Source organism: Struthio camelus, chromosome 23 (genome assembly GCF_040807025.1).
Source record: "Struthio camelus isolate bStrCam1 chromosome 23, bStrCam1.hap1, whole genome shotgun sequence".
In the NCBI taxonomy this organism is placed as follows: Eukaryota; Metazoa; Chordata; class Aves; order Struthioniformes; family Struthionidae; genus Struthio; species Struthio camelus.
This window is the reverse complement of record NC_090964.1, coordinates 3441905-3584408: the sequence shown is the minus strand read 5'-3', so window position 1 is coordinate 3584408 and position 142504 is coordinate 3441905. Positions and strand designations below refer to the sequence as shown.

The 142504-nt window shown below is 54.1% G+C and overlaps 1 protein-coding gene across 1 annotated transcript; it reads right to left on the bottom strand.

Annotated features, from left to right (window-relative positions):
• Window positions 1–88635: 88635 nt before the first annotated feature.
• Window positions 88636–142262, bottom strand: FOXO6 (forkhead box O6). Its single transcript, XM_068917562.1, has 2 exons — window positions 141826–142262; window positions 88636–94176 (listed from the first exon to the last, which is right to left on the bottom strand). Exons 1-2 carry the CDS (start codon window positions 142255–142257, stop codon window positions 92764–92766), a joined length of 1845 nt encoding a protein of 614 aa, XP_068773663.1. The 5' UTR covers window positions 142258–142262; the 3' UTR covers window positions 88636–92763.
• Window positions 142263–142504: the final 242 nt, after the last annotated feature.

Here is a 142504-nt window from a genome sequence, read left to right as displayed (position 1 = left end):
GGCACAGTTCCCACATCACTTGAATGTGGGAGAGGCTGAGGGAGGACAGGGCTCAAGGCGTAACCCACCAAGTCCCTGCTCAGCTTAGGAGCCTTGTGGGGCTAGCCATATGCTGCAAAAGGGAGTGCAATCATTCACTTGGGAGCAGGGGGTCCACCCCTGGCTTTGAAGCAGGGCTGTGCAGTCACAGAGCCTGTGGAGATCAGTAGGGGCCCAGAACCTTCATCTCAGGCCAGGGGCCCAGCACGTCAATATGTCCAATTTCCCAAATGATCACATCTGACTCTCTCAGGCTGGCACATTTCCCGGCACCCCAGGAGAAAGGTGTTAAAAATGGGACCTGTGAACCTTGCCAGCCTTGGTGCTAACAGCGCTTAGTGAAGGGGCTGCAGAAGCAGATGCACATTCTGGAAATGCTGGCATTTTCTGTTGCTCTTGACTCCAGGGAAATGATTGCTCTGCTCTGGGGGATCTATAAATAGACGTTGCCCACTAACCTCCGCTCCCAGGAGGCCAACAATGTGGCAGGCACACAGTGATTGCTGCCAGATCTGTGACACCCCAGCCTCCGTCTGGATCAGTACCAGCTGCCAGGCTCCCCCAAACCTGGCTAGCCTGCCTGTGCCTTGGAGGAGTGAAGGAAACCAAGAAAACTATTTTCTCTGAGGTAGGCATTGTCTGGGTGGTTTGGGGGAAAGGAGGATGAGAGCTAACATCTCTCTGTGCTGCACAGACACTGTGGAGTAGCGCTACCCTTGCTGTCACATCATCTCTTGCAGGAGTCTCACAGAAGTGCTTTGCCCTGCCTGGGTTAGGGGCTGGCTGTGCATCCCTGTGCCAACAAGGATGCACAGCCAGTGCCTCCACTAAAGACCTGCCACCTTTGTCCTCATCAGGGCTTGGCAGAGTCGTCACCACTGTGCTGAGTGCTCTTTAAGCAGCTCCTCACTGTGGAGCTGCTTCCTCAAGAGCAGAGCCCTCAGCAGGGTGACCCGCTGCCAGGTGCAGGGCATGGATATCTGACTGCTTTGTGGCTTCCTACTTGGGGGACAAGCAAACTAGGGCTGGCAAAAGCAGAGGGACCAACCGTTTTGTTCTTTATTCTCTGACAGCCCTGGCATCTCACTTATACTGTAGGACGGGGGCCATCCTTCTCTGGCTAGGGGACGTCCTCTTCTTGAGGCTGTCGCGTCTCTTGCCTATTAGAGAGGATGTGGGAAGCGGGTGGGTGAGTGCATGCAGTCCTCTTCATGCAGGGAGCCTGAGCATTCCCACCCCACAGAGACACGTTGCAGTGCAGCCATCTGCCAGAAATGGTGGCAGGCTCTCTGCACGCTCAGGTAGTCATAGGTTTAGGCTCAGCTCTGCAGCGCACCCAAGCAGGGGTTCCCCGGCTCCATTCATTGCCCTCTTATGCCACCACCTCCCTGCTGTTGTCCTGTGTCTCAAGGGCTGCAGAAGCCATATTCAGTATGGGGAACATTTCCTACGTGTTTCTGCACCTCTGAGGCTGGGCGGTTACACGTCCTGATTTCTCTAACCTCTAAAGGGCCTTGTCCCCCCACGGTGACCCTCCACGCTTGAACCACCCCCTACCTAGATTGCATGGGTGCAGGTTCTCCCGTGCCAGAGGCCTCCACTTGTGTCTTTCCTATTCTGCTTCCCACTATATTCACTGAAAGAGGCACCATGCCAGAGCCAGGCAGAAGGCCAAGTACCACCTGGAGGGGCCTTTAGTGGGGCAAACACACCTTATGGGCTGGGACTAATGAAACAGAGCTTTCCTCCTGGAGTTACTGACAAAGCCCAAGTCCTCAGCCTGATACACTGGGGCTGGTATCCTCAGGCCAAAGCCAGGACCACAAATGGCCAGTCCAGGAGCTTTCCACAGCTTTAGCGTCCCACCTCCCTTAAAAATTATGGACCAGGGTAACTGGAAAGGAGTCACAGGGAATGACAGTTAGATCTGAGCTTCTAAATCACTTGGGCCCAGACTTTGAAAGGATTTAAGCCCCCTACCTCCTAGTGAAACTAAACACAATGATTAGGCAGTAACCAGACTCCCCAGAGCTGTATCTGAAGGGCTCCCCAAGCTTTCTGAGGGTGTCTCCTCACTGACCATGCTCCCTACAGCCCTGAATCGTTTCATATCTGTCTGCTGCAGTGCCTCCTGCTGCTCTGAGGTCCTGGAGAGCCGCTACTGCCCCAAAACATTTGGTACCCTACAGAGTTCAAATAGGCTTCCCTGTGTCTTACAGGAGACCTTGGAAGGTGATTCCTTCACTATACCTTAACCTATCTGGATAAATATCTGAGAGGAGAAGATGGCCTTCCCTTGCCATGAAGTCGTCTTAGATTTCAAAATCTCTCTCAAGCAGCACTGGGATGAAAGCTAAGCCCTTTTCTATGGAAAATGACAGCACTAAGGTGGAACCCATAATTAGCTAGTGTCTGAGGATTCCCTGCCACGTAAGAGGTAGGTTCAGGTCTTGGTGAATGGCGGTCTTTCCAGTCCCACCAGCCCCAAGGTTTGGGGTCACCTGGGGACACATTTGCAAGAAGATGCTCTTCCACAGCAGTAGTTCAGCTGTTTGTTCTTGGGGCCCATTTTGTGCAATTTCTCAGAGATTCACCTGGATTTTCTTCAGATATGACAGGACAAACATTTCCTGAGCACAAGCCGAGTAAATGCTATCCGCAGGGCCAAACTGTGGTGGAAGGGGAGGGAACCTCAGCTGAATACAGCAGGGCTACCGAGGACAGATATGCTGTCGGTGAGAGCAGGATGCAGCTGATGGGGTAAGTCCTTGGCGAAGCAGACGATTCCAGGAGGGTGAGGGAGGCGGATGTCAGCAACGGGAGGCTTTCATTAATGCATCTCCCACTGCGTCCCTGCCCAGATGACGAGTTTCCTCGCAAATGAGGGGAGAGGATGACCTCCCCACCCTGCCAGCTTGGAAAACCTCACCCAAGCGATGCCAGGATGTGTTGTATCGTGTTGCCACAGCAACTGTCATCTCACGATGCTGAAACAGGCGTATGCGGAGTCATGCCACATGAATCACGCGAATCATCTGACCTCAGTGTGATGGGGACAGACAAAGAGCAGAGATGCGCTCGCCGGGCCTGACCTCCTGGGATTGGGCACAGTTGTCTCTGCAGAGATGGGTGCAAGGGGAGGAGGGGTGGCACCGACTCAGTCAGTAATACCAAATCTACTTTCTGCATGAATCCAGAGCCCAGTGCAATCTGTCTTGAGGGAGGTTGCAACTGTGAAGGCAGAAACCTGCAGGAATGCTGGGTCCAGAGCACCCTCACTCTAGGGTTGAGACAGGGCAAAGAGTCTGGCATGACTGTTCTGCACATTCAAGCCCCAGGTACCGGCCTGGGGAGCAGAAGCTAGCAGCTGCCACCTTTCGCAGTGTGAGGACAACTCTCACCGGTGCTCGGCATCTCTCCTTCACTACACCTGTCTATGATTGCAGTCTCACTCATACTTCCTTCACCTCAGTAAACCAGACTGGAGGATTCTTCCCAGAATCTCCCATATAAGTCTGGATATATCTGTTTCTGCCACATGGCTGGGAAACGACTATGCACACCTATTGCAATAGACGTGTTGCTGTATGGGGTTGTTAGCTTGGGGCATGTGGGCAAGGGTCCGCATTCAAAATCCTGGATGCCTGCATGTTCTCAATGACAGGCCCAGGGCTGTGCTGCCCGAGTGCAATTCATTTCTCCTGATACGCTTGGCGAAGGGGTAGCTCCTCGTGGGTGGGTTTGAGGGAGGAGGAGTCCATTTCCGTCTGTCATGTTATTTAAGTGACATCTACTAGGCATCAAAGTAAAGGAGATCAAATTTTTTCCATTTCAACTTGTTAGAGAACTGAAATGTTTCTTCAATCCAGCAGTGGAATATTACCCTCTCTCCTCCTCCCAGATGGACAGTTTTCAGTTTTTCTCCAAAAAATGAGGACAAAAATTAGCCTGTGAGTTTATTATCATTTCTTCCTACTTCCTCTTTTCCCAATGTGGAAAACAAGCTGAAAAGGGAGAAGGCTTGAGGTGAAAAACCAAAAACACCTGAACTCCAAAAGCTGTGTTTAATTTCATGACAATTTTTGACAAAAAAATGTGCATCTGTATTTTTTTTTTTTATTTCAAAAAGAATTATTTCTTATCATCTAGCCTTGTACAAGAGAAAAGAAACATAGACATCCTCCAGCTGACCTCTCTGAGACCATTGATTCTTGTTGTCACCAGTATATCTCAACAGAAATTCATTTTCTAGCAAAATGTAGTTATGGCGGAATCCTTCCCGTGTCACAGAGAAGCATTTTGCAATCTCTGAAGCCTCTGAAGACCTGGTTTACAAACAGATTTGTTTCTCCAGTCAGGACCAGACATGGGATGACCGTGACCCACTGTACATCAAGCGGAAAGGACAGTCAAAAGTGCCGTTGCAATACACAGTTTTGTATAGTAGAAATCTTGTCTGTGGATACTTTGCCTGGGAAAAAAAAAAAAGAAGGATTAATTTCTCTTCTAGCCAATTTTTCCTGCTATATCCACCCAATTCTAGTGAGATCTCACTGGAGGCATCAGGGTGGGGATGCAGAAACAGAAGTGGGAGTGAAATCTTCTGGAAGCAATAAATGCCTTTTGCCATTTATAAGCAGTTCTCGACCTTACTGCAGCTGATGGGCAAGTTTGTGAACTTGCATTTTAGCTAAATGGAAGAGGCAATTATTATTTCTTTTGGATTAAAATGACTTCAGCAATAGATGTGCTAAGCAAGGGAAGAGCCTAGCAAAAGCTCGCCCAGGAGGAGAACTGGGGTCTCCTAGGGGAAGACTTGAACATGGAAGAGCTGGCAGAAGGCAACTATAAAGCAAAGAGCAAGCAGAGACATAGGGGTGATGTTGGCTTTAGCAGGAGGAGAGAGGCAGAGGGACTTGGTGGAACAGCAGGCTTGTGAGTTTCAAGCAGGCAAGATGTCTGCTGCTGTTTATGCCACTTTCATTCAAAGGAGCAGCCCCGCATGTCCACTATGCACCAGTAAAGAGTTCTAACATAGAAATTCCTCTTCCATTATTACCTAATAGCCTATTATGGCCTAGGGATGGGTGCAGCACTCAGACCAGAGAGATAACTTCTGGAAAACCCAATGCATTTCAGCTTTTTCACCCTGGTGAGCTGGAGCACTCTGCTTTCCTCTGCTTGTAGTGTCCTGGCTGCCAGCTGATCTCTAGCTTTCACCCCAGAGGTCGCCAAATTCACCACAGAAATTACCTGGGAAGGGGAAAAGGGGGCTCTGATCTCACCTGCACAGGATATGGACACAGCCCAGGGGTCAGTGGCCCTGTAAGCCCTGAGACCTGGAGCAGATTTATTCATACAGACATGAGCACTCACATCCACTCCACACAGATTACCGCTCATCTGCAGAGACAGAGAAACAGACTGGGGGGTATCAGCCCTGTGCTTTGACAGCAGTGCCAACTCTAGTAGCTTTTCCCAGTCTCCAGCACCCCCTCATTGTTGTTTCCTTGCTATGCCCTCTGCTATCTGACTGCTATGATCTAGGAGGCCATAGAGGGTACTGGCTTGGAGAGTTACTCCCTTTCTTCTGTTCCAGGTGCCAGGCTGATACCCCCATGTAGCATGGTACCATGATTCCCTGAGAGACAAACTTGCATGGAGCCAGCATCGGTGTTTCTGTGCCCCTTACCACCGTGACATAGACCTATCTTCAGGCCTGGAGCCATTAGCAGCAAGAGCTTGACCAACACAATGAAAATGTGCCTGGTTCTAGCTAAAGTGGTGTAGAATTATTGCAATCCAAAATTAAAAGGATTAACTGCTCCATGGACTAGATGGGAACATAACATTTGGAGTTAAAAGCTGCTCAGACCAAAGAGACTGGCCAAGTGTGAGTGCAAGGCAGGCAAAAGAGGATCTGATACCAGCATAGAGAGACACTCAAGGTTCATAAAGGGTTAAGCAGGATAGATTTAACAAAGGACTTACACTCCAAACTGCACTGGGAGCCTCCAGAACTGCACAGAGGGGCTGCTGGTGGGAGGCTGCTGGACATATGGGTCAGACGCCCAGGTGGGACTCAACTCGTTGTTTTCTAAAGGCGCCTTAAATCCACTAGAACTATTTCCTTATCTCAGCTGTGTTAACCTTGAGACTACTGTCCGGGAAGCGGCTAGACATTACTGAGAAAACAGAATGTGCATGCCTGGTCCTGATGGGAATTCGGTCAGTTTGTAATTTTACATGCTGGGCTTGCTATCATGTACTCTGTCAGTCACTGACTCCTCACCAGATCTTCCACAGGTGCTCTCACTACACCAAATCTGTGGGACAGGCTGGCTTCAGATGCGCAGAAGTTTGAAAGGAATTCCAGTAGGTTCAGTCTTGCTGTGGGGTGATGCTAACAGTCAGCCTGCAGTCTCTAGGCTGCCCTGCACAAAGTGTGGGCATCTGCAGAGCAGGAGCTCTTGTCCCAGGCCTACGAGTGGGGAGCACTGGGCCAGATGTACAGACAGAACACTCTCATGGCAGACTACAGGAAATTCTGCTTTGGCGTGCAGCGAGCTGTGGAAAGTAGCTAACTGAGAATAGGCAGCCTGTGAGCCTCAGTCAGGGCCGGGCTAGGTTCTTACTGGTCAAAGAATAAGTGAAATCTAGGCATCTTTGGTGGCTGGGTCCCTTGGGAGCCAGCTGAGATTCAGTAGCCTGAAATCCTGCAAGCTCTTCTGATCTTTTTTCCTTCTCACACCTGCAAAAAGTGCTGGGGGCCTGGGACACTGGAAATCTCGTATTCTCACTGCTTAGGGCAACTTTCCGCCTCTTTGGTCCAAGATGAAGCAAATATGAGTTATTGTGGATTTCCATGTGAACCAGTTCCGACCTGGGGCCTAAATGTGGCATTTAAAATGTGCTAATGCCCTGCTGTCCTTCCCTGGAGCAATGCTGCAGCATGGTTTCTCTTTCTGCTTTGCCCTTTCCTCCCTCAGGACCGACTCAACCCAAAGCATCTTTATCTCTGTTTTTCTTTGCATTGGCTTCCTTTGTTCCCAAGACATCATTTCTGCAACGCTGATACCATTTATAGCCAGCTTCCTGGAAGACAGATGTGGCCACAGGGTGAAGGTGCTGGAGCACTACATACTCAAGGATGCACCTTATTAACATCTTATGAAATACATACATGAAACCTTGTGAGGCATTTGCTTGCTGGAGCCTGTCCAAATGACCGTGACCAAGGTCTCCCCAGCAGGGTGAGATCATCTTCCTTTATACAGCCCCAACATATGGGCATACTTACATTCACATGCACACATACTGGCCACATGAGACACACACTGATGTGTACATGCCTACTCACACAAATATAATCATGCATAAACTGTTGTACACATACACACTCCCCCCGGCACACACGTTTTCCCATGAAGACACTTCCACATGAGGACAAGAGTAGAAAAGCAGAATAAAGATGATGGGTTTGTGAAATGAAGTGTTTCAAGGCTGTGAGCCCAGAGTCAGTCTCTTGCCATTTATCCCCCTTCCCTAGCCAGCGGAAACTGCGCTGGCCCCGTAGCAGTGCTACGTGGGGCTGCCCTATGCACTCACTGGGTGAATGGATCAGGATGTGAGAGTCGTGAAAATGGCTAAGTTCCGTCTTCTTTTGGACACTAAGAGCTCTACAAGTGCAGCACACCATGGGCAGAGACAGGAATGACCTGCAGCAGCTGACAACCTTCAGCAAAAGGATATCACTATCTGAGGGGTCACTGGCCTTTCTCCCGCAGGCACAGACAGCCCAGCATCCTGCAGTCTTCTCTCTTGCTTACTCTGCCACCTGCAGCAACAGCTGACGCCTTTCTGGTCAGGGCTGGGCAAAGACCTGCCCCTTCTGAGACTGCCTTGAATAGGTGTTTCTTGCACAGAAAAGTTCAAACAAATAATGACATTTTGACTGAGATATTTTTTTCTAGGCAGAGGAAAGGTTCAGAGTAAATGTTTTTAATAAGTGTTTCTACTGAAATTGAGCTGTTCCTCTGAAGCAACTTGATTTTTGTCATAATTGCACTTTTCAACAAGAAAAGTAAGTGTTTAGTCAAGTGTCTTAGTCCCATTGTATCACTGGGCACCACATACTGGTAGCCAGGCCCTGCAGGTGTGAGCAGTGGTTCTGGCCATGACACTGCTGCCTGTATAGCAAGGTCCAGCAAGAGGGAGTGCAGAGCGTGGGTCTGCTGCCAACCGGAGCCTGGTTTCCAGTGCTGAAGGGAAGAACAAGAGTGGGTTGTGACCTCTGGCACTCCTCCAGGTGCTGTTGATGCTTGTGTCCCTACTTGCAAGGCCCTGATGCACTCGATGGCTGGAGGCTGCGGGAGCTGTATGTAGGGCTGTGTCCCTTGCAGAAAGTGATCTATATCAAGCACCAGAACACCTGGGTCCTGGCTGAGTATAACCTCTGGCAAATTGCACATCTGCCTGTGCCTGGCTTCCTCCGTCTCACCGCTAGCACTGATAATACCTATCCTATAGTCAGTGAAACATGCTCAGCTGGAGCAGCAAATGGTGCACAGGGCTGGGACATCTGGCCTGGCCATAAACTGGACCTGCAGTTGCTCTACATCAGAAGCTGCTGGCATAGAAATGACTGCTGTTTCTCCAAGGCTATACCAACTGAAGGCAGCCCAGCTTTTCCCTGGGCCTGTTGATTTCCAGACAGGCTGCTGTCCTTTCATTTTACCTCCTCTCTCCTCCCAAATTCAGCAGTTTCTTCTGCTTCCCCAGCAAAGCTCAATCTGTGCAGCATGTCCAGCACCCTGAGACAGGGCACATGGCCTTAAAGGCCCAGGAAGGGATGTTTGGGGTCTGTTGCTTTGCTCTTCCGCAGGCCTGGAGAAAGCAGCCTCATGCAACGCTCCAGCTTGTCAGTAGCCTGGAGGCCTGATGGTAATAAATGAGTCAGGAGCACATCTGCACGCAGCGGAGACGCTCCCTGCCAAGTTGCTGCACTGCAGGACCACTCTCATCTGTCTCTCTTTAACAGGAACAAATGGAAATGAGCGAATCAATTAACACAGCACATTAGCAAAATGTCAGAGCCTCCCAATTGCACTTAACCCTTCCCTCTGCTCGTCCGTGCCAGCAGCCTGGTGCAGGCTGAGTCAGCAGCATGGGGCCTCCCTGGCTGCTTCCAGCCACGGTGGCTCCAGCCAGAGGATCCTCTCTCCTGACCTGCCCCGGGAGCTGAGAGCAGAGCTGAGATCACAGCAGGGACACCCCCATCTGGGTTGACATGGAGGTGGAAGAGCTACTGATACCAGCATCTGGGGATAGTGGCTCAGTGCCAGACAGACCACAGTGCAGCGCAGCTGGCTCACAGCTCCCACGGACCCCTTCGTGGCTTTGGAGAGGCAGCTGGGAGCAGCTTTCCTTCCCGGATTCCTGGTGTCTCCAAAGAGCTCTTGGCCCTCCTGCCTCTGAATCAAGGAAAGGAGAAAGGAATGTCTGGGGGCCAGGTTCTTTATTTCCCCTTAGCACCATCCTTTCAGAACAACCTAGTGAAATCCCTGTAAGGGTATGATATGGCTGGGGCACCCTGGCATAGGGCAGGTCCCATGTGCGCTGAAGCCAGTCCTGGCTGAGAACACCACTGAGCAAGGCTGAGCCAGGCCAGATATCCCAGCACAGGGTTAGGTTTTCCTGCCATGGGGTTGTGTTACAGCTCTGACAGTTTGTACCAGAGCAGGGCAAGGGCTTGCTTGAGTTGATGACAGTTGCTCTAGCAGAGCAACATATGCACATATGCGGGCAAGAGGAGTGTCGAGCCTTCGCTCCTATTTACCAATATCATAAGCAACAAGAGGGCTATACTGAGACATAATAAACCCTCATCAGCTGATTAACAGTTAGACACACTTTTACCTGAAAGTTTGGCTCTATCCATGGGATCCTGCACCCCAGCTCTCCCATTAGGAACAAGCATCAGGATGCTCCCAGCATGCTGGACCAGAGCTCATGTAGGCCCAGGGGTATTGGGGGTCTTGGCCTGCAGGGACGCCAAGGACACCTGGCTCTTAGACTTGGCCACTATAGGTAAGACATATTCTTAGAATCCACTTGTTTCTCCTAGCATTTGTTTAGGTGTAAACCCTGTGTGCCAGGGCCTGGGCATCCATGGTCAGGATCAGGGCAGAGGCTGTGGATTGCAGCCATAGCCTAGTTTCTAGTAGCTAGTCTCATTTAACCCAGGGGAAGCAGGGCATGGTCACGCAGCTTGTTGAAGACCACACACCAGGTAGGAAGAAAAGCCACAAGTTCAAGCTATTTCCTCCCTCCTACAGGAGTGAAACAAGGTTCCTAAATCCCAAATGGGATTGAAATGGAGATTTTCCACATGATGGACCTGCAGAGCTCTGGCCTACAAACAGGTGGCCTGAGCCGAGCCTGATGTGAGCAGTTACACATGGCATCTGCGTTCCCTGTCTGGGTTTGTGAGTCTGAAATTTTCTTATTAAGAGTCTGAGGGGGAGAAAATAAAACAAAACTTGCAGTGTCAGTAAGTGAAAACTGCAGATGTTGTCAGCAACTGTTTTTTCTTCAGTGGGTATCTCTGAGCACAGCCTCTTTCTCACCCCCACCTCCCTGCAGAGGCACACACAAACTCACACACACCAGCATATGTGTACACAAACCCTGTGCTGCCAAGCGACGTGTCACCCCACCTCTGCACACACACACGAGCATGCACACTCTCGAACAGCCCTGCCAAATGCTTCGTCTTCCATCTGAAATGGAGATGGAAACTTTCCGAGAGCCACTCAGAAACACTGGAAAAAAATGCTGTAAATAGCCTGGGGTTTGAGATACTAGAAGAAGGAGAGAGCAGAGCTGTCTTTGGATAAAAGAGCTGTCATCTCACACACCCATGAATGCTGGAGATGGCAGGCTGCTCCAGGCGGGAGGCAGAAATCTGGGGAAATAACCTCTGCATCATGGGGTCTGCTTGCCTGGATCTAATCACAGGGCTGGGTCTGTCCACCCTTTCACGCTTTACAACCTGGGAAATCAAAGCAAACCCATGATAAGCTCCAAGAGGCCAGCATAATGGTGCTGAATGATTAGACGATCTTTCTCAGTTCTGCTCCACCCCACTAGCCATCACGGCCTGTGGATACGAATAAAGCCTTCCCTCTTGCTGTGGACATACGGCTTCTCCCTTTCTCTCATGGACACAGGCGTGGAGCTATTTGCAGCCAAGGCCAGATCAGGCCAGTTTCCTCTGGGCATTATATTGCCTGCTTTTGTTCTTTCTCTGGGAATAGCCAAAAGACAGTGCAGGACATCTCCCATAGCTCACAGGGACCCTTTGAAATTCTCCAAAAGAAAAAGCCAGGGAGGACCCCTTCTGAACAGACAGTGCAAAGCAATTCTGTGAGCTAAATTCCTGTATTGTGGTGCACAGTGATTACCTTCCATCAATGGCCTCTAATCCACTGCCACTGATTCCCACAGGAGTGGCTGGGCTCCACTCTCCCTGCTGCATACAAATCCTGCATGCAAAATAGGGACGGATTGTCAAGGCATCACCTCGATTATGCGACATGGCCCTGATAGCTCAGGGGACTTTGTATCCAAAGCTCCACAGGCCCTGGAGAGCATGGGGTGTGAGAACTGCGATGCGAAGCCAAGGGCACCAAAACAATCATTACCATGAATTAATAATGTTCTGCATGTCTATAGGCTCTTCCAGCTGGAGATTTCAAAGCACTTTACAAACATTAATGAGGAGGAGCTGAGTGGACACAGCTTGGAAGGAGGTATCCAAGCTCAGAGTGCTTGAAGGCAGCGATGCTCTGGGACATCATGGCAGTGCTGGGCTGCTCTGGTGCCTGGAGAGACAGTGTGACTCACACAGCTGTGGGGAAATCTGTAATTTGCAGCTGTGCTCCCCACTTCAGCCTTACCACACCCCTCTGCAGGGGCTGTCAGGGCACTGGGCCGATACGCATCAGCGCTGTGGTTAATGGGCATGGCGGGGGCCTGGCTCTGCTGACTGACGCGCCAGACATCAGAGCTGCGTGAAACCTGGCAGCTTTGTCACGGAGCTCTGTGCCAGCCTTCCCTGGAGTCCCGTTGTGAGCGAAAGTTGCCTCCTCCTCCTGTATTTCCTGGGCAAGTGAGGCCAGTATCCATGATGAGAACTGGGCCAGACTGGCTGAATACTGAGTGGTCCCTTGCAACTCGCTGTAAGTAATCCTGCCAGCTACCTGCAATACTCGTGTATGATGTTGTGGCCTCAGGAGAACCCAAGGGGCATCTGTCTGTACCTCAGACCTGGGGGCAAAGCAATGGCCTCCATGCATTGTTGCCTTTGGCACCAGCCCAGCCAGGATTTTTGCCTAAGTCTGACTTTCAAACACCCAGGCCATGCAAGCAGTGGGAGCTTTGACTGTAGGACAGCCTACTATAAAAGGCAGAACCCCCACTGGAATTTGGGCCCTGGCCCTCCTCTCCCAGGAAGCCTTAACTGTGTTCCAAGACACCCACAATCTTCTGATGTCTTTGGGTAAGGAGCCAATACTCACCCACCCTGTGGATCCTTGTTCGTTCATGGAGGGCCACAGCTGCAAATCTGCAGGGTCCTCCCTTCCCACTGTGTGAGGTGCAAGCCCACTCTCCCTGCCCGTTCCTTGTAGCCCCCATGGCAGAAAACATGCTGACAAGAGCAAGAGGGGGGATGAATAAAAGCAGGAGGGGAGGGAGGTCACGAGTATGGGCTTCCAGGTACCCATGACAAGCTGGCTATGATGCTTCAGCGTGCTAGCATGTGGCGGCTGACCTGTAGCTGTGCCAAAGCCAGAGCTGCTGGGTAAAGTGACTCCTTGGCCGAGGGAGCCAGCACTGACTTCTTGGGCAAATATCACAGAATCACAGAATGGTTGAGGTTGGAAGGGACTTCTGGAGATCATCTAGTCCAACCTCCCTGCTCAAGCAGCCTCATCTAGAGCACATTGCACAGGATGACGTCCAGGCAGGTTTTGAATATCTCCAGCGAAGGAGACTCCACAACTTCTCGGAGCAACCTGTTCCAGTGCTCTGTCACCCTCACAGCGAAGAAGTTTTTCCTCAGGTTTAGGTGGAACTTCCTGTGCTTCAGTTTCTGCCCATTGCCTCTTGTCCTGTTGCTGGGCACCACAGAGAAGAGGCTGGCCTCATCCTCTTGACACTCCCCCTTCAGATACTTGTACACATTGATGAGATCCCCTCTCAGTCTTCTCTTCTCCAGGCTGAACAGTGGCAGCTCCCTCAGTCTTTCCTTATAGGAGAGATGCTCCAGTCCCCTAATGCTCTTTGTAGGCCTCCGCTGGACTCTCTCCAGTAGCACCATGTCTCTCTTGGACTGGGGAGCCCAGAACTGGACACAGGACTCCAGGTGAGGCCTCACCAGGGCTGAGGAGAGGGGCAGGATCACCTCCCTCCACCTGCTGGCAGCACTCTGCCTAATGCACCCCAGCATCCCATTGGCCTTCTTGGCCACAAGGGCACACTGCTGGCTCATGCTGAACTTGTTGCCTCCCAGGACTCCCAGGTCCTTCTCTGCAGAGCTGCTTCCCAGCAGGTCAACCCCCAGCCTGTACTGCTGCATGGGGTTATTCCTCCCTAGACGCAGGACCCTGCACTTGCCTTTGTTGAACTTCAGGAGGTTGCTCTCCGCCCAGCTCCCCAGCCTCTCCAGGTCCCTCTGAATGGCAGCACAGTCTTCTGGTGTGTCAGCCACTCCCCCCAGTTTAGTATCATCAGCAAACTTGCTAGGGGTGCACTCTGTCCCTTCCTCCAGGTCATCGATGAATACATTGAACAGACTGGACCCAAGCCTGACCCCTGGGGGACTCCGCTAACTACAGGCCTCCCACTAGACCCTGCGCCGCTGACCACAACCCTCTGAGCTCTGCCATCCAGCCAGTTCTCAATCCACCTCACTGTCCACTCATCTAGCCCACACTTCCTGAGCTTACTTATGAGGATGTGATGGGAGCTGGTGTCAAAAGCCTTGCTGAAGTGAAGGTGGACAACATCCACTGCTTTCCCCTCTTCTACCCAGCCAGTCACTCCACCATAGAAGGCTATCAGATTGGTTAAGCATGTCACCTGTTTTCATGGTGTCCCAGCCCAGCCCTAGCCCCCCCAAGAGGTGGGGTCCATGGGGGAGCCATTGTGATCTCTTGCCATGCTCAACCCCCCTCCACTTTCCTAACTGGGGAGCAGTGTTGGTGGCTCTGGCCCCCATGGAGGTGTAGGATGCAAGACGTCACAGCTTGGCCACCAGTGCTCAGACTAGTGGTCATGGCTTTTCACCCTGGCTCCTGACCATCTGACAGAAGCAGGTTCCAGGTTAGTAGAGCCCTTAACCTTGGAAGGACCAGGGCTACCACATTCACCTGTTGCTGTTCATGGCTGTCATGTGACTCCATTCACTCTCACTAGAAATCTTAAAAAGATACCATCTTTTGGCCATAAACTTGCTTGCAACCTTTTCAGTCCCTCAGGGCAGGATTAAGGAGTGCAGTGTCTGGACACCTTTTGCACCCTGAGCAGGCTCCTTCCATAGTCTGGGCAGGGCATTTACCTACTCAGCAACCAGCCCCTGTGTCAATTTTTTGGCCTGCCATCCCATCTCTGTCAGCATACCCATCCTCTGCAGCACCACAAGGCAGCATCAGCCAATACAGAAATGTAAATACAACCCCACTGGGATCTGTGCTTTGCAAGTGATTATGCACAAGGTTTGGGGTTCTTTTATTTGTTTGGTTTGGTTTTTGATTTTTTTTTTTAGCATGGAAAGACTCTTATTTGCAAGCATGTGCACATTCCTTGACTAATCTGTCTCTCCACTTGTATTTTTTATTTATCTTTCTATCTATCTGTTGTCTATTCTTCTCCTTCTCTCCAGCCATTCATCCTACCTCTGCAGAAAGATTTCTCCCCACATTCAGTAGGTCTCTATATAACCATCTGTTTGTCTGTCTCTCTAGCCGTCTGGGTATCTGCCTACAGTTTTTACTGTGTCTCTAAAGCATATACAGGCTGCATGTATAGATCTATCAATTGGAGGTCTACTTGCCAGTCTCTCTAAGCTGTGTTCTGTGGGCTTCATTAGCATGCAAATTAGCAAGATCTGACTGGCTCACTTAGCTGCTACTTCTCTTAGACAGCCATGCAATAATGCAAATACTAATGAGGCTCTGGAAATGGCATTTTTCTATTGCTAAGCAAGCATGCACACAGAACAGGCTTTAGCAATTTCAGGCATGCCATCCATCCTCACCCCTTCCGGAGGACTCAGGACAGAAGGGATGGGTGATGGACGAATGATTAGGAGCACTGATGCAGAAAAACAGGCAAGGCTTCCTGCTCTGATCTGGCTGCCAGCATTCTCAGCCCTGGGAACCTTGGCTCCAAGATCCCTTTGTCCTTGTTGCTACAGGCCACTGCTCCGGACCTTAGCCTCTGCTGGGAACCATCTTCACTTAGGGGCAGGTTGGGCCCTGCCAACCTGACCCAGATGGATGCACATATTGCTGTACTGGGTACACACCATGTCAGCATGCTGGGTTTTACTTGAGGCTTCTCTTGGGTTGAAGGCTCTGCTATACCTGGGAAATGCTCTCTTCGCCACACTGTGCTCCATTTTCCCACATAGGAGAGGGGAGCTGGAAAGCTGTGGCACAGCTGCTATTGTAAACTCCCAGACCCAATTCCCAGCATGGAGAATACAAAAAAGCCTTCAGACAGCTGGATGCAGCCAGACTCTGCTGGCAGGCTCGCGAGCTGCCCCTGCCTTCTGGTACCCTATGCAAGAGCAGTGCTGGCACCTGTGCTTTACTGTTGTTCTCCTTTCAAACATGGAACGTGAGTCCAGGTCACTATGGGAGAAGTTTTCTGTTTCTCTTCAGCTCCATCACCTCCTTTAATGATAATTCAACCATGCACTTCCTTGTAAAACATCTAAAATGATCAAATGTTATGCAGCGAGATGAAGGCATCTCATCTTATGAACCTGGTTTCCGTATTCCTTTTTATCCTGGAGATAAAATAAAGAACCATTTGCTCTGGCTGCTGCTGCAGTCTCATGTCTCTTCTCACCCACGCTGTTACCCACGACCTTGGGAAGGAATACTGCCACAAATCTAGGCTGTTTCACCCCTTAATCCTTTTCATTTCCACCCTGACTCCCAGTGCAGGAGAAGCACCGAATGGCTCTTGCTAGTGCTCACGAGAGCCCAGAGGGATCTCCTCGTGTCTCCATCTCACAAGGTGATGGTGTTTTTGCACAGATTCCTACGGCTGTTTCCCAGTGGCGAAGCCAAAGCAACCATTACCCACACCTTGCTCCTCCTAGGGACTGCAGTTTCCTCCCACACCACTGTACTGAGTGCTGAGAGGAGGGAGGAAATGTAGTCTGGGATGAGAGAGCTGGGGGATTTCAGGGAGGCAGAGCTTAAGTCAGGGCAGATGCTCTGAGGCTTGGAGATAAAGGTTTAGCAGATGGCTAAATGAGGAGGATGAAAATTGTAACCAGGAAGGGTGGCTTCCTCTGTCCAGAGAGCACCATGCCCCATGGGAAGAGTCAAGTTTCACTGAAGGAAGGAGTGAGATTCACTAAGGCTGCAGTTGGCCCAGCTCCTCACGGACTCACCAGCAGCCAAAGGTGTTCTGGTGACTCCACGCGGTAGTTTCTGGGGCTCCTTCTCCCCCCAAAAGTAGTCTTACAAGAATCTTTGGCATGGAGATCTTCTCTGCCTAGCAGCCAGAATTTGTAAGGTGAAATTTAAAATATAGTCTCAAAGGCAGAATTTCTCCCAGCTTACGGACAAGTACCTGAGTTTGAGCAGTGCATTTATGGTATGGTCTAGCTCAAGAGAAAGGGCAGGAGATGTTCCCCCTTTCCTCATGTGAATTGCAGCCCTGCAAATATTTCTGCTTCCACTTTTAGAGCATGCAGCTAGGCATAGCCAGGGCACTAAAGTCCAGTAGGTAACAGGGCCAGGTTCTGCTGCGTGCCAGGTAGGTCCCGCCAATCTGCATGGTCCATGGGTCTCTGGCAGTCTGACTCTTTCATGACTTGGCATGATGAACTCATTGCAAAAGTTTTGTGACTAGGATCCATTTTCCCTACTCAGGGAATTCCCTGGGAGATTGGTCACATGCATTGTGTATTTGCAAAGAAAACAGCCCACCTGACTGTGTGGAGAGGCTCATGGATTGAGCACAGGCAGACTTTCAGGTTCACCTGCTGCGCCTGTGTTCGAGGAAATGTCTTGGATTGCTTCTCCTGGCAGGAATGTCCCACTGCAATGTAGTGCAACGAGGATGAGCTTTTCCCCTCCATCACTCTTCTCTGCTAGATCCTCGGCTTGGCAGTGACCAGGGGTTCTACTAATGCATCTGGTGAAGGAAGGGCTCCATTTTCCAGTCTTGGACTCTCTAAACTTGGCATTTCTGCCCTCAGAAATGGCATTACTCTATTAAGAACATGTGGCAACCTGCTGGGCAGGGGGGAATCTGTGGCAGGATAAATCTGTCTGATGAAATTGCTCTGCTCCAGGGATCCAAGCCTAATAGCAACCTGTGCTTGGCCGCACTCTGTTTTTGCACATCACTAGCCTCAGTAGCTCTCCAGGTATCTCCTCACCTGATCATGGGCTCCAGCACAGGGCTGGTCTCCTAGGCACAATAGGCTGATTCTCATGGAAGAAGCTTTCAGTGAAATGTGCCCCCATGGGAGAGAGTGTAATGAATATTCCCCAAGCCTGCTCATTTTGGAGTCATCAGAAAATGTCACATGGGTTTAAAAGTGCAGGATTGGACCAGACTGGGCCATTTCAGTTGTTTATAGTGAGTTATCAGGGTTCTCCCAGCCTGTACATCCCTCCAGATGTCCATGACAGGGAACAGAGCTGCTGTCCCATGGGGACACAGCCCAGTAGAGCTTACTGAGGGGATTCGAAGAGCTCCCAGGATGTTACTTGGGAATTAGGGACAGGACGAAGAGATCTGTAGGGGATGTCTGCAAAGAAGTGGCTGATAAACTGTCAGAAGGAAACAATCATTGCAATCCTGAAGAAACAGGCAGGAAGGAAACAATCACTGCGATCCTGCAGAAACAGGCAGGTGAGAGAGAGAGTCCCAGGGGCACATGCTCCTCTCTGTTCTAAGCTTTGCACTCCTGGTCCAGGTCCTGTGACCTTTGGCTATCCCTCAGCTCAGTCTTAGTGCCACAGCCATGTCTCTGCTTTGGCCTGAGGCTGTTCAGCTGAAGAGCTGTGTCCTGAGGCCTTGTGGACATTTTCTACATTCTTGTGATTCCGGAGCAGCTTGTGGCCTGTTTTTAAGCTCGCTCAATGCCTAAATGTCCCCATGTTGTCACTGCAGACCTTGGCTTTCAATTAGCACTTAGCTGGAGACACAGAGCTCACTGTCTCTCCTGCCAGTCACAAGCTCAGACCAGGAGCCTCTCCAGCTAGATTTGTGCAAAAGCCCATTGTAAGCCATGCTCATTGTAGGAGGCAGAAAACTGTCCTAGAAACTTCCTTTTGTGTGGCCAAAAATTACCCTTGTTTGTCCTGCCTTACTTTGATCTCTCGTTATCTTTGCTTTGCCCTAGACCAGTGTCTAGGATCTGCCAGGGATAAGATCCCAGCGTGCCCAGTGGACTCCCCACTGCTTCCCATAGAATTCCCTTTATCACTGCTTGGCATCACTACCACTTCTCTTCCCTTCCTGAGGAGTGCAATCATCCCATTCGATGGCAGAGTGAATGTCCTATGAAGGGCCATCACATTTGGTGTGTTTGGCAAAGGTCACTGAAGGTTGTGTTAGCGAGGAAGAGTTAGTGCAGCCCTATTGGGTTTGGAAGAGCCAACACAGAGCGAGCCTTTTGAGTAAGGAAGGGCCAGGACAGTCTCTGCTGAATCAGTCTCCTCCTTTCACCTAGTACCAGCTCACCACTGATGCCACATGCCCATCATCTAGCACATTTGTCAGAGGAAGCTCCTCTGCAGGGCCTCTGAGATATCTACTGTCCCCAAGCATCTCACAAGAGGATGAGGCTGAGACAAGCTGGCCAGTGCTGACAGCAGAATAATTTCAGAGTAGAGTAGAGTAGAGGAGTCTGGGGCCAGAAGGGTCTGCTCTTGGCCTAACCATGTATAGGGCAGTCCCTAGCACATTTTGCAGAGTGATGAAGTCTTCACCAGCTGTGGCAGTGATTTAGTGATCAATACATTCACTTGCGCTGGGAGCCTGGGGAGGAAGCAGGGAACACTGTTATGGCCTTTTGTATAGGTCATCCTAACTTCAACACTCACACACACATATGCGCAGACAGGTAAACAGACACACATACGTACTAGGCACCCCTGGGCTTGAGCTGATTGGACTCTGCCCTAAAATGAAACATCTAAGAAGCTTGCCAGTCATTTACAGGCTGCAAAATAATTAGGAAAGGAAGAAGGAAGGGAGAGAGGAGGGGAAGGAAAGAAGGAAAGAAAGCAGGAGGCAACATCTTCATTTCAGCTTCCGTCCGTCTTGCGCTTAGATCTCAGACAGCCAGAGACGGAGCAGAATAAAACATCTGCTTAATTTGACCTGTCGACTCTTCAGGGAGAACTGCACGCATCCACTGATGCTAAGGTCACCTCATTAAGAGGAGCAAGAGCCAAATCTCCCACCTGGGGGAGGCTGGGTGACTCCAGTCTGCTGAAGGGTGACCTTTTCTCCAGGCACACACCGTGTGAGAGGAGATGGGTCCTGGCACACATGCTCTGACCCAAATGGCAGTTAGTTTCACAGACACTTACATGTCCCAAGCAGTGGTTTTGAACTTTTCATTCTCACAAGCTTGTCAGCTCTCGAAAGCTGTAAGCGCCTGCGGTGTCTCTTGCTCACTGATGGAGAGAGCCTGATGCGAGTGCAAAACCTTCCCTCCCTCACCAGCAGGGCTTCAGGAGAGCAGGATTAAGGAGGCGAAGGCTCATCTTGGGCCCACAACGGGTGAGCTTTTCCCTGTGCAGTGTTTCTGAGCAGAGCTGTGCCTCAGCTCTCCAGAAAAAAGGCTGGTTGTGACCCAGACACAGCCAACACATGGCCCGTGGGGAGGCAGTGTGTTTGCATGACTCCCTGAAGTAGCTGAGCTTGAGGCACCAGAAAGAAGAAGGGAGCATGAGCCTCATGAGCTGCCTGCTCAGACCAGGTGCAAACACTCAGCTGTACATCCTTCCTCCTACACCAACACTGTTCCTCACCCCATTCAGGTTCCCCGGTGGCGGCTGCAAAGCCCCAGCCACTCTGAGGCCCCAGTGGGCAGCAGGACACTGCAAAGCCAGCAGCAGCATCTGCTCCATGGGAAAAGGGAAGAGATGCCCAATTTGCCTCATCACTTCAAAGAGGTTTTTCTGCCTTTCGTATTGTCACCAAGCAGGGGAAGGAGAACATCGACTTTCCTCCCAGCAAGCACAGCATTTGGACTGCTGCACTCCTCCAGGAGCTTGCGAGAGCAGGCTGGACTGCACATGTCCCCAGAGAGCTGCCCTTCCACCCCTTCCCAGAGCAGGAAAGGAGAGACGCGGCTGCCTCCTCCCTTCTGCTGCCCTCCACAGACCTTTAATTCTTCCTCCTCTGATGTTAATCTTGGAGGTGGTGCACAGGTCAAGTTTAATATGCTATCCTGGGGGAGTTTCATTTAGAGCCAGTGAAAGGGAGGCAGGGGATGCAGTTAGGATTTCCCATGTAGTCCAAGAACATCATCAGATTCAAAAGGCAGCAGCATGCACTGGGCAAATGCCAACAGGGGCATCTTCCTCCAGGCCTAGCTTTTACCCATGGGTCTTGTGAGTACCTGCTGCCTCCCTGCTGCCCACCAGCACACATCTCACACACAGCCACTATGCCACTGCCCAGGGCCACTCTCAAAAGCCATCACCACCTTACACACCCACCCCCCGCTGCACTGATGTGCTCACACATGCCATATGCGCACAGACGCTAACGCATCCCACCATGAGCTGCCCATTCCTGTCAGGCATTGAAACACACACACAGATGTCTGGATGCAGCCGTACATGTGTGGACACTCAAACGCGTGGACACTCAAACGCATGCCCACCTTTCCCACGCATGCCTCCTAGCATGTGTGCACATGTGTTTGCCAGGCAGATATGTGTGTATTGGCAGTAAAAGTGCCCACTCCTGCCTGCAGGTGAAGAGCTGATTGCAATAGCAATGGCATGTCCACTGCTCACTCCAGCTACCTGGGAAGGAGCTACCATGTTGTACTAGCCCAGATCCCTTCTCCTCCCTTTGCCTCAGTTTCCCAATCCATTGAGTAGGTTTCAAAAGGCATTAGGGGCACTTACAGCACTGAGGGGCACCTCTCGTATGAGGTGAATGGGGTGGATGCCCAGAGACCCCAACTGCATAGCAGGTACCTGCAGAAGCATGTGCTGGGGGTCTCAGGGGGATACAGGAAGCCTGGTCCCCCCACGAAGCCTGAGGGACTAGGCATAAATCCTTCATCCCCATCCACCACGTGGGCACATGGAGGCAGCACCACACATAATGCAAAAGGACAGGCAGTAAAAGAATGTGATGAGGATCATAAATATCCATTAAACCAGCTTTTAATCTATTCTGCTAACAACGGTGGTGCTGGTGAGCAAGGGACAGGAGCCTGGCAGGCTGAATGCTGGGGAGCAGGTGGCACACAGACAGCAAGACACCCTGGCCCAGACACACTGTCCTGCCTGCAGGCTCTGCCACTGCCCAGGGAGTAGATGAACCACCTCTGCAGAGCATGGAGCCAAGGGGACAGTGCCCAGGGACAAGAGGGCATGATCCCATGCTGCCAAGTCATTCTGAGGAAAGGAGCTCTGCACACAGCACAGAGCCCTGGGCATCAGCCACACAAGACCTGATGTGGGACCGAGTCATCAAAGTGCCCCAAGGGCCTGGGAGAAATAGTGTCTGTGCCCAGACAAGAAGACCAAGCCACAGCCCCTCTGCCAACAGCATCGGGCCAGCAGAAGAGAAAGCAGCTTTCTCCCAGCTGGGAAGCAGAGCAAGGTCCTTCCAAAAGCTGGAGGTCCCCAAAGTGAAAAAAATGGCTCCTCAGTCCCAAACTCAAACTCCTTTGTAGAGTGCCTCAAAGAAACCCAGCTGTGTGCTGTCTGCCATTGCGTTGAGCATGGTCCTGTTCCTTGCATCCAGGCTGTCCTGTTCTCTGACCCTCCTCATCACTAAGGGCAAAAGCCTCTCCTCCTCTGGCTCCTCTAGGTACCTAGAGCAATGTCTTTCCCTACTCCTGCTAACGAGTGTCTTTTCCCTTTGAGTATAACATCTTCAGCTTACTCCCTGCCAGCACTCAACACTCCCTATTTATGGCTGTACAGTGTGGAGCAGGTCACATCTGGTGTCCTTCCTCTGGTTTCAGGGTAGGACAAAGTGCCCCAGGACTGCTGCCTCTGTGCTCTTTTCTGCAGCCAGAGCCAGCTGCAAGATGGCAGCTTGCTCCCCCTGGGATCTTGGGGCCTTTCCAGTTCCAATTTTTCTACAAAATACAAATTTGGGGGGAAAAAATTCTTCCTAGAAATATCAAAATGTTTACTTGGATTCTGGTGCTGCCCAATCATTAAGCAGTAAAATGTAAGATAGAGTGGAAATGTAGATTTGAAGTAATATGATAATATGAAAGCCCAAATGGAATGAAACCAAATGATAATGTCAAATTGAAATGTTCGCCCCTTATTGGAACGAATCCTTTTGACGTTATTGAAACAAAATGTGGAAGTTGAAATCATTTGATTTGACACTTTTCCATAGAAAAATTCATCAGAATCGACATGTTCCCAGGAGATGTTCAGATTTTAAAAGCTGCTCTGCTGGAAAGATGTTACCATCTAGAAATAAGATAGAGCAAAGGAGCCAGGTCCTCCCTCTGCCTCCTTTCTGAGCCAGCAGTTTGACACTGAAGGAAAATTAATGCAAAGGATGCTCAAAAGGGACAGAGAAGGTTCTGCCCTTGGCTCCACTCCTGTAATAAAGTGTGCCCATGTTCAGTGTCCAGGCAGAGTGGATGCCTGAAAGCCTGACCTTGCACCTATGCCTAGTAGGACCCCACCAGGCAGGGCCCTATATTTTAATGTATCCTTCCTGCATGCCTTTTGCTATTTCTTATCACCGGCAGCAAGCAACGCTGGCATCGATACCGTGGCTCACTCATGAGGTTGTTCTGTAGCAGGAAACTGATGCTCTGGGAATTCAGGCAGTCCATCTGTTTGCTCAGTCCTGTCTCTCAGGATTTTATTTTTCGTGACCCGTCTTGAATCTGGCTCATTTGGTCAGGGCAAGATTTGTGCTGAGATGCTGCTGCGCACCCCTCTGGTACCTGCTGGCTTCCCTAGTGTGAAGGGGACTGTGGGGGGGGTCCACAAAGGCAGCGATGCCCCAGCCAGCATGAGGACACAGCAATAAGCAAGGTCCACCCCTGACTGCACACGCCTTCGTAGCTTGGCGTTTGCCTCCGGGAAATGCTCCCTTTGGGGCGTGCGGAGCCCTCAGCCATGATCTCTGCCCCAAACTCACCTTTCTTGACGTTGCCTCTAGCCAGGGCTGAAGGAACGGGTATCGCTATCTGAGTGAGCCACTCTCCAAGAGCCCTCAGCTCCTCCTGCCGTGTTACTGGTACTCGAGGGCTTTTCCCAGGTTGGCACGGAGAGCCAGCAGTCCCAGTACAGCAGAGATCACAGCTCTACAAATCTGGATCTCTGCAGAGCAGCAAAGCAGTCTTTGCACCACACTCTCTTCCAAAGAGGTGGATGCCTGGAAAACCCAGTAGCAGCCAGGCTTGCTGATCCTGCCTGGGTGAGACCAGGATGCAGCGGGGCAAAGCTCACTCATCGCTCCCTCCTCTTAGAGTTGCTGAATTCACCATGGCCGGGCCCAGTGCTAATGAAGATTTCCTGGAGCGCTTGCTTAGCAGAAAATGATTGGTTACACCCGAGCTTGTAATTAAAAAAAGAGAGCGAGTGCACTAATGGGTATTTATTTGACTGTTACCTTGTCATGTATTTATCGATGCAGATAAATTCAAAATCATTACATGCTTTACAGGGCCTGACAATTTACAGCCCCTGTCAGTGTTCTGTGTCCTGCGTCTGCAGTGGAGGAGCAACGCAGTATGGCCATGCTGTCACAGGGCAGGGGCCAGCCCCTGGCGCTCTCCTGCCCTCACCGCATTGGCACAGGGTCAGGAATCAGCTGCAGCGTGGCAGAGGCAGGGAGACTGGCAGCCTTCTCCCTTCACATGCAGAGTGGCTGCGTGGTGGCAAGGAGCTTGCAGAGATTAATGGAGAGATTAAAGAAACAGCCGTCATCAGCCTGATTAGCCATTTACCACCCAACAGGCCTTCACAGGCCTCCAGTGCCAGTGAGACACTGCAGTCAGTTCTGGCACTGCTTTCTGCAGCTTTACGGAGAGGCAGGGAGAGGCTGCCAGCTTCTCCACTCAGGCCAGGTTAGAGGGGTGTGGAGATGGATGTACTCTGCTAGCACAGCAAGCAGCCTGCCCCTCTCAAGGGTGCAGGAGAGCCCATAGTCACCCTAATTTGGACACCAGGAATAAATCTGGCATGTAGCAAAGGCACTGTGTGTCCCTGTACGTGTACGCAGAGCCCCTCACAGCTGTACGTGTAGCAAAGGCAGTGTGTAGCGACACTGGGTGTTCTCAGCTCTGAGAAGGTGAGGGGTGGTGTGCAGCAACAGCAACTGTTCTCTGCTCTGGGATCAGAAGGACAGCATGGCTGTGATGAGCATATTCAGCACCACGTTGAAGGTACCTTGTGATTTGGACTGCTGGAGTGATCCACTCTATCCCCAGCTCCCCAGAGATCCTGTGCGTGACTTGGAGACCCCTATGGGGATGATAGCCCCAGGCACATGGGGGTCAAGGCTCCTTGGGAGTAAGATCAGACTAAAATAATTTGTTATCTCGACGCGCAAGTGGAAACCTCCAGCCAAGCACGCAGGCGCTGTCAGGGGTTGCTGAGAGCCCAAATTTGAGCCAACCCAATGGCAGCATGGAGGAACTCTGCTTTCTTCCTCAGGGCGCAAAACCCTTTAAATCCCTGCCTGTCACAGAGCTGATGAAGACAATGGCGGAAGAAGGAAGGAGGGACGTTGTCCTTGGCTCTGTAAGAAGCAGCAGGGGTGGCCCAGACAGTGCCTACAAATCTTGGGAGAGCATCTCTCTAGTGACTTACTGGGTGTGCAGCGGGGATATGGGGGGATGTCTGCTGACTCAGCGCTTGCATAATAGCAAGACCCTGCCTTCATGCTGATTACACCCCTAATTACCTTATTATTCCCATTAGCGGAGGCAGAGAGCCCCCTCCTCCCGATGCTCCCACAGGAAGCCTGGACCCAGGGCTGAGCACAGGTTTCTCGCGTGGGCATATCGCAGCAGCTGACCTTGCCTCCGGTCCTCCGGCCATGCTGTAGTGTGGGTATCACTCCAGAGGCTGCTGTGGGAGCTGAGGGGGCACAGGGCAGTGGGAACACAAAACCTGAGTGACAGCCTCCTCTCCCGCTGCATAGCAACGCCTGGATGCTGCGGCCGGCTGCTTCCCCAAGCAGGGCTGGATTGAGCAAAGCAGGGAGGTATGGAGCAGAGCAACCTCAGGCCATTAAAGTCAGACAGCTCTACGCTGCAGTTGGGCTGAGGAGCTCCAGCCACCTGTCACCATCCGTTTGTATATACCCGTAGCAGTGCTCGTGTGTGGTGGCACTGGCCCCACTGCTTCTCTTAGCCAACTGCTGGTCGCTAAGCTGGCACAGCCTCCTGCCCCACAGCACCAGCGCTGTCCTCAGCAGCCAGTGTGTGCATGCGGCCATGGGTGAACGTCTGCAGTGTTTGCAAACATAGGTGTTCATGTGCGATACACAGGTGTGCACACATCTGCATGGTTTGTCTGTATGCACGCCTGTGCATGTGTTGCCCTTCTGTAAACCTGTGCACATGCTCCCAGTGTGCCCATGTGCATGGTGCAGCAACTATCTCTGAATTTTCCCTTGGGAATTTAAGGGAGCTGGTTTTCCCCAGAGAAGAGATGCTTGGTCTGCAAAGTGGCTGCTCCCCACAGGATCCCTAGAGCAGAATAAGCAGCAGCAACATTGATCCTAGGCAGAGATAAAGCCAGCACAGCACCCATCCTGCCTACTGCCCAAGTAGCATGCCCCCATCAGACTGAATCTGTTCCTGGGCCTGGATCTGACCCACACTACTGTAAACCCAGATGTGGCATCCTGACTCTCCCCTAGCACTGTCCCAAACCCAAACTAGCTCTGATAGGAAGACCGTAAAATCTGAATCCCTTCTCCCCATGCTCAGGCCTGCTTCTCATTGTGGTAAGGTTCTCCAAGGAGGGGTCCTCATCATCTTGCCCTCCACAAGTTCTGACCAGGGGGAGCAGCCATGCTGGCATTGGTGTGCTGGTGAACACAGCTGGTGGTGCTGCAAGCTGGCCCCAGGCTCGGCCAGGAGAAATCCGTCTCTCTCTTCCAGCACCCCGCATCTGAGTATACTTGAATAGGCTGCCTTGCTGCCCATCTGGCCCAGATATGTCATCTGTGGGCAGCCTAGGAGGCAGGCATGTGGGCCACAGCCCACCCTCCTCACAGCTGCTCTCCCCTGCCTGTCAGCTGCATTGGAGGCACCTTTCTAGGCATTTCTTCCTGCTCGGCAGCCCGTCATGAGAGCCCTGGGCAGCACCCAGACCAGGGCCTCCTCCAAGCAGCTCAGCACCCAACAGCGCCAGCAGACACTGCACCAGTGGGTGCCACGCAGGCTCGGCAAATGGCTCCGCAAGAGCTGCTCTCTTTGTGCTCAGAACATGTGGCACAGCAGATCCTACGGCATTATTGTTCAGGAGAAAAAAGGCAAGAATTGGGGCTGTGCACGTAAGTAGGTCACACGCGCAAGACTGGAGACCGGGCCACAGGCACAGACTCTAAATGCAAGAGGTAAGACAGAAGAAAGAGGGAGGGAGGAACATCTGGGGCCAGACAGAGGGAGAGCACAGTGTGGGGACACAGACAGACAGACACACAGGACCATTTCTCCCCAGCAGTGCAGAGTCACAGAGGTCTCTGCTGTATTTCTTCCCCTCAGAAACTGCCTAACTTTCTGCTCTATTGCTGTCCTTGCAGGGTGAGAGAAGTCCTGTTCTGACCCCAGCCTGGCCCAGCACAGCCCCATGTCTGAGCTCTTTTCCACTGCAATGTATGTGGGGAAGAGGTTCACAGCTATACAGCCTACAGCTGTTCTCACTGGCTGGTGCATAACAGCCTTTATCCTCATTACAGCTTCGAATCATAAAATTTTACTGCTACATGGAGTTGCATGGAGGGCTGAGGGTGGAGGAGCTGCTCAGCCACCAAGATTATAGGGAGATGTGTTCCTCTGCCTCACAGCGATGCTAGGCAGCCCTCACACCCTTGTGTCAGGCTGGAGATGGCAGGGTGACCCCCAAGACACCCCATCATGCTGGGGAGTGCATGAAGAGGCTTTCCTCCATCCTACCCTCCAGGGGGTGGTGTGGCAAAGCATTGGTAGTGCACACATTACTGTGCAGGAGCAGTGCTGGAGCAAATGCCTCATACAACAGCAGGGTCAGACCAATGGTCCCCTGCTGTCTCCCAAAGCAGCATCTGATGCTTCAGCACATGGTTAAACTCTGCATCATGCAACCTAAAGGGCTGTGAAATACCGAGTACAGGCAGAAAATGCCTTCCTGGCCCCTGTAGTGATCAGCTGGTGCCCCCAGGCAGGAGATGCAATTAACCTTCTCTTGATAAAAATAACTACCAATGTTAATATTGATCATAAAATTATTCAGCCTTTTTCAAGCCCCAGCCACAGGATTTGACTGGAGGTGGTATGGCGCAGGAACAGAGCATACAGAAATACAGACGCAGCATTCACAGCCATCCCAGTACTCTCCTGAGAGTGCAGCTGGAGGAGAGATGGGAGACATCTCCAAAACCTCCCTCGTTCATACCCAAGACCTGTCCCGCCTGCCTTGGCAACAGGGCTGGTTTCAAAGTGCAAGCAGGCGCAGGGCTCAGTCACTGCCGCTCCCCAGGCCTTGCAATGGCCTTGCTCATGAATATGTGTGAGCCAAGAAACACAAGAGAAAGTAGGTATTAGGAATTGGCCAAAGGGACCCTTGAAGCTTAAAACTGAATTTGAAACAAAGTAATGCCACCAAACCAACCAGCGGCAGAGGCAGGAAAAAAAAAAGTGCTAGCACCATAATCCACTGCTCTAACTACCTGGCAATACAGTACAAAGCAAATGTGAGGCTTTACGTTTTAGCTGTGTTTGATTATACGTTGTACATCATACTACATATTGAATAGAAGATAAATCGGAATTTTCTCTCAAAATAGCCTCATCTCAGACCTATTACCTCATAAACAGATCATCCCAGGCACTCATGTGAACCAGGGGCAGTTCACATCTGGATTTTGGTGCAGGGTGCAATCAGGCTGGCAGGTCCGATTCATACACAGCCCCTGTATGAAGGGTGAAAGCAACAGTGTGCCTGCAGCCACGTGTGGTCTGGCTGCAGGCTGGGTCATCCCAGATGCCAGGGTCCGGCCCCTGCTGAAGGGCAGGACATGTGAACGGGGACTGGGGATTGTACTGAAGGTGAGATGTTGTCCTCTGGCGCCAGGATTGAAACCACCGTGAACAGTGTAATCACTGTGTAATTATGAGAAAACATCCATTACTCATTGTGTGACTTTTGCAGAATGCCAATTTGGGGGAAAATTTTCCCTTTTTTTTTTTTGATGAAAAACAAGAAACTGGAATTCTCAAGGTTAAAATCGTTTCTGGTCTTGGTTAGGGGAAATAGGTTTCAGCTACTGGAAAACCAGGCATTTTCACCAGCGTGCACTGCACTGACAGCTTTTGTTTGAGGTTTTTGATGTACAAAAGGAAAGTATTTGGCGGGGAGGTGGAAATTTGATGGAAATTCAGGAAAAAGGGAGACAAAAGGGTTTCTTAACAAAATTCGCAATAGAAAATAACTAGAGGATTTTTTTTTTTTTTTAGCCTCCTCTGAACTGCTGAGGGGGCTCTCTCTTCCCCCACAACTTAAATTCGACTTGGTGAGGTGCTTGGCCACAGGATGCGCAGCATGGCCACAGGGCAGTGCATCAGAGGGGAAGCCGTGAACTCCCATCTCCTTCCTCCCCAGCGCCTGTGGAGCTGGGGCTGTCGGCAGCTGCGGCTGTGAGGCAGCAAGCGCTAACCTAGATTCCAGGGGCGTCATGCTGCCACAGCTGCTAAATTGGCGACATGTAAGAGGCATGTCACCTGGGTGACAGGGTGTCTCTGACTGTGGGAGTGTTTGAATACAGTGCGCTGTGTGCTAAATACTCCCATCATTATAACTGAGCCAGAGAGATTGAGGGGGAAAGTTCCCTGCAATATTCAGAGCAAGGTTGGAGACTGGATTTGCAGAGTATGTTACGGCTTCTGGGCATGGAGCCCAGCATCCTATCCCCGTCCCCAAGCCCTCCTGGTCTTTGGAAGTGCTGAGTGGGGAGCTGGCAGCATCCTTGGATGGATGCAGGTTGAGCAGCTCTCCAGGATCGTGTCCCCACTCTCCAGACTGTCACTGAACTCCCAGAGGCTGGTGGAAGAGATAGTTATCTTCTGCTGAGGGTAATTGAGGGAGCAATTAATCACCCATTTTGTTTAGAAACAGCTGAGAAACCACAGACCAAGGCTGGAGTCAGAGCTAGGCCATGTGGTCGGAGGGGTTTCCCTGTGGGAATACAGATGGGGGGCAGTAGGAGCCGTGTGTCTCTGAGAGCCAGACACAGACAGAGAAGGTAGCAGGGAAGCCAAGGAGACAGCCACAAGAGCACTGGTAACCTGACCCTGGGGGACGGTGCTTTAGGCAGAACGCTGGCTAGACGGAGGCTTGGGTTTATTATGGAGAAGCCGTTTCCCGCGGTCTGAGTCCCTTGCAGACATGCTATGTGAAAAAAGAAGTGTTGCAACAAAGAACTGTCTGTTGTGTTTGAGTCCTTCCCCTCCACCAAGTAACAGGCCTGCAAGGATTCATCTTGGCTGATTCTGGGGCTCAGGAAAGATGGCATTATAAGGGCTTCACAATCAGTGGCTGCTGGTAGGCATCACGTGTACAGTGCCATGCGTAGCATGGGTAGGCTCTGTGCAAACCTATAGTGGGGAGGATGGGGCCTTGGAGACTTTGCAGTGTGTATCAGAGTTGGCTGAACCAGCCCTGCCCTGCCTCTTCTTGTGAGGAGTGCCTACTGCTCCCATTCTCGCTCGCACTGAGACTCTTTTAAGACTTGTGCCAGCTGCTTGCAGGGTCCCTTCCCCACTCTCCCTGCCAGAGGATGGTCATTCTTGATACTTGTGAAGCCCCTCCCTAGTGGATCTATCACAGCTCTCTCTGATCTCTCTCCTCTAGCAGGCAGATGTGGACTTGTGCTGGCACATGAATCCAGTCCCTCAGCAAGCCAGAGCCCAGTCCTGCGCCCTGGACCCTTGATCCCCTGCCCCAGTGCGCGTAGGTCAGGCCCTCGGCACATCGTAGAGTAGTCTGCTTCAAACAAGTGATCCATGTCACAGGACAGCATTTCTGCTGCAAAGCACACCTGCATCTGCTGCTGCTGGCCAGACCCAGCAGGAGAGAGGCCAGGGAACAAGCAGTGCTCACCGTGAGTGGATCTGTATGCAGCAGTGTTTTCAAAGGAGATTCCTAGCCTGGGCACAGAAATCAACATGTATCTAAAATAATCAGGTTGGAAGTGCTGCCCAGATCTTACAGGTACTGCAATAAGTCTGTTCCAGGGGGCAGGCTGAGTGGGAGACAGACCTTGCCGTGAACCGCTCCTTTTGGGGCATCATACCTCTTTGGGCGGAAAGGCTGTGGGCACTCTGGGGTGACACTGCCAGGGAACCTGGTCCATGGTGATCAGCCAGAGGCCTTGCATTGAAGCATCATTGTCAAAACAAGTTGCATCTGCTCTGAGCAGCCACGTTTACAGCCCCAAATAGGTGCTGCTGCAGAACAGCAGGCCGTTCCTCTGTGTGTACAGGAAACCTACTCTGCTTTTCTGGGTCTGACAAATGTCAGCCAAGTTCTGCATCCCATAGTGTGAGGATGTGTTCTAGGTCTGTTTTCTCTGCAGCCAAACTCCAGCCCATCTCCCAGCCTAGCTTAAGGCTGCAACTATGGGAGAGAGAGAAAGTGAGCGAGAGGCTCATGGATGTGTACTCTGCTCATTGCTCACAAATACTAATGGCCCAGAGTTATTAATATTGCCACTGTAGTCATATCTGGGTAATTACTGCCATTAACCACCAGCAGAACTATTGAGTTCCCCTAATCAGTGCATTATAATAATTGGGACCAAGTGTTTTATAGATCCGGACACTAATTCCTTCCTAGCACCTCTCTATTCGTGGGAGCTGCTCCTCGCTGCTCTGCTCTCAACCATCTCCCAGCCCGAGGCAGCTGCTCCCTGGGGTTGGCTGCCGGGGCACTCACTCTTTCACCCACGTGCCATGGGGCAGATGAGAGCAACTCCATACAAGGATTACCTGCTCTTCTCCTGGCTGGCTGAACTCTTCACTGTAGGAGATTCGAGCATCTACATGCTCCCTGCTCAGGGCAGGCATCTGTGCTTGCACTGTTGCTGCCAAACCTGGCAGGCCATAACACAATGGGAGGTTATCTGCAAGCAGGGCTTGCATGAGGACAGAGGGGTCTGGGACCCACATGTGAGGGTCCAGCACTACCTTAGCTCCCCAGTACTTAAAGGAAGCAGGACTGGAGGGAGCGCTCTGGCTGTTCCCTTTCCGCAGGGACAGAAATCTGGTGTGGGTGAAATTAATTGCACAGTCTGCTATTTACACCGACTTCCTCTTGCTCTGGAAAGCTCTTCGCTACTGCAGCCATCTGGACCTTGGAGCCCAAACCTCCTTTCGACCCGAACTGGTAGCAGTTCAGGTAGTGATTCAACAGATTGCATAAGATGAGTGTCTTCTCCTCCACACTCTTGGGTACAGAGCAGAGCGGGAAGCTTCCTTTGCATTGCCACTGCCCATCACCAGAACGGGGAGGAGGGCTCCTTCCTTGCCCAGAGTTTCGGGCTGGAGGTCACCCAGGGCCAGCTCCTTTCCCAGCACGATTACTCTAAGCACCAGCAAGCCCTTGTTCTCTCCTAGTAGTGCCTGTGGCAGGCAGAGCCAGGCTGACTCCAGAATCAGCAGATAGGCATCTCCCACAGACTTTTGGGCCAGATTCGGGGGACAAAGTGAGGCCCAGACTGAACCTAGGGTAATAGGAGTGAGAGATGGAGTCTGTGGGAAAACTGGATCTGCTGGCCCGAAGACACCTTTGTCCGTGTCTAGAGCAGGGCAAGGACAGATCCATGACTCATTCATGACAGGGAAAGCACAACATGCAGTTTAGAGTTAGATTAAAAATGAAAATCCCTGGAAATGCTAATAAAACAAAAACTGGGGAAAAAATTGGGGGGAGGGTGGTTTAAACAAAGAGTTTTGTTTTGACCAAGCCAATGCATTCTCTTCTAACCACAGCCACTTCACAGAATTTTTTTGATGTTTAGAAAAGTAAAATTAAGGGAAACTTCGAAACAAAGTAATTTGGAAGAGAAAAAAATCAAAACATTTCACTCTGAAAATGCTGAAATGAAATGTTTTGATCTTTTTTTTTTTCCTCTAAACAAACCATTCAGTAGAATTGACATACTCTTCCAGAACCTTTTGGCGTTGTCAAATCTGATCTTTTTTTTTTTTGACCAAAAAAAACCCTTTCGGTTCTAGCCATCCAGAAAGGCGAGTTCCCAACAGGCACAGAGCTGTTCTCTACCTTCCCCAGGAGCTCCCCGGCATTTTGTGGGACACCATCCCGTGTGTCCTCAGTGTGTGACCACAGGTCCTGGGGAGAGAGATTCATCCTTGTGGAGCAGAAAGCAGCATAGAAGCAGCTCTGGAGAAGAGCGTTCATCCTCCTGCACTCTCACTCCCTGACAGGACATGACAGGCCAAGAGGCAGTGCTGCAAAAGGGAGTGCATGCCCTCATTACTGTGCGACAAGGTGAGCCAGGTGAGAGCTTCTCCTTTGATCCCCTGAGATCCGGCAGGTGAGAGAACAGAGAGATGCAATCAATAGTGCTAATTGCAAAGGCAATGTCTAGCAGAAATAAGATGGTTATTCTGCATCACTGGACACTCTTACAATCAAATCGTCCACAGACAATTAGCTGAGCAGGAGAAATAGGAATTAGATTTTTAATTCTACTGGTGAAAGGCATTTCTGAGCACTTGGAGGACTGGAGGAGGGAGAGGTTTGTATCTCTGCTGGGTTGCGGGAGATGCAGTCCCTGCTGTCAGTCCGAGAGGGTTAGCAGAGCCAAGAAGCTGGGATTGCAGCTGGGAAGTACAGACGGCTTCTCGGGAGTCTTTGGCCAGTGCTTATTTTTCATGGATGGATTATTTATTTCTTGTATTCAGTCACCTGCACGACTGAGCAAGCAGCACTCTGCGTTTCACTCCAGGCACTTGCACGCTCCCACAGACCATCACGCATCCCACAGACCCATCATGGGCCTAAGGACAGCACACTGCTCCCAAGAGATGCCTCCTGCCCATCACACTGAGGGAACAGTGTGAGGCTTGAACTCCACTCATCCTCCAGAGCACTGCCCAAAGCACTGTTCCCATATGATAGGGCAATGCAGCATGGAGGCCAAGGGGTAGGTGAACGGGAACTGAGCTCCCAGCCCCATGTTCCCTACTCATGAGACTTCTGGGTGAGCCTACGCAGCCCGCTAGACGGCATATTGAGAAAGGCGGAGGAGGAAGTGACTAGGATTTTTCTGTTTGTTATTAATGTTCGTGTTGACTCACTCTGGTGGGTGCTGTAAAACTCAAGGGAGTCTCCTGGTGGCACAGCTCCTGGGGCTGCATCGTGAGGAGAACAGGAAGTTCTCCCACCTCCACACTCAGGGACAGGGCTGCCAGTGGCATACAAGGGAGCAGCCTCAGCCTCCCTGGTGCCTATGGGCTTTGGCTGAGTTTTGAAGGGTGTCCTTGGACTGTGGAGGCCCTTACGCTTGCTCCAACATAGTAGTTGTGCTTCAGAAGGTAGCAGGGCTGGGAAGCATCCTTGTTCAGTAGGTAGGGATGACATATCTGCAGTGTCCCAGAGAGCTATAACACTGCTGAGGTGTATCACCTGCATCAGTGCTGATAGCAAGTACAGCACCTTTATGCAGTGGAGGCCTAGGGCTGGGGGAAAAGGCTCTTCTGGTTTTTGGTACCTACCAGTGCAGACATCAAGGAGACCTGAGAGTACTCTCCCTCCTTTCATATCTCTGCATAAGTCCCTCAGCCCAGCAGCTGGTCACCCCAGAGAGGAGGGTCCTAAGTGGCACCAAGGCCTATGAAGGGCTTTCCCTGTCTGCCTTTCCATGTCCCTAAGGCCAGTATGAGAGGCACTGGATTCAGAGCACTCCAGTGCTGCTGGAAGGAAGCAGGCCTGGTTGTGAACACGGCACATTCACTATTCTGAACTCAGCTGGATGTCCCACAAGGACCATTCTCTCCTGAACCCACTGGTTCTCTTAAACCCACTCTCCTCATGGGTACATATACACCTTCAGACATTCTGCCTCATGATACCTAAGTACCCGGAACTGCAGGGCCACCAGCACCCCTTTCCTTTCCACCGGTAAAAGCAGGAATAGTACAGGAGCGTACACTATTACCTCAGACCTCTGAACAAGACTTGCTGTCAGAGCTAGAGCCTCAACTGTCTGCATGTAGAAGCTGTCCCAGCCCACCTGGCTCTCATCTGAACCGTTACTGTCCCAGCAGGCAGAAGAAGTGGAACAGTCTGCAGCAGAACACTGGGATCCAGATTTTGAAGTCAGAGGATCTCCTGCCACTATCGCCCCTCTAAGCACAGATGCTTGCTGGTCCCTGCTGCAACCTGGAGCTGAAGATTTGTATGTGAGCAGCCTAACCAAAAAAAAAAAAAGTCAAACAAACTTTGGTAAGTGTGTGGCTGCCAGCTGGGACCATGTATCATACTTTCCTTCTGGTTCGTTTCATCTGAGAGCGTCATGGATTTCTCATAGTGAAAGCTGGATGTCCGTTTTCCTGACTGGGAATCACCCAGGCTCTGTGTTGGGGCCCAGTATTGCAGGCTGCCACAGCTGGGGCTCTTTGCTCTGGGATGGGTGCAGGCACCAGAGGGGCTGAGCATGTGCATGCAGGCAGTAGAGGAAAGGGTCCTTGAAGCAGGAAGCATGCCACACCAAACGGATGAGTGCAGCTGCCTGTAGCACTTTCAGAAGGATTGTCCCCATGTGCTGAGACTACCACTGGACTAGAGCCAAATATATTCAACATATGTATATTCAAACACACACATACACACACACACACACACACACAGGTATGATTCCCCTTTGCCTTTTAGTCACCAGTGTTAGAAATCTTTTCTGCCAAGAGTCCTCTGAGAACTATTCCCTCCCTCTCACTCTGTTTCTCTGTCTCTCTCTCTTGCATACGGGCTAATTTTATCTTGCCTTTCATCTGCCTGCGTATCTACTACTCCTGACAAAAAGGAGATTTTCACAGATTTTGCTAGTGCTCGCCAGCTCTAAAAGCTTTCATCTCCCTCTGACGATGAGTGCATGTCATCTGCTCGCTCCAAGTTACAGCGGAGGCCTTCACACTCAATCGGAGCATTTTCTGCCTGATTTCCCAAGCAGCAAGATTAAGTGTGAGCTTGAGGCTTTCCTGGAGAGATCCAGAGAGCAAGCTGCCTCCTTGCCCCCAGGACCAGAGGCTGGCCCTGGAGAAGTGAAAAGCACACCTTGTCCTGCCTTCTTCCATATGCATTGTTGAAAGAAGGCATATAAAAGCAGCATCTCCAGAAGATAGCTCCTGATCCCACACACCGGGATGGCTATCTGAGCATGGGGTCTGACTATATCCGGGACTGTAAGGAACTGTCTGTCCAAATGAGGTGCCCAGGCATGAGAGCAACTCTGATGCAGGCTCAGAAAGCCTCTCTGCACCAAAACTCCTCTTGCTCAGGCTAGTCTGAGCCTAGGAGGCAATGATAGCTTCTCCACATGATGCTCAAGGTGTTTGCAGAAGCAGCAGAGAGAGGGGACCTCATGTGGAGCAGCCAATGGAGGATTTCCTCCTGGCTATCACTGTAGGGTTTTCACAGGGAACAGCTGGTACAGCAGGTCCTGGGTGGAAGTTAAGTGCCACTCTGTCCTCACTGAAGAATCCTCTCCCTGCATCTCCTCTCCACAGGCTTTATCAGGAGAGACACAGACTGGAGGCAGGACAGGCTGGGTGAGCAGAACCCCAGGCAGGGAGCAGCCAGTATTCTGGTCATCGTTCTGGGTCCCCAGTTCCTTCCAGCTCTATCCCACTCCTGGCAGGCATTCCACACTCTCATCAGCTTTGAGGGAGCTGAGGCCAGGCAGCTGCCATGATGCCAGACCAGCCACTGCCTTCTCTGTCTCCAGCTCTCCCTCCTGCTCAAGCAGTGCCTGTCCCCCGGTTTGGGCACACTGCAGAATAGGCAGTGGAGCAGAGCTTGGCCAGTGCCTGGGTCACCAGCACCAAGTGGGAAGGATGCTGTGGTCGGCATGCCTGGTCTTTTGGCCGGCCAAGGGGCTGGTGTCCTGGTGCTGGCTTGGGACAAAGAAGGTGTACGGGGGCATCCATCAGTGTTTACAGCACAGGAAGATGTGCCAAGATCTTATCATGGCAAAATAGCACTGGGTCATGGGCTGCAAGGGTGGCTGAAGCCAGAAGAATTAAAGCCTTTCCCCTCTTTCTACAGTGATGTGCACATGGCCATGGTCTGACACTTCATCCCAGCCTCCCCATGGGCAGGTGGACAAATTGGGGCATGCCATTGCAGTGCCACAGCATGCCAGCCTGCTGCCTTCCTGCCCAGTCAGACCTGCCAGACCACCCACATGAGGCTGGCACCATTTACCTCAATTGCTAAGAAGTGGTCAAAATAGTAAGATGAAAGCACTGTGGCCAGTTATATCACCTTGCGCAGGGACCATCTGGGGTGACCAGAGTGATCTGCTGCTGAGGCAGATCTCTTTGTGAAGAGAGCTGGGAAAGAGGCAACAAATTCATCAGGGAGCCTCCCTTCTCCGCTTACATACTGGCAGCTGAAGGGGTCTGAATGCAGGCTCCAAATGTAGCTCGTGGAGTTAGTAGCTCCAAGGGAGAGCTGGTGAGTGAGGGGAGGAGCTACCTGTGACTACCAAAAACTCCAGCCAAGGCCCAGCCCTGACCCCAGACTATACCTGCAGGTGCAGAGATCAGCATCAGCCGTGCTCTGATCTGTGTGTCCATGAACGAGGGGTACCTCACTTGCACGCAGCTGCCGTGGACTCACTGCTGTGGCAGGGTCAGCACTAAGGATGTCAGGTACATGTTCAGTAACTCCAGGCCAGCAACAACTGAGCCTCCTTGACAAAACTAACCACTTTTCCACTTACCCATTCAGCAGCCTTCATCCTACATTGCACATGTATGCCCCATGGATGAAGAGATCTGGTCTCGTGCTTTAGGACTTCAAATAGCATCTGCTCCCGAAGCACAAAAACGGGGCTGAAAGTCAAATGTCATATGCTTCCAGGGTGAGGGAACACACCTACGGCAGATCTGGGATTGCTAGGCCTGCAGAGAGCCCCCAGCAAGGCCCCCCCTCTCCCACTGTGATCTGGGTTGCATGGGGAGCCAGCAGCTCCTCCCTCAGCTCCCCGACAGGCAGAGTTTGAGCTGAGGTGGAGTGAGAAGCAGAAGGCACGATTAGCTCTGCTCAAAAAGGTCAAAACACTTATCAGACATGAACAGCAAAGCTAAAAATACACTCAGCACCTCTCTGGCAATCCTCTTTTGGGAAAGTGACAGCCATGGCTGGTGGTGAACGTGGCATGGGATGTGAGTAGGACTGCTTTATTCCTGGGTGGGTGCCTGGATCAGTAAAGGGGGAGTCTTCCTCCCTCTCCTGCCCCTCCACGTCACTAGGGAAGGCCACGACAACACCACTGCCAGAGGAGTTAGAAGTGCTCTGAGGGTGAACCAGCTGTGTGGGATTTGGGAGGAGAGGCTGACTCTTTACAGCCCAGAGACCTGCTCTCCCAAAAGCTGGGCTCTAGAAGTGCGTGTGTGGGGACAGAACCTGTACAAGACTTCAGGGACCTACAGATCGAGGAGAGAACAAGGAGCTAAAAAGATGCCAGAGATGATATAGCGGGGAGAGCTGGAGACATTAGATATGCTCCCTTAGCAAAAAGCAGGTGGAATTGCCCCACATCTGTGCCCACCGTGATGCCTTGCTGCTTTTGTTCTCAGGGACCCCTCACAGGCAGCCAGGCTGCAGGATGTCTGGGCAGAGGCAATTTCCTCCTGATGCTCCTGGTAGTGCTCAGCCAGAAAAGAGATATGCGACATGTCCTGTGGTTTGGGGTGGAACAGCACATGGGCACTTCTACCAATGGGGAGGAAATGCAGAGTATTCCACCACGTCCTAGAGACAAAGCTCATGAAGAAAAGGTGACATTCTCCGTTAGGACCTACTCACCTGCCCTGATAGAGGGACCATGTGCCCTAAGCCCCACGGTTGTGTGATTTGATGTTCTCCATCATGGTGCAGCAATGCCTGTACCCGCTAACATCTCTGCCAGCTGCCCTGTCTCTGCAGTGCTTTAAGCTATGATGGAAGGGAAATTCAAATAATGTTGCAATTCTAGGTCCTATTTTTTTTGCCTGAGGAGGGAACGTTCTTGTTCACCTTTCTCTGTGCTCCTGTTGAGCATCTTTGAGCACAGATCTTTCCACTTCAGCTCCTCCCTCAGCCCAGCACTATGGCGTGGGAAGTACCTGGAAAACAAATAGCCAGTCTGGAGTCCTTGAGTAGTTTGGGACCCCAGTCCTAACAAGGAGAGACGCCAGCCCTGAACAGTGCGTGCAGTCTTATGAACTCAGGGGCAAGGTTCAATTGTGGTTCTTGATCTTCAGCTTTAAAATTTTGTCGCTTGCAGAGGCTGAGAAAAGGCAGTGCAGGCTGTGCTCAAAGGGCTCTGGGGGTGTTTTGGGATAACTCACTACTCCCCGGCTTCCTGTGGTTACAGGGAGCCCAGCGCAAGACTGGAGGCCATTGATTCCCATGGCAGTAAGTCAGGAGATGCCTCTCGTGGGACTGAGGTCTGAGAAAGTGGTACTTCCCAGCTGAACATGTTCCAGCCTGGTGAATCTGGCCAGGCTGCATGGGAACATGCAGCATGGGAAAGCTGTGGGGCACTAGTGTGACCGCAGAGACAGAGGACAAGACCAGGATGTGAGCAACTTCCCCATGTGACTTGGGGCTGCACCAGCACAGACTCCCAGTGACAATGAGGAGAGATGACAGTGCCAATTTACAGCAGGGCTTGTGAATGCTGTCACCACCAATCACTGTCACCATGTCACCTCGGAGACCTCACCTGGGCGATGGTTGTGCTCCTGATCTCCCCTGTCTCATTAGGAATGGTTATCATTATCATTGCATTTACTCACCCTTGCGCTGTGCAGGCAAACATTGGCCCCGAAGCAACCAGTGCTGCCTTTGCGGAAATGAGATACTGGAGGAGACAGGCTATGTGCCTCAGGGGGTTAAGCCATCTCAGGATTTCCTGCCAATGCCTGTGGTGTCTATGTGGCAGGGACCAGCCTGAGCAGCTCTGTGCTGTCCTGGGATCTGACACAGGAGTAAAATGCAGCTGCCTGCCCCAGCAGTGCCAAAACTCGCTTTCTTCCACTCTTGCACTCTGGGGCATAGCCTGGATTACAGCTGTGGGGTACATGTCTGTCATGGAGAACAGTGCAGCCTACCCCTGTGTCCCCTGGAGCCTGGTCCATCCCATGTCCCACGGAGTATAGCCTGGGTTATTCCATGGAGTATATCCTTGGCTACCTTCTGTGCTTGCCCACTCAGCAGCAGTGTCCTGCTGGGTGCTGCTCTCTTGTAGATCTGCACTGGGGAGGTGGGCATTACTTCTTCCTGCCCCATCAAGTGTTTGCATTTTCTGGGAACTATGGAGCTTATCTGGGGCCTGCTTGTGCCTAGGACAGGAGAGGCTGGGAAAGGTGCTCTCCAAGGACCAGAAGCTAGCTCCCAAACTCCCTCCTGTCCCCGTGCCCTCGGATAAATCCCTTCTCCTCTTACACCCACCACCTTCCTTGTGCCCTGATTGTACAGGCTGATAGTGTCCCCTGCGCATTATCCCTCTGCTCTGGTGAGAAAAGCAAGATGGAAGAGATACTTATTCCTTCACCTTTGCTTCGCCCTTCCATTAGGCCAGGGCTTTTAATTTCCTTGTAGGGCCAGAGCAGTAAACACTAAATGATGTCAGATCCCTCAGTGCACATGCAGGGGATCCCCCAACCTGTAGCTAAGCCCTGCGTGAGTAACAGCCCAGTACCTGCAGGTCAGAGACCTCCCTGGTGCTGCTGACAGCTCGGCTAAAAGCTCTTTATTCCTCAACCCTAAGTCCCTGATAAAAGTGATGAACAGTACAGACAGCATCTGCAGAACCCAAGAGGAACATATCCTGGTGGGGACATGCTCTCCGGGCCTGTCATCTGGGCAGTGACGGTCCGCAGGCAGCATCACAGGTCACCCTGCCCACCTGGCTCAGCAGAGGAAAGGGATGTCTCCATGATCAGGCCAAGCCCTCAGAGCAGGATAGTCGGCTCTTCTCCCGTGGGCAAGCTACCTATCCCCACGGTGCATGCAGAGGACAGAATTATAATTGCTAGCAGTCCCTGCCAGAGGATGATGTTAATCTTCCTTTCTAACCCATCCTTGGCTTCTCTACCCGCCCCCTCCTGCCCCCGCAACTCTCTCTCATTAGCTCTATGCCATACCGAGTACACAGACCAAACCTGTTGGCTGTGGATGTAGGCACCAGCAGCTTGCTCTCCGTAATCACCTGCTTCATGCTACATGAGAGCCAGCCTCTCACAGAAGAGTCACTGGAGAGCAGATGTGATAAGCCACTGAGTCGGGGCTGCTATGGTGGACGCCTGCACCTTTAAATCAGGGAGAAAAAAAAAAAAATAAATCCTTCGCCTAGAGGGCAGTGGAACAATTTTGACTTTAAAAAGAGAGCGAGACAGAGAGAGCGAAGTGAGCGTTAACAACTCCTGATCCAGTCCCTGGGCATTCATTAATGTTTCATGGCGCTTTCAATTATTGCCTCCTCTGCCACTGCCGTCATCTGTCTCTTCAAATAGACGGTATAATAACCACTCAAGCAGAAATCCACTCTGCCGTCTGCCCGCCGCTCCCCTCCCAGCCTCCAGAACTCACTCTCTCCAAGCTTTTCATCTGCGTCTCACACAGCTCGCCCTGGAAATGCCTTTGCCCCTTCTTTACATGTTGCAGGTGGCCCCAGCTGGGGACAGTGCTATCGGGGACTGTGGGAGGCCAGGAGACGTGTCAGACACTCCCATTCTGGAGTCAGGCTTTTATCAAGCAGATCCCACCCCACACTGGGGGTTTTATGCAGCTGCTTTTGGCAGCTTGGTCCAAGCACTGTGGGCAGGCTGGCAGGTGAGCGACACAGCGCAGATCTGACATCCAGGCCTGGATGATCGAGCTCTCCCAGCCTGCACACAGGCATGCAGTGCACCCTGCGGCATGCACCCAGCACGTGGTGCAGAGCCCTCCCACAAGCGCGCAGGCCCCATATTCCTGGGCAGGAGAAACACAAGGGTGTGCAGGCACTGTGCGCGCGCTCCCACCCATGCACAAGTTCAGCCCTCCGCACCCACATGCATGTGAACAAATCACCCCAAAGCAAGCCAGCTCGGCTTGCACAGTGACAGACAGGTTGACTCCCTGAAACTTGTACAGCCCAGGATTCAAACCCCAGCACACACTTACACACCAACAGATGCATCCCTATCCCCCTCTTTTCCTGCAAACTGTCCCCTCACATTGCTACCTGAGCCCTTCTCAAACATGGGAGAGCCCCAAGCTGAGTATGGGCTCCATGGGTGCATGATAGAGATGGCCTGGGGATCCTCTGGCTGCCTAGGGCAAAGGAGAAGCAGGAGGTGTCTTTTGCCAACACCACCAGCAGGAGAGGAGCTTGGCAGATTGTGAACCCAGATCTTTCCATGCATTTAACTCTAAAGTGTCCTAGCACAGCAAGAGGAGGTGTGCAAGCAAGGAGGAGATGGGTTAGCAGCACTGTGACCTCCACCCAACCTGTGCCCAGCCCATCCTCTCCCACCAGGTGCCATCAGCAGCCAGGTCTGAGCAGTCCATCTGTGAACCCAAATGTGCACACCTCGCAGCAGGGGGCCCCCACCCCTCCACCAGCATTAACCAGCCTTGCAAAGTGTGCGATGTGGATGCTGAGTGCCAGGACACACAAGCTGAAAGTACAGCCAGAGTCCCAAAGACCCCTGATATCCCTCTTCCACCCTCAGCACCCAGCTGGTCACAGCAGGTTGTATCTGAGTCTCGCCAAGCAATAAAATGCCATAGCTCAACTCAACTTCTCAGTGCCTGGATAGTCTCAAGACCTGCCAGCATCAAGGCCGTAAACTTTTCACAAGCCCTCATAAATTTTAAATTTGCCTTACCCAGAAATAACACCTAGAGCTGCCTGCAGTGCTTCAAATGCAGTGTGCCTGGAACTCAGCACCTTTGGGTGAAGGAGATGAAGCCGTCAACTCTTGACAAGGGTCTGGGGAGAACTGAAGAGTGGATTTCTGGGTTTCCAACTGCTCTGCTCAGCTTCCCCTAGCCTGTCTAAGCACATCGTCCAAGGGGTTGGAAGAAGAGCTATTTCCTCCACACATTCCAATGAAATCAAGACACCCCACTTTGATGTCAAAGTGTTTCTGCTCAGGAAGACAAAAGCATTTGTCCAGACAATCTCATGTCCTTCAAACCCACCCCTGCATTCACACCTGGCAGAGGAATTGGGACTCCGCACTTTTTATTATTTTCTCAGAATGGAAATAGTGTTGAAATGTCACATTTTCCAGGGGGAAGTTCCCTATTTAATTGTCCTCTCTGAGCTAGGATTTATTACTGACAAATGAATCACCCACATCTTGTTATTACCATAAAGCCCTTCTCATTCCTAGGGTCCTCCCCAGCTCTGGCATCCAACAGGAAGACGATGCTCAGAGATGTACCAAGGCCACCTTGGTATATCTTCGTGGAAGATTTGGTGGCAGAAGGGAATCTGGAGACTGGCCAGTGTCTGCTGTAAGGCGAGATGGATGCAAGCCTGAAACCAGCCAGGATTTTAGATGCACCTAATGTGAAACTCCCATTTTCCCACTCAAGGACAGGGACTGGCTGCACATTTCCTTTCCTTCACTGAGGGAGCTAGGTGTACTGCCTGGCACCTGGGAGGGGAAGGTACTGCTGGGGCACAGTGGGTGAATGCCACAGCAGACCGCTCCCAGGTCTGGTTCCCAACCACTGGGCAGCTAACAGCCATGGCCCAACTCTGCTGCCTGGCAGAGATGGCTTGTGCTGCTATTCCTCCCAGGACAGTTTGGCAAAGCAGGCTCCCAGCCCCCTCACTGATCTCCTGCTCCCAGCACTGCCAGCAGCTCCAGCTCTGCCTTCGCAGAAAGGCTGGAAGCAGCGAACACCATGCAAATCCTCATCACTCCTCCCTTCCTCCTCCTTATCCCAACATATTGTTTTTCCTTTTGAATCTCTCTTCTCCCTTTCCTGGAACTCTTCTGGCTGGAGGACGGCTGGATGGAGGCAAGCTGGGGACTTGGCTCTGGATAGTAACTGGACTCAGCGCGGGGTGCTGGGATGCACAGGAATGCCCAGCAGCAGTTTTACACTCACTTTTCTTTCTCTCACTCATATAAAGATATTTCGGAGACCCTCTGATGAGAGCCAGATGTGCCCCAGATGTTTCTGCTTAGCAGAACACTGGCCTGCCTTCTGCATGTTCCTGAAGGATGTGCTTGTGTTTTGGTGATGTCACCGCAGGCCCACTTGCTGCAGTGCTCCCACACACGCACCGCAAACCTCGAGTGTGCACAGAGCTGCTGGAGGGTATTGCACACACTCATACACACAAACACACAGTGGCACAGGGGCATGCACACCTCTCCTTGGCTTTGCTGATAGAGGCTTTGCACATTCTCTCACGCACACAGACTGGGAAGCACTGAAGGTCCACACATATGTGTGCAGGTACACACAGCTTCCCTGGGTTTGCTCCTCCAGAGCCCCAGTCGGGGCTGCTGCGGGCCACACCAGCCGTGGCCAGATGCTGTATGTACTACTGAACAGCTGCCACTTCATGCAGATGTTTTTGAGCACAGGATGGCTCTGCTGAAGCCTTGCCCTTCTCTGACCCATCACACTGCACCACTGTGGTGTGGCACGAGCAGGTGGGCAGGGGGCTGGCCATGACCTCTTTTTGGCACGGCACTTAGCCTGACGAGTGCCGGCAAGCACTGTCACTCAAGAGCCATGCTGGAGAGCTGTGTTCTCGCTCTCCCCTGCAGGGCCCGGCAGGAGCCAAGCTCACATGTCTTTCTCCACATGCTTCCAACGCCAGTGCAATCCCTCAGAATCAGAGCTGGCCAAAATCCCCTGCCAGTGATACTCTGCAAAGTCTGGCATCTTCTACTGAGTAATTAGCTGCAAACGTGTTTGTCCATCATTCACCTGCCTCTGTGCTGCATCGCCCCTTACCTCACTCTCCAGACGCACACACATGCAGTCAAGATGTATATCATTGAAATATTTCCCCCAAATGCTTTCAGAGACAGCTTCTTACATACTTTGGGAAGGAGGTCCTGAGGGGATGCAGCCTGCATGAGATCAAGCCTCTCACAGCCTGGTTCCAGCCCCGCTATGCACTAACTGGGAAAGGCTGTCTGGCCCTTGGCTTCCCCCAACAGCAATGGGGAGTCAGGCTGGTTTCAGAGGGGTAATGATGTGTTTTCATCAGCCCAGCACTTTGAGATCCTTGATTGACAGGTGCTGTAGGCTGTTTCCTGGCTGCACACGTGGTGTTACAGGAAGTAGTGTACAGTGCCAAGGAACCACGCTTGTTATGGTCAGCATCCGGACCCAGGCCCAGTCTCTCTGTCCAGGCTCTAGTTTTCTTTCCCATTTATGGACTTGTGTTGCCGTTCACAGTTCATTGTACAGCATAAATCTAAGTGATGCTGGGTGACATTTAAGAGCAGGCGGGTGGAGATGGGAGGGGACAGCGGTGCAGCAGGAGGTTGGAGGAGCAAACCCATAACACGCAGCAACACTAAACCTCAGATGAACCTAGAGCAACATGCCTGATCCAGGAACTCAGAAGCGGCCCTTGATGTGCCAAGCCAGAGAGCTGTGGCCAATATCCATGGACAGTCAGGAAGACTGGGCTGGGCACCCACGTACAGACCTGTGCCATGTCAGAAGTTGGCACTGTCTTTCCCCCTGCATCCCCTCCTCCATTTCCCCCCCTGCTTGTTCTCCCCCTCTCTCCTAATCCCCACAAATGCTAAGATATTTAAATGTGGTATTTTCAAATCTAATCAGCGTTCCAAAGCTGTGCTGCCGCCACTCAAATTTAATTTGATCCATTTACCAGCTTTGTGGTGCATCTAATCAAAGAGAGGGAACAATTAGGTTAATGTCAGGGGTCACCTCACAGCCTCCCATGCCATTCAGCAACAGGAGGCATCCATGGTGAAGCTGGATCTGAGGAACAAAGGCAGGAGCCAAGGGTCGTTGCGGCCTGGGCTGGAAATGGCCGCAGAGGAGGAGGGCATCCCGGGTCATGCACGTCTCAGGGACATCTCAGAGGGAGGGAGCTTGGAAAGAATACGGGAGGGCAGGATGTTGTGTCCTGTTTGGCTTCAGTGCAAGCAGAGAGCTGGGCTATCCAAGCCAGCCTGGCAAGATGTTATGCATCCTGCTCTATCCCATCTCTTGACTCATTCCTCCTCTTGAACAGGCACCAGAGTCTCATAATCCTTATTCTGGGGAAGGAACTCACATAGATTAGGAAAAAGCTTCTGAGAGTGTTTTCTATTGCAGGAAACTGATAATACCTCTTTCTGGCTGGAGGAGGCAGGGGGAAGAATTTGGGCTTTAGCTAAGTTGGGAGAGCTGTGGCTGACAGACCTGCTATGAGTTGCCTGGAAACTTAACTAGGGACCTGTTAACTCTGGTGGCTACTGGAAGTTGGGGCTATGACATGGCCAATGGAGCCCTGACTTTTTGCCACTAAAATTTGAGGCTTTGTCAAAAGGAGAATCCCACCCGGCCTGAAGTGTAGCTAGGTTTTCCATTCACCATTGCAGTTTGGTGCCTCTTTGCACAATAACCTACATAAGATAAGCCTCAGGCATCTCCCAGCACCCACATCCAAGCCTTGACCAGGGCTGGGAGAGGTTCATGTAGCAAAAACTCAGCAAAACTATCTCTTAGTTTAACCAAAGCTGACTATCAAGTCGAACATTAGGTGAGACCTCATTGGGTCAGGCTGGCCATCAGATTTGTCAGCTGCTGATGGGCAAGCCAGACTGAACAAGAAGGACTAGACAAGACCTCTGTGCAAATAAATCACAAAAGCTTCTGGTGGGAGAGCAAGTCAGTACAGTCTAAGAAGCCCCACGGGGAGGATACACTGGGGGCATCCCATGAACAGGGACCAGCATCCACAAGGACACTGGGTTATCAGGCCATTAAGCAAGGTGAACAACCCCCAGCATGGGTGCAGAGTAGAGTCTGCGCTGCTCGGTCATCCGGAGGGCTGGACTGAGCAGCCTGAAAACCCTCCAGCGAGGCAGCAAGGGCCAGGCATATTTTTTCACCTGCCCTGCCCTGCTGGGAGACATAGGTCTAAAACTGAAACCCCTCCATGCTGATGTGGTTCATCTCACAGGCTGCCTGGGCTACTCATCCATGCTAGGATAGGGATCAGCCCATTAGGAAGGGTTACAAGAAGGAACATGGGACATAGCAATTGCCCTCCAGGGGAACAGATTCCAGTCTGATGCGAGGCAGCTTTGAAGTGCTGTACATTCCTGGGCCCAGACACAGTCAGGAGGAGGTGAATATGAAGGATAAGAGTCCCTGGAACCCCATTTTATAACCCCGGTACAGGCAGAGCAAGGAATCCCATTCTCCTCCTGTCCTCCTCCTCTCTGCCATTAAGCATCAAGCATTGTCTTGCTCCTGAAGCCTCAGTCCATCCCTTCATCCATTGAGATGACCTGCTGGGCACATATTTGATTTAGTTTCAGTCCCCACCTCACTTTCCAAACCCTAAACTTGCTGCTGCTCCTCTGCAGAGTGGAAGTAAGGGGCTGGAGTGGGGAGCAGGATTGCTGGCAATGGTGAAGGAAGCCATCACTTTCTGACAGAGTCAGGCCAGCAGGACCACCGGTTGTGTCACTTAGGGAAGAATGGAAAGATACCAAAAAGAACTGGAATAAAGTTTGGGGTTGATTTTTTGTTTTTTATTTCTTTTTTAATACATTTTTTAAAACACGGCAAAGAGAAAGTAAAGGTGAAGAAGAGGCAGGTGTGGGGAGAGATGGCATGTATGATGGGGCATTCATTGTGCCTCTGAGGGGACCCAGGAGGGTCAGACCCCCGACATCCCCTTCTCTCTTTCCACAGACCTTTGCCCCAGAGGGACCCACGCCAGGGTTGCAGCAGCTCAGGGGACATCCAGCCAAACTGGAGGCACACTCAGGGTGCAATGATGCCAGAAAAACAAGGTCCCTGCACTAATAGCTCTCACCAACACCAGCACAAGCAGTCTGGAAACTTCTTATCACCCAAAAGATGTTCATCCTGCTGCACCTTTAGTAAAGTCCCTGCTCCAAGCCAGGGTGAAGACCTTGGAAGCTTTGCTCCAGCATGTGCAGGTGGCACCACAATGTTACGTGCTGGCAATGTTCACAGCACTGGTATTTAACTGGAAATGGGCTGAATTGAAAAACCAACTTTTTTTCCCCCAGCTCATGAATTACCTACCTCAGAAAAAAACAATTTATTCAAAACCAGAACAAAAAGAAAAAGAAGCAAATGTTGGGGGCTTTCCAAAGATAGGGGAGAAAATAGAACACCTATACAAAAAATTGGAGAAAAAATACCCAACTTTGATGGTAAATTGCTATGAAATGCTTTTTTCTTTTCCCCCTAGAATTTTCATGTTGGAAAGTCCATTTGCCCTAGCAGGAATCCTCTGCCACACCATGAGCACACCTCTGCCACACCATGAGCAGCCGAGATTCCCCTGACACTTTCCCCGTGCTTTTCCTTGTTTCTTGGCACCCCCTTGCCCGAGTCACAGCCAGAGAGTTGCCGCTCAACTGATCCCTGCCAAAGGAAGCACCAATCTGGGAAGTGGGTTCACCCCAGCTGGCCTGGCATTGCACCTCAGTCTTATCACTGGAACGATGCTGAGAAGGAAGGTTAAATTTTTTGTTGGTATGGTAGAGGGAGTCAGTCCTGTGGTGCTAATCCCAGACAGATACATTGTCCTAGGTGGGGGAAAGGCAATGCAAGCAATGCACTTCATGCTGAGCTCAAAGTTTTTCATTGAGAGCACGGCAGAGAAACCAAAATGTGGTAGATTCTGCATTGCCTGTGCTGGATGGGTGTTAAGAGTGCAGGCATGCATATATGTGTGTAAGTATGTGCGTGTGCGTGGTGCATAAGCCCCCACATGGATGTGCTTATGCACATATACATAGACATATGGCTGCATGCATGTGCGTGTGTTTTGGGGGCTTCCAGTGCCCACTGCGGGTGTAACACACCCATATCAGTGCCTGTTGTCCCTTTGGAACCAGACCTAAGGGGATGAAGAGTGGAAGAGGAAACAAAGTGGAGATTAAGCTTTAGCACTGTTCTCCATGACTTTCCCCTCATGCCCCAAGGTCACAGACAGATACCTCCAAGCCTGAAGCATCCTCACATCCCCTCCCTACTCCATCACGTGTGGTCCCCTCCCCATTGCCCTAAAACACCTTTTATCGTGGGTTGTTACAGCCTTTCCTGCCAATTCCCCTGCGTGCCTCTTGCTGGCAGCAGGATCTTCATCTGCAGGACGGGGGCATGCATGCCACCAGCCACAGCCCAGGCCCCATGCCACCGCTGAGTGCTCTGTGGCCCTGTTTCCTAGGGCAATAGTGTGATGCTTTGTTGAGCCATGTGCCAGCCTGTGATAACTTTTCATTCCCCAACCTGGTTGTAAGGATGTTTCTGCACTGTGTGAATTAAATACACATGCTTTGCAATCTGTTGCAGAGTAGGGGTACTTGGCAAGGCTCCCTTGCCCAGGCTGTGCAGGGACTCTTGGGCTGAGACACAGCTGAGGTTTCTTGGTATAGACCAGACTTAACAAAGCAGGGCCAAGCCAGAAGCATTTGTCTCCTGCCCGCACGTGCCTAGCAGGGTGATGTCCTTCCTAGGACCTCCTCCACAAACCCTCTGTCTCTTCCTAGCTTTGCAGGTGCCAAGCATGGTTTGATGCCCAGAGAGTTGTCCTCTGGTTGGATGGGGAAGGTAGAGGAGGGGTGCCTTGGTAAAAGGGGGAACGGAGGCAATACCCTGGCAGAAGGAGGTTTCAGACACACATTTATTCCTATCTCGTGCAGGAGGATGGGAAGCAAGTGCAGCAGGCAGGTGTCCTGCTCAGAGGCTCTGCCAGGATCTCAGTGTTCCACATGCTCATACTGGGGCTGGACCCCATGATAGAGTAGGGAAATGCTGCCCTGTGCCCTCCACAGTGCCTTCCTTGGGCTCTCTGTGATAAAGTCAAGTGGCATTTACAAATGCCAACCCAGTCCACAGGCCTCCTCAAAACATCTCCATCCCCAGAGAGCAGTGGCAGGGATTTGGGATATTGCACATATCAGCTCACCTGCTCTAGTGAGTGTTTCCCTCCTGCCTCTGTGGGTCCACACAGACCCTTGTGCAGCAGGCACGGACTAATAACGAGAGTTGGATCCTCAACTCATTTTCCTGCATATTAGTATTTGACCACGTCCTGGGCTTGGAACCACTGAGTTACCCATCTCCATACGGACAACAATGGAGTTAGTGTCTCTTCATCGCAGGGGAAGGGAGAAATATGAAGCTTAAAAGCCTGCTGGCCCTGCTGGGACCCACTTGTAGATTGTGGAAGGCATATTTATCTTTTCTTTACCATCTTTAGCATCCACACCACTGCCCAGCAGTTCCTTCTATTCCACCATTCATTCTCACTGTATGTCCAACCTGAGGCTGCAGTCTATGTCCCCTTCCCCCTTCCCCACCTCAGTGGTGTCTCTTCCACAGCACATTTAGTATTCCTGAAGCAAGTGGGGGCTCTGTAGCTTCATCCAGCTCCAACCATCCCGGCAGCAGGGTGGGAAAGGAAACACACAAGAGAGTCAACCTATGGGAGGGCTGGAGAGACCTTCCAGGGCAGGAAATCTCCAGGGTGACTCCTCTGCCAGGATCTGTGGGGAGCTGTAGGAAGGTGCCACATACTGATGACACTAGGGCCCCATTCTCTCGCGTCTCAATCCTCTTGCCATCATATTCCGTGCTTTCTCCCACCTGCTCCTCCCGCATGCAGCCCTCTCCATCAGCTCTTTCCTCTTCCTCTCCTCCACCCACCTGCCTCCCTCTTCTCTGCTCACGTTTGCAGCCTGCTTCCACCTCCTGTGCCTCCCTAGCCCAACTCCAGCAAGGAGGAAGGTGGCGGGAGGCCAGGCTGGGCTGCAGTGCACTGAAGAGCATGAGCAGAAACACCTGGGTGTTAAGGACGACATTGGAACAGCATCAGAGAGATGATACTCCAGAAGCGAGGAACACAGAAAGAGTTTAAAAAGCCTGCCCCCCTGTTTGGTTGCAAGGAGTTAATACTGTGATCTGTTGCGTGAGTTCTGATGAGAAGCTAGTTGACATGCAGTGCTGGAATAATGAAACGTAATACACATTAATAGGACCTCCCTCTGTGTGATTGCTTCTGCTCCACTAGCCCCATTGAAGATTTCACTTTTCTTTTAACAGTCAGAATAACAGAATGTGACATTAAGTCTTTTACATGCAGCAATTTATTTTAAAATATTGGGGCACTCAAAACAGTATCCAGAATGTTAAATAAGATATGCATGAGATGGAAATCAGAGTAGCACTGCAGTAAAGAGACAGGAGTCAGACAGAGCCTTTTTCAGGCAAAGGCAGTTCCACTTTTATTCTTAGTTGCCGTTTAAAGCACAGAGAAATAACCAAGTCAGAGAGAGCTCTGAGATACAGAAGATCTGATCCTCTTAGCTCATAGGTCCAGGTGGGAAATCAATGGCCAGTAAAGATTCCACCTTCCCACCCGTCTCCAAAGCCAGACAGATGACACAAGCGAGTAGGTAAGCTCCTTTGCTAGACCACAGGTTCTGCAGGCACACAGCCTGGTCCGGTGCTCAGCAAGTCCAGGGAGGGACCTGTGCTGCTGGTGATCTGCATTTTGGTTGTGCTTTTCATTACAAAGTAATTCTCAGTGCTTTGCAAGGCGTAGGCGTTTTGCTTCATCCTGGAATTGCATCCACTTCTGGGGTGGAATGGAGTCAGCCATCAGCTGCATGCCCAAGGTTTACTGATGTTTATTGCCACACTGATTCCACTGGCATTGCTGAGCCCACCCTCTAAGGACAAAGCTTGCTCAGCAATACCACTGGATTAATGCAATGTGTCCAGGACATGGATGCTTTAAACAGAAACCTTGGGGATCCCCTGGGGTTTACATTACACCTCTTCCTGTACTCCTAGAGCCTGTCCTCATACAATTTGGGTCCCATCACACATGTATTAGCAGGACTATCATACACACCATTGTTTTCACCCTTTCCAAGGAATTGCGTTTCTCCTGCATCTCCATGCAAGCACCTCTGCCTTGCAGAGCCTTTGCCTATCTGTACAGGTACCATGCTTGGCTAAGCCCCTCTCTAATTCGCCACACATACCAATTTGGTAAATGTATTAAATCTACCTGACAGGTGGCAACAGTTCACGGGGGCAGTGACTCTTGTCAGCCACAGCTCAGCCTCTCTCTCAGACAAACCTTCAGAACAGGGGCCTGGTGCAGTACGCATCCCCTCGCACAATCCCTGACAGACAGGGGCCGGGTTTGGCTGAGCTCCCCAGATAGCCTGGCTTTGCATGGCCTTGGTAGCAGAGCCCTGAGATCTCTCACTGGCTGAGGCACTGCCCTCCAACCTTGATGGTAGATTTTCCAGCCCTCCTGAGCATAGCTCCAAGGTGGTAGCAGTGTGCATGGCTGTGTTGCTTGTGTCTGTTTCTTTCCTAGCTTTTTCCTATCCTTATTGGCTGTCATCCCAAACCCAACCCAACCCAAGCTGGCGTAGACGGTAGGAAGTCTGTGATCCTGGGATGGGGACCAAAGGCTCGCTCTGCTTTGACAGTAGTGTTCGACCCCAGCCCTGCCACATGGCCGATGGCTGGCTGGACCCCCGACCGAGCTGGCAAACCCTGCCGACCTGGTAGAAGGTGTCTTGCTGCCAGCTCAGGTCTGCATGGGCAGAGTGCCATTGGTGCCATTCCTCTCTCAAACAGGAGATGCTGAGACAAGGCACAGCTCAGGTAGTGTGGGCTAGTGGCCACAGCCCCTGTGAACTGTTGCACACTTGCCCAGCTAGCTCATTAGGGATGCAATTGCTGCATTGGCCTGGCCGCTGTCGTAGCCCATTTCAGTGTTCCCTCGACAGCAGCTGGAGCAGCTCCTGATCACACAGACAGGAGGGCAGGAGCAAGTCGCTACCAGCATCTCTCCCAGCATCACTGATTCCAGGTGCAGGCACTGAGACTGCCGGAAAGCATGGCTCACAGGGCCTGGTACATCTTTTAAGTGACATGTCCTTCAAAAGCCTCATTGACTTCTGACCTTCCTGTCACATTTTCAGGTTTCTCTCTGTGGCTAGAAGGTTTGAGCATCACATAAAATACTCACCCTGATTCCAGTTGCTGAGGCCTGGGAGAGTCCAGACCCTGGTGAGACTGCAGGACTCTCTGCGCCCCTTCCCTTCCAGGAGGACTCTGGTGGGTCCTCCTTGCCCCTGGCTCAGGGACATGCAACACAGGGCAGAGAAACCACCTAGGTCTGATCCACTGTTTGCCCTCCTCTAGGCAGGACAGAGTCACCCAGAGGGGCCAAACATCGAGATATCAGCTGAGCCAGGATCCTGATGAGAGATTGCATTATTGAGTTGGCTCAGAGTGCTCCAACAGGTGGGACAGAAATCCCAACAAACATGACAGGGGCAACTGCATCCATCAAAGCCGTCAGTGCAAAGGGAGAGGGAGTGCGAGACCTGGGAGCTGTCAGCCTTGGCAAGAGGGGTCAACATGTCAGAATGCTTGTCAGAGTTTCTGATCTATCGTGCTTTGAGAGTCCACAGTCAATCTTTCTCCACAAGCTGCCCGGGGCACTCACAGGATCTGGCTGCTCATCCTCCCTTTGATATTCTGGGCCATGGTCATCCTCCACCACTTATATTGTGCTATTAGGGAGGGGTGGGCCATGCTGCGCATTGCTAATGCAGTACAGCTGGACGTGCCTGAAAGTGGGGTGTCTCCATCTCTTTCTTAGGTAGGGCCAGGACTATTTTGGGACCCTCAAGGCTGGAGGGAAACCGAGGCTGCTGTTCCAGATGGGGTGATGGGTGATAGATGCGCCTGTGGAGGAAGAGCTGGGTTCCTGCAGGTGGCTGAGGCTCTGGACAGCTTCTCCAAATCACAGCACAGCACTGAGTGACTTCATATGGCACAGAAGTAGGGGAAAAACTGGGACTCCAGGGTTTTCTTTGTCTTCTTAAAGCTGCCTCTTACACGGTAAAATCATTTTAAATAACAGCAGCTTTCAAGGACCCAAGAACTGGACAAAAGTTTTGCACAGCCTCCACAGCCCCTATAGGATGCCCACTTCATCCACTGAAGCTCCCTTTTTCTGCGTGGATCGCAGGGGAAATCTTGTGCCCTGTTATGCCAGGCATCAGATTTGTTTAATGTGATTCCAGAAAAACTACTACATCCCTAAAAAAAACATAAATTTTCCTGTCATCACGTGGCACTGCCCAACTGACAGGAGTTCATGTCCTGGTCTCTGAGTGGCGGGTTCCCCACAAGCTGCTCCATCTGTCCTGTACACAGCATCCAGGATGGCAGCGCCTGCTGCAGTGGGTGATGATTGCTCATTAGCTTCTCTTCCAATACCAAAGCATGTCCATGGGGAAAACTGACCACTGACTTTTTTTCTCGGGGGGGAATCAAACTGATGGTCCTTGGGCCCAGTCTCCAGAAACCCGGCTCCCCCTTCTTGTGCATGCAAAGGTCTCAGTCCTGCTACAGTGGAAATTCCTCAGAAATCTTTTCCTGCCAAAACCCTCACGTTTTGTATTCATCCTTGCTTGGACTGAACAGTGCTTCAAAGCCAGGGCAGTTTTCCTGGGAGGGGATTTGCATTCTGCAGCCAGCTCTCATCAGCTGGGGTGGTGGTGGGGGCCTGCAGAACTGTTCCCGGGGTGACATGACCCCACGATAAGCCAGCTACAGAGCCTTTGCTGTTCCTGGTGCCCAAATCCAGCACTCATTTGCTTGTGACCTTTGCGGTCCCTCGGCCACTGTCCAGATACAGCCTTTCAAGATGTATTATCCTGCTGTGCTCAGTGGCGTCACACAGAGCCGGTATGACATTCTCCAGGGCAATTAGTGGCATCCCAAGGGAAACCATGGGCAACCCTGGCCCTACAGTTATGGCCCAGCTCCACCCTGCTTCCATCCTGGGCTGCTGAGTGGTATTCACCAGACTGACCATAGAAGGGATTTAGCCCTACACTTCTTTGCCTGTTCCTGCCTCCAGCCACCTCCTGCCATTTGTTGCTTCCCCTCTTCTAGCCCTGGCAACAAAGCAGAATGATGGCTCTACCTGTGGCAGATCCTTTCTAAGTATTCTTCGTTTGTGTTACCACAAGTCCCCACTGCAACACTGTGCCCAAGGCCCTGCTTCGAGGGCATAGGGGCCAATGGGCACAGCTCACCTTGCTGTGGTGCATGCAAGGGGTGCGGGAGCAGTGCATTCAGAAGTGCAGCAGTGGAGGAGCAGTGACAGAGCATGTCAGCCACCACCTAGCTTTTCTTGGGACTACAGTGTGGCTCCAGACAGGATCTGTGGCATTTGGAAGAGAAGAGGTGGCAACAGAGATCCCTTTGGACACAAAGACTCCCTGATACACTCATCTTCTTCTCCTGCTCTGTCCTCACACTGGCAGAAGACACCACAGGGACAGCAAGGCAGGGCGTTCATCACTCAGAGCTCTAAAAAAACATGGGCCTAACTGCAATTCCCCCAAACTTCCTTTGCCAAGACCTGAGGCTGCAGTTCAGCCAAATGCATCAAAGGCCGGGAACAGAGCTGAGCAGCTCCGGATGGAGCGGGTGCTCCTTACACCCAGCACTCCCAATACAGACATGGTGGTGAGCTTTGCCCATCTGACCTGGGGAGAGAGCCATGCTTTGCTCCAAATCCTGCAAATCCCAAAGCCAGGCAGCATCTCCCCACTCCCATAAACTGTACAGAGTTGTGTGTCCAAACCACGTCCTCAGCCTCTTTGAAAGAGAGAGTATTGCTTAAAGCACAGTTTGGGACTTAGGTTGTCCCCTGGCCAAATCCTCCCCATGGGTGTCACTCAGGGCAATGCTGAGAACAGGCCCTTGGCCCTAGCCACTCACAAGTGCTGTGCCCAGGCAGCCCGCCCTGGAGGACCGTCCCCTCTCTGCAGCACTCTCATACTGGGGAGGGGACACCTTTGGATAAGGGTCTCTTCCCCAGTCACACAGTCATAGTGCAGTCCTACCCCATGCACACCACAGGCTTCAGCACTCAGTGCTCCACTTTGCTGCTTGCAGTGGAAAAGAGCTGACATCCTATGGGAGAGCCATTACAGAGCTCCCGACTAAGAGCCACTTCTGCCCGTACTCACTTCCTCTCTGCCTGAGAGCGGGCAGCCCGTGCTGCTGCACTCCAGAGCAGACACCTGGCCTCTGGGTGTGTGCACCTGGGCAGGCATTCACAGCACACATGCAGCAGGATATATTGGAGAGGAGCTCGAGGATGCTGAGCCAGGCTGCAGAGCAGTGTTGCCTTTGGGCACATCACAGCTCCCGACCTCTGTTCCCTCTAAAGCTCTGAAGACCTGGAGCCTTTTCATAGAGGAGTCCTGAAGAAATCCTGACCCACTGCTGTGAAAGGGGCTTGGGAATTTGTTAGCGTCCTTCCTGCCTCCCGCTCAGCGCCAGGCCTGTCTGCATGCCAGCTTCACTTCAGTACTATTCTAATTTAGGGAACTGATGCAAAAGGCTGTCCTGGCAGTTCTACTTGGCTTAGGCTGAGGTTATTTTGGTTTAGCTTCAGTCATCTGAGGACAGGTCACGCTCAATTCAAGCCTGTCTCTGCAGAGTGAGGGCTTGCAGGGGGTCATAGCCGTAAACTGAGTGGGTTTAACGAAACCTCACTGCCTGCGCCTGACAATGCTGAGGTGGGGTGGTGCACAAGGCCTATGAGTTACAACCCAGCAAAATTGCACAGCACTTCAACTGTGTTTTCAAGATGGCCTCTCAGTCCTGCACGGGCACCCACATTCCCCAGGGGATGCTCTAGAGTATATTCCTAGTCTGGGAACAGGCTGACACAAGGAGAGTGCCATCTTAAGCTGGGGGTCATGGTCAGCTGCCCGCCTGTAACACTAGGCTATTGCAACCCTTCTGCTAGTGCTGATTTTATTCCTCGTGACCTTGGCAGGCATCTGGCACATTGATGGGGGAGACTCACTTTCCAGATCAGCTGGACAGACTTTACCCTCTCCCATCCCTGCCCTGTCATGGCAGCGGCACCAGGGTGTGTGCTCTTTGCTGCTGGCACCCACTCATCTCCAGTGTTAAACAGGGTGAGCGCTGGGGTGGGATAAAGTCTATGATATCTGGGAGCTGAGCAGCAGAAAGACACTAGTAGTCGACCCATCACTGAGATCCCCTAAAGTGAGACAGTAGGACACAGGCGAGGATGGTGGCACACACTCTGGGCTATATGTATGGCACAGCGCGGTGTGCAGGAATGCCATGAGCTCTCAGTGCTCATCTGCAACATGACCTGGCACAACCCCAGTTTGACAAGCCCAGTCTCCCTGGGTAGACCAGTCACACAGCTTTGGGGTGGGACAACAGTAGGGATCACTGCCTCAGCTTGTATCTACATGGATAAATTTAATGTGCCCAGGAGTGTTCCTATGCATTGAAGCCGGGGGATGTGCAACAGCCTGCATTATCCCAGGAATTCCCTTAGGCTCCAAAGCAGGATGCTGAGTCCTACCTGTTACCTGGGAATGGTGCCTAGCATGCACTATCTCCTGGCCATGCCCAGCCATGCCCAAGCTGTTTCAAAACAAAGCTGTGCTCTAGCTGTATGGATGACTGAGCTCCTGCATCCAGGAATACTTGCCAGTACTGTCTGCTTTCCTAATAGAAACACAATTTCTTCTGTAGAGCTGGGACCATAGCACAGGATGGAAATGTCAATCCTGCACTGAGCAAGCGCCTGAACCAGGCACAGGGTGGGGATGTGTCAGCATCCATCACCTCCCTCCCTCCCAAAGCAGTCACGCTGTGCTGACCACTACCTGAATCCACAGCACAGTGGCTGAAAGGCCTGTCAAGACAGGCTGCTCTGCTTGCTGCCTTCCTTCACCACTTAGGAGATCCCAAGTGTGATGTGCCACTCCTGGGAAACTGGGTGGATGCAAGGGAATCAGTGCTCAGGTCCCCAAATACTTGTTTTTCCCTTGGATTTGAGCATGAAGAGTCTTTCTTTACACACTGCCATGCTGTCCCATTGGAGTAGGTAGCCTTGCTGAGTCCTGGCTTTTATTTAGCTAAAGTCACAGTTTCATGCTGACCCTGGGACCTCAGGCACATGCATACTGCAGAAAGGGAAAGGAACCATCAGGGCTTGGCACCAGCACCCTCCCTTCTGGTCCAGGGACACCCTTGAAGAGTAACGGCAGGAAAAGTTTCATGGAGGAAGGAAGGAGCAATAGCAGTGCCATCATGCACTGAGTCTTGAATGAAACTGCAAAGCCTTCAGGAGCTGTATATGCTACAGTCTCCTGCAGAGCAAAAGTGCATCCACACGGATACTTTTCCAGCCAGGAGCTGATGTTGAATGGGGTCAGCCCATAGGTAGTAAAAGCTGCAGTTGCCCAGGGCGACAGAGTTATCCTTGAACAACTCCCTTGGGGCCCAGGACTAGCCAAGGAAGACACTGAACAACTGTCTAAAGATGGATCTGTTTTAATAAGGTAACTCCCAGGGCAATTCAGTTTCACAGCACCACATCCCTCCCACCTTAAAGACTCGGGGTCAGCTGCAGAGCCCAGGACTGCTGCCAGGGTTAAGAGTGCCCATGTGCAGCCTGTAGTGTCTTTTGCAAAACTCTCCTCTAAAACCCTGGGAAACTAGTGACTAAAGGTAAGCAAGTCCCTTAGCACCCCCCTGGGGAAGAGGGACCCATGCTTGCTTGGGAGCAGGAGCAGTTGGCACATGGGAGCCATGAGGGTGCTACATGTTACAGAGATCTCAGGGAGACAGCGGGCCCCATTCTCACACGGATGTCAAGCATGTGGCATCATCACCCAGCTGCAGGCCAGACACACAGCCCAGCTGATGGAGCTCATTGACATGGGCCAGGTGGTTGTACTCCCCGTCCACCACACCAAAGCAGAGCTGAAGCCCAGCTTGGCATCCCAGCAGATGCTGATGATGCACAGGCAGCAGCCTGAAAAAGAACCTCAGCCTAGTTCAGCTTGTTTCACTGGGGATGGGTAACGGCACGCTCCGTCACTCTGTGCCTGTGCAGGGTATTCCTGGATAGCCTTGCTCAGTTCTGCCCCATAAAGTGCAATTTTGACCCCAAGTAACTGTTGTGCAGTTATTGCGGCTCTGCGTGGATTACTGATAAAATGAACAAAGAGGTGCTAATCCTTATCTACCTGCCCATCTGGCACAGGGAACTGCTAGCCTGCCTACAATCATTAGCCTGGGCTGGGAAATGCTTTCTCCTGCTCTCTGTGCAGGAACACGTTACCCCCAGGGCTAAGGTGACTGGTGGGGAGCATCATGTCATGTGTGTGAGTCCTAACTTCTTTAGATGCTTGCTCTTTTCAATCATTAGATAATATTTATGGTCCTTATTAAAGAGAAAACAAAAAAAAAATCTGATATGTTCAGTGAGAACTTAAATTCACTTGGATATGCAGATGGCAGGTGTCATCCGAAAGTGGAGTCTGGATGCCTAAGGCAGCCACGCAAGGAAGGAGCTCTGTGTCTTTAACGGCCAAGCAGGAAGGCAGGCAGGAGCAGGCTGGGAATGTTCCTGGCAGGGCTGTACAGCCCAGCAGCGCACGATGGAGCAGTGGTAGGGATAAAGCATGGTCTTGTTCAGCTAACAGAGAAAATGCCTCTTTCTGTGCCTCTTTACTGTGTCTGGTGTCAAGGTCCACAGCAGGGGAAGAGCACATGTTCCCTTCTCAAAGGGCCCTCCTTGATTCAGTGCCACACAGCGCCTGAGCTGCTGGAGGGGCTGGTTCACGCTGCCAGCCCTGCAGAGCCCTGTGTGCAATGATGTTGCATGTTCGGACATTGCCTGCTCCAAACAGTAAAAGGGCCAGGACACTGAGTCCCAAAGGTGCTGTGACTCCCCCACGGTCATGGGGAGGACAGAGGCAGAGCCAGGAGCAATGCACAGTCCCATGGCTCCTAGAAAAATCCCTCTCAGCTCTCTCGTGTGTCCACTAGCCACAACTGTCTAACAAATCAGTGTCGTGCCTTGGCTCCGGGCAATAGCAAAAGCACTGAGATGGCATTGTCCACCTCCCTCCAGGAGCTCTTGTAGCAGAGACATTCTTAGCCTTGCCCCCAGGTCCTGGTGCTGAGGCCCTCGGCACTGAATTGCAGCCCCCTTTGCTTTCAGTCCTCCATTCCCCAAAGTCACGGTGGTACTGGGGAGCAGAGATGCCAGTGTGTGCGGGAGACCTCCCTGTGTGACTGTGACTTTGTAGCTGTGGATTTGTAGCCTCACTGTTTCCTAGCTCAGCATGGAATACACTCTACAATTTTTAATTTGCCAAAAAAGCCCTCTTTTTAGTTTACAGGGACAGAAGGGGGACTTTTATGTGCAATCTGTACAGCTCTCCAGAAAGCACTTACATTTATGATGTTCATGAAATTTATAGCCAGTTGGCAGTGCTGCTCTCTCCTCTCCTCTCCACCAGCCACCCTGGCATGATGGCAGACTATAATAAGCAAGCCACACATTCAAGTGGCATAAAAGGCATTTCTACAAGTTAGCCTCCTGCCCAGTCTTATAAACTCTAACAAGTGTCTAACAAGTAGGCAGGATCTCTTTATACCCAGGGAGAAAAAAACCCTTTCAGAAATGGCCTTTTCACAAAGCCCACACCTTTCTTCTAATTAAGGTTAAATAGCTCCATGTTTTCTGGCCAATTTCATTCTTTCCCCTTATTCCCCTCTTAACAAGGCAGCCTTTAAAAAGACATCACTAATTGGTGTCTGCTTCTCACATACCATGCGTGCTTTGATAGTCAGTTAGAAAGACTTCCCCATCGATCAAACTTCCACTGAAAGGCTGCTAATGTGCTCCATGTGTCTGCCATAGGACAAAGCCAAGTGGAGGGTCCCCAGCTCCCTTCTTGTCCTGTTCCCATACTCCCTCCCAGGACCGGGGGTCTATGGCCAGGTCTGCCCCGCAGCACCCCCAGCCCTGGCCTCTCTGGGAATAACCAGTGAGCACAGCCCCAGCATTGAGAGCGGTGCAGGCAAGAAATGACTCTGCGATGTGTGTGGCAATTTGGAAATTAATGGGGAGTGATTAAATGTTAAGGGTAGGATCTAAAACCTAGAGCAATTGTCATGCTGATGAGATTGGACAAGGCCAACGAGCATTCCTGTGAATCCCAGTCTCACCAGCACTTTCTGGGTTATTAAATAAAATTTTTCTGGAGAGAGGGCTGGGGAGGGGTGTGCTGCCATTGCAAGGGGCAGTGCTCCCCTTCAGCCCTGCCAAGGATGGGTATGGGTGGGAGGGAGTAGGGCTCCTCAATGTGCTGTTACCCCTTCCCCACATGTTGGCGTTTTCATGACCCAGGCTGCAGCTTAAACTGGTGATATCTGCAGCTAATCAGCTCTTCTGCAGCCAGCAGGTCAGACTCGTCACAGTACCCTTGGGGAAAGGCTGCAGTATCTCACAGGAGGTGGCTGTCCTTACGAGTGTGCTGCAAGCCAGACTCTCCAGTGCCCTGCTTCCTCCAACCCAGACTCCTCCTTCACAGCCACCCTGCTCTGACCCTGATCTTGCAACCCTGCTCCTCAGTGCCACCCACCTTCCCAAGAAAAATGCTCTACCATGTGCCTGTCCACTGTGGCTGTCAACATGCTAGCTGCACACCAGCCTCTTGAGCATGGCATTTGAGGCTACAGTGGTTATTACCCACATCGGCACAAGCACGTGCCAGGCTATTCATAAGGCTGTGATTTGTCAGACCCCCAGGGCACTGGGCCCCATTGCATCTCTGAGCAAGGGACCTAGCTTGGGGCAGGACTAGGCTCCCATCCTGCCCTGTCCTGTGGGAGCTCAAGGCACTGATGGCTTAACTCTGGGTGGCTGTAGGCGATACCATCAAGCCAGCCGGTTTCCTGAGCTCGGGGCCATATCCAAGAGAGGTGCATGGGATAGAGTAATGGCCTTGAGTGGAGTGGGAGAGACCTAGAGTCTTTCAAGGGGGGGATAGCAGCACTGCTCACTAGTCAGGAGCTGTTAGAAATGACCCAGGCACCTGTCCCTAAGGAAAGGATCAAAGCAACTGCCTGAAAGAGGAAAGCGCAGGGGTCGACTCATGCCTGAAAGGAGCTGGATATGCTGGATTATGCCGGGGCTTTGATACTCTGGTGTTCTGACTGCTAACTTCTCTCTGTTCCCCAGTGCCTAATAAATGTCAGGTTGTTTTAGAAAAGTTACCTTTCCCAACTGTAACTCACTGCTGGTTGCCAGACCTTCCCCTAGGGTGAAGTCTTCACTCAGTAGATTTAGAGGTCTCTAGTGGGGCTGTTAAATTAAGGCTGGAAGCCTTGTCTTCCAGGCTGGTCACAGGCTTTTTCCTGGGGTGGGAGCCAAGGATTCCCAGAGGAGGCTTCTGAAGGTAGCAGCCAAAACCAGGCATCTCTTTGGTCTCACTGTGTGACAGGCACATGCTTGGCAGCAGAAGCTCTACAGAGATGCTGAAGGCAGCCACCCATGACCATACTCCAGTGATGAGGTGACTGGGTGTTCCCAGAGGACACACACACACACACACACACGTACCCACCAGATATTTCTGAGGTGGCCGTTTGCAGCCTTTTGTGCTACTAGCACCAAGGAGGGGAGAGACAGCTACAGGCCAGACAGGCTTGTTCCCATTGTTCAGTGACTTGTCAGTACCATAGGGTTGTCCTTGGACAGGTGGAGACCCACCAGGAAAAGGCATCCCAAAGCTTCCAAGGCAGACTGGCAGGTCTCTTCCCACCTCTGTGGCCAGCGATTTAGCTGGTGAGACAGATAGAGCCCTAACAGCATTTTGGAAAGCCTCTTCCAGGCTTGTGGTCCTGCTGTTCCTCCCTGGCCCCCTGCAATTTGGGGAACTGAGGGATTACTTCAGTCTTTACTGCTCCACCTCGAGCTTTCTGCTGCAAGGCAGCACAGAAGAAGGATCGCCTTTCTTCACCTGACTTTCTAGCAGCTGTGCCATGGAGCTTGCTCCCCCAGCAGCCCAGCAGGCATGGGAGGTCATCCAGCAGCTCCTGATACTCAGTAGGGCAGCCTTCCGCCAGGCTGGCTTGCCAGCACCAAGGGCATCTCCTAATGCCCCTCTAGAGCTGGCTGATACCTGACACAGCCACTTCCTTGGGAAGGCTGCCCGGGAAGAGTTTCAGTGAGTGCATTTCGGTGACTCCAGACAATGCATAAATGGCACACCTGCTTGTGCAAAGTTCATTTAAATTGCACTCCTGGTGCTGCCGGCAGCCTCTTGCAGTAGTTAACAGGTGTGAATTGGTATCTACAAGCATACATTTTCCATTGTTCAGATCCTGCTGCTTCCCTGACTCAGTTCTGGCTGCTAAGCACATAAATATTTCCTTAGTTGGGAAAGTTAAAATCTTTACAGTGCTCAGCTTCCCACAACAGCCCTATCTCTAGACAGCGCAGGCCCAGGACTCAGATGCCCAGGAGCCCAGACGAGTATCTGCTGGGATTTCCAGTGGTGTGGCTGAATTGGGACTGGCACGTTGCACTGTTCCCTAAAGTTTGCTGTTGAAGCAGAGCCTTAAAGCATAACCTGCTTGGCTCACTTCCCTCATGCCCTCTGCAGAGGCCAGCACCTTAGTTTGCATGTATCAGGCTGCAGCATGCTACCCTCGGAGGAAATGGAGCCAAGGCTGGGCCAAAAGTTTTGGCTTTTGAGTGCAGGCAGTGCACGTGGCTTCTGCCAGCCTATTGCCCAGTCCTTCACTTTCCTCCACTGTTTCTTCAGGCAGAAGGCAAGAGGTGGAGGACTGTGCTGCATCTTGTGTGATTTCCTCCTGGATCAGAGTCAGGACAAGGCAGAGCACCACTTCAGGCCAAAGAAGCCTCAGAGGAAAGGGAGAGCCATGCCAAAGCCTCCTGCCCAGAGTCATGAGCCTCAGCCAGACCTAAATCGCTCTTTGTGGCACCGTCACTACCTGTGCTGCTCTGTGTGGTTACACTGCAAAAAGATCCAGGGCTAGAAGGCATCACAGGGGTGAGCAGAGTCCATGGATCAGGAAGGCCTTGGGTCTGGGGTCCCCTTGTTGCGGGGCAGTAAAGTTGCACTGTGCAGGGTGACTGTGCACGGGAACAGTGATGGGGTACTGCTCCAAGCAGGTGTGAGTTGTCTGTCAGCCGTCCTGGACACCTGCCAGCCCGGCCTGCCAGACATTTTGGACGTGGCCCAGCATTGTAGAAGAGAGGAGCAGCCAGGTCCTATAGTCCTTATGGGACCTGGGGCTTGGCTGAGCAATACAAGGGGCTGTTCGAGGGTGCCTGGCACCCTCACACAGACACACGACTCTTGGAGCCCTTTCAAAGCCTGGTCCTGCTAATCAGGAAACCTGATCCCAGCTTCCTGTTCAGCTGCCTGGGATGCTGGCAGGGAGTCTGATGTCAGGACTAGGGAGGCCTTTTCCCTTTAATCTCCACTGGTGCAAAGGGCTTTATGTGCTTCAGTCATTAATAGATCTAGGCCTTTAACCCACCGTCCATATTTTCACAGCAGTGCCTGGCCCACAGAGACATCTGAGTAACTCTCTGAGAACAGGGCTACTTGAGTACTTATACATCTCACAACATGGCTGAACTAGTCTTTTGTTATCCTTTAGTGTCAGATGTACTACTACCTGCACATCTGCGCTTAAATATGGAGTAACCGCACTTAACGATACACGCACCGTGTCCCACCAGCTCTCTGGAGACAAGAAGGAACCTGCCAGGGGGCTTCAGATCAGAGTAATCCTCATGTCAGGCTGTTATAATGAAGTGCCTAGGGAAAGGTATGTGAACCATGGTGTAGCTCATCTGGGCAGTGCTGGGAGCATCTATGCAGAGTAATTACTTTGCCAATAGCTGGGTTCTCAGATGAGGGGTGCAATTCAGCCTCTCAGCAGAGATGCCTGGTGCAATTCAAGAAGCCCTGGCGTAACTGAGACATCTCCATGGGGCTGGCAGATATGACACAGGATCTACAGGAAACCTGTGCCCTTCTGGCATGGCAGATGGTGGCCAGGTGGGCTACCCTAGAGTATCTCAAATGGCACTAGCTATCATCAGCATGATGCTAGGGGACACACCTAAATACATAGATACTTGATATATCTGTGCATGCATCCAGCTCTCCCAAACCTACATGCATACACACATACCCAGAGACATCTGCTCCACTGCAGGCGACAGAGTACCTAAGTCACAAAAGCAAACTGGACATGCGTGGGGATGGCATTCAGGACTGCTGGGTACTTTTCTTTGCTTCCTGTCTAATAAGTGGTTTTAGAATACCCGTTCTCCTTCTCCGTGCTTCGGTTTCATTACCTCTGATATGGGGCCACACTGTTTTACCGTCACTCGTCTGAACTTCCCCATATGGAGAGCCAGTCCTCACCCTCCTTCCCCTCTGCACTGCCCTCCAAACCATGCTCAGTTAAGCATGTTGGCCAGAAAGGTGTCCAGTCTTGCCCTGCCTCACCCCTGGTGCTAGTTCCTCTCTCGCTGCCTCCATTAACAATGTGCCTTCTTTCTAAATATAACTCCTGTGGCTTCTGCTTCCAGCTGCTGGTTCTTAGTCTGCCTTTCACAGCTAGATTAAAGGGCCCTTTAGTACCTGGGATTTTATCCCCGTGAAGGCACTTACACACTGCAATCAAAACACTTCTCAATCTCTTCTCTGATAAACTGAACAGACTGGGCTCTGCATTTCTCAATGCAAGGTTTTCTTCTGCCCTCCAACCACTCGTGAGGCTCATCTCTGGGCTTCATTCAGTCCAGTATGTCTCAGGCCAAGTGTTGGGTTTGCCTGGGCTCTGGGATGATGACTCCTCTGCTGTGTATATCTCTGTATCAGCTAACAGACCTCTCTGTCTGGCCTGCACCTCTTCAGCATCTATTTCTTTGGTCAAATAAACACGTATATTGCAGCTGTGCCTGATGCAAAGACGTTACAGAAAAAGGTGTCACAAGCTTTCAAAATGCGATCCCACCCACCTTCCCCATTTCCTCAAGAAGGTTCATTGTCTGCACTATACAGATGAGGAACAAGAAAACCAACGCAGTCACCAACAGCTAGCCAGTAAGTTGATTGTAAAGCTGGGAAGAGTCCCTGGTGCTCCAGCTCCTACAGTGCTCTGCAGAGACAGGACTAGCTCCTTCCACCACATTTTCACTCAATGTCTGCTGAGGGGGAAGGGAGAGTTTGCCCCACTCAAGCCCTGCATCAGAGCCCACAGGTTCAGGATACAGCTTTGCTGGGGAACAGGTAATGGGTTGGTCCTCATCTCTCCTGCCCAGGTTTCATGTGCATTCCGGAGAAGTCTCCAGCCGCTCCTAGAGATGCTCTGTGCCACACTGCAGGGCTTGAGCAAGGGCCTTTGGACTTTCAGAGGGGAGTGTGGGGGCTTCTCTCCAAGGTGGCAAAGCAGAAGCCTGCTCTTCCCCTCTCCAGGATCTCCAGGATGTGCTAAGATCCTGTGAGATGGGCAGCAGGTGCAGTGGGACAGGAGCTTTTCATCTCCCCTCCAAAACACCCTGCAGCTTTGAATGGATGCCTCGGGGTGCCAGAGGGTGCCCAGGTATATCGGCACCAAGAAGTGTGGGGGGGGTCCCTCTGCAAGGCAGTGCATAGGGCAGCCTGGAGAATGACGAAGAGGCAGATGATGTTTTGAATAACTTTCTCACTGGTTATTCAAATAGGAGGGATGGCAATGAGGAAAGCTCTCAGTCTAACACAGGGGAAAGCAGCTAACCCAGCTGCTGTCGAATTGGCTAGGACCAGGGCACTCGGAGCCTGGCTGGAGTCACCTTGGGGCTGCCAGCACCCATGACAATAAACTTTTGGGGCCAGGGGAGCCTGAGAATGGGCAAACTCTGGGAAGGAGAGCTGGGACTTCCCTACCAGTCAGCTTCACTCCAATTCCCTGAAAAGCACTGGAACAATTAATCAAACAAGCTATTGCAAGCATGTAGAAGATAATAAGGAAATGAGTAACAACCAGCCTGGATTTGTCAGGAACAAAGTGTGTCGCACAATCTAATTTCCTTCTACAACAAAGTAGCAGGCCTGGTAGATCAGGGAAGCAGCAGGTATCATGTATCTAGATATACATGAGTCTTTTGACAGTGTCTCTCAAGATATTCCCACAAGCAAGTTACAGAAATGTGGACAAGAGAGAAAGCAAGCATCAGATGGGTACAAAGTACTTGGGAGGCTCTGCCTGGAGACGCGTTAACTCTCTGCCTAGCAGGAGAGCTGTGCTGCTGCCTGAGGGGCTGAGAGGCCTCGCTAGCTCTGATGCTATTTTCTTTTCATTAGCAACCTAGGATTGGGGCAGGGAGAATCTGCAAATGGCCCCAGTCAGGAACAGGCCAGATGAAAGCAAACCCAGCAGTGGGCTGAGGTAGTCTTGCAGGACACAGTGTGCCACACAGGTCTAAAAGAACTGCATTTCCTGGGATGTGCATGGAAGAGTCTAGCCTTGGAGACACATCCTCAGGCTTTGCCAGTGGGGCCTCAGCTGGACAATCAATATGTTTTGGATGCCAGATGTCAAAAAAATAGTGGCCTAAATGGGGTGAGCCCAAAGAATGGAAGAAAAATCATGTTAGCATGGGCCATGCTAGAAAGCATGGCCCGTGAGGAAAGGGATTGTTCAGGCTGAAGACAGGTGAGGAGAGCCGACTGACAGCCTTCAGACTTACAGAAGTAGCTACAGAGAAGAATATTGCAGCAAGAGTGAGTCACTTGAGACTCTGGGAGAAGTTTCTTCATCATCAGGATGGCAGAGCCCAGGAAGAGGCAGCCTGGGTCAGTTATGGAGGCTTCAGCACTGATGGATGTAAAGAGCAACATGTGAGGGAGGATTAAGGGGGAGATGATGGAGTTGTGGGCAGTGATAGGCCAGGGGACCTCAGCCCATCCTTGTTTTCCCTCATGAGCTGTTCCTTGAACTCTTTGCTGAGACAGCACACTCGAATAGCACTTTAGGTACACATGTGGGTCCCTCCAAGAGCTCTGCCTCCAGGAACACCCCCCACATCTGCTTCCAGGTCTGCTGCGCTCCTCAGCGTGGACACTGGGAGCTATTTCTTCTTAGACTGGGGAGAGGCTAGAATTTCACTTCTGCATGTCACCAAGAGAGAGTGCATGGACCCAAGGGCTGCTGAGTTAAAGCATGGCTCCTGTAAAGAACTCCAGACTCTCCTGAAATGGCACATTTTTCTGCCAGAACACCTTTGTTTTTAACTTGTGGGTGCATGAGGTAGAAAGCACCACATCTCTACCCCATGGTAGTGCTATGGGCATTGGGATTTCAGGTTGTTCCACAAACAAAATAGGAGATTTTTAGAGAGTTAAATTCGTGTTCTTATTTTGTCATTGCACTAATGAGTGAAATGTTTGAATACTATTTTCATGAAGGCGGTAGAGACTCACCACTTCTTTGTCAGGCAGAAGTCCAAGAAAAGGGACAGTTGACAATAGAGGGGTTTTTTTTCTTCTGGCTGAGAGGTGTGACTGGGTGGACCTGGGAGGAGAGCAATGGTTACTGGACAGTTGTTCTTCCTCCCACCATGGTGGCCTGCCTGTGCTGTCTTTTACCATTGATGTGGCCGTATACAGAGGCTGATGCTTTGTCGTTAGGGATGGGATAACTGTTCAGGTCAGGTCCTGCCAGACATCTCCACTCTGATGCCCCAGAAAGGGGCTATCGCTCGTGAGGAAGAGGCTGGGACAGGGCCTCGGGAGGTTTTGTGGGTGCCCTGATTTGCTGAGGCACGGCATCTCCCAGTGCTCCAGCTGGGACGAGGTAGCCAAGTAGAGCACCGCAGCGGGTCTAAGTGGGCCGACATCATCTGTAGCTCCTGCCTTCACGGCCCTCCCCTCCCCCCCCCACCCTCCTGTCTGAGACCATTGTAACTCCGCAGGAAAGCAGCCATCACCCACCTTGTCAGATACATTTCAGTGCCTCTCTTCCTCCCCACTCCTGTGAAGGGCGCCTTGCGCACAGCCACATGATTGACTTTAAATGTAAGGAGGCAAAACAACCAAAGGCCACCCACAGAAAGTCATATGCCAGCTCCTGACAGCATGCACATCCCCCTCCCAGCTCATCAGTACTGCATGACTCCCTGTGACATGACACTTCTCTTTTTCTGTCAGCTGGTGGAAGCTGCCCCATCGAGCTCCCTGATGGGCGGACGGGGATGCAAATTCCTTTGTGCAGCCCCAGGTTGCTGTTTCACAGATGAGCATCCCACTGCACCAGGCTGGCTGCTCTTGGCACTCAGACTGCTTCCAAACAGCAGCAAGGGGGAGCATGCCCCTGAGGAATATGCGCACCAGCGTCTCAGCACTTGATAGGTAGCTGGGGATGTGCAACTTCTGATGGAGACATGGGAGTGTGTGCTGCTGTCACACAGGGGAGTGAGGGAAGCATGTGAGATGAAAGAGTATGGTTATCTTCCGTATGAGTATTCCAGGTGCTGCAGCCTGTCAGGAAGGAATGCAGTGAAGGCAACATGCTGGGAAGGTAGCTTGTGGGGATCTTCAGAGAGGGAGCCAGGTTTGTTGATGATGGAGGTTGAAGGCATCAACATAGGGACAGGAAAGCACTGGGAGGTCACGATGTATCAACCAGGTTAAATCCTCTGCTCTTGGAAAGAAGGCTTGTCTCCTTCAAATCCGGGGCGTGAGTAACTTTAACTCTCTCTCTGGACCATGGCAGCACAGCTGTGGTTATGAGGTCAGTTGCCCACCTGGGTCACACTCACAGCAACAAGAGAGTGTCACATGAAAGCCGCAGGGACCAGATGGTCATTACAAGAGCGTGTCTGTGTGGTGTTGTACTATCTGTGTGCAACTGTCCTCATGAGGAATGGAGGGATGGATGTGATGATTTTCAAAGAGAAGAGAGCAAATAAGCTAATGGGCATCTTTAATACCCATATAAACATCTGCTGATACCAACGGACAACAGAGTGCCTCTGCCTGGCCGGTCCCCTCAGCTAGTGGACCTGGAGGACTCAGGCAGGTATGCTGGCAACCCAGAAGCTGGCCTTTTGCCCCAGGGATGCCTCTGACTTCCCCAAACAGCCCTTCCCCTTGGAGTTTGCTGGAGCAACTGGAGGATGTGGAGAAATTTTGGAGCAGTCAAGTTCCTGGTGTCCCACTCAGGTAAGGATGAGACTTGGACAACATTACTGGATAAGAAGAAGCTGCTGCAGGAACAGGGAGGACTTGTACCTGCTGTTTGCTGAGAGGAGACCTTGCCTTGGCTATAGTGTCTTCTGGTTGGTCACTGCTGGCCACACAGTTGGTCTGGTCAGCAAAGGCCCCAAGGGATCTTTACTGCCATGGACAGACCTATATTCATGACACAAGAACTTGCAGATTAGACCGTAGAAATAATGACAGAGCAGATACTGTGAGGAGACACCTACCACCTAGGCAGGGATCTCTGTGCTCTGTCTGTGGCCCCAAAGAAACTAGGACAAGTGAAGGAGCAGCTCTTCGCGGTAGGTTTTAAAGAAGAGTTTACATAACTTGGCCTGGAGTCAGCAGCTTCCACATGAACTGAGGAGAGAGGCACAACAGAAACGCAGGCCCTAGATCAACTGTGGTAGAGGGGTCTCAGGCAGGGGGTGGCTGTCCCGAAGGATTCCCATGGTGCAGCAATCACCCTCTTAAGGCACAGAGACAACAGCCGGCACTTTCAGAGAGCTGCCAGAGTGAGAAGCACTCACCTCAAATAGCATAGTACTGAAGGCAAAGAGCTTTCACAGCCTTTAGTGGAGAGTCATAGCCTGGAAAGTATTTTGGACTCACTATCCTCACCCCAACTTGGCCAAATAGCATAAAAAGAACAGGTCCATGGAGAATCAATCCCTAACAGCAAAGAAAGGAGACCTTGCTGAGGATAGCATTCAACAGTCACCTGCCCTGTGACATCCACAAGACTTCTCTCTGTGAAACTCTTGACAGAGCAGCTTAAGCCTCAAGCAGATTGGAGGTGTCACAGGCTTTGGTGATGGGAAACGCAGCAATACAAACAAATGCCAAGCAACATTGGACCTATGTGGATACACTGCCAGCCTTTGCATGGCCAGTGAATAAAAGCCAGAGAGAGAGCCCCAGTCTCCTGGATCCCAGCTTGCCACTCCACATACCTTGTCCTGGGCCAGCTTCTCCTCTTTCTGCTAACACCCAAGCACTGAGTAGGGGTCAAGGCTGACCCAGATGATCAATCAGTGGAGGAGGAAATGGTTAGTACTGTTAAAGGAGGCAATTCTGAGCTACCTCAAACATGGGTGATCAAGTGAACACCCTGAAAAGGCTCATTGGCTTCCGCTAGCTGGGGTTTATTATTTCATATGTGTATGCATGTAAAGCAAATGTCAACGCAAGCAAGCGTCTAAAGATAAAAGTGTAGTTAATAATAATGGTTATGATAATGCTGCCACCAAGAATAACCATGCAAACACTGATGGAGTGAGGGCAGAGAGATCCCAGTTTGTAACACAGATATATACTCAGAGAACTGCAGCAGGTTTAGACTTGGACTGTCTAGCTGAATAACTGGATTGCTGCTGTCCAGCAGTTAAAGACCTAGGGATTCGTGCATGTACATCCCGGCAATCCAATTTTCAGGACACTTAAGCAATGCTTGCAACAGGCAAAAATTGTGCCAGTGTCTCTGGAAATCCCTAGAACTGATTTCAGCATCTTCATACAGTCCCCAAACTGATGCCTTGGAGAACACTTCAAATACAAGAGCAACGTTAGGTCACTTGGGGTTGTAAGGGGTTTATTTCATGGTTGGATTTTTTGGTGTGAAGGATGAATGAGTAAGTGTGTGTGTGTTCACGTGCATGTGTAGGTGTGTGTGCGTGTGTGCATGTGTCCAGGTGGGAGCCATGGCAGTCCTTGGCCTGTTTTTTTTCCTGCAACCAAACCTGCTCTGTTCCTCCTCACATGGGTGATCACTCTGCAATTGTTTTTCTGCTATCCCTGTCTTGTTGTTACCCAGCACAGGAGACAGAAGATTCTTGCCATTGCCTCAGAGCAACTGTGCTCTTAAGTTTGTTCCAAGACTCACACCAGGGCCGCTTCTCTGCATGTGTGGTCTCTTGGACAGCATAGCGCTCATAAATAAATAAGGGGAAAAGTTCTTAATCTTCATTCGAAAGCTCCTGGTATCACAATGCTGCTGCACAAAAGCCATCTTATTAGCCCCAAGTGCAAAATGCTGCCTTTTCTTGCAGAAGCTCATTAATTGCAGGTCACCATTCAACAAGAAAGATGAGGCACTTGAGTTCTTCAGGCTCTCATTAGCCACAGAGCTGAACAGTATGTGTGAAATTAACAGTCACCTGAGCACCTCTATAATTTCATAATTATTAGGCCTAATGGGTTAGTCTCTGCCAAATGGTTTTAACTCCTTCTTAGCCAAACCAGGGAATTGCGCAAGATGCCAAGGCTGGCTTATTTCACGAGTTTTATAACCATTTAACAGCTTTCTTGTGGAAATAATAATAAGTAGGGGAAGTTTCCAGGATCATGTACTGTTTGTATTTTTTAACATATGTTCAGCTTTTAATTATTCATATACAGCGCGCCAAAGAAGCGGATAGCCTGTATCCTGGAGAGTGGGTGAAAGAGCTTTCTCTGCAAAGGGATTTTAATTGGTTTTAAAATGTGTTCTGTATGTGTGTTTATATTTGCATGTGTGTGTGAGAGTTGAGCCTCTGGTTTCTCTTCTCCTTGACGATTACGTTACATTATTTCCCAGTCTCTTGCATTTTTATTTATCTTGGGCTTAAAAAGTAAAATCAGAGCTGAGATTCTGCCTCTGCTTTTGAACTCAAGGATCTTGGAAATGGCAGTACCTTTTAATGGGGATTTTCTCCTACTTGAAACCAGCTTAGAAGAGAAGCCAGAGGGGAAGACTGCCTCTCACCTCCAAGTAGCTAATTGTTTTTCCAGCATTTGGTCTCACAGTCTGGAGTGTAGGCACCTCATGTCAGGTGGGAATGCGCCCAGCACAGCACAGCCTCCCTGCTTTGGGATGACCTGGTATGGAGGTGAGCTCTGTCCCCTCCGTGCCTCACATTGCACCCCCACGGGGAATGCATCAGGAAGTCCTTCCTGCCTCCACAACCCAAGAAAATGATCCTTTCTCTCCCCCACATTCCCCATATTGCTGGGAAAACCGTCTTGCCTCCTTTTGTCCTTGCGAAGATTGGATCCAGATTAAGAAACAGAGCAGTTACTAAGGTGAGCCTTTCCTCCAATACTGCTTTTTCCAATGTCCCAAACACACAGTGAATTTAGTTCCTGAGAATCAAGTAGCTTCTAGCAGATGTTTCCGCACCCCTCCCAGGATGGGTGACACGGTGGATGTCACAGTTTCTTCTAAAATTCAGTATTCAATTCCCTTTCCCACTCTTTTCAGCCTTGATGGGACCCTTGGTAGTGATGTGGGGCACGAGCTACATGAGAACTAGAAGACCTAGGAAACAGGAAGATATTTAAAATCTTCTTCGGTCCCTCTTTTGCATGAGACAAGTCAGCTGTGAAGATGGAGGATTGTTCTGATGCTTAGCCCATTAACTGGACAGGCACTTCTCTCTGTGTCACCAGGGCTACAAGCAGAAAAATAGTGATGAAGGAGCCTTTTGATCAGAAGGGTCCTGTCTTCAAGAGCTCAGGTAACTGGGTCAAAAGTGTTCTCAGCTGCACAAATAAAACCTTGTCCTCAGAGCCTCCATTTTGTGAGAAACTGTGGCCCAAATGGCTTTTAATGTGCTAGCAGAAAATGGCTGAGATGTGTGAGGAGTGATGGTCGAATGGGCTGGCCCTGCATACATACCTCTCCCCATGCTTCTCTCCAAGGGTTTCCCAGTTTCTCTCTGAGGCAATATCGGACTGCACTGACTACTGAAGCAGACAAGAGCCTCTCCACTGACTACATCCTGCCTGGCCCAGTGGTCCTTGGCCCACAGCCCCCTCCACTCTTCAGTGCTGCCACATTTTGGAGGCTTTGAAAGTTTTTTGACTGATACTGCCCAGACATTTGTTTTCCTTGTGTGAGAGCTAGCAGAAGAGCTGAGGAAGGTAGGTTTGGGGCCTGAGGCCACCCTGAGACTGCAGTGAGGGTCAGCTTTTGGTAGGACCCCACAACATCTGTGGCAGAACAGGTTCCTGGAGTGTCATAGGGTTGGGCCGACCTCTGCCAGGAGCCGCAGTGCCTGGGATGCTTGTGGCAGCAAAGGGGAGCTGGAGTACCAGAGCCTGCTGGCTCATAGCAACAACAGGGAAGGGTTTTTCAGGTCTCTCTTCAAGATGGGAAGGAGCTGGGAGACCTGCAGGCCATCAGAGAAGACAGAGGAAAGGCTGAGTATGAAGCTGGGCTGATTTTTTGGAAGGTTACTGGTGTCAGGCCCTGTGAACTAATGCCTCCATCGTGGCATTCAATTCCCTGCACTGCTTGTGCTGGGAGATCAAGGCTGGGAGGAGGGAGGATCTTTCTTCGCTTAGGTGCTGGAGAAATGTCTCCTTCGATGATATTTCACCTTACCTCTCCTTGCCATATCTGTCAACTTCTGCTAATTACTGAGTTTGCTATCACCCTCTGCACTGATGTGAAGGGTAGGAAAAAGAGAAAAAGGAGGTTAAGGGATTCTACAATTATAAATGATGTCTGGCAGGCTAAGGTACCATATAATGCATTATAAGCACTTAAAAAGCTAACCCATTCTGTCTTCTTTCTTTGGCATAAATAATGGCTTTTTTATGAATAAATCATGCAGCCAAGGTCTCTGAAAATAGCAGGAACCTGGAGTAGAATGTCTCCATCCTCATATTTGCTAGGACAGCAGAGAAGTCAGCACTCCACTCCATCACCACTGATAAACCAGGGTGAGTGCAACTCCCAGTAATGAAATAGGGAGATAAAGTTTTGGGAGGGTGAGCGGGGCAGGGGGATATTTCTGCCAAAGCACCAATTGCACTAGGGCTCCAAACGCAACATAATGGACTCTTAGGAGATAAGCATTTTTTCTGCCCCATAAATAAAGCAAGACCTCATAACTCATAGACAGGCAAAGCTGCCAGCAACTTAAAAGTGCTTCCTTCTGCTTCTGGTTTGTGTTTCCTTTTAATGAAGCTCCTCCAAGCCGGGGGGTGGGGTGGGGGGAGGCTTAGAGCTAGGGCTGGAAATAAGCCCTGCCTTTGCATGTGTGGAGTCCGACTCACAGTGGGAGGTGGAAAGGGTTGGCTGGCTCAGCCCAGGCAGCAGTAGCCACCCAGACCCTAGCACAAAGGGCTCACAGCTGTGCTGCACACTGGGGAGAGGCTGTCCTGGCAGAGAGGGAGGTCTTGGTGGCCTTCAGGACAAGCATAAGCACAGAGGGGAGGTCTGTTTCAGACCAAGGGGAGCCTGCACTCAGTCCAAACTGGAGGCTGAGGAGAGCTTCATGGTGGCAGAGGGTCTCTGCTTGACCAGGGCTCCTTATAGACCCTGCTTCCTCCCACCTCCAGCTCTCTCCACTCTGGGGTGATGGACACCCAGCCAGCCCCCTTGTCAAGCCCCTGTAGTCCTTCCTGGCTACTTGACCTGGCTGGAGATATCCCGCTGTGGCCATGCAGACCTGAGAACAATCATGCTGTGGCACAGCTGCTGATTTGGATGCTGACTTCCACGGACCACATGATCTGAACAGCCTGGGGTCAGACTCCCCACTGTGCAGCGCCTGAGTGCTGCGACCTGCCAGCTGCAGGAACCCCTCCTCTGGGTGCAGCCCACCCTCATGCATGCGAGAAGCCAGTGAGAAAGAGCCTGTCCCCCTGAAAGTGCTATTTCTTCGCATACTTGCACTGCCTCATGGCACTTCATGCCACTCCCGGAAGCCAAATGGTGACTGCGGGAGCTCTCCTCTCCACTGTGGACATTTCCATTTTCAGGCCAATGGTCGCAGAGGAGGTCAAGGATCTTGGCCAGCAGCCTAGACCACTTCCCTGGATAAGCCAAGCTTGTTATAACCATGAAGCACTGTCTCCCCAGCACTCCTGGAGAGACAGCATCCAGGCCTCCCTCATCCTTCTGTTGTCTCCTGAGACCAGATAACTGAGACCATACAGCTCATGACACACTCCTGGACAGAGGAACTTTCCTGCACAGGTCCTTCTCCATTCCTGGAGGAAGGCATCACAGTGGGGAGTAGGTACAGTCTCCATAGTGCTGAATGGGATGAGGGCACGGGATGTCACTTCCTCAGCTCACACTGGGACAGGGGTAGCCCACACAGCCTGACTGCAGTCTTCACTTTCCCAGAGCCAAGGTACATACTTGCAATTGAATCCTTTCTGTGGAGAGGGCAGGGCAGCCATCCAAGAAGAGCTAAGCAATCTCTGGCAAGAGGAAGGCAGATGCTGGACATGGAGAGGAGGTCTGCTTTGAAAGCAAGTGTTTAGCAGCTGCCAGGTATATCTGTAGCAGAGGACTGAGTCATGGGAAGGGGGAGTTGTGTACTGGAGTTGCATGTGATTGAACATCCAGTCACAAAAGGAGAAAAGGTGTCTGCTAGCAGGAGAGACCTTCACCTTGCTCAGCTGCCTGTGGATCCATGGTCCCCCGCAGCCACTGTCAGTGAAGGACCACCCTAGAGCGGCAGGGTGCTGTCAGGTTTAGGAACGGTGATGCATTATTGCCACCGCTCAGAGAGCATTGCCAGCAGCACACTCCATCAGCACACTGCAGCCCCAGAGAAGCAGTGCTCTCAGTAACTCTGCGTTAAAATCTCTGCAGCTGCAGCAACACGGGGGAGTCAGGAAGGCCACAAGCCCGCAGACTCACTGCCTATTAATCAGTCGGCCACAAGCCCTGAAACCCTGCTCTCAGGTCTGTGGATTAAATTACAGCTTTGCAAGGAACTGTAGGGCACAGGCTCTCTAAAGCCAGCTGGGTGCTGCTGGAGCATAGGGGGTTGTGCTCAGCAGCCTGGAGGTTAACTCTGTGCAGCGCTGTCTGCAGCATCCTGCAAAGGCAAAATTCAAGCCTGTCCTCTGAGAGGGATTAAAGGTAGCTGGAGGAAAAAAAGGAGCAGAAAAATAGTCAATAAAGGGGTTAGGGATGTACTGAACAGGGCCAAATCTTGGAGTCCCTTCACATAGCAAACCTCTGTGTTGTCACTCTGCCCACAGGTTTACAGATAATCTTTCTCCCTGGAGGAACATTGAGGAACTGGCACTGCCTTCCTCACACTCCCAGGAGGGACACCCAAGCTACTGCAGCTGAGGGCCACTGTGGGGTCTGAGCTGGGCTCCAGGGACAGTGCATGCACAGAGCAGCACGGCCAGCGGGTCTCCACAGAATGCCCGGTAGGAATAGCAAATGGGTACCAAATGGCTGGATGCGATCCGAGTGACGCTAACCTCCCCACATGGGTGGCCAGCAGAGTCTGCAGGGTCCATGCGACACCACTACTGCTCTTGGCAGTCTCTGTCTGTCACTATGGGATGCTGATGTACTTGTACAAGCCCTCTGGAAAGGCCCCAGGACATGATCAGCCCCTGGTCTTCAACTCTCTAGCTTGAGCTATGCAAGCAGGAGCTGGTCTCTGCGAACTTCGTGCCATAACATTGACTCTCCCCCACTGCAACCACTACCTCACTGTGTAAATGACACTTCCCCATAAACACAGATGCCTTTGCATGCAGAGGCATCTGTGAACAAGTGCACATACACTGTGTGGAGACCCTTAATCCAATTGCTTTGGGGGACAAACTCAGTGAGAGCTCGATGCACACAGTCACAGCCCTAAAGTCACCCATGTGCATGCAGACACACATCACCGTGGCTGTGGCACAGGCAGTTGCTAGTACCCAAGTGACAGTGAGGTTTGGAGGCTCTGACCAGAGCTTGATTCCTTTTGGGCTATCTTCTGACCTAACTGCTCAGCAAAACCCCCTCAACGGGCTGCGAGATGCTACACAGCTGACATGAATGTATCCTGTGTGTGTACTTGGGGGTGCACATTCACACATAGCCAGTGCACAATGTACACGCCCGCCTCCCACCCTCCTGAGAAAGCATGCATTTGTACAGAGAGACTGAATGCATGCTCCCACGACACATACACACCTTCCAGCAACACTCCACCCTGCGCACATGCACACGGGCCCTGCTGCGAAAATGTGGGTTGCACCCAAGCATGGACCAGGCTCTTTGCATTTTCCCAAGGTCTCTCCCTGCCACTCTCCCTGGTGGAGCTTTTCTCGCTCTCCTCTTGTCTTCGCTGCAGGGAAATTAAGCTTTCCTGGGGACAGTACAAAGGAAGGGTCTTCACTCCTCCTTTCCTTTGGGTCTCCCCAGCTGGCAAACATGCATTTTTAGCAGTGCAGCTCATGCTGAGGAGGTATCGTGGACGATGCAGAGCGGGGAAGAAGCTCATACTGCCCTCATGCTGTCTTATCCATCCTGTCTGCACAGACAGTCCCCAGACCAGGTGGTTGGGTTGCTTCCTTGGGCTTATTTCAGCAATAGCAGCTTGCGATGTTTCTCCTTCTCCCTGGGGTGGGCTGCTCATTTTTGCCCCATAAGACAATGCCCTCTTTCAAAAACAAAGAAATTATAAAGTACATATGAACATATGGTAACATATATTCTAGGCTGCCTATGTGGCCAATTTTCTGTATGTTACCATATGGTGCTGCGTATTTAGCAAAAATATAACTTGACTGTTTCTCTTTCCATATGGGGATTCTTTTGCCTTAATTAATAACATTGAGCAAAAACTCTTTCTAAGGTTTCCAAGATTTCTGCAAGGGAATATCTTATGACAGACACATGCTCCTGAAGGCTTTCCTCCTTATTTGTCTATAGCCTTCTGTCCTCATCCTCTTCCGCATGCTCCAAGGGCATCTGTGGATACATCTGCCCATGGGATTGCAGGGATATTGATGCAATGCCCTGGCTTGGCTCCCACCCCACAGGCACCCCCCAGGAGCCACCATTGCCTACCCAGGACCTGACCTTCAGCTACAGTGATAAAGTAGAGCTGAGCCTCTAGGCTGGTTCCCTCCAGCTCATCGAGGAGCTTTGAGGAACTAGTTAATGAAACACAGGGGTAATGGGGAGGCCACTGGTGCAGTCGAGAGAGTACTCATGGCCACACGGGGACTGGTTTCTTCAAAAGAATAAAAAGCAGCACGCTTTTGCAGCTCTCCAATTAAGCCTCTCAAGTGCCAGTTATCTCATGTAATAGTAAAATATATCAAAGTATCCTCTTAGGACAAGCCTGCAGCCAACACCAGTGAGATTAAACCAGTCCCAGCTCTGTCATGGTGCAGGCCTGGGCCAGCAGGAAGGAGGGGGTTGGGAAGGGTCAGAGGCACAGCCGCAGCTGTCTTCATGGGCTAGATACCCTCCTGGCCTCCCAGCCAAAGCCTATAAATGAAGACAAATGTCCATGCAGTTCTAACTGTGCCCCTTCACCCCAAGGAGCTGGCCTTGCCTTGCAGGCTGGCTGGTGAAGGCATGAGGCAGAGAAGAGCTTGCATGGAGAGCGGGGACAGCAGGGAGAGATGCAGAACTCCTGGATTTCAACCTCTCCCCCTCTACCTGGGTCTTAGTGGGGACACTGGTCTCTCTTTCCACGTGATGTACGCTGCATGCTCTGGGGGATGGAAAGGGATAAGAGCAGAGCCCAGATGGCTTTGCTCTGCTGCTGTATGTCCCACCTTGGGCGGCCACAGCCTGTGGAGCCAGTGGTGGCTGTGGGGGGCCACATCCTGTGGAGCCTGGCCCTCTTCCTGCTCAGTAGCAGCATGCTTCAGCCAGGTACTGTTCCCCATGGGGCTGCTCCATCCCCTCTTCTCCTACCAACACATAGATCCCTGCCAATGCTTTGCTTTAATGGTCTCAGCCTTTCTTGTCTTCCAGTCCTCCTTCTGCTGGGCTCCATGAAGGCTTGCCAAGCTTGGGATGCAGACATACCTTGTGGAAATTTCCTTGCGTCACTGGCTTGTGTCACTTGGCTAGGCTGGACCACCTGGCTCTGCTCGCAAAGTAGGCAATGGTCCCTCCCACCACCCTATAGGAATGGGAGGGGGCAATTGTGGCCCAGGGACTGTAGCTGGGATGTGAAGAAGAGGCTGGATGCATGGATCTTCCTGACCAGCAACTAGTGCAGCCTCAGTGAAAGCCCCTTCCTGGGCTGAATCAAAGGTTTGGCGTCAATGGGAATCAGAAACTCCTTGCCTGGGCTGCCTTGGACCTGAGGAGGTGACCAGGGACTCCACCTAACCCTCCCTGCCTCTGTCACATTCATTGCCTTCTCCTACACCTCCCTCAGTTCTACATCCCTCCCTGTTCTTCTTATTTCCTTACGGGTGTCCAGTCCCTCCCTTCAGCACTGAATGCATACTGAAAGATCCACACACATCCCTTGCTCATTTGTCAGGCCTCATCAATGGGATATTTGTGCCTGGGTGTTGCTAGCATGGATCTGTGAAGTACTATGTGCACTACTGCCACCCCACTTGAGCATACAGACTTCTTATGGAGGCAAGGGCCTGGGCAATGCTCTCTGAAGAGCATCCCCTTCCCAGGCTGGCAGAAAAGGCAGCTGGTTCTTGTTCCTCCACAGAGCAGTGATGTTAATCACTGCCTTCCATGCTGTGGGAGCACAGGCCAAGCTGTCAGCCTTCCTCAGCCCTGCTGAATTCATCCAGGTCACAGAGGGAGCAGACAGCAGGAAACCAGAACAGAGCGTTAGTACCTTTCTCTTCCTCTGTGCTAGCTTTGAGGTTAGGGAGAGAAGAAAAGGCTCTCACAGGCCCTTGCTTTGTGCAATTTCTGGAACGGTTCTTTAGGTGGTGTTAGCTCTAGGTCTCTCAACCTTGCTCTTCATCTCTATAGCTTTCCTCTCCAAAATCATGGGTTCAAATCCAGCTCTGGTCACTGAGCATTTTCAGTGACTTATAGGCTATGAGGTGTCCCTTCATGTCTGGTTGATGTCCATCCTAGCTGCGGACCTCCACTGTGGATTCTTTCAGGGCTAGGGCATGGGGGACACAGGCAGAGCTACTCTTCCTGTAGCCATGACAGCAGCAGCTCTGTGTCACCGATGGTTGTGGGAGCAGGGCACTGTCTGCACCTTGCATGCAGCTGTTCCCAGCTCAGGACATCACAGCTACTGTATGATCCTCTTCTGCCATTTCCTCCCAATCACCAGAGCAGGACAGAGGGTAGGACACTGCAGAGCAGCCTATTTTTACAATACGATGCAAATCATCCATAATCTGAAATGAAATCCTTGAAATCCTTAAGAAAGCCAATGTCACCCAGTCTTCCAAAAGGGCAAGAAGGAGGAGCCAGGAAACTACGGGCCTGTCAGCCTCACCTCCATCCCTGGAGAGGTGATGGAACAGCTCATCCTGGAGGTCCTCACTAAGCATGTGGAGGACAAGAAGGTGATCAGGAGTAGTCAGCATGGATTCACCAAGGGGAAATCATGCTGGACCAATCTGAGAGCCTTCTCTGCTGGAATGACTGGCTGGGGAGATGAGGGGAGGGCAGTGGATGTTGTCTCCCTGGACTTGAGCAAGGCTTTGGACACTGTCTCCCATCACATCCTCACAGGCAAGCTCAGGAAGCGTGGGCTGGATGAGTGGACGGTGAGGTGGCTTGAGAACTGGCTGGATGGCAGAGCTCAGAGGGTTGTGGTCAGCAGCGTGGAGTCTAGTGGGAGGCCTGTAGCTAGCGGTGTCCCCCAGGGGTCAGTACTGGGTCCAGTCTTGTTCAATGTATTCATCGATGACCTGGAGGAAGGGACAGAATGCACCCCCAGCAAGTTTGCTGATGATACTAAACTGGGGGGAGTGGCTGACACACCAGAAGGCTGTGCTGCCATTCACAGGGACCTGGAGAGGCTGGGGAGCTGGGCGGAGAGCAACCTCCTGAAGTTCAACAAAGGCAAGTGCAGGGTCCTGCGTCTAGGGAGGAATAACCCCATGCAGCAGTACAGGCTGGGGGTTGACCTGCTGGGAAGCAGCTCTGCAGAGAAGGACCTGGGAGTCCTGGGGGGCAACAAGTTCAGCATGAGCCAGCAGTGTGCCCTTGTGGCTAAGAAGGCCAATAGGATCCCGACCTGCATTAGGAAGCGTGTTGCCAGCAAGTGGAGGGAGGTGATCCTGCCCCTCTCCTCAGCCCTGGTGAGGCCTCACCTGGAGTCCTGTGTCCAATTCTGGTCTCCCCAGTCCAAGAGAGACATGGTGCTACTGGAGAGAGTCCAGCGGAGGCCTACAAAGAGGATTAGGGGACTGGAGCATCTCTCCCATGAAGAAAGACTGAGGGAGCTGTCACTGTTCAGCCTGGAGAAGAGAAGACTGAGGGGGGGATCTCATCAATGTGTAGAAGTATCTGAAGGGAGGGTGTCAAGAGGATGGGGCCTGACTCTTCTCTGTGGTGCCCAGCGACAGGACAAGAGGCAACGGGCAGAAACTGAACCACAGCAAGTTCCACCTAAACCTGAGGAAAAACTTCTTCCCTGTGAGGGTGACAGAGCTGTGAGGGGACAGGTTGCCCAGAGAGGTGGTGGAGTCTCCTTCCCTGGAGATATTCAAAACCTGCCTGGATGTGATCCTGGGAAATATGCTCTAGAGGACCCTGCTTGAGCAGGGAGGTTGGACTAGATGATCCCCAGAGGTCCCTCCCAACCTCAACCATTCTGTAATTCTGTGAGTCACACCAGGGAGTATGTGCAGTTGTTGGGCTTGTTCATTTACACCACAGCCATGAGCTTGTGGCTGGGAAAGTCCATTCATGGGCCAGGACCCAAGGGCACTTCTGGCGCTCTGGCTTCTTAGTGCTGCATCACAGGCTGCCTGCATCCAGGGTGTCCACATACCATGACCGACATACCAGCAGGATCCAGTTCTTCAGGCTGATTTTGTGATGCTCCTTTTCCCAACTGATGTGATGAGGCTGAGAAAGTGGCAGGAGAAGGGAGGCCTGCAGAGAAGAGCAGAAGGACGTGAGAGCAGCCAGGGGACAGAGAGCTGGAGGTGGAGGATATCTCTGACAAGACCTGGGAGTGTGAGAGCAAAGGGAGCAGCTGGTGTTTAGGACAAGAGGTGGGATGGGAACAATGTCAAGGGAAGTGGTGAGAGGTGAAGCTTGATCTGAAATGACTGCAGAACAGGGCCTGCTTCGTGGGAAGCAAGCTAATGGAGAGTGGATGAGGATGTCACTGGAGCAGGAGTGGGTTTGGGAGTGAAGTGAGCCAGGCTGTGTTCTCAGGGCATTTCAGACCAGAAAGGCCACTGACCCATTCTGTCTGACCTCTTGGTGACCCATTCTGTCTGACCTCTTGGTATAACATCATATCCCTCCCTCACAGCTGGCTGAAACTTGTGTTTGCACAGGAAGGGTTCTGTCCATGCACTGTGAGCTTTGCGAATGCTGAGCCTGCCAGGATCCTTGGGCAGTGCTGGCATTATGAGATGGCACTGGGAGAAGGTCAGTCGGTGCAGAGAAGGCAGAAGCTGTTAGTGCACAGTTCTGCTGAGCGTTTGGAAGAAGGCCACTTGCTGGAGAAGATCACAGGGAACAAAGAACCAGTCTCCACTGAGGAGGAGCTGAATGAAGACCCCCTGTATTGGGGTTTTGCAGTCTTCCAGGGACAAAACCATCATCCAAGAGTTTTAAAAGACTTGTCTGAAGAGTGTCATGGACCACTCTCATTGAGTTTTGATATGGAGCAGAGCACACAGGAATTTCCAGGACCCTGGTTTTCCCACTTTTTCAGTGGAGGTTGGCCTAATATTTTAAAAGGGGAAACAGGACGACATGGGTAATTACAAGTCTGTCAGCCTGACATTGATCTCAGGCAAAATAATGGAACGGCTGATATGGAATGCAATGAATAAAGAATCAGAGAGGGTGATATAATTAATGCCAATCAACAGGGATTTATGGAAAACAGATTCTGTCAAACCAACTTGATGTCTTTCTTCCTTTTTTTTTTTTTTTAACCAGGGTTACAAGTTTCCCCAGTGAGGCAGTGGGGTTCGTTGAGGACAGAGAAAACAGTAACAGATCACCTGTGTACCATGTGATATTTTCTCGTAAAAATATGGAACCCAAATGGCTCACATGAGTTGATTTCAGACTGAATAAGTCTTGGATTTGGTTGTACAGAGCAGAAATATTGTAGCAGGGCTCCAAGCGAGACTCATCTGTAGCATGTCCCACCAAGAGTGGTAAGGATATGTGAGGCAGAGCTGATGGTTTGTGTCCCAGCAGAGCTAACTGGGGGCCTACCTGTGAGGAGGGAGCTCCTGATGAGAAGTGACCCTGCAGGGCTGGGGATAAAGGGGGTGGTTCACATAAGCAGAAGCACTTGGCATGAGACTGCAGCCGAAGGACTAATATTGCCCATGGAACGGGACAATGTGAATAGAAGTTACACCTCCTCCAGGATGCTGGTAGTGGTATTTTCTGCAGTCATTTCTCTAGTCTCAGCACCATGACTCATCCTGGATGGTTTCATATCTCCAGTGATGCAGGAACCCATGGGGCATAGCCAATCCAGAGGAGCTAGTATCCTGCACACCACACCAGGCCATGGCCTGAGCTCAGCCCTTGCCTGGGAAGCCAAGGGGACCCACCAACCAGTCACGGAGCAGTCCTCAGCTCTCCAAGCATAAGCATAGAAAAGCCCAACAGCCTGTGTGGGCTGTCAACAACCCCAGACCCAGTTTCTCTCCTGGCCCCATTATATGCAGGAAAGTTTGGACTCAGAAAATGGAGGGAAGTTTAGCCCTGCCTTTGTGAGAGTGATTAGCATTTATTTCTAGGGGAAAAGAGGGTTTTCTTTTGAGCTGTGATTTGCCTTTGTGTCAGTTTTCAGTAGCTCGTTCTGGGCTGTGCTGTCCTTGCATGCTCTGTGCTCAGCTTGGTGCCCATGATCTCCCTCATCTGTTTGAGAAACGGTGCTCTGAAAGAGCTTCACTTTCCTCTCAATACATGGTCCTGTAGGCACACTGTGGCAGTCCCATGTCCATCTCTCTGCCATGTGCTGAAGGGGATCCCTGTTCCTCCAGGCCTCATTTGCAGTCACTCTGACCCCTGCCTTGCAGTGGGAACTCTTGGTGAGCTGCTCTGGCCCCCAAACACTTCCTGGCATCTCTAGTGGCATGGACCTGATTACAGCAGCTTAGGCTCTGCTCCTTGGTCCTACACAGTGTTAAGCTGGGACCCATATCTGATTGCTTTCTGTGATTATTCTGTCTTGCTAGTCCCCAGCCTCTGCAGAGGCTGTCAGTGGGGATCTTGTGTTATGTTATAAGTTTCCTTATAAGGAAGACTGAGAAGCTTTAGGTCAAGCACAAATTCCGGTGGAAACCTATGAAAAACACCTAGTTCCTGGTGATTTTCCCCAAATAACACCTGGTTACACTCTTCCTGCCTTCTCTGGATGGTGAATGCTATATCCTGTCCCATGACAATCTCCTGGCAAATGGCAGGCCCACAAAGCCCAGCCAGAGTCCAAGGACCCCTCTGTTTCCCTCTCAGACAGGCAGAAAGGTCCTTCTGCATCAAAATTCCTCCAGCCGCATAGAGACACCCCCTTTCCAAACTCTTCTCCTGTGCAAGCTTATTGTCTCTGAAATAGCTCCCGGGTGCACACAGCTCCACCACACGCCATAGTACAGCCGTGGCAGGTCCTCTGGAGGCCCATATGCCCCATCACAGCATCACACACAACGCCAGAGCACTAGCGCACATGAGCCCCTTGTGACAGGTGGACCTTCAGCTGCACCTGCTCCTTTTCAACTCGATTTGGTTGGCTGGGGGAAGGGAAACTCTGGGACAAACCTGGCTGTCTGCACTTGGATGAGCCATGGGCACCTGCTTTGTCTGTCACTTACTCCTCACAGTTGACAGTGCCAGCAGAAGGTGCCTGGCTCCACAAGGGGGGTTCCTTGCTGGCATCTCTCCCCTTCCTCTCGGCCAGCACATGGCTTTTTCAGTGCCAATGGTGCTTTGCCTTGCAGCTGCCCTGAACTCAAACCTTGGGTCACAGCTCAGTGGGAGCTGCCCCAATGCCACCCACCTGGGCTCTGTAAAAGTGTACAATTCCATGCTCGCATGGTAAAAAGGACAATGTGGAGCCATGTGGCTCCCTCAGCCAGCCAAGCTCAGAGCTGTGACAGGAACTGCAACCTGATTCTCCATGAAGCCATCCTGGCCTGTGGTAATTGAATTCCAAATTAATCACATTATCTTACAGGAAAATCCAGGAATTGTCCAGGATTGATGCCTAGGAACCAGTCTACAGAGGTATGAGACATCTTTCGGAAGACCTGTGAGACATTTCCACTCTGCCACGCTGCTGACTTTTCCACTGAAATAAAAAAGACAATCAGTGGACAAGAACTGCGTCTCTCAAGTCTCCTCACCAGAACTCCTGTGCCTGAGCGTTGGTGCATGGCTGTGGCATGGGCCCAGCGCTGGGTCCACAAGAGCAGGAAAAAAAGAAGATGCCCTACCTACAACATCAGCTAGTGGCTGTGGATGAACTGGTGACACTGGGAGGTTGGCCATATGCCCTACAAGTGCAATAGACTCAAGACATGTAATTCAGATGTTTTTAGCTGTGTACGCTGACTCCTTCCTCATGAACACTGAACACTGCACAGGTGTGGAGAAAGTGAGAATATTTTGAAATAGGTTTTAGAGGCACTGTGCCTGCCTCAGTTTCCACACCTTTCTTTTAGCTGCTTATCAAGGGAGAAGTCTTGCCTTGGACCAGGAGCTCAGATGCTGATGAAGGGGGCCTGAGCAGGACCATCATTTCATCCAGTGAGTCCCACCCTCCCTGCAGAGAACTCAGAGAAAGCACCTGAAAATCTGCTGGAGGAGCAGGCAGGATGAGGTGGAGACATTGGCTGGTCACACAGCTGAGAGAGTCACGTGTGGCTCAGGGGTTTCTGCAGTAGACTGTCCACTTGGCCTACTCGCTGCCTGACTGCAGGGCAGTATTCTGCTTTCTGGGCCTGCAGGCACCTCAGAGGTGCTTCACCTTAACTATCCTGTTTTGATAAGCACTGGAGAGCCCCTTGGAAGCATAAGTCCCCTTTTCAGGGCAACTGGAGGGACCACACACCAGAAGCCAATCCAAAAGCTGGCCTTGCAGAGACTTTGGAGGATGGTAAAAGAGGTAGGATCTAGCGCAACACCCCTACACTGCACAGACCTTATGCTAGCCAACATGGGACAATGTTCTCCAGTCACATCAGCCCCACACCTCTAGCATAGAGTCTTAGAGCAAGGACACACCCGTGAACACAAGCCCTGAACCCCCAGGGAGACATTCCCAAACCTTCCTTGGTCCATCTTGTCTGATCTCCTCGCAGTCGGTTCGACACCTTTCCCCTCCTCAAGGACTGCCTACCCACTGAGATGCAGCTGTGCAACCCAGCATACAACCCACAGGACAGTGCAGGTTGATGATCCGTGGAATTTTCTTGACCTTCTCCCATGGGTGCCCTCTGAATCCTCCCCACATTCAAGACCCTAAGTGTCTGCCAAAACGGGAGCCACATTCTCTAATCACTTCAGAGGCTTTGGGAATTTTACCCAGGGTGGGAACTAAACTCAGCCACAAGAGGGGTGAATTACAGTCCAAGTAACTCAAAAAGCTGCTGAAAAGGGGACTTCCAGGCCAGAGGCTGGGGCTGTGCCCAAGGAGCCTCACCAGGGATCGGAGGGGAGTAGAGCAGTGGGTGCAGAGCACATGCACCTCTACTCAGCTAGACAGAGTCACCCGTGAGTGCACCAGGCAGCACAGGGGTGCAGTGATGCTGAGGCAGACTGTCAGTCTTAGAAAGTATTCGTAAAAGTTTAAAGTCAGTTAAATATATATATATATATATATACACACACACATACATATATAAATCAATAAAAATGTCAAGATAATGTAGAAAACTATTTTTCCCACAGGCTGGCACAAGTTTTGGGCATATGTGATGAGTTTGGTACCTATCCCTGTTCTTATGGCTGGGATGGTGGGTCTTTTTAAATCCCCAGCAGCAACACACCCAAGATGACCTGGCTGGAAAGGCTCTGGCACAGGGAAAGCCTCTCCTGGGCAGGGCTTGGCAGGGCCAGACTACTTCCACTGCCTGAGTCCCAGGCTAACAGAGACAGAGGACACTCTCCTTGTCCCCTATAAAGGGACTCACCAAGCAGGGCTACCCTGACATCTCCACAGCACAGCTCAGCCAGTCCAAGTGCACAGCCCCACTGTCGCTGGTGCGGGGCAAGCTCCATTTGACTAAACATCATGTCTTTTCTTCAGTGGGCTCAGGAGAGGTCCCCAGCTCCCTCCAGCTTCACCCTCTGGTCCAGCACTGTCCCTCCAAGCTTGGCCCAGACACACACAAGCATTGAAGCTAGCAGCCCGGCCTTGTAATATTTAAAACAATTTTATTCATGAAAATATGCTGTACAATGCACTATACACAGTTCTTTACATTGCCACATACACAAACTCTAATAGCACAATCAAGAAAGTTACCATTGCCTACGATAGATGTGTGGTGAGAGATGACGCCTGTCAGAGACCCTCCCCCCCAGTCTGTACAGTTATAAATACGAGGGAAAGAACGAACCAAAACCGCCATATGAAGCAAACCAGTGGGGCCCCTTCAGTGTCCCCTCAGCGTTGGCTCCTTGCTCTGGGCAGGGCTCGGGCTCACTGGGAGCACGGCCAGGAGCAGGTGGGTGCTCCCTGCCCCAAAAGGCTGTCCTGTGGGGTAGAAACAGGGCCACCAGGGATGTACAGGATCAGCAGAGGCCAGGAGGGAGAAGGGGAGATGGGGTGGGGAGGCCAAAGCCAAGTGAGGCGGCACATGAGGTGGCCTGTGCTTGGGGAGCTGTTTCCAGAGATGAAACCTTGAGCCTCTGATACTGGCTCCATCCCCACCAGATACTGGAATAAAGCCCTAGTTTCCCCTTCTCCATGCTCATAGCAGTGCTGGGAGCAGGGTGGTGAGAGCTGTGAAGGGAACGGCCAAGCCAGCCACCCTCCTGGCTCTGCAGGAGATCTACCTTGCCCACATGCACAAAGCTCAGCCCCATCACCCCTGCACCGGACATGGCACCGGGGCACGGTTCCCTACGTGCTGGTAGGAACATAGCCCAGGCATGCCCCAGCCCCTTGGCTCCACTCCCTTCCACAGCTACGGGGCCAGCCCGTCTCACCTCCTCCTGCAGCCACACTCCCCTGGCTCCTGCCCACCCCACCTTCTGGGGTTCCAGTCCCTTCTGGGGCAACAGCTGGGCCTGCCCGGTTCTGTGCCTGCTTTCTGCCTCCCCTTGCCCGCTGTCCCTCGCACTGCACGACGACTGTACACACGACGCTTACCAACACGATTCCACCGCACACACGACAACCCCACGGTCACGAACCACAAAGACACCTTTGCAATAAGACGTGCCCTGGGGGTGGATGCCCAGGTGCACCACACTGCGGGGCAGGGTGAGGCGAGCGGGGAGGAGTAGGGCAGGCATGGGACAGGGGGGCTTTCTCTTACTGCTGGTGTGGCTTCCCCTCCACATCGATGGATGGCTGATATCTGTGACACTAAAGGGCTCACTGGGACTTTTGAGGGTCCCTGCGCCTAAACAACATGGAGTCAGAGCTCAGCTCCCTGCCAGCAACAGGAGTAAAAATGTCATTCCGGGAGCAGAGGACCCACAGTGGTGGAAAAGGAGGCCCTGAAACTGGCTCCTCCAGTCAACACATCTGTAAAAGCCTGATCAGCTGGGTGAGCCCCAACTTGCCTACACTGCCCTGCATGCTGGTGTGCTGCTGGATGTGTGCCTGAAGATCAGCTACTTGGAAGAGTCAGGGCACCTTCCCTTGCTCCCTCGTTTGGGGGGCAGAACACCCTTTTTCCCATGGCAGCCTCATATGCCCTCCCTACCTCTCTTCACTAACAGTGCTTCGCACCCCATGTGCAGAGCTGGGGTGCCAGGTATTAAATAGCCACTTGCAATTGTAATCGGTTTCCAATGATTTAAATATGCCTGAAACGATAAGTGGTGTATAAAATGAATGCAGTAATTATCTTGACCAAAGAATAATCCTTTTTAAAAAAGCATTCAAGAAAGATTATATATAATAGAATATATTAAATTCTGTACATGATCAAATAATGTAAACATAATTAACCTGTAAGAATGTCTTTAGAGACTACGCCCACCATGTGCCCGGGGTAAAGTGGTGGCACATGGGGCTCCTCTGTCACACTTTGCCACAGACACATACCAGGCATGGATCAGGAGAGAAGTGTCAGGGTACCCACCCGCGGGTCCCACACTGCCCCAGCCCTGAGCAGCTTCCCTTTCCCTATGGCTCAGTGGGACTCTGCACCTCGACCGTGGTACACAAGGTCATGCTGCAGTGGTAAAGGAAGAGCTGGGCACGGGAAACATGCCAATCCAGTAGAATAACCTTTGCTGCAATCCAGGGTCAGGAGGGTTAAGAGAAAGCCTGTGATACCCAAAAGGAAGGCAGGCTGTGTGCAGAGAGCCCAATAGGATACAGCAGCAGCTCCCAGAGCCCTTTTCTCCCAGCCCCTGGAGCTCCTCTCCAGCTGCCCATGAGATTGCCTGGATGCTCCACTCCAAAGACCAGGCAGGAGCAGAGACCGGAGCAGGGAGCCCTCACCTCAGCTGTGCAGGATGGCAACGGGTCCATGAGCCCAGGGCTGTGGTTCATCCCTGCCCTGCAGAACAGTGTGGGGCAGGCTTAGGCTCCCAACACACAACAGGGCTACATTTAAAATCATGGTGCAAGTCCCCTTGGGGCACTGGCCTTTAGTGGACTGATGAATCAAGGCATTTGCAGAGCCCATAGGCCTGGCTCACTATTGCTGACATCCTCCCTGGCCTCTCTGCCCTGACCAGCTCTCCTACCCGCCCAGGTACAGCATGGTGAGCCCTCAGGAATAGACATGCTGGCTATGGGCTGGAGTCATTCCTGGAACAGTTAATGACCTTCAGGAGCTCCCACCATGGCTGTGAGCCCTGTGGCACCTCTCTGCATCCTGTACATGGAGCATAGGAGCAAGTAGCGTGGGTCAGTGGCCGGGCAATCCTGGGATCCCTCACGAGTGGTAGGGCAGACACTATGCTCTCTCTAGAGACCTGGCCACAACATCTCTCCTCACACACACATACACCCACACCCACACCCACACCCACACCCACACACACCCTTCCCAAGGATGATCCACATCATAGTCCCCCAACTTATGTTAATGGCCCCAGCACCAAACACCCAAAGCCATGGGCTGAGCCAAGATGGGACTTGTGATGGGCACATGCATTGCCCATGGGCCTTCTACTCCTCCCTCCCTAAGCTGGACTCTTTCTTCCAATGTAGTAATTCAATAGCAAAAGAGTGCATGAAATCAAATAAATACACCTCCCCCCCGACCCTATGAGGTCCCCCTGGCCTGCCTCTGGCACAGGGGATGCAGACTAGCAGCATGTCACTCCCAGCAGGGCCACATCCACACACAGCCCCTGCGTGTGTGCCAGGGCAGGCAGAGCGGTGTACCACGCAAGAGTGTGCACACATGTGCTTTGGGCGGGCAGTGCCTGGTACTACTGTTTTCCTGCAGACATACGTGCCTGTGACCATGGCATCCAGCATCCAGAGCCACTGGCTAGCATTAAAATAGGCTGGTGCATGCATTGGCTGCCAAAATGCTGGCCCAGCTGCTACTGCTGCAGAGATCATACCCTTCCCTCCATCATCAACCCCCCCACCTTCTCACTATTTGGTAAGAAAACCTGTCTAGAGCCATACAAACTGCAGGAAACAGCTGCAGTGGACATGGCTTGGGTGTGTGAGCAGAAGAGCCTGAGGGCTGAGCTCCACAGAGCTCAGATCCCCATAAGGATCTAGATGGTGATGAAGTCCCTTGCCCTGGAGCAGGTTTCCTGCTCCTGACACTTCCACTTGGAGACTTAATTTCCTGAGGTGGCTCAGACAAAGGGGTCTCTTTCCAGACAGGGGCTCACTGGCAATGCCCACATAGGGGGGTCCTACACCTCCAGCCATCACCGCTCCGTCACCCAGCCCAAGGACAACTGACACAAGGAGAAATCAAACCAACACCAGCACAGTGGGGCATTTGGACTGTCTGGAAAGGCTTGTCCTTCCTGCTCCCCCATGCATGCCCTGGGGAACCACGCATGGTTTCAGCTGCCTCTCCCACCTGCTCACCCTGCTTCCTCCAGTGAGCACTAGTAGGATGACCTGACAGGGCAGCGGACCCCAGCAGATCGGGCACTAGCTTCATGGTATGCCCAGCCATTCCCATCTGGCTGGCTAGGGGCTGGGGCCAAACCCTACACCTGTATCAATGTTTGACCCTATGGTTTGTGTTTAGTGTTGATCTCAAGTTTAAACAGATGGCTCTAGCCCATCTTAACAAATAAAGGCAGAAGAGAAAGGAAAAAAAAAGTTAGTTTCAATGTTCCCCTTGTGACTTCTCGGTGGCGAGTGTCTGGGCGTGTATCACCCAGGTACCCAGCTCTGATTAGTGGGCTGCGGGCCCCCAGGCAGTGTGGGCATGTTGAGTGCGTTCTGTGGTGGAAGAGCTGAGTCGAAGTTGAAGTCCATCTCATCGCTGTCCATAAAGTCATTCAGGATAATTGACTCCACGTCACACTCCAAGCTCCCATTGAACATATCCAGGTCCAGGTCTGCTGGGAACCTGTCTTGGCCCAACACAGGGGGATGGACAGCCCCTGGGTAGGGGCCCTGCAGTGAATCCAGCAAGCTCATGTGTGCCCCTTGGTTATTAGCGTAGGAATGCAGATGCCCATGGTGCGGCATGGTTGTCATGCTGCATGTGTCACTGGGCAAGCTCATAAGGCTGACAGGATTAGCTAAGGCACTGGTGTTGACCGCAGGGTGGTGACTGGCTGGTGACGGGTGGTACAAAGTGTTGCTCTTCATGAGAGAGGCCGAGTGGGCCGGGTAGGAGGACAAGCCCTGCTCCCCACTCCCGCACAGGAGTGGGTTCTGTCTGTGGCCGCGGGCCGGCACCATGGGGCTGGCCTGTGGCAGAGGCAGGTCCCCCTGGACCATGCTCTCCTTGTGCGCGTAGGAGATGGAGGAGAGCAGGTCCTGCAGTGAGGCATTCCTGTAGGAGCTAACCGGTGAGAAAGTGGCTTGCTTATTCTCCTGGATGGTCTGCATGGGCAGGCGGCGCATGAGGCTCATGGCCGGCTGGCTGTAGATAGTCCCACAGTATGTGTTGGTGGCAGCCCCTATGGTGGAGCACTTGGAGTTGAAGGTGAAACTGGAGCTTCGCTGCCGCAGGGCGGCTGGGGGGAGCTGTTGTGAAGGGCTCATGTTATAACCATCCTGCAAGTCATCGAGTAAGCTCTCCCCGAGGCTCTCATTCAGGCTGATGGTGCCAGTCAGGTCGGTCAGCCGGGGCAGCTCCACAGAGCAACGGGCGTTCAGGGAAGGAGACATGGTGCTGGAGGGACTGGGGTACATCAGAGGAGAGGACGGGGTACCATCATCTTCTTCCAACTCATCTGGCTCATGGTTGGACATGATGGGTGAGAGACGCCCGCTCAGCGTACTGGCTGAGGAGTTGGCCCGTGTCCGGAAGTCCGCCCAAGCATCATACTCATCGCTGGCATGGGAAGCAGGACTCTCTGACCACTTAGCCTGCTGGGAGGAAGGGCTGTCCTCCCCACGCTCCTGCGTCACCTGCAGCTGCTTTTTCTTGCTGGCCTTCCCCTTGATCCGCAGGAACTTGCTGTTGTTGTCCATTGAGACTGCCCGCCTGCGGGGTGTCTTTCCTGTCTTACCACCCTCGGGGTTCAGCATCCACCAGGAGCTCTTGCCAGTGCCCTCATTCTGCACACGGATGAACCGGGTGTGCAGGGAGAGGTTGTGCCGGATGGAGTTCTGCAGAGACAACAAGCACAGAAGAGCTGGTCAGCATCAGCTCCAGCACCACAGGCACAGCGGGGACTGCCTGTGGGGCTGGGGGTAGGGGGACGGGGTGCAAGGGACCTGGGCTCCATCTCCTGGGTTGCCACGGCTTTCTGAGATAGAAGGGCTTTGCTCTGTTGGGGCTCCAAGGGCTTAGCTGGTGGATCTCACCTATGGCACTGCCAGTCATTTCACCTCCAGGACCACTGGTCCTTGGCCCTCTGTTGCATCTATCAGCAAGTGGATCTGTTAGTGTAATTGCAGTCATGATGGGGAGCGTAAGGAAAGTCTTTATAACATGCCCAGGGGACCTGTACCAGTGCTGCAACAAGCAAGAGCAAGTCTTGGGGAGCTTTTCTCCACTGGCAGGAGTCAGGAGTGGCCCTGCTGGAGCCTGGGGAGCGACAAGGTGTCAGAGACAGCAAGAGCAGGGCAGTCAGGCCCTGCACCACACTGAAGCCGGGGATGTCATGAGGAGGTCCTGGACTTTTCCAGCCTGTCCAGCCCCGGCCACCCACACAGCCCAAAAGACTCCACCGGGATCTCTGCAGAGGTCCCAGTCTGCTTTCCTCACTGCCAGGCAATCACAGGCCTCTGTGGCCAGCTCCCTCACCAGCTCCACGGTACAGATGTACCCCCATTCACCCATCCACACTCTTCTGGGTACCAACACTCGGGGCTGCAGTTCGAGCTGGCTCCAGACTGCTTTCTCCGCCCGGCATCATGAGCTCCCCCTCCTCCCTCACCATTAGGAAAGAAGAAATATGATTTCCATAATGTGAGTTCTCACCTCCTTAGTTCAAAGTAAAGCATCGACCCTATGCAAGGGAGAGCCATCCTGTCCCTGAAAGACCTGCTGTACCCAGCAAGTGGGGACAGGGACCCAGAGAGACTGGTTCTCTGCAGTTTGTGTGGCAGAAATGGGAACACTTAGACCAAGTTTAGGTTCGGGGCACAGACAGAAGGCACATGGGACTCACACAGTGCTGGAGCCGTGGCTGAGAACAGACCACGGTCTCAACCCCTGCAGCACATTTGGAAACCAGCAATACAGGGACAGTCTTGCACAAAAACACAGCTCCCGTGAGAGTAGCGCACTTGCAGCAGCCACAGCCTGGCTAGTGATTATCTCCCAAGAGGAGAGTTAGCTCTCTACTGGCAGCACCCTGCCCAAGAGGCTCTGATACCACCACAGAGGGGGTTTGCAAATCCAGCTGCCCACCTCATTGCCCACACAAGGGCTGGTCAGGGAATGCTTTCCCCATACACTGCCGGTATTCTGGATCCACATCCAGCACCGCAAGGGATTTTCTTATTCAGAGCAATATTCTGCTCCTCTTGTTCTTTGCTGTTGCTGCAGCTCTGCACAGCTCTCTGGCTGGAGCAGAGAGCTCCTTGAAGAAGGCAGGGGGAGGCAGGAAGCACTCTCCTAAGGCCTCTTCCCAATGCAAGTATGGCCAGCTCCTCCACATTTGCACTGGGAGCTCAGCAAGGAACTGCATGAGCTGCCCCAGCTTCTGCAGGAGCAGGGCAGACCAGGCTCCCCCAGCTCTGCCAGGTCTGGCTGCAGCCCATGCATCACTGAGCCCATCTCAGGCCAGTTTCCAGGTGGGAATCAACCCTAGACCTGGAACCATCCAGCAGCCAAGGACCTTGCCCACTACCCTGGGGGGTGATGGACTTGGGTGGTCCTGGGGTGATGCCTTCAAGGTGATGGACTGATGACCAAAGGAGGTGAGGATATCTGGCTCTTGCCTGCTGATTTGATGTAGGTCTTAGGAAGCTGTCCTAGTGCTCTGTGCCTCAGTTTCCCAAGTGTTCAAAGGGGAAAGGCAAGATGCAGAGCCCAGGCAAGAGCAGACCAGAGAGGAGTAGGTGCAAGGTGTAGAAACCCTTTTGCTAGCACTGCCTGAAGACAAGGGGTTTTGCAGAGAGGGAACATGGGCTGCCGCAGAGAGGCACGCGGGCTCCTTCTGCCCAAGCTTCAGCCTCGGCTGAGCTGCAGGAGGGACAGGGAGATGAGGAGGGGGGGAAAACCAAGGTACCAGGGAGAAAGTTTGGTGCCTTTGCCGGTGTACGGTGGAATACTAATGAAGAGGCGAGTGAGTTCCAGCCTCATCTATCATATTATGTAATGGCTTACTTCTCTGCACTTCATTTATTTGGAGATTGCTCCCAGGCTGGCTCCACGCCAGCAGCCACCAAATCCAAGTCTACAGAAATCAATCTCGCGCTGACTGATTAAGCCGTGTTTAGAACTAATTGCTCCTTCGTGTGTGGGGAGAATAAATTACGGGCTTTAATTTCACATCTTTAAAATGCAACTGCAGGTATGGGCTAGCCATTAACTCCTTCCCGCACAGACCCACTGCACAGCCGGGAACAGGGCAGGCCGGGGCTGGCACAGCCCAGGGAATAGGTTGGGACACGTGCTGCCCTTTTGCCCCTTCCACGGCACTGGCTTTCCACACTGTCTCTCAGCATCCTCAGCCAGAGCAAGCCAAGGGAAAGCCTTCCATTCCCCCCTTACAAAGACCTCCTTTCTCTCTTGAGTCATGTCATGACCCATGCTCCCCACCGTGCAACTAAGCCACGGTGTAAACAGCAGAGCACAGAAGCAGAGCGCACAGTGGCCACCACGTTTGCGGGGGCAGACCCACAGCCCAGCTCAGCCCCAGTTATGCTGTCTTGCATCCACATACAGACATCTCGGGGCTGGGCTGGCAAGAGCAGCCAGCAGCCAGCGTGCCTGATGCCTGGGCTGCACACTTGGCAGAGAAGAGAGAGGAAGGCTCCAGGCTTTCCTTTCCGCCCCAGGGAGTGGGGTGCCCCATACCCTCACAGCACATGAGTAACGCAGCACAGGTACTTAGGACACCCAGCTCTGCTGGTGCTACCACGGCTGCCCTCCCAATGTGGTTGTCACCCTCGATGGGTGACAAGACAGGTGTGTCCTGAGAGAGCCACATGGCAGTGGCTGCCCTCCTGGCTGGGCTGCTGGGCACCTCATGCAAGAGTGGGGACTTTCCAAAGAGCTGAGGGCCCCATGCCAGGCTGCATGCCCTCCCTGAGTCTGCTCAGCCTTCGAACTGCAGCTCTCTGTGACTGAGCAGCCATGGACAGCATGGAGCGAGATGTTGAGCGTTTAGGGGTCCTTCCCTCAGTGTGGAGCCTGGTTCACTGGTGGGATGTGGGGTCACAGCTTCCCCTGTGGTGGAGGCTGCGTGGGGATGCTGGAGGAGACCAGATCCATGTGCAGGGAGCCAGGCTGCAGCTGCAGAACCCTAAGACCATCCGACTGCAGGGAGGGGAAAAGAAAAGTCCTTGCCCAGAGACCTGCAGCCCAGACAAGGAGAGGGCACAGCATCCCCTCAGTCAGCAGCAGCCAGGGGTGGCAGGAAGAGCTGCCAGCCTTGCACTGCCCCTGTCCCAGGGCAAACATCAGGCCAGCACTCTGCAGACTAGCCACTGGCCAGGGCAACAGGGAGAGCGAAAGGGTTTGCTAGAGCCAGTGGCCCTGGGGAATGCCAAGACCAGACAGGGATGACAACTAGCCCAGTGCCAAGTTCCTCCTCAGCTGCTGCCTCCCTCCTGTTTAAGCCCCTCCGGTGCAGGATACACAGGCACCAAGCACTATCCAGGCTGGAGCTGGGGCCAGGCTGGCATCAGGCAGGGGACAAGGCTGGTTTGGGGGGGGGGGGGGGGGGGGGGGGCCGCTGGTCCGGGCAGGCTGCCTGAGGGAGAGGAGGGGAGGGGAGGCCATTGCCATTGCCTCTTTTGCAACAGAGCTTCATTAAAAGACAGCAGCAATTAAGTGCAAGGTGCGGCAAGTCTGGCTCTCTCCTCATTAGCACCTGGACGCACTCAGCTGGCCATGGCTCTGGGTGCACCTCAGCAGGGCAGCCGGCTGCACGGAGGCGGGCCAAGAGCTTATTAGCACCATGCAGGCAGACACTTGCTTCGCCTGCTGCCTCCCCAGCAGCCCTCAGGCAGCTCCACCAGCAACCCTCAGCCCACAGCACCCAGCCACGGGCTGGGTGTGGGGGCAGGGAAGACCTGATTGCACATCCTGAAAACTGGGGCTCAGCTCCTAGCTAGTCCCTGGCAATGCAATGACGTGCACGAGACATCAGGCATAGGGAGAGAGCCAGCAGGGCTGTCAGCCATCCTAGTCAGCAGCTGCCTTATCTGGGATATGCCCAGCGCTCTGGCAGAGCTGGGCGGAGTGCAGGGGGAAGCATGCAAAAGCAAGTGCCAGTGCCCAGTGCCCCATCGCACTTCCTCTGCTCCTCTTTGCCCTCCAGTCCTGCACCATTTCACCCACCAGCATGGACCTTTGCAGCCAGCAGGGATGACCATGTCTGTCTCCCTGTCTGTCCTCATGCTGCTCTGCCTTGTCCCCCCATTCCAGTGGCACCCCAACACACGGGCAGGCAGCAAACAGCCAACCTGGGCTTAGGCACTTTCCCCAGAGTGCTGTTGCATGCAGGGCTGAGCCCCTCACTCCCTCACCTAACTGCTCTTGGGCCTGTGGCTGAGCATGGAGCTTGGTCTCCACCTGCGGATGAGTTCCCCGGGCCCAGATGGTGGGATAGGAGTTTGCGATGCACACCCTTTCTGGACAAGCAGAGACATGTGACTGGCTCCTCCTGGACACAGCCATACAAATAACCGCCAGCTCATCACACAAGCCTGTGGGTGCACCATTGGGGTGATTAACATCACTCCTACTCATAGCAGCTGGAGATCCTAAGGATGAGATCTCAGAGATAGCAGAGAGCAGGGAGATGCTGCTAACGTCCCACCTCCGTCCCTTCACGCAGAGCCCCTCACCCAAGGCCACCCAACCTGGCAGACAGAGCACTGACCACTGACCCATACTGCCTCCCACAGCGCTGCTTCACCTAGCCCCATGGCCCCAAACCACATCCCTGTGGTGCTCTGTACTGGCAGGAGCGGGGTCAGGCATCCTCAGCCTCCAGACCACATCCAGACTGTGCCAAGGCTCCCTGTTGTGACATGATACTTCTCCATCGTTTATGGCACTACTAGACCCTAGCAGCCAAGAGAGCTGAGAAGGGGGTGAGATTGGAGCCCAGAGAGCCTGGGCCAGCCCTACAGGGAAGGAGGTCCTGGCAGTTGACAGCTGGAGGCTTTCCCAGCGTAGCAGACCCCAGTGCCATGCCGGTGCCCATCTGCTATGGGCTGGCCCAGACGGTCACTGGTGCAGGGCTCAGTCCTGGGGGGTTGGCGGGAGCTAGCTGTAGTGCTCCCATGAAGCCTCCTCACCCCCTGAGGAGCCCTTCTCCACGAAGCCTCATTGTCAGGGGAACAGCCAGTGTGAAATCGGTCTGATTAGCAATTAGTCCCATTGTAAAAGGATTAGCCGGACCCCATTGTTTGGATGAGTGACTTGACTATCAATTTGCATCTGGCAGCGCTGCACTCCAAGCCTTTTCCCGTGTCCTTTTGACCGGATAGACACTGTCTGGCAAGGTTGTGCCTGGCATCGTTGCTGGGAGTTGGCAGGGGCAGTTGGGTGGTGGGAGCCAGCATAATGCTGGGGTAGACCCCCCAGCCCAGACCCCCAGAGCCTAGCATCTGTACCACAAACGTAGGCTGCCCAGAGCACTCTCGAGGTCAGCCTGGCACGAGCCTGCCCGACTGTCAGCCATTTGCCCTTCCAGCCCTTCTCATTTCCAGGTGCAGTGCTGAGCCCCGGGGACTCCTCCAGGGGAGCTAGGGGTGCTCAGTACCATTCAGAGGAGGTCACTGTTTTAGATCCCAATTATCTGGCTCATCCCTGCAGCCACCAGGCTACCATGCAGCCAGTATGACCCAAGATGCATGCCCCAGGGATTGTTCCCCTATCCTTGGGATGCCCAAGGGTCTCGAGGTATAATGGGGGATTGGACATCCTGCCCATCTCCCTTGTGCCCCAAGGAGATGGCGGGGGGGGGGGGGGGGAAGTGCAATTCAAATGAGAGCAGGATCACACAAGCCCCGGTCTAAGCCAGCCATGGAGCAAAGGGGCCCCCACGCTTGGTGCAGCTGGTGAGAGGGTGGGGAGGCAGGTGCTGGGCCGCAGGCCATGCATGAGCTGCGAGGCAGGCCCCGTCTTGTGGTGGATGCCTCCCTCTGCTCATTCCTGTCCCCTGCCCTGGGAAGGAAGCCAGCTCCCTCACCAGCGGCAAAAGGTAGCAGGGCCCCCGCGCATCCTCACGTGCATGCCCTGGGATGAACTGCTGGGAAGTTGGGTGCTGGACCCAGTTTACCCAGTGATGGGAGTTAGACATGAACAAGAGCCAGTGGCCAGAATTTGGCACCAAGCAAATTTAACTAAGCAATAAGACATGTTGGCAGTGCCACAAGCGTGATTCACCACGGGGTGCCATGGCCCTGCCAAGCTCTGGAGCTTAGGAAGGGCTGGATTCTCCATCCTTTGGAGCTCACAGCTCTGTGACAGATCTGCCCTGGTCCAGTCCCATGCCTGGGACAAGGAGCTTGCTGTCTCACACTCTGCAGGACCCCAGACTTGCTGACTTGTATGATCCTCTCCAACACGCAGAACCATGTCCCATCCCCATCTCCAGCCTGTTGATCTGCGGGGATCCAATGGGCACCTCTGGGAAGTTTGATCCAAGCTCAGAGCACACAGAGCTCTGGGCTGCTTTTACCCTACCCCACACCCCCAACTCAGCTCTCCACTATCTGAGAAGGTATGACCCGCTCTCCTACGACTTGCAGGAGAGCTAACATACGAGGGACCTGTCCAGAGCCATGTGCAGGTGTTCCCCTAATACAAGAGTAGGGACAATTCGGGGGAGCTGGCTTGTGTCCAGGTCCTGCTGACCTGCCCCTGTCCTTTGCCACAAACCATGCTCCTATATGCCGTCCCAGTCACTGTCCCCTGGTCTGCCTCCCTTGCATGCTGTCCACGCATTGCCTACGATCTTTCTGAACAAAAGCACAAAAATACATGGAGCACCAGCAGAGTGGTTTTGTCCTGGAGGTGCCGTGTCCCTTCACAAACCTGATTTTCTCATTTCTGAGACTGATTCCAGCTGACAGCTCTGAGCATGCATGGGAACCACTGTCAGCAGCATCTGTGCAGGGCTCTCCCGTCAGGCCAGGGTCAGTACTCCCTGCAGCTGCCAAGTGAGTAGCAGTGGGGCAAGCATGTGGGGTTAGCTTTGCAGAGCCAGTCCAAGAGCTCCTCTGTTTGTTTTGGCAGAGGCAGCTTGGCCGCACTCACGGAAGAGCCTGTGAGTTCCCAGAAAGCCTTGATCCCCTTGTAGACGGCCAAGTGGCCGGGCTGCTGGTGTGGGCCTGCTGGGGGCTGCACATCTGGCCTGGCTGCTAGTCAGGCCAGCTAATGAGCCCATTACCTGGCTGAGACTCGTATGCTAGTTAACAAGAGGAAACAGTGACAGGGCCACTAATGAATGCTCTGCCGGGTGCTCTCCAGCAGCATGAGCATGCTGCTCCAGGGGTTAATTGATGCTTATTTACTTCTCGCACACAAAAATTGCAGGTATTGGAGGAAATATTCCAAGGGCCAGAGGCTGCCAACAACCCCAGTGGTGCCCTGTCCCAGGGGATGCCATGCAGGGCTGATGGAGAGGCTAGTGGTGGTGCAGGGCACTGCTTCAGAACAGTCATTGCCCCATGGCATCCTTGCTGAGAGAACCAAAGAAATCAGCCTCACCCAAGAAGTGGCATTGCCCATGTACACCAACTCCTAAGTGCAGTTTTCTCAGGGACTGGCCATCACCATGGCCTTCTGGTACCATCTCCTGGGAGCCCAGGCAGATTGGCCAACCCAGCTCACTGCTGTTGGTGTCACCGTGACACCTGCTGCCCCAATGTGGGCCCATCCCCTCCATCCCGCCTAAAAAGGCTAGTGGCTGCACACAGCCCACCAGCCCTGGCACCAAAGCACTGCATCCTGAGCACAGCCCACGCCTGCCTGGTGAGCAGATGGGAGCTGGCATGCTGCGGCAGCATGTACTGCGCACAGAGGGAGGGGAAGCGCCCCAGATGCTCACGGCACTTTCTGATACCAGCCCTCCAGGACAGACGGCCAATGCTGAAAGCAGCCAGCCCTGGAGCCTGCTTCCCATGCCATGCCCAAGTCAGGGAACAAGACGAGACCAGTGTCACCTTCTGTGGCTGCAGCACCAGAGCCACGTGCAGGGCCATGTCACATTAGCCAGCTCCACAGCGCACCTTGCTGCACGGCTAGGCAAAACCAGCCTTTCCAATGCGCCTGAGATCGCAGCAGTAACAGCTTCAGGCCAGGAGCAGGATATGGAGGCAGGAAGCTCCACAGAGGTGAAGACCAGGGCCAGGGCAGCAGAGCTGTTATAAATCCACGCTAACGAACGACAAGGTTTCTCCAGCTTTGCACCCAGCTCCCTGAGGACAGGACGTGACCTGGCACCGGCAGCACGCCAGGCTCAGGAGGGCCATGAATTCCTGCTGGCCTCTCTGGTGTGAGCAGCCACAGCAATGTTCCCATCTCCTCAGGGCTGCCCAGGGACAGGAGATGCACACAGTCTCTTGCAGAAGGGCAGCCCCAGTGCAGGGCTTGGTGACATGGCTGGGCAGCCTGGCATGCCAGAAGGTGTGTGCGCATGAGACAGAGTGGGTTTGAACTGCCTGCCACATGCATGGGATATCCGCAGCCAGCTCTGCACAGCGTTAACCCTCTCCCAGCAGCCAGGCAGGGCACAGAAGAGCAAGGCTGGCCCTGCCTGAGCCATGTGCTGTTCACTAGAGGTTGTTCTGGGGCTGTTCACAAGCCCCAGATTGCCAGCCAGCAGGGCCAGGTGCATCCCAGGCAAGGATGCCCACGGGGTGGGTTGCTGCTGCCTGGCAATACCCAAACCGTTTACTTTCTGGTGGTGGGGGAAGCTGGAGCAAGCACAGACAGCAGGGAGTCCAGCAGAGGCTCACTCCCACCAGGCCTGGACAGAGACACTGCTCCTTCCATCCATAATTAATTTGCTGCCCCCCGCCAGCAGCACCAGGCACAAGGCTAATCAGAGCTTGCAACTCGGCAGCTGGGATGCCCAGCCCTGGCTCTTACAACATCCAGCAACGCAGACAGGAACCGAAGTTGCAGCTTGTGCTCTTCACCGCCCCATAGCACCTCATGGATGTTTTTGCCCCATGGCAACCCTCAGCCAATCCTCTGCACTGCCTTCTATCACCCCACAGGAAGCCCTCTGCACTGCACTCTACAGGGCCCCAAAGCTGGCTCTCTACAGCACCCCACAGCCAGCTTTCTGCAATGCCCCACAGACTGCATAGACAGATCTCTGCAGTACCCTAAAGTGTCCCCTAGACAGTCCTCTTCAGTGTCCTACAGCATCCTTTAGCCAGTCTCCTGCAATGCCCCATAAGCACTCCACAGCCCCTCACGCTGTCCCTGGCACTCCATCACCAGCTCTCTACACCCCAGCTGGTGCCCCAGGCCTGTCTCTGACAGCTTCATGCTTGCAAAGCCTGAGCTGTCCCTGCCATGCCCTAGACAGCACTGCCTTTCTCCAGGGAATCGCTCCTGGAGCCGGTCAGGGGGGCCGCGCTGGGTGCCCAGTGCCCCTGGGAAGTGCACTGCTGGGGCACAGGGACAGCCAGGGGGCAATACGAGGGCGCCTGCCTCCCCGGGCGGCCCCAGCACCGTGCAGTAGTGGCATCCCGCAGCGAGGGTCTCGCCAGTAGCTGCTGAGAGGAGGCGAGCGTATTCGGGTCAGTGCTTCGCCTGAGCAGAGCTGGCCTGACGTGCCGCTAATTGAACCAAATGCCCATTAGAGGCGTGACGGGCCATGTCAGTCACAGGCCCTCTATCGCAGGTGGCTGACACGCAAGGAGCCTGGCAGCAGCTTGGAGGCAGCTCCGGGTGTCAGCACAAGCCTGTCCAAAGCATCTCCTGCCTCGTCAGGCATCACGGCTGGTGCGAGATTGTCAGTCAAAGCCCAGCTTGCATCTCATTAGGGCTGCTAATCAACCCCCAGGCATGCACCAATGCCGGGGGAGAGGGGTAGCTGGTGCTTACAGGTGACCCAGGGATGTGGGTCCAACCCCACAGAGGAGCAGTGGCAGCAGCACAGCCGATGGGCACCATGCCTGGCTGGCCTCCTGCCATGCCACTTCAGACTCTTTCCCTGGCAAGCCTGGAGCCAGCCAGTGGCCCAGGAAGGAAGAGACATGCAGGGACCCTATTCATCAGGCTGGCAAGAAGCCAGGCTGCAGCCTCCTTCTCTGGAGCCCCTGCACATCCCTCTTTGGCACCATATGCCGGGACAGAGCAGGGGTTGGCAAGTCCAGCAGGGACTGGGTGAGGGTCCAGCTCTACCCTGCCCTGCAGATCTGTGCTGCTACGGGGCCAGGGTGCCAGGAGAGAGCCAGGATGGCTCTGGATGAGCCTCAGGCTCTGAGGTGTAGGAGCAGAGCTGGGAACCTCTCCCACACCGTGAGGCCCAGCAGTACCAGCCCAGGGCAGAGGCTTGCCTGGCCCTCACCTCCCCAGTCCATACACCACATCCCTCTGTGATTCACTGGTGTTGGGTCATGGAGTGTCCCAGAGCAACCCCTCCTGGAGGAGAAAGTTCAAGTGGAAATCCTTGCCACCATGATCCCAGTGCATGGCCAGGACTCACCAGCCTCTATCTCAAGCCCCAGAGGAGGCTGGCTGTAGCTCCCCAGGCTTGGGACCAGGTTTCAGGACAGGAATGAGCAGTATAGTGGCTAGATGGGTCTCCAGGTAAAGCCCATCCCCTATATGGCACCATGCTGGTCCCAGAGAGGGTCCTGGCCTACCTCCACCATAAAACCAGTGGCTTGCAGTGGGTCCCACCCCTGCCCCTCCCTTACCTGTGCCCAGCTCCTCGCAGACCTTGGGCAGCCACTTGTAGCGCTGTGGAGCCAGCACAGCAGCCCGGGCTGCACGTCCTGTCACAATGCTCCCCCTCACCACCCTTGTGGCCTTGGCAGCTGAGATTGTGTTTTGCAGTGGGCTTGGTGCCTCCTTCCCTCTCCTGACCATGAGCTATGCAAGTTATTTTCAAACTAACAGGAGAAGTGACTGACGCAAATCAAACCACAGCACCCGCCCCTGAACCCCCATGCAGCCCCCTATGCCCACGGCTTGTTCCACAGCCCAACACGGCACCAGGCTCCCTTAGCCAGGGATGCCCCCTTGGGGATCCCAGTCCAGCAACCTCCACATGCCATAGCTCAATGCAGGGACATGCTGGAGACCCCCAGGCAGATGCCAGGCTCTGGCAATGCCACAGGGTGAACTGCATGTGGATGCTTGACTCAGCCTTTTCTGCAAGCCAGGACTCTGCAGCAGGGTGCCAGTGTCTGCACACTTCCAGGCCAGGGGACATGGGGCATGCCAAGGCGGTGGAGGTCAGCCACGTCAGGATGCTCTTTATGCCAAGGTAGAAAAGAGCCTACTTGAGGGCAGGCTGGCCCTCGGTGCCTCTCCAGGGCTGTGGGCCCAGGTAGATGCCAGCCAAGCAGAGGTGACAGGCGCACAGAGGCCGAGCATTGCCCTCCCAGCCCTGGTTACTGCTGCTGCCAAACAGCTGGTTGCTAAGAAGTTCTGCAATGGGAGTGTTTCTGTTGCCATGGCAGCAGATGTATTTTAGCCAGCTGCCATCACTCGATGACCCCTTCGAAAATATATCAGACAGAGCATCCTCCCTGCCCAAGGGGCAGACCAGGCTAGGGCAGAGGGCAGAGAACCCCCAGCTCCCACCCTGCCTTGCCCCTATCCCCAGAGCACCTTGTTTGAGCCCAGAGAACAGCCACAGGACCCATCTCCTGTGAGCCAGCTTTCCGCTCCACAGTCCAGAAGGGACAATCGCAGCACTGGCATCTTCCCCACTTCCTGCTACAGCCAAAGCCATCAACATCATCTCAGCCACCAAGTCCTGGTGACATGGCTCAGGTGACAGATCCCACTGGTGTAGGGGTAGGGGCTGGATGAACAAGGGCTGGATCAGGACCAGCACCAGGTGATTTCACTGCTGTGGGGAGAGGGAACACCTGGATGGTAAATTCAGGACCTGAGAGGCAAGGGAGCATGCTCTGAGAGATGTGGACATGGTGCCTAGGATTGCTCTGGGGCTCGAGGTGCTGTAGGGTGAGATGCATGAACCATGCTCCAGGCTAGTCAGGAGGCCAGGAAAGACATAGCAGATGCCAGAATAGATGCATTTGGCTGTCCGGTCTCACACCAGATCCCGTTTTGCAGGTCTGAACAACTGAGACAACAACCTATGGTATGGGGATCAGCAGTGTGCTGCTCAAGGACACTTTCCACTCTGGTTTGCGCCTCCCTCAGCCAAAGCCTTTGGGTCCTTCCAACAGGGCTGGCACAGATCCAAAACCATGGTGAGTTCCCAGTGTGGCTGATAAGCGGCTAGCAGAGGAGACGTTCCTTCACCCCACAATCTCCATATGAGGCCAGAGCAGAGATGCCCAAATGTGTCTGAGCCTGACAGGCTACACAGCCAAGTCCTGCCCTGCTGGGCAGCCCAGCCCATCACGCCGAAGGGTGCTATGCTGCCTCCCCAGCCAGGACTGTGCTTGCCAAGGCTGAAGAGCAGGAGGGCTCTGTGGTCACCACACACTGTGCCCGTTCAGGAGATCGTGGCTTTCCAGGGCATCTCAACAAGCAGCTGCCAGATGCTTTCTGCATCCCCCATCATGAGGACCTGGCACACAGCACCCTCCTGACTTCCCAGCCAAATTGGGTCCTCCATCCCCATTTCTTGTGTGTGCAGCAGGCCAGGCCTGTCTTCCTCTGCTGGGATTGCAGCAGTCTCAGGGACATATGGGAGACCCCAGAGCTGCTAGCGGGTATGCACTGGGCATCTCTCCAATGCTCGGGGCTACCAGGGGAGAGTGGCTTCACTGGAGGGATGTTTGTAGAAACCCAGTAAGGGTGTGGGTTTTGGACAGGTTCAGAGAAGAGCCCTGAGCAGGTGGTGCAGTGTGTGTAATGCAGTAATCCCTCTGCTTCTCCAGCAGAAACGCTGTCTCCTTGAATTCCCCCAGCACTGTCTGTCCCGCCTCACGCACTCTCCAAAGGGCTCATTAGATCGCAACATGACTGATTTAGATAACGAACACGCACGCTCGCCTCCCAGGGAAGGCAGGCCGAGAACAGGCAGGGCAGGAGCAGGCTGGGGAGCTTCGGGACACTCCTCCAGGAGCCCAGCAGCCCCAGGGGCAGCTGCGAGGGTGGCAATGAGGCCTCAGCAAGTGGTAGGCTGGGCCCGATATGGTGTCAGCCCCCCCAGCTACTCCCTAAGCTCCCCTTGCTAAGGGCATGGGCTCTGCTTTTGCACTGCAGAGCCCAGGGCTGAGCAGTACAAGGGGTGTTTGGAGGAGCGCGGCCGTTTCCCCGGGTGCTGCACAGCACTGGGGCTTACCATGTAAGTGGAGCAGGCAGAGCTGAGCCAGGGGCTGGACATGCAGCCGGGAAGGAGGTGTACACGTGTGAGGGAGCAGCGCACAGGTGAAATCATGCAGCAGTGAGTGCACGCAGCCTGGCTGAGGGCTCACTGTGGCCAGGAGCCCAGGCAGAGCTGGTCTGGCGCTTCAGTGTGCCCAGGGGCGTACATGCTGGGCTGGCTCAGCATGGCTCCCTGGCTCCGGTTCCCCCTTTGCAGACTGCACCCTGGTGCCAGCGCTGGGCTGAAAAGAGGCAGAGGAAGGAGAGGAGCCTATGCTCCTTCCTGCCTGCTTCCATCCCCACACGTGTCCTGTACCCCTGGCCCATAGCACAATGCCAAAGGAGGGGCTCAGCAGGGCACTGGGAAGGCAGGTTACAGACCAGACAGTCTGTGGCTGTGCGTCTCGCAGCTCCAAGCTGGCAGGCCTTGGCACGGCTGCCTGCTTGCCTTTGGGCTGCGGCAGAGCCAGAGGCTGCTGGGCTGCCTGCCCTGGCCAGATGGCAGGGGGACCTCGCAGCACGAGCGGCCTGCCCTCGTGAGGGCTCCTGGGCATGGAGCTGACAGGCTGCTCACAGCCCAGAGCCGATCCCTCTGGAGGGGGACCTGTGCCAGGACCCTCCTTTCACACAGCACCAGGTGCTGGGTCCTTGCTCCCACTCATTCCCCTGCCCCTGTGGTGATGCTTGCGATGGGCTGTGGGATTGGGAGCAGCTGGGGATTGCTCTTTGCAGCACACCAGGAGAGCCCCAGACACCACCTGCCATCCCCATCCTCATGCAGGAGGGCAGGGCAGCACGGCGCAAAGACCTGATCCAACATCCTACATCTCGGCATGCTGATACCCACAACTGGAAATCACATCCTGTACTGGCTCTCCAGGAAATGCCATGGCACCAAGCTTCAGGAGGTGTTGGGAAATCCTATCAGCACAGCACCTCAGCAAGGCCGAGCATGTGCGCCCCCTTCCCCCAGGGACACAACACAACCATGCCACAAGCCCTGCAACTGGCAGCCCCTGAGCTGGAGAAGACCCTGGTGCCTCCCCATGGGTCCCAAGGGTGCTGGTGAGCCATGAGACATCTGCACAGCTGGGGATGCTCTGCAAGGTGCCCACTCCCAGTGCCAAAACATCTGGGAGGCAGCAAGGGCAAGGCTGCCTGCTCTGGGGGGACGAAATACGTGCCCCCTTCCAGTGCCCCAGAACCAGCCTGCCTGGACCCCTTCTCCAGCATGCCAAACCAGCTGAGATGCCTTGGAAAGACCCTCTCCTGTATCAGCCACTTATCCAGTAATACTCTAATTACACCCCAGAGTTGGCCACCAAAATAGCTGCAGTAAATCACACAGAGCTGCCATGTAATTTTTGCATGAAATTACAGTATTTTTTCCCCTGGGTTCAATTTCCTCCACACCAAGTTCTTACCGCAGCCAAATAATTAAAGCAGCAGCACTCCCTTTTCCTCAGGTACTGTTTCAATTCCCCGCTGACTGCTTCCCCCTGCCGCTTGGGTGCCAGGGCCACGGCTAGCCAGGGACATGGCATGTGAGGCATCATCACAGAGCAAGGCAGGAGGCTATGACCATGGCCACAAGGACCAAAGATGCTGGGCTCTTTCACTGCAGGGACAGCCCACACTCTGCCCAGAGATGTGGAGCAGCTATGTCTCTCAGCATCACCAAAGGCAAGCACAGATCCCAGGGCTATGCTCACCTCCCTCAGCATCGGCAGCCGGGGAGAGCCGAGGTGGCACGGCTCACAGCGCCAAACCCCTCCAGGGCCCTCAGAGCAGTGTCTGCTTCTGATTCCCCCAGAGTATGGCTTTTCCCATCTGTACTCACTGCATGGAAAACTGAGATGGAAGCACGGCCTACGCAACTGTGCCAGTCCTATGGGCCAGCACAGCCAGCACAGCAGACAGTTTTGGGGCCGGCTGGGCAGCACTGCTAGGAGAGGACACAGCCCTGCCACCCACAGGCAGCCTACCCTGTGCTCACACTGAATATACTTGTAGCAAATCAGAGCTGCTCTAGACCTGAAGGCAAGGAAGACCAAACCGCTGTGAGGTACTTTGGGAAAACCAGAAGCAGGAAAATCAGTCCCTGTGGGGACAGCAGTGCAGAGAAGCTGACCGTTCCTGTCAGGGAAATCACCTGCATCCTCATCACCTTCTCTCAGTCCACAGAGGGAAGACAAGGGAAGCAGTGGAGTCCAGCCTGTGCCATCCAGATTTATGCAGTAGTGCATGGGCACCTGTGCATGAGCTGAGGAGACGACCATTCCACCAGAGTGCAGCAAAAGCCCATCACTTTGTCACCAGCCACCTGGAAGAAGCCATGGCTGCTAGCCATGAGCTACCCTTGTATCACTGTCCTGACCTAATGTACCAATCCAGCACCATGCTGACCAGAGCAGAAGCAGAAATCTCAAACCCGTGGAGGAACCACCACCCTTCTCCCAGGCTTCATATCCACCCTGCGCTCATAAGCATCCTCTCCCCGTGGTGGGACAGCCTGTCTCGAAGCAGTCTATTCTGTCGAGGCTGCCTGGGCACTGCTTACCAAGCTGTGATCTACATTAGAGTGGAACTGCACCCAAAAAAGCACAGAAAGCTGGGCACAGGGCCATGCACTAGGGCACATACACCCCCTGAGGACTTGCAGGAGGGAGGTTGCTCTGCTACAGGTCTTCCCTGCCTTCTACATGTCCCTGCACCACCTTGGTACCAGCAGAGGAGGGAAGCTCAGAGGAGCAATGAGTTCCTTTGCACTCTACCCTCCAGTTCTATCCAAAGGAACGCTCCTCTGTGCTTTCTTTCTAGGTAGCCCATGGAGCTAAGCCATGGTGATCTCCATCTCTATGCTGATCTCCAATAAACTGTATCCCAGATGTCCATCCAGGACACCAATAGGTTTGTGTTGGCTCCTAGAGCAGGGACAGATTCTGCATGCTCTGCAAACTCACTGGCAATGGTAGCAAACCCTGAGCAGTGCATGTAAATGCACTGTAGGGCAGCTGCCAAAGAGCCTATGTCCTTCCCTCAGCCCTTCCCACTGGGCTCCCCAGTCAAACTCACTTGGTAAGGAAAATAGTGGTTTCCAAATACCACGTGCACTGTGCACTTCCTTTCACCTCTCCCTTGCCTAGCTTCCTCCAGCCAAGCCCTGTAGCCTGCCCCACATCTTTGGAGGACTGTACATACTTGTCTTTAAAAACACTGCAAGTCAAACCCCAGGAGGAAAGGGTCTTATTTTGCTGTGCATGGGAAGGACAGTCCCTGGCAGTTAGACAGGTACCTTTCCCTGCTAAAATATCTGCAGAGATTTCAGCCTGCCACCAACATGCATAGATGGAGACTGGCCAGCCTGGGAAGGCTTGGGAACAGTAGGGTGCTCAGCTCCAAGACGGATGGGGGCCACAGTGGTTTACAAGACAGCAGGTGAATTTCTCCCCCAAAATTTTCTTTGCTGAAGAATTCTTTGCGGAACATTTTTTATCCGATAAAAATTTCCCAGTTGTGCAAGAAAAATAGAAATATTTGTACTAGTTTGCAGATTTTAGACCTCAAAGGTGAGGGAGTTAATAGCAGAATGCCTTTGGGTTAGAGGAGAAAATATTTGCCATGGGTACCTGCAGTACGGAGCAGTAGAGAAAGGTTGCAGAAAGACACTGTTTCAAAAATGTCTGCAAAAATAATGGGCAATCTCCAGCAAACTTCACTATCTGAGTCCATCTGCACCGGTTAAGCTGTGGCTTTCCCATCACTGTTCCCTCTTTCCGGACTATCCTAAGCACTGGGCACCCTATCTTCATACACCAGCGCAGCACAGGTCTCCATGCAGCCAGGAACCCCCTCCCATACGTCCGCTCCAGGGAGGAAATGTCTGACACACTCAGATGCTTTCCCTGCCCAGGAAGGACCAGAGACCTGGCAGCCCCCAGGAACCTGTTCCTAGTGCCCTTCCTATATGGGCATGCTCCCTTGCTAAGCCTACTGTTCCCACGCTGGTGTCCCCCTCCCAGGACAGCACTCTGCACCAAACTCCAGCCTAGAGCAGCACCTGCCCCACACCAGATCCAGCCATCCCACCTAGCTGAGCCTACTAAGATTTTATATCCCCAGGCATCCTCTGGACTGGAGGATGCCGTCCCCGCTGGACAGGTGATGGGGTTTCAGAGGGATGTGGGGGGCAACATTAGAAAATCTCTAAGCAAAATGTCACCAGCTGCATCCAGACAAAGCTTCTCACAGGCTCTCCTCTCTCTGATCCATGCAGACCAGGCTTTCCTGTTAACCCCCCTGCACAGCCCAATCTGCCCCACACAGACTCCTGCTCATTACCCTCTACCAGTTCTACCAATACTTGACCAGTTCACCCCTTCCCATGCCTTCCGCACCAGCCCTTTCAGCCCAAGCCCACGCCTGCACACACTGTAGCCCAGGAACCACCAAAAATCATGCAACTCGCTTTTTTTCTGCCAGAAACCCCTCGCTGCCCAGTGTGCGGTCCCAGCAGGTTGAGGAGACAAAGTCCAATGCCACTGACACAGCCCACCTGGGACAGGCAGAATGGAGGGTGGAGGGGAGAAATCTGAGCCAGACGCTGCAAAGAACAGGAAGATCTCAATGAGAGCAGTGGGTGAATCGTGTGGCAGAGAACATGTAGGACTGTGCCGCCGCAGCCCACAGCATGGCTCCAGGCAGCTCCAGAGCCAGTGGGAGGCTGGAGACAGCCTGCCCCACCAGGGGCACTCAGCAGCCACCAAATGGTGCTAGCCCTTCCCCAGGCGTTGCTTCTGGTAGGAGGAAACAGATCCTTGTGCTTGGCAGGGGCAAACGCACTGGTGCCAAGGGCTGGAGCCAGCATCCCGCAAGGACAGGAACAGGAGCTGGCATGGGGCATCGCAGTGGGAGACAGCCCTCCTGACATCCCTCCTGGCCCGGACAGGCTCAAGGGATGTGTAGTGGCACCAGATCCTGATCCATGGGCCACATCACCGCAAGAGAAAGGCAACCCAGAGATGCTGGCATGAGTGAGACGCCACAGAGCGTAGTACCCTCTGCTGTGAGGGCCCACAGAAACCAGCCCTGGCCCCATGCGCAGCATGGAGCATCCGGGTGCCAGTGACAACAACAGGCGAATTGCTGCCTGCTCATCTCATGCAGGGAGGCTCAGCTGCCTCCCTGCTCTGCATGCACATGCACACACACACACACGCACACACACACACCCCAGGGCGAGACACATCAGGACGGGAGCTCCCAGCCCTGGGACTCAGCAGAGCTGAGCTTGCGATGCCTTTAAGGGAGTCCAGCCAGCAGCTCCTCAGCTGAAAGGTCTTAGTTTGCACCCGGGGCTGTGCTGCACAGTCCCCAGCCACAAAGAGACCCTTTTCAGAGAGATGGCGAGACATGGTGGGGGCTGACCAGAGCCCCCTTCCCCTAAGCATCCAGCTGGGATGAACCGCACATGGCATGATTACTGCATCTTGAGACCAGTCCACCCCCAGCACATGCTCAGCAGGACAAAGCCACGCAGGTAGAGCAAAGTCACTGTGGGACCGCAGGGCCCAGCACCTCATTCTAGCAGATGCCGCACTGTCCAGGGTTCATTTCTGCACCGCCAGCCCTGCCAGCAGTAGGGCAAAGAAATGGAGCCCAAAAACACATAGTGCACAGCCTGGGAGGGCAGTCCGCATTCAAGGGAAACTGAGGCACAGAGGGGGGCTCTGACAATGTTCCAGAGTGAGTCACTGGCAGAACTACTCTCCTAACCTGGCTCATCACTGCAGATCACCTCTTAGAGGGATTTGCTTCCTGCTGTGTCTCTAAGCCACATAAGCCCATCCCCTGCTATCCCCATCCTACCTGGCTGCCATACCCTCACTGCTTGGCTGCCTCCCCAGAAAGGCTCAGACACAGCTCTATGAGCAGGTTCCACTTGACATTGCTCCTCCAACACAACCCAGGGCCAGCTGAGGCCATTGAGCCATGGGCAGGACACAGCACTGGCCCACAGAGATAGCCAGTGGATGACAGGTCCCTGAGGTGCCCTGTGGGTCTCCCTGAGGCAAATGGTCTCGGGGGCTAGCATACCATGCCAGCTTGCCAGCAGGTCACCCTGGCTTCCTAGCATAGTGCATGGGTAAGGGGCTCATTGCTGGGGCACGTGAGCTGACTCATGAGCAGAGAAGGGTCCTGGTGGAGAAAAGGGAGGCAGGGAGTCCATCCCTGCTGTGCCCCACTAAGCACCAAAGAGCATCCTTAGTGGTGTTCCACCATGAAAGCCAGCGAGCTCCCCGTGGCTCCGAGCCACAGGATGGGGAGGTCCATTTGATGCTGAATGGGAGCCAAAAGCAAACGAACTCTTTGAGGGGAGATGGATAAAGCTTCATCTTCTCAGGGTGGAGTAAGCGTGGACTGGCCCAAGACCCGAGCAGCGATAGCCCAGCAGGCTGCAGGAGGGTTGCAGGCTGCAGGCTGCTCCTGCCCTCCTGCCAGGAGGTCACCTGTGTGCAATGGGATGTCACACACTTCTGGCCACACACAGAGTTCCCCATGTTCACACAGAGCACAGCATGCACCCATCTGCATAAATCCCCCCCACAGGCACACCTTCCCGGGCCTCCACATGGTGTCTACCCCCCCCCCCCCACACACACACACACCCCTGCATCCACACCACAACCAGCAGCCCCTGTCTTCTGCATCCTCCTATGCCCTCCCAGTCCCTTGCAGGCACCCCAGCCCCCTGTACCCCCATCGCCCACATGTGCGTGCACAGACACACATGCACGCACACCGGCTGTGTGGTGACTCAGCTGACCTGACCGGCAGCAGCTTGCTTTGCACCTGCTAATTACGGCCCCCCTCCGCCCCCTCAGCTCTTCTCGCCAGGGTCTCGCCAGCCTGTGCTTACTCATAATGCAGGGAGCCAGGAGAAGAGGAGGCCTCCCACGCACACATCAGCTGCTGAGTCGCACAGGGCTGGCTGGGAAGGCTTTCGGGCCCCCAGTGCCCTGGCAAGCACAGGAGCAGGTGACTTATGCTATTTATTGCTCCTGGAGCCCCAACACTCCCCATTGCCACCGCCACAGGGAAATGAAAGTGCTTCCAGCACCCTGTGGGCACCTGGGCTCTTGCTGAGTCCTTTGTGGGTCACTGAGCTTCCTGCCACCCTGCCCGGCACACGTGCTACCACAGCTGTGCAGGGCGCAAGGCAGCCTCCAGATTCCTGGAGCCACTCTATGTGCCTCCTGCACACTCGTGCATGTAAGTTTGCACCAACACGCTCGCACCCTGCGGGACAGGCATGCTCCTTCATGAGTCCAGTCCCACAGAAGTGCTTGGGAAGGAGGGAGCCATCCCTGGGACAGGGTTGCTGCTCTCAGGTGCTCAGGGGGATAGGGCCGATGGATCCCCATGCAGCACAGACAAGGCCATGAGACCAAGCCAGCCCCTGCCCAAGATGATGCACCTAAGCAGGGGCCATGGGGAAAAGGGGCTGGCTCCCAGCAAAGCAACAGTTCACCCTGACTATACCAGCAAATGGTCACTGCCTGCTTTCACCTCCCCAGTCCCATAGTACAGCGCAGACAGCACACAATCCACAGGGAAATCCTGGTGGCTGCAGCACTGCAGGCTCCAATTTCATCCAAATGTAACTGCCCTGCCTAGTCGTCTCAGCTGGAGGCCCCGCAATGGACCTAGGCAGGGCTGACAACTGCTGCATCAGCAAGGGACTTTCCAGACTCTTGATCAGCTGGCAGACAAAGCACCTGGCGCTACCACTGTCCTGGGGTACTCTGACTCCCAGCCCTGCCTGCCCGTGTGCAAGCTGAGGGCTCACATCCTCCCCTGCCTCAGGCCCCTGGGCCAGCAATGTTTAACCCTCCTGTAGCCAGACTTAGCAGGACTTCTGGCTTCTCAGAGCCTTGGATGGGGATGGAGGTAAGCCTTGGGAGATAACCAACAAATCCATTTATAGAACAAGGAGCACAAAACAGCTACAGCCAGCAGGCCACTTTCTGATCTGTGCCTTCACCCAGGACAGGCTCATGGCAGGAGTGGCATTGCCCATAGGAAAATGTTCCCAGGACCAGCATAGAGGGGGATTCCCAACCCACTTCACTGCCCACAAGTGCCCTCCCAGAGGCATCTAGTGGGTTAATGCTCCCAGTCAGGGATGCTGAGATGTGTCTGAGACCAGTTGCTCAAAGGTGATCAGAAAAGGGAATTACCAACTGGTCTGGACTCTTTCCCACTTCTTTTTTTCCCACTTCCCTTTGTGCAGGGGTGGGAAGTGGGGTAGACAGGCTGCTAACACCACCATGTCCCCAAGATATGTATCACTTCTCCCCCAAACTCCCAAGCCGCCCGTGTGCTGCATTTCAAAGTGCAAAGAAAACCCAAGAGGCACCTTCAGGGAGCCAAGTATAGACGGGATTTTGGGGGTTTCATGATAAGCAGGCTGCTCCTTCCCCTGCGGCCCTGCCAAGGCTGCCTGGACCATGCTTCTTATCTTCCCATCTCTTCTCCATGCTGCCACTGGGTCTAAAAGCAGCAGCCCTGGCGCCTGCCAACCCATCAGCACTGCTCAACCCACTCGGCCACAGATGCCCACATCCATGATGGGCAGTTGCATCACCACGGCCTTTTCACCAGCAAAGGGGAAGAGCTGATGCTCTGCCTTTGGGCAGCAAATGCATCCGCAGATAAAAAGGTGGTGGGCTGAGGTCCTCCTCTACCTGCTTGCCAGGACCAGCTTCCGGATTCTGGGTTACCCAGGAAACAGCTGATGACATCGCAAGCAAGGCAGGGAAACTCTTGCTTTAGGAGTTAGGGATGCCATCTGCCGTTGCCAAGGAAACGGTGAGCCCTAAGCGAGATCCCGCAGGTAAGCGAAGGTGGAGCTCAGTGCAATAGCCCTGCTTTGTCTGTGTTTCCTCCTGCAACAGGGTCCATGAATTCCAGGCAGGGACATGCACCTAGGAGGTGGACAGCGCTGGCCACTACCTCACCACTCCACTGCCACCCTACGTCCACTCTCGAAAGGGCTGGCAAGGTGGCAAGGTGAGGGCTTTCCACTCAGGGACTTGCCGTTGAGCATGGGGCTGCTCTACTGGGCAGACCGGTGGCAGGAAGAGAAGAGCCACTGCACCACAAGCCTTGCCCAGGCTCCCGTGCAAGTGCCTGCTTTGCTGCCTTTTCGCTGCCACCTTTTTGCTCTGCCTTTGCCTCTCCACTGCACTCAGCACAATGATACCCAGGGATACATTCCCCTGCCTGAAGCTCTGCAGCATCAGCCCATCTCTTAGCACTCTGCCTGGGGTCTGCCAGCTATTGCACCCTGGAGAAGGTGAGCTTTACTCCCCCAGTAGCACTCCCACGTTGTCTTTAGATTAATCGGAGTCTCTGGTTTTCCCTCTAAGGCTTCAGAAGCACCAGGGACACTCCAAGATTTCCCTAGATGCCCTAAACTTTCCTAGTTGTAAATCTCAGCTGCCTGTCCCCGCCAGGGATGAGCCAATCCCCCGGCAGGGTATCCCCACCGAGGCCTACCCCACGGCAGGAAAGCCACAGCCACAGCCCAGCCCAGCAGCCTCCGGGCTGCGCTTGCCTGCACACTGGTTGAAGCAAGGCGCAGGAGCCGTGTGTGTGGAATACCTCCAAACTAGGTACAAAACCAGGACAACGAGGGGCAATGAATTGGCAGATCAACAAAGGGAGCTGCTGGAGGGTCACTGCTAGGGGGAAATGTTGTAGGCAACTCCCATCCTGCCGAAGGACCACGAGAGAAGTGAGCAGTGGGGTAAGAAGTGCTGAGCAGTGTACACGTGACGGCACTGAGCCTCTTGGTCCCCAGAACAGTTCCCCAAATACCCCTTCCAGGGTGAATTAGCAACCAAAGCACGAAGCCTGAGCAGACCTTCCAAGAGGAGACCAACACACCTGGGGATGCAGCAGGTTTACCGTTAGCATGTTGCAAAGCAACAGGAACACAATAATCCCCCCGTCTGCCGGTCTCAGAGGAGCTTGGTCACCTGAGGCTGAGCAGCTTTACCTGTAATGGCAAAAATTACATCATCCAGAGCCTGCCAGAGCAGCTGGTCCCCGATGCTTCTTGAGGGAGGAGCCAGCCCTGCCAGAGCACTTCTGGAGCCCTGCACAGTAGGGGCCACCGGGGAACTCTGACGCTGAGCAATGGGCACTGCAATGGGGCAGCTCTCCTCCCTCCAACATGGACTAGGCAGCAGGTAGAGATACTCCAGACTGGGCAAGGCAGCATCCTCAGAGCCATTTATCACTGCTGATCAGGTCTCTCAGGAGCAGAAGGAGAGAAATACTCTGAAAACCTGCTCTGTGTCTATCTTGCACAGCCCACCTGTGAACCAGCATCAGCACACCAGGCTGCTGGGGTCCTCTGCTCACTGCTGCAGGCATTGCATGGCCCCAGGCCCATCCTCAGGCCCGCGCTACCAGCTGCAGCTTGACTTTCAGCTGTTTCAGTTGGAGGAATCAGACATTTGGAAACAAAGCCACCAACAGAGGTGTCCAGAAGGGTCACAAAATATCCTGCTAATGGGAAGGAAGAAACGAAGCCCAGGCTTGTGCTATGAGGAACAAATATGGCCCGGACTGTGGGGAAAGACTGACCTATGCCTGAACCAGATGGTTTTGAATGCCTTCCACAATCCTTGTGGTCGTTAATGTTGACTTTAGCTTCCTACATGGTGGTTTCAGGCCAGGGACACTCAATAGGAGGGGGGCTATTGAGCACTCTGTGTCCTCACAGGGAGAGGTGGGGGGGGGGCAATGCCAAGATATGACGTGGGCAAGGTGGGACAGGAGACGTGGGAGAAAGGTAAGCACTAGAATATGGTCGGGGAGGGTATTTGTGGGACAGCAGAGGACTGAGGGGTGTGTGGATGGCTGGGGCAGGTGTGAGTGGCATGGGGGTGGCAACCAGCAGGGGGCAGGGGCTTGAGGGCATTATAGAGGAAGGCAGATGGGCTGGAGAGGGCATGGCAGGTGAGGAGGAGGAAGGAATGTGGCTGAGCAACATACAGAGGTGTGAGGGGATGGGGATTGTGGCAGGGCCAGTGTGGAGAGACATAGATGAGGAGTGGGAGGATGGCAAAGCAGGGGAGCATACAGGGGATAGAGGGTGCCAGGAGGGTGGAATGGGGGATGCTGGGGCATGAGGGAGTATATGGGGTGAGGAAGCACATACGGGATGGGGGGGAGATGCTGGGGGAAGGGGAAGGCATGTCAGCTGTCAGCATTAGTGCATTGGGCAGCGGGTGGGCAGGAATGGATGTGAGCAATGAGAAGCCACACATCATTGCAGGAAGGCAGCTACCACGTGGGTGATCGTGCCTACTTGGGTCTTGTCCAGCACCAGAGCTGGCGCAAGAGCCCAGACAGCTCCAGCAAGGCTTTGCTATCCCCTGGCATCTACCCAAGCTCTGCTAGTGCAGCCCAGGACCTTCATGCACAACTCTGCTGATGCTGATTCCTTTCCGAGGGGTTCAAGTGTCCAGATTTGTGCCTTAATGGCTCCTAACACAGAGGTTTGGCACCCCCTGGCAGCTCCCTAGGCTGGTCCCAGCACCTTCACCAGGCCATGGGCACCTGCCAGCAGTGTCCTGCCATGCCTGGCACAGCCCTGCATGCAACAGGCCAGGTTTCTGGGCAGATACTGCAGGTGGGGACCCTAGGATGTATGGGCTGTTTCCCAGGGGACCTGGCAGCCCTTCAGACGGCCTCCTTCCCCTCAGGGCCCCCACTCAGATCCCACGCGCTGCTGGCCTCCCAGCTTCGTGACACTGAGTTTTAATTGAATTAGACGCTGCTGCCTGGGCAGAGCAGCCTGCAAACCATCCTGGAATTCCTGGGCAAGGCGCCCGCTCACTGTCTGCAATCTGACCCCCCTCACCGTCTCCTCCTCTCCCCCAGTGCTGACCTAGAACTGACAAGCTTCCAGCCCCCCGAGCGGCGGGCGAGGGGGTCCGGCTGGCCTCAATGGGGCTCATTATGCAGACAATTAGCCATGGCGAGCTGCGCAGTCGGAGGGCGCAACGCCTGGGGGCCCCTGAGCCTCTCGCAGCCGGGGTCAGATGTGCAGAGCTGGCCTGACAGCCGAGCCTCCTCGCTCGCGCCAGCTTCCTCCGCAACAGAATGTACCGAGGGCTCCGGCAGCTCCAGCCAGGGACACGATGTGCTCCCTGCTCCAGGCCCTGTTTTTCCTGGCCAGCCTCCTGCTCCGCACAAAGCGGAGCAGCCAAGCGCTGTCACTCAATGGAGCCTTTGTTAGCGCCGCGGAGTCACCTCCTTTCACACCTCCGTCCCACCCCCTCAGCTCCTCTGCTTTCCCCTCATGCCCTCCAGACCGGGCCATGACCATCGCTTGGCCTTTCCAACATCTCTGCCACCTCCTTGACTGTTTTTTCCCTTCTCTAAAGAGCCCAGCCGGTCTTTACACTGCGCCAGGGCTGCTGGCAGCTGCAGAGGCACTGCCGTTGTGTTGGCAGGGCAGATCAGTGTCTCCGAAATGACGGGTGCCGCAGCCGCAGAAGGCATCCCTTATCTTCCAGAGCACCCATTCCCAAACTCATCACCCGAGACCACATCCAGGAGAGAATATAATGTGATGCCCCTTCTCCTGCCCACAACCTCATCCCGCTCCATGTTTAGACCTGCACACCGCACACCCATGGCTAATGGGTCAGTCCTCAGCTAGTCCATGTGTGTTCCACTTGGCTGCAGGGTATAACCCACACTAACATCTCCTCCAGATCTGCCCTACGTGGCTAAGCACCATGCCAGGCCCCATCACTCCTTCACTCCCTAAGCTACTGCTGTCCCAGCCCTTACAGCATCTCTCTCCTCTCTGTGGAGGTGCAGACAACAAACCTGCCCGAGGATGAAAGCTGAGTGCGTCTTTCAAGTCACCTGCGCTACCGAAACCCACTGAAAGATGTCTCTTTGAGGTCCAGTGGAGCAGCCGCTTTCAGCTTCAAAGTCTTTAAAAATGTCCTATGGTAAAATCAAAGTAATCTCTGTGAACTAAAATTCCCAAAATTTCATTAAACCCTGCAGGGCCTGGGTCCTGTCTGTCCAGCATTGCTGGTTTTCCTACTTTTGTTTTTTAGCTGGCCCATTTGGCAGAGCTCGGTTTGAATTCACTATCTAGGCCAGCTGACCCAGTTCTGCTTTTGTTCTGTGAAAACATTTCCCACCATGAAACAGTGCCCAATTGCCTCTGAACCCAGCTCTCAACACCCCAGATCTTCCCTGATCCCAGCACTGCTACCCCCATGCCCACTGGCTTGGCACAGCAAGGCTGGCACAGGGACCATGGTGACATGCACTCTGGAAATGGGGATGAATACACACCAGCTAAACCCCAAACCCTGCGCTGCAGCTGAGCACCAAACCAGTCCTCCTGCTTCACAAACCATGGCTGTGGGGTCAGAGCAGGCTAAAGACAAGTATCAATTGCACCCCCAAGAGCATCCCCACGCTAGCACATGCCACTGCTGCCTTCCCAGCCCCAGGAGGGCTGCAGGCCAAGGAGGCTTGTGTCGTGCTCCTGGGGCTTGGCAGGGAGGCAAAAGGACACGCTCACCCAAGCAGAGCCACTCTGGGCCCACGTGATGCCAAAAGCACCGGCGGGTCTGGCTGGCGAGTGGCACGTCCTCACGCCAAGCCCTGCACATGTCCCTGCGGTGGGGCAGTCAGGCACAGAACAAGGAGCTCCCAGGATCTGAGGGCCTGGGGATCCATCAGGGACATGAACCCTCCCTGTGACCATCTCCCTGTGACCCAGCCTCGCGGCAACCACCCAAAAAGGCTGTCTGCATCCTCAGCTTCCCTGGATCTGCTCACGTCGCTCCACAGCCTGGAAATATTCTGTGCTGTCCAGATTCCCAGTTTTGCCTCCCGTTCCCAGACAGTTCCCCCCATCCAGCACTGCACAGGTTAAGCCTGGTGGCATCATTTCTGTGTCCCAAAGCCCCTCTCTCTCTCACTCTCTTTCTGATGCTGTTTTCCTCCCTGGCAGAGCGAGGGGGGTCTTTCTGCATCCGTCTGGCAGCTAAGCCCCAGTCGCCATGGGGGCATTAGGACCAGAGCTGCAGGGAGCTCCCTGGAGAGAAGTAAGTGGATCAAAGGGTTTTAGCAGCAGACGGCTCCCAGACAGATCTGGATTGTCTTCAAGGCGGCCACTTGCGGCTACAAATGCACTTTCTGCCTGCAGCTTCAGAGCCAAAAGTTTCACACTGGCTTTATTTCTTTTAACCCCTCGCAGCTCTCAGCCTCGGAGGTGGTCTGTGCCAGGAGCTTTCTTCCCACCCAGTTGGCCCCATTGCCAGCTAAAACCCCCCTCGCAGAGGACGCCCCCCTCCGAGACCCTCCTGAGGCAAATCTAGCCCTGTAGGAACGGCCTGAGGACTCAGTGGTGCTGAGCACTTGTGCAGAGACCACAAAGCCAAGCCTGGCTGCCCTGAGCCAGGCAGCAAAATACTTGCTGTCAGAGGGCTGAGCAGACACAGGTTCTGCTCACCCTAGGAATCACACCCCAGGCCAGTATCACTGGCATCATGACAAGGAGGAAATTGAGGCGCACGGTGTGGGAGAGCAGTCTGTGGAGCAGTGGAGGGGACAGCCACCCTGCCTGGCTCCTGGAGGCCTTTTTGGGATGGAGATGCTCCTCCACCCGCTCTTCCATGCCTTGCCTGCACTGGCCACCAGCTCCGACCTGCAGCCTGGCTACCCCAGTCACGGAGAGCACCAGTGGCAGATGACATCCCTCTGTGCTGCAGTACCCATTCCCATCCCACCGTCCCAGCCACAGGGACAGCCAGTCTGGCCCGCACTTCACCACTTCACACCACCTCAGACCCCACTGACGCTTGCCAGGCGGCATGGCGGGGAGCTTAGGCAGGGAGAGGCTTTGTCAGAGTAATGTTGCTATGAATTATTCAGAGCATAATGATAATTATAGGAGCCCCCTGGTTCTGCTCGCTCTCTGCAGACAGGATCTGGATTCGTGCTGCAAAAAGGGCTGGGGGCAGGGAGACGGGACCTGGGGACGGAAGGCATCGCTGGCCCTATCTTCCTGAGGCCATGTTGTCGCGGTGTGCCCTAGTGAGGAAGCGGCAGAGCCAGGAAGAGAATCAGGCGTCCTGCTCCCCCAGGGCCTCCCACTGAGGAGCCACCTGTGAGTGTTGGCTGGGGATGCCACAGGCAAGCACTAACGTTTGCAGCCACCTACACAATGCAGACTTCATCTTCCTGCCAAGCGTAGACCTACCCACCTCTGCTGCCCAGAGGCAACCCCTGGCAGGCTCCTGGCCTGGACTTCCAGACCTGGGTACCGGCTCCCCCCCTCTGCCGATGGCACTGCCTGCAGAGGAGCAGCAGCAGAGCCTTGCTCACATGCCAGCCCATGAGATGATTTAAACCCTTCCTAGCACTCGGTGAACCCATCCCAGGGTGGCACTGTGCCTGCCTGGCACTCACCTTCCATGTGTCTGCAGCCCTGACATGTAGGAGGCACCCAGGGCCAGAAGTTGGCCTGCACCAAGGGTGGCAGCTGGCGGGGGGGGGGCTGCTGGCGAAACTGGGGAGCCAGGCTGGTCCTGCTGCTGGGAAGTCCTGCCCCATATCCCCCTTCACCTCACACCTCCCAGCCCTGCATTCCACATCACACAGTCCCGTACCCCAAATCTCCCAGCCCCGCACCCAGTCTTCCCAGCCTTGCACCCCACATCACACGGTACTCTCCCTCACACCTCCCAGATCCACTTTCCAATCCCCCAACCTTGTACCCACATCTCATAGCGCTGTGGTCCAGGTTCCCTAGCCCTCCTCCCCACATCCCTTAGCCCCATGCTCCATGTCCCCCAGGCCTGTACCCCACATCTCACAGCCTTGCACCCTGCGCTCCCCAGCCCAGCACTTCCCTGCCCTGCTTCCCAGAACCTCTTCCTCAGGACGACCAAATTTAATTTTTTCCACTCTTCTGGGAAGTTCTAAATAAGCCTGGCCCAGTGCACACAGCAGCAGGGGCACCCCTCTAAGCCCCACACAAACCAGTTGGAGAGGGGCATAAAAACATGTCCCTGCCTCCAAGGGACAGGCAGCATGATGGGACATGGGGCTCAGCAGAGCTGCTGCCATGCTCTGGAGAGGACAGAGCTGGCCAGGGCTGCCTCTAGCCACTGGTGGACCCAAAGGTCCCTGCCAGGATCCCACTGCACATCCTCGGGGCAGGCAGAGGTTATCCCTCACCTCCCTCCATGCAAGGCCTCGTGCTCAAAACCTAACCTGCAGCCACCATCACTAACTCTGCGCAGGGCTGTTGTTGCCATAAATCCTGCAGTCTAGCAGCTGGCTCCGGGGCCTGGCAGGCAGCCTCCCCATACAGCCGCTCCTTGGCTGGCGCGCTCAGGCTCCAGGATACAGCAAAAACAAGAGCGGGTCAGCCAAGAAATGCACGTGGAGGGCGAGCAGATCCTATTGCCGGCATTCCAGAGCTGCCTGGCCGTGAACTGGGTGCTGGGAAACCTCGGCCACATGGTCCATTGCTCATGGGAGGACTCCTAAGGACACACTGCCTTAGGGATCCCCCTTAGCTGGGGATGTCACGCAGGGGTCCCTCAAGCCTGTGCCTCATCTCTGGCAGATGTCCCAGGGCCATGCACGGTGTGCGTCCACAGTGCCTCTACCACCCGTTAGCACAGGGTCACATGTGTGCACAGACATGTGCCAGGATGCAGCCGGGCTGGGCCTGCTGCAGAGTTGTCCCTGTGGCAGGTCCAGCAGCAGTTGGCAGCTGGGCGCAGGAGGGGAGCTGGACCACCTCTGAGCGAGCATCCACTCTGTGCTGCACACTGGGGGTGCCGCCAGGCTGTGACGAGGAGGGGCCCATCCCACAGCTCCAGAGGGGTCTGGAGACTGCACCTCCTCATTTCCTTCCTGGGGGTAGCCAGACCACACTGTGTGTCTGGGTTAACTTAGATCAGCCCTGGATCTGACGCACCCGTCTGGCATTTTCTCATTATACTGAGGGCTTCTGTTTTGCTGTGTGCATTTGCCACAGCATTGTCAGTGGTGGAAAAACTATTTTGCAGGCATGGCAGCGTGCCGTGGGAAAGCAGGGTGAGTGGGAACGCTGGCAGTTGCCAGCCTCCAGTCGCACACACGCAGCCAAGTGCAGCCATGTGCTCTCCAAAAATGGATCGCACAAACACAGGCCAAGAGGCAGAGGTGTGTTGGGGACCCCCATCCCTGCCCCAGCAAAGAGCCATCCCCAAAGGACAGCAATGCACTCTGAGACCCCTTGGTGCACAACCCAGAGCTGAGAGGAAACGGGCTCAGGAGCCAAAGGCAGAGTGGGCCAGCCCTTTGCTGTGCTGATGCGCAGAGTAGAGACGGGTGTTCACTGCAGCATAAGCCGTGAAGAGACACAACTGCAGCCAGAGGACTTTGAACATTTAAAAAGAAGTCGTTTGCACCTAAATCAAACCCCCTGTGAGATCTGAGCCACGTACAAAGAGCATGGGAGAACATGCAGCCGACTGTGCATGGGGGAGTCCTCTAGAAAACCCCTCCCCAATCCGCCCCAGCAGTTCTGACTCCATTAGCTAGCTGGCTTAGGGTCCAGTCTCCAGTCTTCCCTGCACAAGCCTCCAGCATCCCCTTGCTGCTGAAAGGACCATGATTGTGAGCTCTTTCCTGGCGGATGCTCCCTGTTATGCCCTTCCCAGGAGTCTGGGAGATTCCCAGACAGCACATCCCAATTCCCTGCTCCTGCTAGCATGTCACAGGGTGCTGGGCAGGCAAAGGGGGACAGGAGCTCACGCCCTAGGCTGATAAACTAGCAATGTATTTTGCAGTGACATCATGTAACCCAGCTGGCCCACATAGCACAAAGGGAAGGGGAAGACAGAGCTGAGCACATTGGAGCTTGTCAAAAGGGTTCGTCTCCACCAACAGTGGCCAGGGAAGATGGAGCTTCCCAGCATCCAGGGTGTACTGAGGAGCTGGTCTAACTGGGAATACCATCAAAGGGCAGGTGGTGGTGCCCAAGCCATGATTCCAAAGTACAGTTCCCACAGAAGACAAGGTACAAATTAACTGCTCGCCTGGCCGTCCAGGCTGGACTCTCCTCCCCACTGTGCTCAGCTCAGTGCACAGCCCAGCAGACAGACTGCTGGGAGCAGAGGCAGACCCTAGGGCAGCTCCTAATCAGCAGTTGGCTAAGATCAGGGCCCAGCAACCCCAACATAGCACCAAGGAGAGAGCAATGAGTCCTGTAGCTCTGGGGAAACCCACGGTGCAGTGTGTGAAAGCCCTCTCCTGCCTGCTGCCACGGGTCCTTCTGGCTGCCCCCTCTCCCAGCTCCAGCAGCCCCAGTGAGCAGGAGAGCTGGGAAGGCACGAATGGGCCAGAAGAGGGGCTGCATGACAGGAGAGCCACAGAGCGCTCAGCTGCTTAACTAGAGTCCCCAAGCACCAGCACTGGAGACACTGCGAGACAAAAATATGCACAGGACCCCTGGGAGGCAGTGTCTGAGCAGAGAGCAAAGAGGGGGGCTGCCTCCGTGAAGCCACTGCCGCCGGCAGCTCCCAGGGCCCCACCGCAGCACTGCAGCCTCGCAGGTCCTTGGGTGCCCTGGCAGTCCCCTCTGGCTGAGCACTGGGGTGAGGTGCCCTGGGCAAGCAGGGCTCAGGCAAGGGGCTGAGAGGAGTGAGGCATCCTGTAGTGAGGATATACTGAGGGGCTCTAGCCTGGTGAGCTCCAGGTGTGGGGTGGGCTGGGTAGAGGTACTAGGGCTATAAAATCCAGGTACGGGGTGTGTGACAAGCACGGGCTGGGTTCTGGGTATGTGGGTTCGGGGAGGTTGGAGACGCACGGTGCACAGTACTGGCTGCAGGTTCGCAAAACGCATTTGCCAGTTGGGAGTCTGGAAGCAGGTTCTCGGCACGCAGGTTTACAGCCTGGCATGGCGCAGACCTGCAGTGACGCGCGCGCTGGTAGAGGAGTGCCGGGCCACCGTGGGATCTGGGCGAGCGGGTTCCCAGTTTGGGGCCACAGAGCCAGCTGGGCCGGGTGTCTCTGGCTGACGTTCCTACCGCTCCCACGTAAGCCCTGCAGCCGTCGAGCAGCCTCCCTGCTCTGCCTTGCTGCTTTTCGGGGCAATAACTGACCAGGCCTGCCCTAGCTGTGCCCGGGCAGGCTGTGCTTTCTCCGCCAACAAGCCCGGGTGCGTGCCAAGCGTATCTCAGCTCCCCACTGCTGCTGCGCCTGTCCCAGCACTGTACGCAGAGCCTGGGCACGTCTCCAGCTACCCAGCGGTGCCAGGGAATGCACAGCCCCGTCCCCGCCGTGCCCCTGCCCCGTGCACAGCCCGTAACGCCAGGAGCTTGCCAGCGCGTGGCCCCATGTCCACCTACCCATGGGCCTGTGCCGGGCCGCCCGTGGGTGCCTTCCCAGCCCACACCTCGCTCGCCGCCCTGCCCATCGCCTGCGAGAGCCCCGCTGGCTGCAGGCGGCCGGGCAGCTGCCCAAAAGCGAGGCAGGCAGCGTGGCTGCAGCGGAGCTGGCAGCCCAGCCCCAGCCAGCTATCTGGGGCAGCGCTGCGTGTGTGGCAGCGCAGGAATGAGATCGTGGGCAGGAAAGGGCCAGGAGGCTGCAGCGCTCAGGGGAGATGGGAGACAAGGAGCACAAGCTGCTGCTCACCAGCGCTGGGAGAGGAGCAGTGCCCCGTTTCTCCCTCCCACCTCCCTGCAGGGATCACCCTTTCCTCCGGGTTTGGGCGAACCCGGTCCCTCGGCTCTGCCGGGGCTGACAGGGTTAAGGGAACAAGTTCAAGAAGTGCCACGGCCATGTTTCAGCCGTATGGGGAACCTTCCCACCGACAGCCTTTCTCTGCACAGGCCCCGGAAGGATCGTGCAGACGGTGACAGCGAGCTCAGCCCTGCTGCCAGCCGTGGGCATGGTGGGCCCTGCCACCGCTGGGGGGACGTGGCGGGGGCCAAGGACAGGTACAAAGCTGGGGTGGTTGAGGGCTGCCAGCACCAGCTGGACAAACCAGACAAGCGTGGGCTCTCGCCCGTGCCTGGAGCCGTACGCCAGCTCCACACGCACGCCTGGCTGGCTGGCTCCACTCGTCGTGTGGGCAGAGGTACTGCTCAGCCATGGCATCGTTGCAGGAACCTCCCAGGGCTAAAGGGATTGTTCAGATTAAAAGTCAACACCCTGCTGCTTGGCACCCACCGCCCCAGGGATATGTTGCCCACAGGCTCTGCTCTTGCTGGGGCGAAGGGGCGACCGCAGCTTAAAGGCATCAGACCAGAGCTGCCATTCTGTTTCTCAAATTTCTTTTAAAAGTATCAAATCCAACGGGAAGAGATTGAGCTTGGAAAAGAAGCTGTGGAAGTAAGCAGTCCAAGCCCTCAGTAGCCAGCGCTGGCAAGCAGAGCACTGCATGGCCAGGATCCATCCAAAGGCACCTGTCGGGCAGAGCACCAAGGCAGTCCTACGGGATCCGCGGGAGCCAGCGGTGTGGGCTGGGCATCCGCACACTAGGCCTGGCCACAGTGCTCCCCATGCAACAAGCCCAGCTCCCCGCACAGGACCTCCCTTCATCGCAGTCAGCCAAACCCACACGTTTTGCCCAGGCCCAGGTTAATGCAGAAGAGTCAGACTCGGCTGTGATTTACACATGTTTGCAGCCAGGCGTCCCACAAGAAATCTAACCAATGGGACCTGCAGTTAATACCTGCAACATAATAGAGCTGATTATAATAATTGGCATAATAATTACGTTACACCTAGGGATGGGTGTAAGCAGAGAGCACTGCCAAACAGACTCTTTGTCTTTGCTTTCTTGTTTTCTCTCTGGCTTGCAGGTAATAGCCAGGAATGGGCAACCCTTCTTTTAATGGACCCTTAATAATGCTGTAATTTCCCTTTGCAGGGAAAGTTTTCCAAACAGTCAAAGATTCAAAACAAAGCAATGATTGTTCCTATTAGCATTAAATTCTACTCTGGGAGAGAGAATAAATCAAGCAAGGGGATTCAATTCAAAACAGAACTATAAAAAATCCAATAATGATTTTTTAATATTAATAAGAAAAATATATTGTTATGCACCCTTAGCATTTAAACTTCTAATCCAATCAGCGCAAAGTGCAGAGATAAATCACAGCAGCCGAGGAGAAGGGAACAACCATCAAGCATTCAGCAATAAAATTCTGTCTTACATCCCTGGGACAGACATAGGTTTGACAGTTTCAAAAAATCTCGTGGAATTTATGAGCCTGTTGCGCCACAACAAGCTTGTTAATTCCTTCCTTGCATCTCTACATATGCCCTCCACCTTGGGCCCAGAGGGAGCAAGGAGCCAGGCTGCTGGACAGTCAGACGACAAGCAGTAGGCTTCCTAGCTGCCGAAGCCCTTCAGCATGGCAGTTTGGAGCAGGGGATGCGCTGCGTCCTCTCCCCAGCTCCCAAGAGCAGGTGGTGCCCAGGGATGGAGCCTCAGAGGGGGAACACACTTCCTGCATTATAGCCCTACTCGATGGGGCAGGCAAGGAGGGGAGAGATTCTCCCTTCTTGATCCCCGGGATCGCAGTGGGTGCTCGCGATCTCACGCTGCTGAACGCACCAGGGAGCAGCCACCGCGCACGGCGCTCTTCCGGGCAGCCCCATCCAAGGAACGCTGAGCAGCATGTGTCCTCCACAACCACCTGAGCCATGCCAGCTCCCGCAGACATCAATGGATGCTCTGACAAGGCCTCTGGGACCCACACAGCGTGGTCCGCACTCCACTCCTCTTTCTGTGTTCAGAGGGGGATGTGAAAACCAGGATTATGGAAAACCCTCCCCATCGTGCAGGTCTGCACAGAGCATAAAAGCATTTAAACATGTAATCCCCCCACCAACCCCCGCCAGAGCCTGAGCCGCCCTGCTGATCTAGAACAATCCCAGTACTTTGCTGGGGTCACCGTTGAGAAATAATCCCAGGCTCCCAAGACCACTCCTCCCGCGGTTTGCACCGTGCCATCCTAGTTGAACTCATTACAGATAATGGCCCACAATTCACCACTGACGCATCCTAGCTATTCCTTCTGATTTATCGGCTCCAGCAGACTATGCACAGCCACGTGGGCCAGCGAAGAGGCAGGGTGAGCAGTAAAACTTCATAAAAACTGCAACGGCTCCCTGCATCCCTGCTCCACAAGGTCTCACCTCCGTTCACGCCTGCACTGTCACTCTCAGGCCCTTGTAGACCACAACCCTTCGTGCTCCTGTCAAAACTCCAAAAGCAGCTATACCAGTTACACAAATGCTACTAGGCAGGAAGAGAGAGCAGAGGGAAATGTGAAACGACTGCTACGACCACAAGCGGATACAGGGACTGAGGAAGAGCAAACAACCAGCATCTTTCTAGGTAGCAGTGATGATACCTGCATCATCACAGCCATGCGACAGCCAAGGACAAAAGACATCTCAGCCACAGAGGGAGTTCCTAGACGGCTTGCAAACTGCTGACGACACAAACTGGGGCTAGGAGAGAGCGAGGGCATTTGGGGACAGATGGACAGACACTCTGCTACTGCTCAGGAGCACCACGAGGCTTCACTCCTTCCACTTCCTAGTGTCCGCAGTCCTCACAGGGGAGGCTAACAAGGGGCAAAGGATTAGTTAAAGCTATTACAGGTCTAAATCTGATGTGCAATAAGGCGTTTCTGCTCTGCTTTCACTTCAGATGGTTTTGTCAGATGCTCTTGGCGCAAGCGCCAGGCTTGGCAGAGCTTCGTCCTCCCGCTCAGAGGCTTGGCACTGCCTGGGTCCCACTCAGCCACCAGCGCTGCCTTTCACAGTCTCTCTGCCCATCAGAGGGGAGCAAAGGTGTTACCCCCGGCACAGCAGGCACCCATCGCCTTCCAGCAATCTGCAATATATTTTAATGCAAAAAGAGTGGAAATATCCCATGACGGGGCTCTGAATTGCCAGGGCGTGCGGCGGCTCCCAGGGACGCGAGCGCGCTAGCACTAGCACCGTGGCGGATGGCAGCACGCTCAGAGGAGCTGCATGCGGCTCTTGGGCTCTCCCGTTCGCTACCGCCATGGCTGAGGTGTTTTCACAGCTGCGACGCGCAGTCCTTGGCGTGAACCGACAAGCAGCACTGGAGCATTCGGTTCAGCAGCCGGTCCGACCAGACCGGCGGCTCTGAGATTCAGGCCATACGTTGGGCTCCCAGATGAACTGGCACAGCCCTCAGCCGCCGGGATGCCCTGCGAGCCAAAGGAGGGCTGCAGGGTGAAACCCTCCCTAGGGGTAAGGGATGGGGCAGGTCGCCCACATCTCCATGCCATGCCGCCTTCTGCTCCAGCCAGCTGCCCTGCAGCTGAAGGAGAAACCTGGGGTCCCCAGGGCAGCACAGCCACCCGCACAAGGGTGACAGGAAAGCACTTGGGGACCTCGGAGGGTGAGAAGCGCCCCTCCAACACTCGCTGCACCCCAAGGCATTGCCTCCTGGCTCCCAGTAGGGTCTGGGCCACCTGAGGCAGAGGCCTTCTCCAGCGCGCGGGAGCCAAGGAGCGCTGAGCACCCCAGGGCAAGTTCCCGCTCGGCGCAGAGAAGCCCATGGCGGAGCTGTGCGACCAAAGCAAGCCGTTTTGCCCGCGGCCTCGCGAGGCTTCGAGCCGGGCAGCGGGGCTGAGCCTGCGTTTGTCCCTGAGGGTAGGAGCTGCTCTCCGGAGCTCTCCAGGCCTTGGCTGGGAGGTGCCGCGCGCAATGGCGGCTCAGCACCCCGCCGCCGGGGGGGGGGGGGGGCAGCGCCTCGCGCGCAGGCCGCAGCCAGCACCTTCCCCCGCGGGTGAGGCCGCCAAGGGGAGCCGAGGCTCTCGGGGCACCTACGGGACGGGGGGGGGGGGCTGGCGCAGCCCTGCCAACACCCGTCTCCGCCGTCCCCTGAGGCCGCCGCGGCCCCCCCCCCCCGGCCCCGGCGCGGCCTCCTGCCCTGCCCGCCTGAGAGAAGCCAGACGCCCCGGGAGACAACAAAGGCCGCTCTGAAGGGGACGGGGGGTGTCTCGCCGCGCGCTGGGCCGCCCAGCCACCGGGGCGGCGGGCGAGGGGCCGCGCGCTTTCCGGGGGGGGGCGCCTGCAGGGTGCCTGCCGGGGGCACCCGTTTGGGTGGGCGAGCTGGTGGCTGGGGGGGGGGTGACCGGGGTCGGGGTGGTGGCGGGGGGGGAGTGAACTTTTGAACCAACAGGCTGGAAGATCGGTGCATTACCTTAACGCGAGTTAAAAATAACCGTCTCGTCTCTTGAAATGAGTCTGTCTGCAATTACAGCTTGGCATGTCTGCTTCGGAGCGTCCCCGGGCTGGCACGGCGCCAGGTGGCAGGCGGCTTCTAACAACCCTCGCTGCCTTTTTTTATTTTTTTATTTATTTCCCCCCCCCCCCCACCTCCTTCCTGAGCAAATCAAAGGTGTCTGCTCAGCTCCTCGGCTCAGGCATCACCCCGCACACCAAGCCACGGCCACGTCTTCCAAAGCGCCTCCGATACCCACCGCTCAGCAGAAAGGCCCTTTCTTCCCTCCCGCTTGGGGCAAGGCCGGGCGGCTGGACAAACCCAGCCGGGCGCGTAAGGGAAGGCGAGAGGCGCCTGTCTTGCTGCCTCTCCCCGGCTGTCTTTGCACATCTGAACGCAACGTGCAAGCGTGAGCGCAGGCGTGCAGGCACCAGCGCAAGCGCCTACATGCGACGAGCTCTGTGCACGCGTGCGCGCACCCCTGCGGGACGGCGCGTTAGCACGACCGTGCAGCATGTGCACCAGCGTGGGCACCCCTGCGCCCTCGACGCACACGCACACGTATACGCCAGTCAACACGGGCAAATTAAGAAGCGCTGGGTTGCATGTGCACACGGACATGCACGCGTGAGTCCCTGCGCACAAGGCGAGTGATGCCGGGGCAGCCACACGCGTGCACGGCGCTGGATGAAAGCAGGACCATACGGGGTGCACTGGTCTGCAGCGTTCACATACGCGTTCGCACATGCTACAGCCTGATCTAGGCTGAGGGCCCACGGTGCCGGGAAAGGTATGGGGGCAACTGGCAGAGGAGGGACATGGCAGCCGAAAGTGCTCTCAGATGCCAAGGCCACCGTCTCTGCAGCCTGTGGCATCGGTCTGGCGATGCTCGGCCCAGTCCCGCAGCTCCTCGGGCAGGCAGAGGGAGCACTTCGCGCCGGGGAGGACAGCCGGCTTTGCCCGCTCTGCGGAGAGACACACGGCAGAGCTACCGTGCACGCGCCTGTCCCGGCATCCCCCCTCGCGTGCCCAGACCGCCAGCACCCGGCGCTGCCTGGGAAACCTCCTCTGTGTCACACAGGCCCCAGGGGAGCAGCACGCTGCGCTATGTCTCCGCTACATCTGCGGGAACAAAGTGCTGGAGGCAGCCGGCTGTGGAGACAGGCGGTTACCCCCGGTACCCGTGCCGGGGCGGGGGGGGCCCGCAGGCAGCAACCCCCCGGGCAGCCCTCCTGCTGCCACGCTGGGGAGGATCCCTGCGTGGCACGCACCCCCCCGGGGCACCACCTCGGGGGGCACCGCGTGGGCGCTGGGCAAGGGAAAGACATGCCACCCTTGGAAAAATCAGGCTGTGCAGACCACCCCGCCAGGCGCGATCGCCGCCATCTCATCCCAGTTTCGCGTCTCTCTCACGCTCTGGGGCAGCCTCCCCCCAAACCCACCAGAGGCCTCGGGGCCCGGACGCCCCACAGCCAGACGGAGCAGGGGACAGCTAGGGCTGCCCCGCTCTGGGACTCGGCCTCCCTGCCAGGAGCAAAGGGGGCGCCCGGGGGGGCCCCGCTGCCGGCCCAGCAGCTGGGTGCTGCTGCGCTCTGGCTGTGCCCCGCTCCCAGCGCGAGCTGCCTCCTCCTCCGGCGGGTGAAAGCAATCTTTGTGCCGTGCTTTCAGTTCTGCTTGCTGGCACGCCGCCAAGGCAACACATAATAATGAACAGATGCTGTCCAAAATGAGCTTCAGCAGCAGACAGGCAAGCCATTCCAAGTGTCCTTCCGTAACCTAAAGTGCCTTTCACCTCGGCACTAATCAGGCACCTTCAGCAGGAGAGAGGAGCGGACGTGAAGTGTCTGGCTAATTAAAAGTAATGCGATCGGGGACTGGAGAGCCCCTGTCAATGGGTTCAGGGAGGGAAGGAGGGAAAGCAGCTGCCTGGGCACCTCCCTGCAGTGCGGCCAGGGGGCAAAGGGGCACGGCCAGGGGTAGGAGGGCAGGAAGAGACCCCACGCAGAGCCTTGCAGGGCTCCAGAGCACATCCGCGGCCAGGGGGTTGCCCGTGGGAGACCCAATGGCAAATGCAAGGGAGATGCAAGGGCTCCTGACAGACCCCAGGGGTGGAGGGGTCAGCCCGGGGCCAGGGGCCAAATCATGCTCCCAAACAGCCCCATGCAAGGGTTGAGGATAAGAAGGGGGGCAGAGGGAAAAGAGGCAACCCCAGGTCTGTAGTATCCAGAGAGCCCTGGGCAGAGCCCTCCACCCGCCCCCTGCACGGGCTCAAAAGCTGCATGGAGGGAACAGAAACATCCTGGCCCTGCCCGTGCCTCTGCACACCTCAGTCACTGCCTGTGAGCTTTCCTACGGGCGATCAACCACACCAATCCCCAGGGTTTTCATCAAATCGAAAGCCCAAAAGAGCCTCGCTCCCTCTGAGCATCTGGTCCGTTGTACCACGGTCACCTCTGCCCCAGCCGTCCACTAGCAGGTTTCTCCTCTGAATCCTGTTGCCCCCAGGTCTGCTCTCCCGTGCCCTCTGTGTCTTACTGAGAAAATTTCTCCCTAGGCAAAGGCCTGGAGGGCACAGGCAGCCGTACCCCAGCGTTAGTCCTGCTACGAGAAGGAGCCATTGCAATTTCGGCCGCAATCATGCCTGCCAAACCCTGCATGGGTGGAGAAGCAAGTACAGCCTGCGACACTCCCAAGGTTTGTAGCTCGGCTGAATGACGCAGGGGGAAGAAAGGAGGGGAGATCTGGCCCCTTCCTGCTTGCTCCCTCCATGAGGGCATGGCAAAATCAGGAGCCAAGCATAAAACTCTGCTCCCAAATCACTGGCGACCGCAGGCTGCCAGGTCCCCGAGCACAGCAGTCATTCCTGGCCGACAGCATACCAGCGAGGATCCCATCACCAAAGAGAGCCGGGCCAAGGAGTTCCCAGGGCTCCAAAAGCTTCAACCTGCTCCTACGTTGAGCCTGGCCAGATCCGCCGGGGCACCAGAGTCCACGCAAAATATTTACGAGGCTTTTTAAGTACAAATCCAAACACCAGGAAATCCATTCCCCAGCCCGGGAATCTGGCACTCACGTCACAGCATTGGGCTGCAGAGAGCAAGAGGGAGGGAGGGATGCACACACGCACACAGGCACACACGCACAGCGGCAGGGACACACTGAGACAGCAAGTGACAGACTCCAAGTGCTCTTCTAGTCCGCAGAATCTTAACTGTAGTTTATATTCCAGTGGTTATTAAAAATAAAGGGGGGGGGGAGCCAAGAGCAGAGCAAGCTGTTCATTTGGAGCCTTTCCCTTGGGTTTAATAAAGCCCCACTCACTGCTGTAGTATCATTTTTATGCTATCATAAAGCTGGACCATTTAGCAGGTTTGTGTTACTTCAGCAGTTAGCGCTGCATGAAAAGCAATTCCAGAAGAGAGAGAGAAAGAAAGAAAAAAAGAAAGAAAGAAAAAAAAAAAAAGGAAGATGAAAAACCTCCCAAAGAGAGAAAAATGAGGCAGGAAGGAGGAGAGCAGCCTGGGGGACCCCTCGCGGGCCAGGCCCTGAGCGCCCACCTCGCTGAGCGCTGCGAGCGGCGCCGGAGCGCATCGCACGCCGGGCGCAGCCCATCGCTCTGCAGGCACCGTCGCCACGCACGGAGCCAGGGCAAGTCCAGGGACGTGGCCTCAGCGCCCAGACCTGGCAGCAAGTGGCCGCAGCAGGCAAGGGTGCAAAGCATCTGGGGGGGGGGGAAACCCCTGGCTGCATTGAGACCCCCGCGTCCCGCAGGAAAGGGTCGAGGCTCCACTGGAGACAAGGGGAGCCCTGGCTGTGCCCCAGCAGCATTGCACTCGTGGGTACAAGGGACCAGGGTGGCTTCTCCGGGGCTGTTTGGGGGACGAAGCGGAAGGGCTTCCCCAGGGCCGGCACACCTGGGTGCAGAGGGACGAGTGGCTCCCCTCCTAGTGAGAGAGGGCAGGCGGCCCCAGCGCTCCCCGCCAGGCCCTCGCAGCCCCCCTGCTCCCGGGCCGGGGAGCTCTCCGGGAACGCCGGTCACTCCGAGGCTGGAAAATCTCCATATATGGAGAGGACGGGGACGCACCGCGGGGCCCCAACTGCGGCATCCGCCGCGCTCGCCGGGGCAGCCCCGGCACTGCGCCCTCCGCCAGCCCCCGGGGACGCGAGGTGGCTCGCATGCCTTCCTCCAACCCAGAGATGGGCTCAAAGTCCTGGGGGCAAACGGGAGCCAGCCTGCTCTGCCCCCACCAGGCCAGCTCATTCTCCCCATTGCTTTCCCCTTCGCTGCTCTCCTGCATGGCCTGTTCCCTCCCCAAGGGGAAAGTCGTCCCCGTTTATCTCATGCCCTGGTTTCAAACCTGTTCAGCCACATAGGGCAACGTCCCACACAGATGCGCTAGCCCAAATCTAAGAGGTGAAATGCAGGGACTTGGCATCAAGTGGTAGCAAAAGAGCCATGCCTTGGCCAAGCTCCCCTAAAAGATATTTTTGCCGTGTTCGTACAGCACCTAGCACAGTGGTGTTCTGGGCCAGGATTGCAGCTCTACCTCCTTTGCTAATATTGGGATGGGGGGCATATCTTGGGGATCTCTATGCAGAACAGGGAGGTGAAGTGCTCCCTTAGCGCTGGCCCTGGACAGAGCCTGCTGGCGGGCAGAGCAGGGCGTGCAGGCCACGCTCCCATCCAAACACCCTTTCTGCCCCTTTTTCTCCCTGCTGCAGAAACAAACAGGGCATCATTCATTCCCATTCTGCCCTGCAATCGCGGGGTCATTGCATGGCAGCCCTCAGCCCGAGTGCACAGTGCTCCTGGGCATCCCTGGGCCTGGCAGAGCCTGGGTTCCCACGTCCACCCTGCCCACCACTTCAGGAGCAGCCCATCATACTGCGTACCCAGCAATATAAAGGAGGAGGAGGTGTAGGGGAGGGCTGGGAAATTAAGGTTTTCAGCGCTGTCAGAGCCACATCAAACAGGCATGCACCAGCTGATTGCTTGATTGTTATATTTTGGATGTCAAACCGGAGCAAGCAGAACCTTTAAAATGCATCAGTGCTGCTGCCTTTTTGACGGAGGGTGTTGGTTTCCCATTAACAAGTGGAAAGCGTGAGCTGGAGCAGAAAACTTCAAGCGCTTTGGAATTGATAAAATAACAACTCCCTAATTAAGCAGAACTGTCAGTCACGGGTGCCTGCTGCCCTGCATTGGGAAACAGCAGCAGCTCTGGGTGCACGTGCCCAATGCACCAGCCCAGCCCGCTGCGGCACAGAGAACCCCAAGAAACAACCCCACGCTTATCCCAGAGCTGCCTTGCACACCTCCAGGAGGCCCCGGGGAATCAGTATGCCTCATGGTCAGAGCACTCCTTGCCTATTAAACAAGAATCCTGGATCCTAGTCCTAGTGCTGACTACAGCCAGGCTGTTTAAAAGCTGTGCCTCAGTTTACCTCTCTAGAAGGCAGCATAACACAACCCACAGTTCAGTGGGAAAGCAGAGGCTTGACCCCAAAACACACCCCACGCTGGCATCCATTTCCCCTCCGTGAGATAAATCCCCAGCCTAGGGGACTAAGTGCCTGATAGACAGGTCACCTCCAGACATGCCTCTGCTGGGTACAGGCAGCATTCCTACGGGCTGATCCATGGTCAGATGCAGTCAGGATCCTCAAGGTTCTGCTGTGAGTTCCAGCCCTGATGTTTGAGCAGGGCATTTGCATATGGAAAGTATTGCCTACTGGTTGGAGCCAGCCAGGAGTCGCAGCTCCAGCCTTGCCTGGCAGCATGGCCTCGGCCACCCCTTGATGGAGGAAGCCATGCCCCTGGCCTGACTCTCAAACCAGTGGCAACCCTGCTCTCCCCAGCATGGGGATGCTTCGAAGGAGCTAATTAAAGGAACAGCCCATTACCCAAGACCCCCCTCCGACACTGCTGTGCTCGGTAATGAAACGCTTTAAACCCATGATGCTTCTCCCAGGCCTGGGGCAGGAGGGACGCGGGATCTCCAGGGGCTCTTTAATAAGCTGCAAACAGCTTGTTACTGCAAAATTGACTGCCCAGCACTCCAGGTGCTACTGCGGCACCACATTGGCAAGAAACGGAGTTGCCAGTCTGCCCTGGGCCAGGAGCAGAGCTCCCACCGAGGAGAGGATGCAACAGGGGCACCCCCGTGGAGTCCAAGCCAGGCGGACAGCTGGAGGGAGGGGACAGCCAGGAGGGACACAGGCGAAGCAGAGTTGTCCTTGCTGTCCCCATGCTTCAGATGCATGCCAGTGACCAGGGAGGAATCCAGTTTCAGCAAGGAGGAGCTGGCCACAGCCCTGTGGCTGTGCCAGTGCTGGCTGGGCAGGAGAAGGCTGTGTGGATGTTTAACCCCTGACAGGCAAGTCCCCAGCCAGCAGCAAGACAGACTAAGCAAAGGGGGTCTCTGCACGCTGCTTGCTGCCCCTAGGTTGCCACCAGTCCTCAAACCACAAGCCTAGACAGGGATCGGGCACCCGTAGCAGCCTTCAACACCTGGGAAGAGCACAGCCCTCTGCCCTCCCAGTAGCTCCACAGCTCCAGCCGTGGGCCCATGCTGGCCAGCCACTGTGCTGGGATAGGAGGGTTCAAACACAGTCCGAATGCCACTGCAAGGGAAGCTACAGGGTACAAGTTGTTAGCTGCTGCAGCAATGCCAGCCTTCCCAATGGAGCTACATGTTCACCGTCCAGGGGAGCAGGGCCACCACCAGACCCATTCTGTCCCAGAGATGGCTGCTCAGGAAGGGCCAGGGAGACAGAGAGTATCACATCGCTGTCCTGCAGAACCTCCATCATGGGGAAGCGCCTCCAGCCGGGCCTGACTGAGCAGGCTGCCTGTGCAAATACCCCTTTGTGCTCAACAGTATTTGGACCTTGAGCCTTTCCTCCATTCTGCATACATTACATGCCATGAAGCAGGCCATGGCCCTGGTCTCCCCATGCCTCCAGCTTCTCCATGGCCCCAAAGGTGTCACCACCTCCTTGCCCTGACATCACCAAGGTGCTCTGCAGAGAGATGCCACGCATGTTTCACCTTCCCAGCTTGCCCGCGCATTCCCTGGTGTTGTACCCTTTCTATTTCCCACCTCCTTTAACGTCGTCCCTTCATGAAAACTGCAGTATTCCATGCAGCTCCGTTGGGATTAAAGTGCACATTGGGCAGTGCAGGTACTCAGCGCTGTGTGGACACATGCCAGACACCACCCTTACCCCAAAGAACAAGGGACACCCGGGAATGGCATGGGGAGCAAGGGACAGAGCTGAAGAACCTGCATTGCTCCCACACGCTCCCTGGTGGAGGCTTCAGTGTGAGAGGGTGTTGGCTCAGGAGCTAGCGGTCCCCGGTGGCACAGAGTTGAGGAAGGGGATACCCAGGAGATGGGTCTGACTACGTATGGCCATTCCCACTTTCCAGAAGAGAAGCCCTTGAGGGTCACCTCTCCCTAGGACTGATCCAGGAAGGCAAAGCTAGCTTCAAAGCCTGTCCTTGCCCAGAGGCCGGAAGTTGCTGTCCTTGCTGGTGAGTGCAGAATGGGAAGCCTGTGCCACCTTGCACATACACATACACACATGCTTTGCCAAGTGTCCCCACCATTGCCCTCATACTTCCAAAGAGGACACCAGTCACTCCTCCACCCTGCAACCCACCGGAGGCTCAAACTCTGGCACTCGCATATGATAAGGATGTCATGTTTGTGCCAGTCTCCCAATCCAGCTGCCAGCCTGTGCCACCCTGGGCCAGGGGTCTTACCACCTGGGAGAAAAGCTTTGCTGGTCTCTGCTCAAAGGCAGTTTCCACCTCCCATGCGCCAGGTCGGTGCAGGCATACCATTAGAAGCATAAACTCACCCGTCCCTGCTTCCTCCCAACTAGAGCTCAGCACACAAACTTGCTGCCACTCACAGCACTGTCCCCTTGCCCTTGCTCCCCCAGGCTGCCCTCTGGGGACGCCCAGCATGGGGGATCCCCAAGCGCTCCACACACCCCAGTGACACCATATGGCAGAGAGCTGGGAACAGGATTGCCAGGGAATCCCTTCGCTCCTCACCCGAAGGCACCTCGTGCTCCTGGCCACCAGTTCAGAGCCCTGACAAACATCTCCACTGCGTACCTGTGCCCCCAGAGCCCGCTCCGCGTTCCCACCCTGACTCCATCAGTGCACCCCACCAGCAGGCACCGAAGGGCATGAGCCTTGGGGAGGCCCTTCTCCCCCAGCACATGCCCAAGGCCATACAGATCTCTCCAGAGGTATAGGTTTGACTGACCTTATCATCAACTGCCTTATCCTGACTTCTCCAGAGGTCCTGACACCCTCCCCCACTCCAGGGTGAGGAAATCACTGCACAGAGACTCCAGGGACACCAGCTCCCTTCCTACCTTCCCGGCACAACCCAGGGCAAGTCACCTATCTCTCTGCAGAGAGGACACCCAACCTCCACACAATCACCTGCAACACCAGCTCCTGTGATCCCAGCCACAGGTGCCACAGGCAGACAGACAGAGAGACCAGCATCCCTTCCTCCCCCAGCAGCACTGGGGGTGTAATGGGGGGCCAGGACAGCCCCGTGTACAACCCAACAAGGAGCAAGCCGGATTGGACTGACTGTGACAGAGACCAGGAAACACCATGCCAGGACAGAGGTCAGCCCGTCCATCACAGCAGGCCGGTATTAGAGGCCACAAGCCTCGTTACACACGCTAATCGCACTGGAGGTGACAGGGCTTAGGGGAGGGCTTAAGAGAAACCGTCTCCTTTTTACTGACACCATCTGGACACAAGGCGATCTCTCCCCCTTCCCAGCATTGCTACTGGGAGCCGAGCAAGTGCCAGTTGGAGGGGTAACGGATCTCTGTGGCCAGCACGGCCCAAGCCCAGCTCAACTCTGGGCAGCCTCCCTGCTCTCTCCCGTCTCCAGGAGGGTCAGTGTAACACGGCCCCAGTACAAGCCAAGCAAGAGGGGGAATTATTGCTGCTACCAGGGATATCTAACAAACCAACAGCACCAGCCTGGAGCAGAGTTGGGAAAACTGACTACGGAGCCAAGCAGGCTATGTGCGTGCCCCTAGGAAGGGGGACGTAGCCCCAGGGAAGGCTGGGGCAGGAACTGAGCCTCTGAAGCTGAGGCAGACAGTCGCAGAGCTGAACTGTGCAAAAGCCAGCCAGGAGCCACCTGTTTGGGGAAAGCCCTTCCTCCAGCTGGCCTCCTGGGCACACCACCGGGACTCCTGAGCCCCAGCACCTGGGACAGCCGGGGGTGCCCACACTGTGCTGCTGACGGGGCTTCCCGCATACACGGACAGGCAGAGCTGGGGCAGCAGGATTGTCATGCATAATGCTCTGGTGCTCACGTGCCAGAAGCAGAGGCAGCCACAGCCACCCTCTCCACTCAGTCCCCACTACACATCCCGCCAAGCCCTGCAGGCGGAGCGGGAGCCTCCATCGCCTTCACCCTGGGGAGGACCCTGGCCCGGGGCTCCGGGCACTGTCATGCCACTGAGCCAGAGCACAGCCCCAACGGCGGGACGAGCAGGTGAATCGGGAAGAAGCTCACCCTCCACTCGCCCACATAACGTGGCGCAGCACCTCTCCCCAAAACTTGACCGGCTCCCTTTCCCCGGCCACAAGGAAAGCAGGGGGTCCCAGCTCACTCACCAGCCCCGAAACACCCCGGTGAGGGGCTACGGTCAGGCTGCGGCTGCCGAGCGCGGAAGCCACCGGGGGCACGGGCAGCCTGGAGGGCGCCTCCAGGAGCGGGGGAAAGTTGCGCGACGGGGTCGGGGGCAGGGGGGCAGGTACCTTCCAGCCGGCAGAGCTGTTGCTGTCTCCTTTATCCTTAAAGTAGGGGACGTATCGGACCATCCAGTCGTAGATCTGCGAGAGGGTGAGCCGCTTCTCCGGGGAGCTCTCGATGGCTTTGGTGATGAGGTCGGCGTAGGAGAGGTTGCCCCAGGCGTTCCTGCGGGAGGTCTTGGCCTTGCGGAGCTGTCCAACGTCCGCGCCGGGCGGCGGCAGCGCGGCGGCGGCTCTGCGCTCCGCCGGGGCCGCCGCGTTCTCGGCGCCCTCCGCGCCGCCGGCCGCCAGCGCCGGGGGGCCGCCCGCCGCGCCCCCATCCTCCTCCTCCGCCGGGAAGTCGGGGTGGGGGAGAGGCCAGGTGCACGACCGCGGCCGGCTCTGGGGTTCAAAATCCGGGTCGATCTCTACCTGATGCGCCTGGAGCTTTTCTTCCATGGTCCTCCCGCCGCTCCCCCCCCCCCGCCCGCCCGCCCGCCCCCCCGGAGTTACGGTCGATTTCCAGCCAAAAAAAAAAGAGGGAGAGGAGTGTGAAGAAGGGCTCCGAGGCAGGCGGAGGGGTGGGGGGATGAAGGGGGGGGAGGAGGGAAGGGGGGCGGGGAGGGGGGGACGCCGGTCCGTGCGCCCGGATCCTCGAGGTGCAAAGGCGGCGGGGGAGAGCGCAAAGCAGCCCAAAGTCCGGAGC

What these genes read in the sequence shown, in the direction of transcription:
- FOXO6 (XM_068917562.1), bottom strand. Translation starts at nt 142,257, where the DNA reads ATGGAAGAAAAGCTCCAGGCGCATCAGGTAGAGATCGACCCGGATTTT. An exon ending in ACAGCTCTGCCGGCTGGAAG is followed by an intron (nt 94,177 to 141,825) that starts GTACCTGCCCCC and finishes TTGTCTCTGCAG; the next exon opens with AACTCCATCCGGCACAACCT.